We start from the raw sequence: 143,640 nt of genomic DNA, 5'->3' as shown, positions 1-143,640 counted from the left end.
CACTGTCTTTTTACTGTTGTTTTTATTTCTTTACTTATCTATTGTTCACCTAATCTATTTTTTACTTAAAAATCGCACTGTTGGTTAGGGCCTGTCAGTAAGCATTTCACTGTTGGTTAGGGCCTGTCAGTAAGCATTTCACTGTTGGTTAGGGCCTGTCAGTAAGCATTTCACTGTTGGTTAGGGCCTGTCAGTAAGCATTTCACTGTTGGTTAGGGCCTGTCAGTAAGCATTTCACTGTTGGTTAGGGCCTGTCAGTAAGCATTTCACTGTTGGTTAGGGCCTGTCAGTAAGCATTTCACTGTTGGTTAGGGCCTGTCAGTAAGCATTTTACTGTATGGTTGTTGTATTTGGTGCACGTTACAAATAAACTTTGATTTGATTTGATTTACCCTGCAGACTGTAACAAACCTGGAATTCTAACTAGTATGCTTCACTGCTACTTATAGTAGTGTCACCAGATACCTTATTGTTCACTCATACAGTATCGTCTCTCACGTTGCCCACAGGCTCACACACTCCAGCACAGAATATACCCTATCCTCTCTCGGCACCAGCGAGATTAAATCAGGGCCTAAAGTGGTCATCGCTTGCCTCATTCACAGGTTTGTTAATGTGAACTCTTTTTTTACCATCAGTCTAATTTATGTGGAAAATACTTTTAAGAGCTTTCCTTCCCTAATCTAATTCCCACATTTTTGATCTTTCTGTTTTAAAGGTATCCATTCTGTACACAGTGGTGGAGCCAGGAACCTGTCCCCCTCAGGGTCACACTGTCCCCTGGTACTGAGTGTACTGGAGAGTAAACACAGCTGGGGACATACAGGGAACCAGTAACCACACTGTGTAAATAGCAGGGGAGCAGGACAGACGGTCGCAGGGATCAGGGGTAATAATCAAACTCCAAGTGGGACTCACCTCCCCTCCCCTCTCCTCTCCTCCCTCTCCTCCCTCTCCTCCCCTCTCCTCCCCTCCCCTCTCCTCCCCTCTCCTCCCTCTCCTCCCCTCTCCCCCCTCCCCTCTCCTCTCCTCCCTCTCCTCCCTCTCCTCTCCTCCCCTCTCCTCTCCTCCCCTCTCCCCTCCTCTCCTCTCCTCTCCTCTCCTCTCCTCTCCTCTCCTCTCCTCTCCTCTCCCCTCCCCTCCCCTCCCCTCCCCTCCCTCTCCTCCCTCCAGGTGGGACTCACCTCTCCTCTCCTCCCTCTCCTCCCTCCAGGTCCTGCTGCCTTTTTATGGCAGCATTAGCGATAGAGATCTCTGAGTACTGGCTTCTCTTTGAAGGCCATATCAGAAACAGCTTTGACATTAAGTATCAAACTCTGTTACATTGGCCATGACCTCATAGGTCTAACTGTGGAGTGGAGTCTGAGTGTTGGGCCTCAATTGCAAACCTTTACTGCCTAGAGGTCTTGGGTCAAATGTGATCCTATCAAAAGCAACGTTTTTCCCACAGATTTCTTTGAGGCTGATGTCGGGTTGAGGGTAACAGACTGATTGATCTAAAAATGACAGAAGTGCATGTTGTGTCACAGTTCAAGGGTCAATGCAACATTTATTACTGGTCATTTTGGGCCATCCTGGCCCTTTGATGACAGACATTCCCAGCAAAGGTGGCTCTCTGGGTGTACGTGGGTGTGCGTCTTTACTGGATATTAGCTCTGTAAGAACATTGAACACGCACCACTTGATCCTTAAGGTGTGAGAAAGGGGAGAAAGAGGGATATGACTAAGTATATTACAAAAAAAGCATTTCACGGCCCACCTCTAGAATATAACCCACCCTTTCCATGGCGCTGAACCCACTGCACGTACACAGCGGAAACGGAAACAGGAAGTGATATCACCTGAATCTCTTCCTACAGGAAATGTGGATCTCTCAATTGGGACGTACCCCCTCCTCTCTCCCTCTCTCTCTCTCTCTCTCTCCCTTTTTGATATCCTTATTCAGAGCATGAAACAAGTGTCCATTCTTTAACAGACAGGAAGTTCATTGTTCCAGGTGCCCTTGGTGTGCAGTAGCTCTGTCTCCCTGCCAGCCCCGGGTTTAGACCAACCACCCTAACCCTAACCCTAACCCTGTCATTCATATTACATTTACCCAGCTCAATGTAACATCAATAGGTTTAGGCTACTACATGAGACTCACATTTTTCCTGTACCCATCATGAGGTTGCTACAACCTAGCCTATGAATGAAAGTTTACAATGTAGGTGCACAGGTCGAGAGAATTTTGAGTAATCAAGGTGACAGACAGTGATACATTCAATACCGCCTTGCACACTCTTGCCTGCATCTACCTGAACTATGGTGTAATCATTAGTCCAACAGTCGCAAATGAGAGTTTCTATTGGACAAATTCAGGTATGTTTTCACAGTTTCGTTCCATTTGCTTCCGTTTAAGAAATGTTTTTCAACAGAATTGGTAGAATGAATACAATCCTGATCACGTGCTCTCCTCTTCTCACCTTATTGGTTCTCTTGTGGACTTCAGTGCACAACCCATCAGCTGTCTGTGACCAGGCGAAAAAACTTTTGAAACCTACATATCATGACCGCTAACCGCTACACACAGCCTACATTGTTGTCACATCATAGTCAACGTAACTAGCTACTAAAACTAATGCCTTAGTAAACCCGCTACAATCATGCAGTACAGTGTACAGTCAGAAAGAAGTTCAGCAGTTACACCAGCGGGACACGGTGGCAATAAATTAATTAAACAAAAGCTTACTTTGACTTGGAAGAGTTCCAGTATTGGATAGCCATAGCCATTTAGCTAACATAGAATCCCTCTCTGTTCGAGCCAGTTGTTTGAAAAGGCTTTCACTTAGCTGCATTCGCTAGCTAAGTGAAAGTTAATACAACCAAATCTCTCTCTCTCTCTCTCTCTCTCTCTCTCTCTCTCTCTGTGCCGAAATTCTTCTCTTGTGAAAACTGATCGTTTCTTCAGACGATCCCGCAGGTGAAAATTCCGGACGTGGAGGTCCTGGGCTGGCGTGGTTACGGTCTGCGGTGTGAGGTCGGTTGGATGTACGTTGAAGATATGGTAGAGAAATTAACATGAAATTCTCTGGCAATAGCTCTGTTGGACATTCCTGCAATCAGCATTCCAATTGCACACTTCCTCAAAACCTGAGACATCTGTGACATTGTGTAGTGACAAAACTGCACATCTTAGAGTGGTCTTTTATTGTCCCCAGCACAAGGTGCACCTGTGTAATGACCATGATGTTTAATCAGCTCCTTGATATGCCACACCTGTCAGGTGGATGGATTATCTTGTCAAAGAAGAAATGTTCACTAACAGGGATGTAAACACTTTTCTGCACAGAATATGAGATAATTCTTGTTGTTGTTGTGAGTATAGAACATTTCTCGGATCTTTTATTTCAGCTCATGAAACATGGGACCAACACTTTGCATGTTGCATTTATATTTGTGTTCAGTAAATGTACAGGTGGACTACAGATTTCCAAAGGCCAAGGCTGTCCAACCAGCATCAGGGATTGCCCGTGAATCATGATGGATAGGCATGACCTTTGACTAAGTGAATTATACACATTGGAATTATGCATGGTGGTTTGTGTGTTTGTGCATCAGTACCAAGAAAATCATTTAGCTGAAAGGACTATGCAGAGAAAATGTATCATAGGGGAAAAAGTGACAGGTTTTATAACGTTATAAACTTGAGAATTTGTGGATTTGAGCTGAGCATATTGTTTAATTTACGCATTATCTGATCTCATAAGGACTGAGTGGTGTGAACTGTTGATCCCTGAACTGCAATAATGAGTTGCTTGGCATTGGGGGAGATATGAGTTGGAACGTCATTAGGGAAAGTGATTTTGTGTGTATCAAAGCTAGGATTTTAGTAAATTCTATATCAAATCATAACTGTCATCAAGACCAACATGGATTCCAGCAGACCAAATTCACAATGCACAATCTGAAAGGTCAATGAGACCATACGCTCATGACAAGGCAGATTCCAGCACATGGCCCTACCAGTCAAACAGCGTGAAATAAAAGCCCATAGGAAATTCATTCCAATCATCTCTCTCTCATTGGATCGTTGACATTGAGTGATGTCATGCTCGTGCCATGGCACTCAGATGACTGTATTTACAAACAGCCCCAGGGACTGGAGACGGGTGAGCCTGTGTCGACCTCCTGCCCCCCTCTCTCCATTTTTACTTTCGTCAATCACGTCTGGTGCTCTTTGGCCTGGTGTCTGAGAGGGACAAGAGTGGTCATTGTGGTGTGGGGATAGAAACCCCCCTGCCTCCACATAGAGACAAACTCCACTGATTTGAACCACATTTTAATCCCTCCCACCCAATCAATTACTGGCGAGCTAAGTCAGCGACGCCCTCATAGCAGACAGACAAGACTCACCACATTCACTCCCCTTTCCACTGAGGTGCATCAAAGCTCCAATCAACAACAGCAAACCTGCCTTAGATGTGGATTTCGTAGGTGGCGGAACCGTCCTTACATTTGATTGCTGTTCCATAATCATGTTATCTTTTTACCATGCCGTCTCCCATTCCCATTAAGATCTACGTAATTCTGTTCCCCTGCAATTGACCCCCTACGCAAGCAAACACACCGCGCCAGTCTGAGGCTACCCTGTTGTTTTCAGTGGTTAAGCTGTCCGTGTTGAATTACTATGCCACATACTGTGTAATATGTGTTCAGCCTAGTGTGCACAGTCAAACCACATATAAGAGCATTTCATCAATTCCACTACAGTCCTTCTCCTTATGTCATTGGAGTGGGTCAGTGTGACGCCAGTGAAATCCAGATACAATCAGAGCGCCGCTAGTCTAGTGACAGATATATTGTCACAGGACACCGTCTACTTATTGATCAGTATCGGGAAATGCCCATTATCTTGAAACACAAGGTCACAAACAATAATGGGGGTTCACTGGGCAATGACTGCCACCACTGCATTAATCAATTCCCATCAAAGTGACTCAAGAGGAGCTATTACTACTTCATGCAGAAGTATTAATTACACTGGATGAAGGGAGAACGCTGGCCTCGACTTGACCTGTATCTGAACTCTACTGATTCTGTACTGGCAGTACAGATGGCAGCTGTATAAATTAATTTTTCCTAACAGACGTAATTGCTGAACTCATTTGTTTACTGGAGACAACAACAGACTTTAGCCACTGCAATCAAAGACATGTTTAGAGAGCCAGCTTTGTGCAGATTTTTTGTATGCTGTAATTTACATAATTGGGGATTTGAAAAGGAATATGAATGTCTTTTGCTTCTCGTCGTCTCCTCCAGATTGCTGGATCTAAGGAAGGAGGGGTTTGAGAACAACTGCAGGAAACGTAAGCCACACTGGGTAAGGGGGAGGGGGAGGGGAAGAGAGGTGGCCGAGGAGGAGAGAGAGGTCCTGAAAGAGGAAGACAGCTCACAGATGACAGAGAGGAGCATCAGAACTGCCACTATTTCAGTCATAGACTGTCTGTTACCCAGAGCTCTTCCGTTCCTGGAGACGTAATGCCCAATTCTCAGTCTATTGTGGTCAAATTATAATAATGACAACTATCATAGCAACATTGATGATGAGGTTGAGTTTGATGAGTATGATGGAGTTCAGTTTAGTCAGCATCCTCTGCTCTGTTTCCACTATAACCAGATGTGTGCTGGTGCGTAGTGTGTGTGCCTGTGTTCCAGTGAGCCCTCACTTCTGACGTCTCCCCCCCTCCCACTCTGTCCCTGGTCTCTGTCATGACACAGACTAATTTCCTGCTTACAAGGATTAGAGAAATTAAGTTAAATAATTTCCCCTGCTGGGATTGCCATAATGAACTCTGACTATGTGTAACAGGGTTATATTGGTGATTCCCCTTGCCACTTTATTGTTAAGCCAATGTGTTTTTTGGTTTTAGTTTTGTCTTGCCTTCATCTACTCAACATGGCATCTTATTGGCTGGTTTGCGTGGCTTGCTTACGAGGGAGGATGTTTAAGTTAGAATTGACCCAGTGAACAAGCACCAAACTAGTGGTAAGTTGTTGGTTGCAAAGCACTGTACTGTACATCAAACGTGATTTTTATACTCCCAAGTGATGATTTGAATGTACAATTTATATACATTTATTTGTAAATGTTATTAGAACATCACACATAAGACACAGCGTTTTTTTTGCATATTTGTTGTGCATTTTGTTGTAGAGAATTCCAGCTAATGCTAGCTAGCAACTTACTGTGTCTGGTGGGGGGGTTTCATATATTTTGTACAGTGCGTGAATGCGGAGTTGGATGGTAAGCCGTGCAATGCATGACGTGCAATTTTGTTAAAAATATATTGTAATAATATTGTGTATTGTACTTCTTGTATTATTTTGGTAACTATGTTGCCCCAGTGAACAAGCACCAAACCAGCGTGTATGAGTGCAGAGTTGGATGGTGAACCGTGCATTGCATGACATGCAATTCTGTGCTGTTTGTATCAGAGACATCTATTTTGTATTTTGTATTTATTATGGATCCCTATTAGCTGCTGCTAAGACTGCAGCTAGTCTTCCTGGGGTCCAGCAAAATTAAAGCAGTTTATACAATTTTAAAATCATTATAATACAGTCACAGACTGTGTGCCCTCAGGCTCCTACACCACCACTACCACATATATACATTGCAAAATCTATGACTGGTGCTACAAGTAGGAGTCTGTGTCGATGGTTGTACAACAGCGCAGGTGGAGTACTGTTACATGTGCATGGGCACAGCTCTCAGGGAGGATACAGTTGGCTGGGAAATTATGTAGTTCTAGTTGCATGGTGTAGCACCACTGCCATGGGACCTGTTGGTGCCATGGAATGGCGTCATTATTTGCTGTGCTGGTCCATTGAGGTCATTTTTTGGTGCCTAGTCTTCTAGCACGGTCCTGTTTTGGTCCTGTATTCACTTCAACTTCACCCATGAGCCCTTGCCCCTCAATGAGGTGGATGACATCATAGGTTACAGTAATAACCTGCCCAAAACACTAACACTAACACTAACCTGCACCGGGGACACCAAACAATGGCGCCCGAGATCCCAGAGAGGCTGGGGGAAAAGTCTTGCTGCAATTGGGGGTGACCTAACTCTGTCTGGTTTTCCCTTTTCACAGTACATAAAAGTGCAGTACAGGTCAATACCTTGCTCTCTTTGGCAGATGTAAATGACCTCATGCGTCATAGACCACTATCGGGATCACTGGCCAGCCAATCATTAGAGACCTTGCCTGGTGGATGTAGGAGACAGAGGCTTAGAGACAGGAAGACTATGTTATCCACATACTGTAAGCCCACAGTCATGTACCCTTTCAACCACATCTCTATCCCCAGGTCCCCACAGTCATACAATGTACTCTACTCTCGGATGTTAGCAGGACGTTTTCCCATGCAGCAAATGTTTGATATATTTGATACTGAATTGGTGTATGCATTTATATGCAGTAACCACACATGAGTTCATATTAACTGAATTCGTTTAACAGACCATGTGATATTAGGACTGAGAGAAGACGTTCTGGCCCAGCTCCCACAATGCACTGTGCCAGTCGTGTTGGCTGAACTTCTGGTGGACTCACATTAAGTGGGAGTTTGAACTTGATGGAGCCAGCGGTCAGCGGGACTGAAACACCCCCCCCACCCAGAGAGGAACCAGCAGCTAGTGCTAAATTATACCAAATTACCCGGGGTTAACAAGGCACCTAATGGAGGGGTTACTGAGGTCTATTCCTCCTCCATGTGTCCCTATCGTGTGTGTGTGTTTATCCGTATACCTATGCGTGTGTACTTGTTTGTGTGTACCTGTCCTCACTGTCTAGCCAAGGTTTTTGAAAGTCTCCTATGCTGGGAGTATCGCATTGTCTGGCTCTGCTGGTTCAGCGCACGCTTGATAGTTTTATAGGAGAACACAGTGTAGACAGGGATGCTGGCGGCAGGGTGAGGCGGAGAGGGGGTGTCTGATTGTCTGGCTTTAACAGGCGGATATGAGGAACGTGTGTGTGTCTGATCACTGCTCTGTGTATCTGTGGAGCATTAGAGAGATGCTGGCTGGCGGGGGGTAGTGTGTCTTTATTAAAAGCTCTATGTCTACTGCCACAGGTTGAGGTCATGGCAGATGTGGGCAATTCCTTTGGCTCAGAGAGGCAGATCTGCCGGAGGTGGGGGGGTTGGGGCTGATTATAGAGGCATGGCAGCTGTGAGAGCGCTGCGTCTACATCTTTGTGAACATGAAGCAGCAGACAGACAGACACAGGGTGACCTGGAGGCTAGGCGGGTTTAGAAGACACATAGACGGACCAGGGGCTCAGACAGATTATCAGCCTCACTCCCACCATATCTTATCTCTAGACTATCGACACAGATAGCAGAGCATATACGAGAGGGGAGCAATTGTTAAAAGCCAGCAGATACGGGTTATATGTTTAGATCAAACATAATCGACGGAGGCTATTATGAAGAGCTTTTTGATGTGAGCACCTGTTGACATATCTCTGGGATGAATGACTGACCAGACATTCAGAACAAAGAGGGGGTAAAGGGGTATCTCTGTCTGTCTTGCAACCTGACCCTGGTCTTAAACTGGGTGTGTGGTCATCCTGGGAGAGGCACAGTGACGAAGACCAGGTCTGGTGAGTGTGTGTGTGTGCGTGTGTGTGTACGTGTGCATGTGTGTGGGGCTCCAGGTCAGTTGGGTGGTCAGGTGACAGTCTGGGACTGTGGGTGACAGTTCCAAGTTTTTAATGCGCTAGATGATTTAAAGACACAGATGCAGAGTCAACTTCCAGCTGAAGGTATGATTTCATGAGGTCATAGTAACAAGTTTCACCCTCAGTGAGTACGTTTACATGCATACTAATAATTTAATATTAAACTGCAGAGTATAGAATTACTAATTTAAACACCTTAATCTGTTTATCTTAACCGGCGTACAGCGTACGGTCATAAAGGACATATAAGCCGATTAAAACACCTGGTTTTCTGAGCAATATTTTGAAAAATTAGGACATATAAACACCTTAAACAGAGATAGAAGCGCAAGCTTCTTTCTTTTGCGCAAATGAAGTGATTTCGGAAAAACACTAAGTATTCATCTTAGAAGTAATTTTTACATAGAAACTATTTCTATCTGAACTCAGAATCAAATTGGCTTCACAAAAATAACATGGTCGCTGTGGTAGAACGTTTAACAAAAACAGTGACGGGGTGTCTGCTTTGTTGTTGTTTGAACTGCAGATTGCTCTTTTAACTCAGAGACAGTCTCCTGACGGGATCTCCTGAGTGTTTCCCAGAACTTGTCTTAGAAAGCCTTAGTGAGGAATCCATGGCTTGTCTCCTGGACTATGACATAGAGCAGAGAGACAGAGGGGTGCCTGGGAGTTCCCATTCCAAAGGTATGATCCATATCCCTGTTCCAGTGAGAGGGAAAGTCCACCAACACACAGATATAAGGGATGTGGGGGGTCTCTGTGTGGTCCAGTCCATGGGGCCAGAGCTCCTAACACCTTTAGGTTGTCAGAGGTCAGTACCAGGGCTTCTGTCCTATCTGACACTGAACAGAACACCAGTCATCCTGCCAAAGTAAAGCTCCTGTATCTACATGTCTGCTCTCACTGTCATGGTGACACATAGATAGTCCTATTAGGGCAGAAAGAGACTCAGCATGCCCTCACAGAGCCCCCCAACAGGGCATGTCCAGTACACACAGACAGAACATGGTTTTGTGTGTCCCTGATATTTCAAGGAAACACGCCTAACCCAAACTAGCCTGTCATTAGCGGAGAATGCAGTGCACGGTGGGTTGTATGCATGAATGGGTTTTATCTCCACCTAGCTCAAAGGGTGGATAGAATAAATACCCAGGCTGCCTCCTGTGGCGGGGAGGGGGGGGGGGGGGGGTAGCTATCTGTTTGCATTCCAGAGTGGCACACAACAACACAATCAACACATACCATGCCAGCCCACAAGGCAGGGGAATCAGACAGGAGAGTGACTGGCAGAGGGGTGCCAAAGACGGCATCATGCTCTCCCAGAGGAATGTCATTTAACTGTCCTCAAGCATGCATTCTCTCCTTTTCTCTCTCTCCATCTTGTGCCCTGTTTGTCTAGCATTTCCATTCTAGCAACAACACTATGTGTGAAACATTATTTTGCAGATTCCCTCACTCACGCACAGATTCACTCAGTGTTGCTCTCACTTCAACCACCATTCCCCTGAGGTTCAACCACCATTCCCCCCTGAGGTTCTCAGTACCACCATGCTGAAGTAGATATAGCAGTTCTATGAACTCAATCAGTCTTCCACTCTTCTCTCCTCCCTTCCAATGCAGGCCTATAGGGGAGACATGGTGCAACTCTGTCATTTGTCTGGCTTATCTGGCCTTCAGAAGTCCTTTCATCCGACCTCTCTCTCTCTCTCTCCCTCTAATCCCCCCGGTGTCTCTGCTGATATAGTGCTTTTTGAGGACTGCTGCTGCTAGAGATACTCTGACTCCTCTTTTCTTGTGGGGAACAGACTTGGATACTTGTTTATACACAGCTAATCCATCCTGTTAATTGTCTATGATGCCAGTCAATAGAGATATTGGCCAGTCAATAGTAATTATACATTGCCTTAGTGTATCTATGTTCTGTCTTTATTACACGTTCCGTAGATGGAATCCCCGCTCACTCAGACAAAGTAACTGTTCTACCTTCCAGATACAGATCTCATGGCCCAGTCAGAGCACAATGAAACTATTCAATTAACAAGTGCCCTGGAATGGAACGGGGGCAGGAATGCATGTTGAGGCGAGAACTGGACCAGACTCTCTCACCCTGCAAAGGCTCCTTTATTCTGGAACGGCCATGTGAAAAAATATATATTCTTATTAAAACCAAGGAGAGAAAGGGAGGGGTGGAGTGACAATGCAAGCATCTGCATGACATAAATGAAATGAGAGGCGTTTGAGGAAAAGAGGGATAGTCTCTATATTACTCTTCCTCCTTCTCTCCATCTGTGGTACGTCTCCTTCACAATACATTTCACAGTATCCCATCTGGATCAGATCTGAGGGGACTGGATTCTTCTGAGGGTGTATGGTGGCTCTCAGCTGCAGACCTTTACTGCCTTACTGCTGACTTCAACGGCACCATTTAAAAGAGCCAGCTGGGTGAAGGCAGGGACATGCGTGTCCAATACTGTCCTGGGTCACAGAATGATCAGGTATCAGATGAGGGGCTCTAAAGGAACAGATGAGATACAATGTAGAGGGAGGATGTGAAAGAGCATGACAGAAAAACATACAGCGGGGAGAGATAGGAAGGAACACTGAGGAGATAGGGAGGAACACTGAGAGATAGGGAGGAACACTAAGGAGATAGGGAGGAACACGGAGAGATAGGGAGGAACACTAAGGAGATAGGGAGGAACACGGAGAGATAGTGAGGAACACTGAGAGAAAGGGAGGAACACTGAGAGATAGGGAGGAACACTAAGGAGATAGGGAGGAACACGGAGAGATAGGGAGGAACACTGAGAGAAAGGGAGGAACACTGAGAGATAGGGAGGAACACTGAGGAGCTAGGGAGGAACACTGAGAGACAGGGAGGAACACTGACAAGATAGGGAGGAACACTGAGGAGATAGGGAGGAACACTGAGGAGATAGGGAGGAACACTGAGGAGATAAAGAGAGAAGTAGATGCTGACATGAAATGAGAGCGTGGCAGGCATTGAAATGCCCCTGTAACCTCAATTGCCTTCATTGCTGTGAGCGTGCAGCCATTGTAAACCAAGCCTGGGACGTGACACAACAGTGGTAGGCCTGATCACCGACAACGATGAGACAGCCTATAGGGAGGAGGTCAGAGACCTGACCGTGTGGCGCAAGGACAACAACCTCTCCCTCAGTGTGATCAAGACAAAGGAGATGATTGTGGACTACAGGAAAAGGAGGACCGAGCACGCCTCCATTCTCATCGACGGGGCTGCAGTGGAGCAGGTTGAGAGCTTCAAGTTCCTTGGCGTCCAAATCACCAACAAACTAACATGGTCCAAGCACACCAAGACAGTCGTGAAGAGGGCACAACAAAACCTATTCCCCCTTAGGAGACTGAAAAGATTTGGCATGGGTCCTCAGATCCTCAAAAGGCTTTACAGCTGCATCATCAGAGCATCTTGATGGGTTGCGTCACTGCCTCGGCCTCTGACCGCAAGGCATTACAGAGGGTAGTGTGTACGGCCCATTACATCACCGTTGCCAAGCTGCCATCTAGGACCTCTATTCCAGGCGGTGTCAGAGAATGGCCCTAAAAATTGTCAAAGACTCCAGCCACCCTAGTAATAGACTGTTCTCTGCTACCGCACGGCAAGCGGTACTGGAGCGCCAAGTCTAGGTCCAAGAGGCTTCTAAGCAGCTTCTACACCCAAGTCATAAGACTCCTGAACATCTAATCAAATGGCTACCCAGACTATTTGCATTGCCCCTCCGTCCCCCCGTCTTCTACGCTGCTGCTACTCTCTGTTATTATCTATGCATAGTCACTTTAATAACCTCTACTTACATGTACCTATTACCTCAATTACCTCGACACTAGTGCCCCCGCACATTGACTCTGTACCAGTACCCGCTGTGTATAGCCCCACTATTGTTATTTACTGCTGCTCTTTAATTATTTGTTATTCTTATCTCTTACTTCTTTTGGTATTTTCTTAAAACTGCATTGTTGGTTAAGGGCTTGTAAGTAAGCATTTCACTGTAAGATCTGCACCTGTTGTATTTGGCGCATGTGACAAATACAATTTGATTTGACTTCAGTCTCCGTTTAGCATGTGCATCTCTCTCTGCTTTATAAGAGGCCTTCTGCACTCTACCTCATCTGGGTGGAAAACATGACTCCATCTACAGAGCACCACCTTCTCAGGGCTCACCCCTCCTAGGCGACCCACAAACACAGCCTCTCTAGGCAGTGTGCACTCCAGATGCTGCCTGGCTGCCCTGGTGGGGGTCTCCGGGGCTGGTGCCCAAGCAGCTGCAGCAGGATCCCGAGACATCATGGGTAGGGAATGTGTGACTAATCTCCTCTCAGGGCACTGAACAAACAGTGTGCTGCTGCTGAGTCTGTTGAATGACTGTCTATAAACAAACAGGTCTAGTCCTACACTCACACATGGAGGTAAGCAAACACACACCTATCGAAGTTATTTGCTTTGGATGTTGTCTGTTGTTTTCTGCTTCATCTCAGAGAGAGAGAGAGAGCAATAGAGGGAGATGGAGAGAGAGAGAAAGCGAGAGACAAAAACAGATCGACGAAGAGACAAAGAGAAACAAAGACAGATAGAGGGAGAGGTTACAGCAGTAAAGTTTGTCAGTGATATGTAAGTTCCTCGGCGTACATATCACTGGCAAACTGAAATGTTGGCCAAACACCACTCCAGCACCATCATTAAGTTTGCTGACGAAACAACAGCAGTAGGCCTGATCACCGACAACGATGAGACAGCCTATAGGGAGGAGGTCAGAGACCTAGCAGTGTGGTGCCAGGACAACAACCTCTCCCTCAATGTGAGCAAGACAAAGGAGCTGATTGTGGACTACAGGAAAAGGCGTGCCAAACAGGCTCTTATTAACATCAATGGGCTGTAGTGGAGCGGGACGAGAGTTTCAAGTTCCTTGGTGTCCACATCACCAATGAACTATCATGGTCCAAACACACCAAGACATTCGTGAAGAGGGCACGACAAAACATTTTCCCCCTCAGGAGACTGAAAAGATTTGGCATAGGTCCCCAGATCCTCAAAAAGCTCTACAGTGGCCTCCCGGGTGGCGCAGTGGTCTAGGGCACTGCATCGCAGCGCTAGCTGCGCCACCAGAGACTCTGGGTTCGCGCCCAGTCTCTGTCGCAGCCGGCCGCGACCGGGAGGTCCGTGGGGCGACGCACAATTGGCCTAGCGTCGTCCGGGTTAGCGAGGGTTTGGCTGGTAGGGATTTCCTTGTCTCATCGCGCACCAGCGACTCCTGTGGTGGGCGGGGCGCAGTGCGCGCTAACCAAGGGAGCCAGGTGCACGGCGTTTCCTCCGACACATTGGTGCGGCTGGCTTCCGGGTTGGAGGCGCGCTGTGTTAAGAAGCAGTGCGGCTTGGTTGGGTTGTGTTTTGGAGGTCGCATGGCATTCGACCTTCGTCTCTCCCGAGCCCGTACGGGAGTTGTAGCGATGAGACAAGATAGTAATTACTAGCAATTGGATACCACGAAAATTGGGGAGAAAAGGGGGTAAAAACATTTTTTTTTTTTAAATAAAGTAAAAAAGTTCTACAGCTGCACCATTGAGAGCATCCTGACCGGTTGCATCCCCGCCTGGTATGGCAACTGCTCGGCATCGGAACGTAAGTCACTACAGAGAGTAGTGCGTATGGCCCAGTACATCACTGGGGCCAAGCTTCCTGCCATCCAGGACCTATATAATATGCCGTGTCAGAGGAAAGCCCAAACAATTGTTAGAGACTCCAGTCACCCAGGTCATAGTGTGTTTTCTCTGCTACCGCACGGCAAGCAATACCGGAGCGCCAAGTCTAGGACCAAAAGGCTCCATAACAGCTTCTACCCCCAAGCCATAAGACTGCTGAACAATTAATAAAATGGCCACCGGACTATTTACATTGACACCCACCCCCATTTGTTTTGTACACTGCTGCTACTCGCTGTTTATTATCTATGCATAGTCACTTCACCCCTACCTACCCCTATGTACAAATTACCTCAACTAACCTGTACCCCCGCACACTGACTCAGTACCGGTACCCCCTGTATATAGCCTCGTTATTGTTATTTTATTGTGTTACTTTTTTCAAATTTTTGACTGTAGATTATTTGAACAGTACTGTTGGTTAAAGGCTTGTAAATAAGCATTTCACGGTAAGGTCTACACATGTTGTATTCGGGGCATGTGACAAATAAAGTTTGATTTGATTTTGAAATGGTCCACCCACACTAACAGTGTGGTGAAGAAGGCGCAACAGCGCCTTTTCAAATTCAGGAGGCTGAAGAAATTTGACTTGTCACCTAAAACACTCACAGACCTTTACAGATGCACAAATAAGAGCATCCTGTCAAGCTATATCACCGCTTGGTACGGCAACTGCCCCGCCCACAACCGCAGGGCTCTCCAGAGGGTGGTGCGGTTTGCACAACGCATCACTGGGGGCAAACTACCTGCCCTCCAGGACACCTACACCCCCCAATGTCACAGGAAGGCCAAAAAGATCATCAAGGACAACAACCACCCGAGCCACTGCCTGTTCACCCCGCTATCATCCAGAAAGCGAGGTCAGTACAGGTACATCAAAGCTGGGACCGAGACTGAAAAACAGCTTTAATCTCACAGCCCTCAGACTGGTAAATAGCCATCGCTAGCACAGAGAGGCTGCTGCCTACATACACAGACTTGAAATCATTGGTCACTTTAATAATGTCACTTTAATAATGTTTATACATATCTTGCATTACTCATCTCATATGTATATACTGTATTCTGTACTATCTACTCTATTTTAGTCTATGCCGCTCTGACATTGCTCATCCATATATTTATATATTCTTAATTCCATTCCTTTACTTAGATTTGTGTCTATTAGTTATTTGTGGTGAAATTATTAGATATTACTTGTTAGATATTGCTGCACTGTCAGATCTAGAAGCACAAGCATTTCGCTACACCCACAATAACATCTGTTGAATACGTGTATGTGACCCCATAAATTTGATTTGATTTTATTTGATAACGGCTTTTGTCATGGACATGGTGAATGGCATGTGAGCAAGTGTGGAATCTGTTGCCATGGCCCCCTATACTGAGGCATTGAAAAACATCAGTTGCCTAGATTAACTACAAAACAAATTGATTATTTTCACCACAAATGCCCATTTTACTAAACCCAATGGTATTTTGTGGCTCGGCCGTTGTTTTGACGGGTCACCAAGCAATCTTCACAACACTAAATGCTACATTACTTCCCTGACCCAGTCACACGCATATTGTGATAGCTTCTTTATGGAGAGGTCGTGTGCTTGCCACCATATGACGTCAGCAGTAAGATTCCCTCATGATGCTCTCCTCTTTAACCCAATTGCACCATGTAATTACATAGACTTTCCTCCTCATTACCGTAATGGGTTTAGCATCAGTCAGACCACGGTATGGTTCTGCTCACTCATTCACTCAGGGGTCCAACACACCTGTTCTATATACAGGCTTACTGGGTGCATCACACACGTGCGTGCAGAATAACTAAACACACATCCCCACGCACATAACTACACAAGCATGTACATAACCACACACACACACGCACACACACACACACACACACACACACACACACACACACACACACACACACACACACACACACACACACACACACAGTGTTACAGGTTCCACTATCAGAGGGTGTGTGTTTAATAGACCCTTGGTCTGTTGCCCTCTGTGTTCCAGGCTGATCCCTGGGGTAGGGTTGTGAGGCTTGTGTTTAATGTGACATGGAGTTCTGAGGGGGAAGACTTACCTCCTCTCTCCTAAACATAGACCTCAGATTAAACAGGGTTTTACTACACAGAGAAGAGGGGGCCTGCATTATATAACACGCACATCAGGTCTACCATTTATTTCCTCATCTGGAGCCCTTTGTACTTTAAATGGCGTAAACAGTACATTACTCTGACATAGTTCAATATTCGTGCGGCCTTCCAGTTAATCTGGGACTTCATAAAAATGTGGTATATTCTGGTAATATTAGGGAAAGACAATTTGTGTAATACGAAACATGCTACAGTCGCTATCTGTGAACTTCCAACACAGTTGTGAGGTCCGTGTCTCTCTTGAGTCCTCCACACTCAAATGTCACAACAGCTGGGGGGTTGCGGGAACTAGAGTTAGAACTCAGGGTCCACAGGACCCTGTTGCCGTGGCAACCAGGATAGAACTTTCTCTCAGGAAAAAGAGTGACCCGGATGGATCATGTGACCCTAACGGAGCCACTTCCTCTGACCCTGGACTGTATACAAACAATAATTATCTGATGAGGAAAACGCTGCAGATGTACTGAGGACCACTGTTGACCATCATGACTATAATCAACATCCATCATCCTCCCTTGAACCCTTCTAGTGTCCTTCTCTCCTGTGCGTGCCGGCCTGCATGCCTGAATGTGTGGTTGAGCCAGCGGGACTTGAGTAAACATGGCGGTGAGGTGGGTGTTTTTGCTGCGGGCCAGAAACAGAACTGGGGCTCCACTGAGACTCAGGCTGTTTACAAGGTAACCTCTCTGCCCTAAAGCAGGTGGAGTCTAATCATGAGCAAGCATGGGCCAGATGTCACAGTTCGCAAAGATACGATACCTAAAAAGCCAAGAGGGATACAAATTTCAGTACACTTAACAAAGTGAATTTCCATAGATTTACCAATTTCATCACGTAATCGAGACATAAGCAAATAGGACTCCAAAGAAAGTGTCTTGAGCTGTCATTTAGGCCACAAACTGATAGAAACCCATCTAATGTTCCCATTCCATACGTGCACTCTGTTTGCTCAGAGTCTAACATACACTCCATATGCATGTGTAGTTTATGAGTAACGGGTTGGTCCTGCTATGAATTGAGACATTGCTCCCTTTACTTTATTTTTGCCAAGTGCCCAAACATATTATGCTGTAGCAGATGTTCTGCACATTACACCATTACCTCACTTTTTAACACTAAGAGGGTCGGCCCATTCCCACCACACCCCACATTCTGACTAGGAGTTATGAGATAGTGAGAAATATTTATGTAATAGTCATAATTAATTGGTAAGTCATTATTATGGGATAGTAAGTCTGGATCATGGACATTGAATAGCCTTGCAGGTCGACACTTTTTAAAGGGGTAATCTGGGATTCAAACAGTAAAAAAGCGTTCTCATCGCCACTTTGTTTGGTAAACAGCTGAGGAATAGGGTAACCACTCTCAAATTCATAGACGCAAGGACTCTCACATATGGATGCAATGACTGCCCATCCATGACATCAACATGATAGTTTTACCATGTTTTGAAGCTATTCAGTGTTTGTCTAATATTACATTGTTTACAAACAATGGAATAAAAAGCATACATTTTGGGTTCTGATGGGGTAAGACTGTTGCTCATGGGGAATTTCTAAGTTGTATTCTTAAATAATCAATGTCTATATATGAATAATTGGATATACCAATCCCAGATTGCCCCTTTAATGAATTGAATTGAATGAATCAATTCATTAAATCGGATGTCAACCAGATGTTATCAAACAGGCACCAACTCACATCAACAAAACTCTCCATGGAACAATATCACCACAAACTCTCTCTCTCACACACACACACACACACACACACAATGTGGGATTTATGTGATACAGATCGCCTAAATGTATCTGACTTGCCATCTATTAATTATGGCTTGGCATCTCATTATTATGACTAGATTTCTAAAAGATATGACTTTCTATCTCATAGTAATGACTTACTATCTCATAATTATGCCTTACTATCTCATAACCCAAATTAGTAGTCAAATGTTATGTTCTTTGTGCAGGAAAGGGCTTCCATATGGTTAGACAAAGACAGACATGAAGAAATAGAAAGGGTGGTTAAGGGGACAGGGTAAGGACATACCATTAGCTACTTTTTTCAGAATATTAGGTATGAACTTACTATTTTTATATATGGTAGGTACAGTAGTACAGTAACAGGTGGGTTTGTGCAGTATGTAGGCCTAACAGGTGTGTATGTGAGGTTAATAACAAGGTATGTTTCTAGCTGTGGTTAGGTATTTCTGGTAATAATTAGTCCACTGCTCAGAGGAGCAGCCAGTATAAGTGAGCTAATTTAACAAGGCCTAGGTCAGGTGCTCAATTCTAGGTAGAGGTCGGGAAATGATTAGAGCTCAGCAGGTTCAAAGCCCTGACAAGGCCTACGAGGAATGCATTGACGGAGCCGTTGCAAAATGGCTACAAAGAGGTCTATCGCATTAGGCCAAAATATGTAGCTATTTTGCGATGGTACCACTAATGCATTCCTTTTAGACCTATGGTTCGTTATCTTGCGCTGTCGCGTGTAATTAAAATTGCCTATTTATTAATGTTCAGATGAGAGCTTGCATTTACAGTGCCTTCAAAAAGTAGTCATTCCCCTGACTTATTCTACATTTTGTTCCACAGCCTGAATTCAAAATGGATTAAATACATCTTTTTTTCTCACCCATATACACACAATATTTAGCCAATTTATTGAAAATGAAATACAGAAATATCTAATTTACATACACTACCGTTGAAAAGTTTGGGGTCACTTAGAAATGTCATTGTTTTTGAAAGAAAAGCTATTTTTTAAAATCAGAAATACAGTGTAGATGTTGTAAATGACTTATGTAGTTGGAAACGGCAGTTTTCAAAAAATGGAATATCTACATAGGCGTACAGAGGCCCGTTATCAGCAACCATCACTCCTGTGTTCCAATGGCACATTGTGTTAGCTAATCCAAGTTTATCATTGTAAAAGGCTAAATGATCATTAGAAAATCCTTTTGCAATTATATTATTTTAATGGACATAAAAATTGCCTTTCTTTCAAAAACAAGGAAATTTCTAAATGACCCCAAACTTTTGAACGGTTGTGTAAGTATTCACACCCCGCGTCAAGACATGTTAGAATCAGCTTTTGCAGCGACTACAGCTGTGCGTTGTTCTGGGTAAGTCTCTAAGAGCTTTGCACACCTGGATTGTTCAATATTTGCCCATTATTCTTTTCAAAATTCTTCGAGCTCTGTCAAATTGGTTGTTGATCATTGCTAGACAACCATTTTCAAGTCTTGCCATCGATGTTCATGCCGATATAAGTAAAACTGCAACTGGGCCATTCACGAACATTTACTGTCTCCTTGGTAAGCAATTTCAGTGTACTGTAGACTTGGCCTTGTGTGTAAGGTTCAGTATTTATTTTCTTAATCAACCTTGTGTTCTGTTTCTACGTGTTCTTGAACGTAGCCCTGTCTTTCATTTGTGTTCATTGATTTCACCTGTGTTAGTTACTCACCTGGTCTCATCAGCTCCTTATTTAGTTCAGTTCATTCTGTTTGTGCCTTTGTGAGGTATTGTTCATTTTGAATCTACTAAGCCTTTTCCTAGCTTGTTTGTGAGAACCAGTTATATCCTTCAGTCCTAGTTTTGATTCACCTGCCTGTTTGCCTACCTGTGTATGACCATTGCCTGCCTGTGACCACGATTCCTGCCTTCTGCGAAGGCAAAATAAACACCTGCCGCGCCCTGCGCATGAATCTACACCTTTTTCTCCCTGAGTATTCAATACATTGTGTTTTAGGCCATTGTCCTGCTGAAAGGTGAATTCAGCTCCCAGTGTTTCGTGGAAAGCAAACTGAATCAGGTTTTCCTCTAGGATTTTGCCTGTGCTTAGATCCATTATGTTTATTTGTTATCCTAAAAAACTCCCAAGTCCTTAACAATTACAAGCATACCCATAACATGATGCAGCCACCACTTTGCTTGAAAATCTGGAGAGTGGTACTCAGTAATGTGTTGTATTGGATTTGCCCCAAACACAACACTTTGTATTCAGGACAAAACGTGAATATTACTTTAGTGTCTTGTTGCAAACAGGATGCATGGAATATTTATTTAATTATGTACAGGTTTCCTTCATTTCACTCTGTAAATTAGGTTAGTATTGTGGAGTCAACAATGTTGTTGATTCATCCTCAGTTTTCTCCTATCACAGCCATTAAACTTTGTCACTGATTAAAAGTCACCATTGGCCGCATTGGTGATATCTCTGAGCAGATTCTGGCAACTGAGTTAGGAAGGACACCTGATATTCAATGACTGATTTTTTTTAAACAATCTACAGTACCAATACTGTATGTGCCCTTCTTTGCAAGGCATTGGAAAACCTCTCTGGTCTTTGTGGTTGAATCTGTGTTTTAAATTCACTACTCGACTGAGGGACCTTAAGATAATAGTATGTGTGGGGTACAGAGATGAGGTAGCTATTCAAAAATAATTTTAAATACTATTAATGCACACAATTATGTGACTTGTTAAGCACATTTTTACTCCTGAATCTATTCAGGATTGCTATAACAAAGGGGTTGAATACTTATCATTTCAGCTTTTCAGGTTTTATTAATTTCTAAACATTTCTAAAAACCTCATTCCACTTTGACATTATGGGGTATTGTGTGTAGGTGTCACGACTTCTACCGAAGGTGGCTCCTCTCCCTGTTCGGGCGCCGGTCTACTAGCCATCACGGATCCCTTTTTCCTTTTCTGTTTGTTTTGTCTTTGGTTCTTTTTCACACCTGGTTTCATTTGCGTTCATTTCTGTGTGTATAATTGTAACCTGTTGCCTGCCTAGTTTGTGCGGGATTAGTCTTTTATTGTGATGTGCTCGGTTGGATTTACCGTTATTTGTTTTCACGGTTAAGTAAGTGTATGAGTGTCGGAACTGTGTTTACGAGGGCGTTGTCCTTTTCGTTTGTGCCATGCCAGTGTTGGTGGACTGTTTTATTAAAACACGCTTCTCAGACATCCCTGCTCTCCTGCGCCTGACTCCTACACCTATCACCTAGACGCACCTTATCACAGTAGGCCAGTGACAAAAAATATAAATGTTATCCATTCAAAATTCACGATATAACACAACAAAATGTTTTAAAAACACAAGGGGTGCAAATACTTTCGGGAAGGCACTGTAAATATTTGAATATAGATATCTAAGTGAATAGGATTGTGAATCTACATCTGCTTCCACATCTGCATTGCTTGCTGTTTGGGGTTTAGGCTGGGTTTCTGCACAGCACTTTGTGACATCGGCTGATGTAAAAAGGGCTTTATAAATACATTTGATCGATTCAATCTACCATATATGCTCTGTCATGATTTGGATATACAGTTGAAGTCGGAAGTTAACATACACCTTAGCCAAATACATTTAAACTCAGTTTTTCACAATTCCTGACATTTAATCCTAATAAAAATTCCCTGTTTTAGGTCAGTTAGGATCACCACTTTATTTTAAGAATGTGAAATGCCAGAATAATAGAAGAGAGAATGATTTATTTCAGCTTTTATTTCTTTCATCACATTCCCAGTGGGTCAGAAGTTTACATAACCTCAATTAGTATTTGGTAGCATTGCCTTTAATTGTTTAACTTGGGTCAAACGTTTCGGGTAGCCTTCCACAAGCTGAATTTTGGCCTATTCCTCCTGACAGAGCTGGTGTAACTGAGTCAGGTTTGTAGGCCTCCTTGCTCACACATGCTTTCTCAGTTCTGCCCACAAATTTTCTATAGGATTAGGTCAGGACTTTGTGATGGCCTCTCCAATGCCTTGACTTTGTTGTCCTTAAGCCATTTTGCCCCAACTTTGGAAGTATGCTTGGGGTCATTGTCCATTTGGAAGACCCATTTGCGACCAAGTTTTGATGTCTTGAGATGTTGCTTCAATATATCCACATAATTTCCCTACCTCATGATGCCATCTATTTTGTGAAGTGCACCAGTCCCTCCTGCAGCAAAGCACCCCCACAGCTTAATGCTGCCACCCCCATGCTTCACGTTTGGGATGGTGTTCTTCAGCTTGCAAAGCCTCCCCCTTTTCCTCCAAACATAACGATGGTCATTATGGCCTAACAGTTCTATTTTTGTTTCATCAGACCAGAGGACATTTCTCCAAAAAATACCATCTTTGTCCCCATGTGCAGTTGCAAACTGCCAGTAGTCTGGCTTTTTAATGGTGGTTTTGGAGCAGTGGCTTCTTCCTTGCTGAGCGGTCTTTCAGGTTATGTCGATATAGGACTCGTTTTTGCTGTGTATATAGAATTTTTTGTTCCGGTTTCCTCCAGCATCTTCACAAGGTCCTTTGCTGTTGTTCTGGGATTGATTTGCACTTATCACACCAAAGTACGTTCATCTCCAGGAGACAGAACATGTCTCCTTCCTGAGCGGTATGACGGCTGCGTGGTCCCATGGTGTTTATACTTGCGTGCTATTGTTTGTACAGTTGAACGTGGTATGTGTGGTATGTGTCAGGCGTTTGGAACTTGCTCCCAAGGATGAACCAGACTTGTGGAGGTCTAATTTTTTTCTGAGGTCTTGGCTGATTTCTTTTGATTTTCCCATGATGTCAAGCGAAGAGGCACTGAGTTTGAAGGTAGGCCTTGAAATACATCCACAGGTACACCTCCAACTGACTCAAATGATGTCAATTAGCCTATCAGAAGCTTCTAAAGCTATGACATAATTTTCTGGAATTTTCCAAGCTGTTTAAAGGCACAGTCAACTTAGTGTATGTAAACTTCTGACCCACTGGAATTGTGATACAGTGAATTATAAGTGAAATAATCTGTCTGTAAACAGACAGTTGGAAAAATGACTTGTTGGAAAAAATAACTTGTGTCATGCACAAAGTAGATGTCCTAACCGCCAAAACTATAGTTTGTTTACAAGAAATTTGTTGAGTGGTTAAAAAACTAGTTTTAATGACTCCAACCTAAGTGTATGTAAACTTCCGACTTCAACTGTAGGTTACTACTGCATAGAAGGGCAACTGCTCCGACCAAACTTGAACAGTACTTGCTTCCTCTCATCTCTGTAGTATTTGGGCTGTTGCTGCCAAATCTCCCTCCCAGTTTCCCGTGGTCCATGGTTCTTGAGAAAGCGGAAGAGTGGCCCTGGTCACGGACTGTGATCTTAGATCAGGAAGAGTTTGAAGAAGGGGTGGGACCATTGTCAGGATACAGTTTGTTTGTTTACTGAAGTCCTCAATTGGGAATCTTACATTATGGTGGACAAAATAAATCATGGTCCCACAGCTTCTGTATTGGTGCAGTGCCAAGCATCAAAACACAAATCACATCATGAGTAGGTCATTGGGATAGTTCATAAAATGCAGTATCGCTTTAGACTAGTAGACTTCTTTGTTTTTAGAGCATTTTATTGTGTACATGTCCAGCATGGATAGTCAACACACTCAACAAGAGGTGAACACACAACACAAATGTATAAAATCTTCACTTTCCACAGCAAAATAAAATAAAAACACATACGGAATGTTATTAAAAGTACAAAAAGAATCATACGGCGTTCAAAGAAAAAATCTAAATTAATATTACAAATAATCATGATAACCATACAGACAAATTAACTTTTTATTTTCATCCTATCAATGTTAATAGGCGTGGTGAGGTTTAAAAAAAAAAACGAACTCACTGAAGCATTACCCGGGTAGTAACTTTCACACAACATTTCTGTAAAGTTTTTAAAACATTTGTGAGATGTAACGCTGCGCTGCCATAGCCCGGTAGGCTTTTAGTTGCCTGGTTTTCCAAGGATCTGGGAGGAGCAGTCTACCGTAAGTCAGTTGAGAGTTAATAGCATGTGGTTTCAGTTGATCAGGCTCTGCTGAGTGAGTAAGGTGAGATGCACTCTGGGATAGGGATGCACACCCTCTGTGTGTGTCTGGGGCTGAGGCATCGAGACTCAATCGAAGCGCATCGATCATCTTCCCACCAACCTCTGGATCTGACAAACATCTAACAGAGGATTGAGAAATCGAAAGCAAGGATCAAACTGAACCCCTTTCTGTTGACATGTCTTCCATGTCATCTTTCTAACATATCTCTCTTTCTCTCTACAAAGATCAGTTTGGCATCCTGTGTGGTTGTTGTTTGCAATGAATAACAAAACAATTTTGTCAAGCTAGTGGTTAACTGTGAGACATGATATGAAGCAACTGTACAGGATGCCTGTGAAATGCACTGGCCACAAACAACAACTAACGGAATATATAGAATGAACATAGTCTGCTGTGTTCCTCTCTATCTTGGATATAAAACATCAGACTGCCTTGGCTGCTCTGCTCTCTCCCTGACCATGACAGAGCTGTAGGGTTGGGAGAGAGTGGGATTGTGGGATGAAGGAAGGAAGAAAGGAAGCTTCCTGATCCTGGCCTAGGGCTGAGCCTGCTTTTCTTCTGGGCTGGAGCAATGACAGCATGGAGGACAATGCGCACTTTGTGAGAGAGCCCATTGTTACAGTCCCCCTGGGGCCAAGGCAGGGCCTAGACGGGCTTCAGAGAAGACCAGACCAGCGCAGAAGAGTAGAGTGGTGTTCAACAGAGAGAGAGGAAGTAGTGATACTATAAGGCTATAAGGAGACTACAGAGTAATAGCACTCGAAAATATACACACTCACACAAAACACATGCACACAGAGTGTTGATACCTCAATCATTCCGACATAATATTTCATAACTACTTTTCAAAACTGTTCATAACTGTATTTTTCATTGCTGTATTTTGCATTGCTTTCGTGTTCCAAAACAATTCTCATGAGAAAAACAAAGTTCAACAAAACCAAGCAGTCTTGGACTCAATCCCAGTGCTCTTATAAAGGCTCTAGTTGACTTAAAGCAGGCAGTTCCTTTGTGAAATTTTGCCACATTTCCGTTGCATCTGCTTGAGCTAGTTCTTAGGCAGGCATCGTTGGGGACTACAGTGTCTTATTGGGGAGACGTCTCAGACACACCGAGAAACAGTTGGCAAATAAATCCACACTAAGAAATAGACGTACTAGGAACACAAACAGCCACACAGGCCACTACGGTCTGGGACTCGCAGAGATAGTCTACTCCATACAGGCACAAAGATACTAGCTATCCCAGATAAAGACAGAGCGAGTAAGGCATGGACTGTGTCTCAGACAATGAGTGAGCATTTTTTGAGTGTGTCCAGATACCTTCTAGGCCTGCTGATGGTGAGTTCTCCATTGATTTGGACAGGATTGGTGGGTGGATGGGGATGGGTGGGGGAGGCAGGGGGGAGAAGAGGGAAGGCTTTTACCTCTGATTAACTCCCCTCTCAACCTCGCAGCACAATGAGAGGGCAATGGGATGGAGGCGGTCTCCTAGCAACCCCATCGAGCGGGATCCATCACTGACACATGCAGGACGTCTCATGACTGTGATTCCTCTCCGCTGTCAAGAATATTTATAATAGCCCTTTTAACTGGCCATCTGCCATCTCAGTGGTATTATGGGAGCATCTCCCGCATCCTCTGTACACCCCCCCCCCCCACCCCCACCCCCATCAATGCCTCAGACAGACATGCTCATCACAACTACTGTTTGACAGATGGTAAACAGTGAAACCTGTTAGGTATATGATTATATAATGACTTATCTCTACTTTACAGCAAGTCCTTTCTCAGTATCTTTAGAGGGCTGCTAGCAAATCTACTAGACGTATGCGTACTGTACATGGGCCTTAGTGGTCAAAGAGAAGAGCATAGGGAATACATAACAATGTGAGAAATAAAGAAGTCACATACACTGCGTGCTACTATTTCCCTTTGGTATCAGAATAGACTCCACAGTTCCTTCTCTGGAGCTAGTGAATGTGGGTCATACAGTATGACACAGTGCCAATAAGAGTCCCCAGTGAGCTCCTCTCCCTCACTCCCCCTACTGCCTTACTCAGCTGTAGGAAGGGACCTCTGGTCTCTCACTCAGCCTGCCCTGCAGAATTCCCAACCCCTTCCAACAATCACCAACATCTGGGTAACACAATCCAGGAACAGACCGTAAGCCTTCCCAAATACTTAACAGATAAAGTTTCTGTCTTTGAACTCCGTTAGTAGATCTCTAGCCTCTCACGCCCTCTCTTGTTCCCCTTCTCCCTCTCTGGTAAAGTCTGTCTCTCTGTTTGGACCTCTCAGAAAATGAAAAGAAGCCTGCTTTGGTACAGAGAAAGCTTAAGACTCGAGGCTGGGGGTGAACAATATTTTAAAACACCTGCTGTTTTTAAATGAGAGGATTAGCTGTATGTTCAGAGGACTAACTCTCTAGAACAAGCTCAGCGAGAGAGAGAGAGCGAGAGAGAGGCCCTCCAATCTATTTAAATCTAGGGGAGAGGGTATTACAGAGAGAGGGCTCATTGTGTGGTGCATTACTTGAATTATATTTATTAATACATTTCAGTGGAGGCTGAAGTATCATTTGTTCCAAATATTTCTCAGATTAAAAGCATTAGTCAATCTCTTACTCACTGGGCACAGACGTTATTTCAAACTCTAGTTTTGATTTAATTTTGGTTGAGTTGTCAACTAACTTCAATTCAACATGATATCAACAAAACATTTCAGCATGTCATTCCCAGCTAGCACATAATGTTCTGAGAATCATATGTTTCTTAGAGCTTGGTGAGAGCGTGGTTGTCCTTTGGTTATTTTGCATAAAACCTTCTCACAATGTTCTGGGAATGGTGCAGGGTACCCAGCTAGCACACAACGTTCTGAGAACCATATGTTTCTTAGGTTGGAATTTTAGTACTGCATCATAAAATTACCTATTGGTTTCCTCATGGTTCTATTTAAAGCCATGTTCTCAGAACGATCGGAGAACGTTACGAAAGAAAGTTCTTCTGTGGGAATTTCGGTACTTCTGAAGGACTTTTTTTCTACAGGTTTTCTCATGGTTCTATTTAAAGTCATGTTCTCAGAAACATTAAGAGTAGGTTCCATAAAAACCACAAGAAAACATTAGTAACGTTCAAAGAACGTTCTAAGAATGTTATAAAAAAACATATACACTCCGTTCTCAGCATCAATGGACTAATTCCATGGATAGAGAGCAGAAGATCATAAGTTCCTAAGAAGATTAATTAACATGTGTCCTATCTGTGCTTGGAGTTCAAAACAGTTAACCTAAGCTAGCAGTGGTATTAAAAGTATTATTCCCAGAAGATGATTTAATTACCTTCAAATAACCTATAATTTCCATTTTCAGAACATTTATAAAACCTTACAGGAAAACTTTCAGGGAACCATAGTAAAATGTTCTCACAACCTCCCAGCAACCTAAAAATGAACGTTCCCAGAACAGGCAAAATTTTCACTTCCATTCTCAGAACGTTTAAAAAGCGTATGGCTTCGTTCCCAATGTGCTAGCTGGATTGGATTTAGGTTAAAAGTTTGGTGGGAAAATTAGAAAATTAGATTCCCTTACTTTGATGACTTTTTGCAAATCCAATCAGTTTTCCACGTTGTTTCAACATCATCACATTGAATGACGTGGAAACAACATTGATTCAACCAGTTTTTGCCCAGTGGATATTCATTCAATACCACGTCTCTCCTACCTCGGTACCTCAACTACTCCCCCAAGTCCCAAATAAAGTCCTTTCACAGTGAATTGCCTTTGTCTTACATTTTTGGGGAAAGAAGCGCCTTTCTTTTCCAACCCTTCCCTATCATAACAACTCAAATTCTCATTGCCACGGTTTAATAGGACCGAAACAAGGTTCGAAATGAAAAAGGCACCACGAGACCATGTTAGGTTGGATAACCCAAACGTTTGTGAAAGTTTTCTACAAAGTATGGACAACATTTCCAATATCATCCATGGTGCCCTTGAATTAAAAACAGATGAGAATACCAAAAGTTCAGTTAGTGGCTGTACAACATGGAAGGTGTAGTAATAGAAGGCATTGGGTGAGTTGCAGTTCAAAAGTGACACTGTTTACACTGTTCTCTCTCCTGTTGATACCTGACCTGCAGTAGGCCTGCTTCAGCTGAAGGAGTCCTGAGTGAGGGAGGAGATGGGAGGGAGGGAGGAGGAGTGGGGGGGGGCTCTCTGCTTTTCACAGAATCAAACCTCCTTCACTCCCTTCATTCTGCGCTGCAGTCTCTCTCTATCGCTCTGTTTTGTCTCTGTTTCCCTTTCAAAGGTTAATCCAAGAACCAGATGGAAGTTATCTCAGAGAAACCCCCTGTAACGGGGCGGAGAGAGAGAGAATAATGCAGACACTTCCTGGTTTAGAAAAAAAGACTCACACACAACATGAACCAAACAAAAACAAAAAACAATGTGCAAACGTTCTGATATAAATAGACTACAGACAAGTCATTGGGGAGAGCACCATGGGAGGGGGATGAGTTAGGAGTGTGTTTATGTTTGCTGTGTGTGTGAGTGTGTGTGTGCATATGTGTGTGTGTATTTGCACTTATGTCTCTACTACCATGTTTTGGATGAGAAGATAGAGGAATGAGGATAGGATTCAGGTGGGGGGGTTATTAAGTAGGTCAGAGGTCACACCCAGTCCTGCATGGAGCGTTTGCAGTGGACCAGCAGTTTGGGAGCTCCTTTCCTCTTCAGTGTGTTGATGATGGCGTAGACCAGTCCCAGGATGCACAGCACCAGGACCAGAGGTACTGTCACCATGATGATGTTCATAGTGCGCGTCTCGCTCTCGTCGATCTTCAGCACCACGTCCACCTCGTTGGTCTCCTCTTCTCTCTCGTCCGTATAGTCTACATCGTTGGTGCGGTCTCGATCCTTGTCCCGCTCCTTGTCCTTCTCCTTCTCCTTGTCTTTGTCCCGGCCTGCATCAGGGTTGAACGGCGGGCGATCCACGTCGGGGACCTTGCGGCCTGCGTCGGTGTCCCCGTCTCTGTCTGGGTCCAGGTCCACACTGCAGCCCATGAAGTCCCTCAGGATGGATTTAGGGTAGCCCGGCTCACTCTTCATCCGGTGGTTGTCAAACTTCCAGTACTTGGATCCCTTGTAGAAATACGTATAAGCTGTGAGGGGAAGACAGGGGCAGGATGTTAAGTACTAAATACACTGTTATGATAATCAAATACTTACCCACGGCATTGAGTGAGACTGTAAATACAGTACAGCTCTGGGGAAAAGAAAGACAGCCCAAAAAAACATATTTTTCTTCATCCTTTCAAGATGTCACTTTTTTCCCTACTCAGCCCATATTGCCTACACGAAGCCCCCTCTCTCTCTTATTGACCAGACCCGCCCTTCTCCTTTGTTCAAAGTGTTCATTACTGGCATTTTCCTGGCCACCCTTTCGCCTCTCTCACCTCCATCATCGCTGAGGAAAGCCCCCTTGGGAGAGGACGGGACCGCAGAGCCCCACACACTGATTGGCTTGGGGTAGTCCTTGTCGACTGCACGGGACTGTTCGTTAAAGCGCCAGTACCTAGAGACGAGAGGGAGAGAATAACAGTATGTTAAACCCCTATACAGCGCTTATGTTAAATCAGGCATTCATATAGAACTCAGGGTGTATGTGTCTTCTAAGCCAAAGCAGTCAGCACAAAAGAGTGATGCCACATCCTTACATGCCAAGAGATTATACAATCGTAATTGTGCAAAAACATATTCCAAAGCCAAAACAATAGAAGACAATTTACAGTAGTGAACACATGATGGAAACTCCCACCTGTCAACGTGGAAAAGGGCAACAATTAACAGATAACTAGGAGAGTCCCTTCCTTACCAGTCTCCTTTGAAGAAGTATGTGAAACCTGATGGTTCCCACCAGATGGCTGTCTCTATCTTGTCATAGGGGATGTCCCTGCCGTAGTCTGTCAGCTCCTGGGGGTAACCAGGCTCCAAGTTTGCCTCCCTGAACAACCAGTACTTATTCCCTACAGGTGGAGGAGAGGAGGGGGAGGAGAGGAGAAGTACAGTGATGTGGGGGAACATATACATCAAGGAGATGACAGAAAAGGGAGGACAGATATTGAGTGGGACATAATAATTCAGGAGGGAAGGAGAAAGGCATTCATATTTAATGGTCCTTTGTGGAGCAATGCATAGGGAAGTTCCCTTTCCAACAACTACCACTCATCAACCTGGAGATCGCTATGGAAACGGTTAACCTGCCATTACATTACAGTCTTGTTTATTCGCTGGCTAGCATGCGCCAATAACGGACATTATAGAGAGTGAAATTGCGTTTATGCACAGCTTTGGTTAGATATAATGCATTTGAAGTGGTTCGAGTGGAAATGTTGAGGACATGGTGAGTCGTTTTTTTTTTATTATTGTTTTACAGTATGTTAGACACAGAGGCACCATCCGCATGCCCTGCTTTCTATTCTCCTGGCCCAGTTCTACATTGAAAACAAAACCTTTGCAGTCAGCATCTGGAAACCAACGGCTGATGCAACTCTCTCACTCACATCTGCCAGATGTGGCAGGCCAACTTTTTGTCCCTTAGTTTCTTTCCTATGGCTGTCATCCAAATTTCAGTAGGCCTTGCCAATGACATCATTTGCCCTGGAGACTTTCTTTAGGGCGAGCCAGCTGTCTTAAAGAACTACAGCTCAAATGTCTCCCCAAAAAGCAGTTTCACTACCTCCATCTGTCTTTCACTGTTTCTGGTTACAAAACTCATGGAACAAAGAGATGCCAGGGGGATCTATAATAACCTCTACTGACAAATCATATTGTGTTGGTTCTCCTAAGGATATTATTACATGTGTGGTTTAACAATTGGGGAGGAGGTGGGGGGGAAATCAATAGAAAGCTGCAATGAGGTCAGGGAGAAAACCTTATAGCAGCGAAAGCTCTTTTTATGCCAATGTAATGAGGGAAAATGATCAAAATGAAAATTAAAACCTAAATGTTAGTGGGCATGGGACGGTTTCTATGGCAACGGTGCAGGGAGGAAAGAGGCAGTTGTGATCGAATGAGGAGGTCTGGGGAGGATTACAGCTCGAGCCAATGAGCATTCACTGCCACCATGGAGATCTCATGTCTAGCCCAATCCGATTGCATTTTAGCACAAAACTCTAGGGATCTCCAGTTCTCCCATTTTAACTTGACGATGTCATTATCTTTTCCATTTAGACAGAAACATCATCTCTTCTATCAAAGACCGTTTGTCCATAATATGCTATCCGAGGTTACAATACATTTGGGGCTCCAAGCTAAAGTGAATGTGGAGATCAAGGAACACTTATTGTCTGCAAAAATAAGTGTTAATGTGGAATTAGCCATGTTTACTCACTACTCAACTGTAATTAAATTGTAATGTGGAAAATACTAACAGCTTTAGGTTTCGGCTCCAAGGCACACTAGTGTGAAAAGAAAATACACACACAGAGGACTGAAACAATGTTTGTGAATCTATTTTAGGATCAGCAACATTACAGTGTAACCAAAGCGTCCAGTTGTTTTGTGATTGCTGCAACTTCAACACATAAACAAACACAGTTCCGGTCCTTTGAGTTGAACTATTTCTCTTCTGTTTAACCCTCATTTCAAAAGCAACAATGACTGACTGCGTGTGCACGCGCTTGTGCACCTGCCTGCGCGCCTGCCTATAGTCTTACGTGTGCGTGCACGTGAGGTACAATGATTAGGAGAGTACAAAAACCTTTAAAGAAGACAAATTTCCCATCGTGTCTCTCGTAGGCTGCATCGATGTCCCCAGGCAGTCCCCTCCAGAAGTGACCAATGGGCATTGGGTAGTTGTCCAGGACCCTGTTCCTCCGCACCCTCCAGAACCAGCGACCCTGTCAGAAAAAGAGCGGGGAGAGCCGTTAGATGGCACATCCACTGGAGCTCTAATGCTCAGCATGACCTCTAACCTCTGACCCTGCCTGCCTGTGACATGGCTCTCTGGAGCTCCAGACCTAGCTGGGAGCTGCTGCCTGCACACCAGATATGGACCCAGCACTGAGTATCAGCAGTTTAGTACCATCATGCAATCCATAAATTGTAGAGCCATATGGGAGAGAGGAACAGAGAGTGCCAAACATGATGGGCCATGTGCCCGATAGTTCCTGAACATCCCCTCTCTATCAGAGCCTGTTCAGCACATTGCCTGCAGGAGGAAGTCTTCACAGCCATGTTCAACAGTTTGGATCAATCAATAGGAGAAATACTTAAATAACGTACGCATACACTACATAAACATCCCCGCACACATGCACACACTCACTCTCTCTCTCTGTCAGTGTGTCCTCAGTAAGTCCCTAGTCACATGGTGCGGTGGGCGTCCGAGCTTGACCATCACATTCCCTCCATCTCTTTGGCTCAGGCCCAGACCTTGAGATGACTTCAGACCTGTCTAATATCTAAACCAGACCCAGGAACGCAGCCAAGGGCCTCTAAAATGAAACCGTCTGTTCTAACACCCAGCCCCCCTCCTCTACATCCACTAACCCCCCTACCCTTCTCCACGCCACACACTCCCCCCTTTTTATTTCACCACCATGGCACACTCTGCGGTGTCTAAAAGAGAGGGTAGGGTCCCGTCTATAGAAGGAGATGGCACATTAAATTTCCATTTAAAAAGTGAGGGAAACAGCTGCTAGCCCGTACTCTCTCTGTCACCTGACTTCAACACAGGCTCTGTTCCAGCAGCGTTTGGGGTTCAGGAGAAGCCTGCTGCTGGGTGGTCGGGATCCCAAGTGCATCCGAATGCCTGCATTACATGACAAGCCTGCCAGAACGGACAATGAAATAACTAATGCTTGAAGGCTATTAATACCCACGACCACAGCACTGAGCAGATCGCATGTCCAATTACTGTAGGAACTGGTTTGGGCTTGCTGCATGTTGCATGAGGAGTGTTTTACGAGTTGGACTTATATAAAGTAGTTAAACTGCTTGAGCTGTTCTGTTTGTTTTAAGTCAGCACAAAACATGTCTGAAACGGTACAAGAGGGAAATCGCCCTCTCAGTGTAGGCCTAGGAGTGCTTTCCAAAAATGACCTCACAGATCTGCACGCTCATTCATTAGTGGTAAGTTAATAGCATTGGCTGTCAGCATTAATGGTAAAAGCTAAGAGTTGCATCTTCCTGGCAGCAGCTCTTGTCTTTGTCCTTGAAGCGGGGAGCGCAGCCTGTTAGTGAACAGAACATAACTTAAAGCAGACCTGCCCTGCATCCAATCTACTCCAATCTTCTGTGAACACGGAGAGGCAGGAAGAGAAGAGGATGACAGAAGTGTAATTACGATTCTGAAAAAAGCCCACCCCCACTAGTCAAATGTACTTACTGTGGAGCCTCACTGGCGACAAGAGAAAAGAGAACTGACCAGATATTATTTACTATGAACATTACTCAATGTCAGAGACAGTCTGGGCTTGATGGTACCTTTCCTAAAATAGACTGAGGGCATTAGCAGGAGATGGCTTTGTGACGTTACAGTCGATAGTAAGCTAATGCATGTCTACTTCAAAATAAAGCCTGATGACAAAAGAGCACAGCACAGTCAAAGATGACTCTTTTCCCCCTGCTCTCATATCGCACACCCCTTCAACTCTATACTGCCTGTAGCGTACACCTCCTCCGCCCTGGTTGGTGAGAGAGACAGATAACTGAAGTCATGGCAAATGGCAGTTTGTGGAAAAAAGAGACGTCCAACTTCAAGTGCAGTAGAGTGAAAGTGCTTGACAGGGACTGAAATTGGCCACGGCACTCATTTTGGGTATTGTTTATATTTACATTTAGGTGCAGGAGCTCTACAGTACTTTTGAGCTAATATTCTATAAGTAGGGCAGGAGCTCAAGCAGTAGAACATTTTAGGTGCAGGTACTCAGCTCCGGCGAGCTTCTGCCCAAGTCAAGCACCGGCTCTTTTCATAGAAAAGAGAAGTGTTGACCACATCAACTGAAGCATAAACAGTGAAATTCTCTCCAGCTGTTGGCAAATGGCCTAACAAATGGTTCAAACGAGAGCCATCTCCGCAGCCCTGGACTGGTTGGTCCTGCAGTTGTTAAGGCACATCTGAGACCTAGAGAGTGCTGCTCCTCTCCTCTTTACGGGGTTCCATGTCATAAAATAGAACGGCTCTGGGGTTTTACAGCCTGCTTAGGGCCCAATTGAACCCAGGCCCTGATCCACCTTCCCATAAGGCTCTCCAGATGCTCCTAACCTGGGGATAGCAGCTTTTACTGCACTAGTGAGAGACACAGACAGACAGCATCATGGTTATCACGCCCACTGGCTGCAAAACGAGCAGCCTTTGATCAAATTACCTACTAGATCAAATCTAATCACATTTTATTGGTCACATATTTAGCAGATGCTATTGCGGCTGTAGCGAGATTCTTGTGTGCCTAGCTCCAACAGTGCAGTAATATCCAACAATACACAATAACACACACAAATCTAAAAAGTTAAAGAATGGAATTAAGAAATATAGAAATATTAGGACAAGCAATGTCGGAGTCTGGAGTATAAATATATATACTGTATATATATATGTGACGGGATGTATAGATCATATAGACAATATATGGATAGAATATATATCTGAAGAATAGTATATGTACAGCAGTAGTTAAATAGGATGGGCCTTGACTAGAATACAGTATAAACATATGAAGTGGATTAAACAGTATGTAATCATTATCAAAGTGACCCGTATTCCAAGACATCAGTATGTACATAGGGCAGCAGCCTCTAAGGTGCATGGCAAAGTAACCGGGTGGTAGCCAGCTAGTGACAGTAGGTAGGTCATGTACCCATCCAAGAGCATCAGTCCCTAGCAGCAGCACTGAGACTGAATCAACTCATCTCATGTGTGTGTGTGGGGGCAGACTGAGGTCCTCACCTTGAACACAAACATCTCTCCCCTGAGCATGGTGACCGCGTCGAAGTTTCCTTCACAGATGTTTGGGCCGTAGTGGTCCGGGCGGGCAGTCGTGCGGGGATTGTCTGGCCTCCGGGGTGGGGCGTTGGGGGGAGAGTTAGGGGGAGATCTGGGTGGGGCGTTGGGGGGAGATTTAGGGGGAGATCTGGGCGGAGTGTTGGGAGGAGAGTTGGGTGGTGACTTGGGGGGAGAGTTGGGTGGAGAGTTGGGGGGTGACTTGGGGGGAGAGTTGGGTGGAGAGTTAGGGGGTGACTTGGGGGGAGAGTTGGGTGGAGAGTTGGGGGGTTTGGGGTCTGGCTGGGCTGGCCGGCGAGGAGTGACCGTGGGAAGAGCCTGGGTGGGTGTACCGTCTGGCTGACCTGCAGAAGATAAAGTGATAAACACATTCAAGAAAAGCAGTTAGAGGCTACTCTCCACTCCAAAATCCTAAAAGGAAATCAAGGGCTCAGAGATTTGTCCTCCAACTGATCTCATAATTGGTAGCTGTGTCCTGGTTTTGTGGATATGTGAGTCAGTAGGCTGATTTTCCACTTAGAGCATGCTGTGGGAAGGAGGAATGTAGAGTGGAAACATAGACCTCCGACTACTCCAACTCCAATCAGGGTTCTAATCACAGGGGTGCCCTGGGCTGGAACCCCCCACTCTTATACAGTTATACTGCAGTGCCCAAACAGACTAAAACACTGAAAACCAAAGCTCTTACAGTCAACATTTTCAGGTCCATACACCAGTAGTTTTGTTATGGAGGGCCAACTCACCATATATCTGTTGTATTCCTCTGAGGTCATCCTCGGGCAGTTGAAAGTCATCCGTTTCCATCCACTGGTAGAAAGGAGCCATGATGGCCATTGGGTTGTTGGAGTGTTCCAGGCCCAGGGCATGGCCCAGCTCATGTACCGCAACAAGGAACAGATCATTACCTGAGAGAGAAGAGAGAGAGATATAGAATATAGAAAGAGACAGAGCGAGAGAGAGAGCGGGAGAGAGAGAGAGAGAGAGAGAGAGAAAGAGAGAGAGAGAGAGAGAGAGAGAGAGAGAGAGAGAGAGAGAGAGAGAGAGAGAGAGAGAGAGAGAGAGAGAGAGAGAGAGAGAGAGAGAGAGAGAGAGAGAGAGAGAGGAGGATAGTCATTACAATACTCAAGGCACTTAAGAAGCATACACCTCGTCACGACTAAACCTAAAATAGACAGTGAGTAAAGTGAAAAGTCCCCTTGTGTAATACCACCGACACTTGAGCTGTGACCACAAGCAGGAAGTGTTAACAGAGTTAGACGGGTTACTCAAAGGGGGAATGGCAGACAACGAGCGGGACAGGCCATTCAGGCAGCATCTCACACAATGTGTCTTTATTCATCCTCTAACTAACCGTGTGTTGATTCAGGAGCCAGAACACTTCATTAATTAATGCTACAAAAGGCACTGGAAACATGACAAGCTAGTAGTGTAGACTTAAGTAACTGAATGAAAGACAGACATGTACTGTACATAGCTTCCAAAATAATGTGTCTAAAATAGAAAGCTCAGGGCTGGGGTTGGGGCTTGAGCTTAGGTTGGAGCTGGCGCTAGGGTTGGACCTGGGGCTGGAGTTGGGGATTGGGTTGGAGCTGGGGATTGGGTTGGAGCTGGACCTGGGGTTGGAGCTGGGGATTGGGTTGGAGCTGGGGATTGGGTTGGAGCTGGGGATTGGGTTGGACCTGGGGATTGGGTTGGAGCTGGGGATTGGGTTGGAGCTGGGGATTGGTTTGGAGCTGGGGATTGGGTTGGAGCTGGACCTGGGGTTGGAGCTGGGGATTGGGTTGGAGCTGGGGATTGGGTTGGAGCTGGGGATTGGAGCTGGGGATTGGGTTGGAGCTGGGGTTGGAGCAAGGGATTGGGTTGGAGCTGGGGATTGGGTTGGAGCTGGGGATTGGGTTGGAGCTGGACCTGGGGTTGGAGCTGGGTATTGGGTTGGAGCTGGGGATGGGTTGGAGCTGGGGATTGGGTTGGAGCTGGGGATTGGGTTGAAGCTGGGGATGGGTTGGAGCTGGGGATTGGGTTGGAGCTGGGGGTGGGTTGGAGCTGGGGGTGGGTTGGAGCTGGGGGTGGGTTGGAGCTGGGGGTGGGTTGGAGCTGGACCTGGGGTTGGAGCTGGGGATTGGGTTGGAGCTGGACCTGGGGCTGGAGTTGGGGATTGGGTTGGAGCTGGACCTGGGGTTGGAGCTGAGGATTGGGTTGAAGCTGGGGATTGGGTTGGAGCTGGGGATTGGTTGGAGCTGGGGATTGGGTTGGAGCTGGGGATTGGTTGGAGCTGGGGGTGGGTTGGAGCTGGGGGTGGGTTGGAGCTGGGAGTGGGTTGGAGCTGGACCTGGGGTTGGAGCTGGGGATTGGGTTGGAGCTTGGATTGGAGCTGGGCCTTGGGTTGGAGGTGGGGATTGGGTTGGACCTGGGGCTGGAGTTGGGGATTGGGTTGGAGCTGGACCTGGGGTTGGAGTTGGGGATTGGGTTGGAGCTGGACCTGGGGCTGGAGTTGGGGATTGGGTTGGAGTTGGACCTGGGGTTGGAGTTGGGGATTGGGTTGGAGCTGGACCTGGGGTTGGAGCTGGGGATTGGGTTGGAGCTGGGGATTGGGTTGGAGCTGGGGATTGGGTTGGAGCTGGGTATTGGGTTGGAGCTGGGGGTGGGTTGGAGCTGGGTATTGGGTTGGAGCTGGGGATGGGTTGGAGCTGGACCTGGGGTTGGAGCTGGGGATTGGGTTGGAGCTTGGATTGGAGCTGGGGATTGGGTTGGAGCTGGACCTGGGGTTGGGGTTGGAGATGGGGATTGGGTTGGAGCTGGACCTGGGGTTGGAGCTGAGGATTGGGTTGAAGCTGGGGATTGGGTTGGAGCTGGGGATTGGTTGGAGCTGGGGATTGGGTTGGAGCTTGGATTGGAGCTGGGCCTTGGGTTGGAGTTGGGGATTGGGTTGGAGCTGGACCTGGGGTTGGAGCTGAGGATTGGGTTGAAGCTGGGGACTGGGTTGGAGCTGGGGATTGGGTTGAAGCTGGGGATTGGGTTGGAGCTGGGGATTGGTTGGAGCTGGGGGTGGGTTGGAGCTGGGGATTGGGTTGGAGCTGGGGATTGGGTTGGAGCTGGGGATTGGGTTGGAGCTTGGATTGGAGCTGGACCTGGGGTTGGAGTTGGGGATTGGGTTGGAGTTGGACCTGGGGTTGGAGTTGGGGATTGGGTTGGAGCTGGACCTGGGGTTGGAGCTGGGGATTGGGTTGGAGCTGGGGATTGGGTTGGACCTGGGGATTGGGTTGGAGCTGCGGATTGGGTTGGAGCTGGGTATTGGGTTGGAGCTGGGGGTGGGTTGGAGCTGGGGGTGGGTTGGTGCTGGGGATTGGGTTGGAGCTGAGGATTGGGTTGGAGCTGGGGGTGGGTTGGAGCTGGGGGTGGGTTGGAGCTGGAGCTGGGGTTGGAGCTGGGGATTGGGTTGGAGCTTGGATTGGAGCTGGGCCTTGTGTTGGAGGTGGGGCTGGGGCTGGGGTTGGGGGGGGAGGGGTCAAGGGGTTTTCCCATTTTGATCCTGGTTATTGGTCCCCAGAGCTGGCCAAGTGAGGACCGCAGTTACCTCATTCTAACTGAGACTACATGGTGGTGGGGCAGTAGTCTATATGTTCAGACAGTAAGATCCTCCCATTGGGATTATGAAGTCAATGGACAAAAATGTGCTTGTTGAGGGTTTTTAATGGTGCTCTCTGTAGATAAAGTGGTTGGTCTAACGTCTTTTGATAAGCATCAAGACACGCACTCCTTGTACCCCAATCAAAGCCTGCCGCTGTACCAGACAGACTGACAGTGACGCATTGTCACTGCAACATAGTGACCGCCACTTCAACCGCCCTCCACAAAAAACATCCTGTGGACACTCACCAAAAAATGGCCTTGAATTGAATTGACCTACTGTATCCTATAGGTTCAACTTTGAAGTTGGTTCTAAGTTTTAGCATGATACTTTCCCAGCGAATGACACATTTTTCCTTTCCAGTTTTAATTGACCTTTGACCTGATCTGTGGGCCATCTTGTCTGAAATGAAGGCTGAGGGTGGTTGGTGAGGTGACTGTAGGGATCGCTCTATTATACTGACAGACAGCATCGTGTGGTACTACATTATGTCATGGCTTCTGTCATCTGAGGAAGTTGAGATGTTCAGCATTCCTCCCTTTGTCAGCTTCATGCTCCCCTCCCCGCCCCTCCCCTTCCAACTTTTCCTCCAACCACAATCTGTGACTTAGCGGGGAATCAGCACATCCATGTGACTCTAAAAATATATACGACAGGATACAGAGAAAGAACGGGAGAGAGAGAGAGAGAGAGGGGAAGAAAGAAGGCTCTGTAAGGTAACCCTGACAACCATGTGGCTCACAGAAGAGCAAATGTATCTCTCTTCCTCCTCACTAAAATGAACACAGCAGCACACATCCCTGTCTATGAGCCTAATGAATATACTTGCAGCTTTGTTAGATATCAGTGTGTAATAACCACAACACTTGTCAAGTGTGTTTAATCTTTGCCAACAATGTCCTTAATGTGCCACGATCACTTAGTTGACCTTTACTTTTAGAATTTTCGTGGTTTAAAAGATCGTTAAAAGTAATGTGTCAGGGAGTTTTAAAGACCCAGGCTACATGAGGATGCAACAGTGTTAAAGACAGGGTCAACTCAAAAACCGGTCTCCCATTGTGGGATTACCTCAACACCCTCGCTGTGGCATTTAGAATTCTCTGTGATCTGTTTAGTAACACCTCCTACTCTCCTGACCTCACCAAGCATTACCAATCGTCTGCCATCTGCCTCTGCTCTGACTGGCTCAGGAAATGACAGCCTTCGCCTCCACAAGGCAGGAAAAACCCTCAGTCACTCACCAAGAACCTTTGGTTAATGATTGAAAGAATAAAAAAGGTCGGATTTAGAAAAAAATAATACTACCATTCCTTAAAACACGGCTTTGGGAGCCGGTGGGAGTTGTAAGGAAAAGTATGACGTCATCCATCTAACTTTGAAGTTTAATGGAGGTAATGGAGCAGTAAAACTGCAAAAAAAGTCAACCAATGAGTGATGATGTGGTTTGTCATGGCAACTATGGTCGAACAAGTGGAAGGTAGGGAAAGACCAGCTGAAGTAGATGAGGAGACAGGAAAGCAGGGACGTTGCGTTTAATTCAGAAGAATGTACAAGATGTAACGGTTCTGGTGTAGAGCTAAAGAGACTGGTGTCCATCCACATCCATCACCTACCTTGCAAGTTCCCATTGCCGATGGTCCACGGCTCATCAGAGTCAAAGTGAGTATCACCGCCCATACCAGGACCAGGGAAGTAGGCGTGGGCCAGGAACCCGCCCTCGCCATCGAAGGGTGAGCTGTCTCCATGGAAACCCGAGGCAAAGAAGATCATGATGTCAGGCTCCTTCCTGCGGCCATATTTGATCTCCTGGTAGGGGATCTCATCGAAGGTCAGCGGGGTCACCTTCTGCCACACCTTGAAGGCCCTACGGATGGCCTCATACGAGTTGTACTCCCCGATCTTTGGTGTGTAGTTCTGTATACTGCAAGGGAAGAGGAGGAATCCAAATGAAAACAAATTTGGAATTTGGTTATAGATGAAGATTGACCAAGATGAAGTAAATCCTGTTATTTACCTGTAGGTGAGGTGGCTCTTGTTCCATTTGTGGCCAGTGAGTGCATAACGTTTCCGCCGAACGTTGGTCTTGATCTGACCCCCAAACTTGTCTGGGACTCCACAGCGCGGCCTCCGCATGGCTCTAGGAGGGGACATCAGGGTTACACTCCCCACTCCTCTATACAGTGTCACACTGAGGTTTTATGAGATACACTGCCCATGATACCAGCCCAGGTGCTGTACCATAGAACAGTTCATGTGTTTTATGTGCAGTAACTGATCTGTGGGTTCAAGATAGGCCGCCCCTAAGGATAGGAAGACATTGCTCCCTGTTGGGGTTTTGCTATCTTCACCCCAGACCAGACAACCTCACACTCCTATTAACTTATCACTCCAAAGCTCAAATCCTTCCATCTCCCCCATACTGCACAGATCCATTACAAACTAGGAAGTGAAACCATTAACATGATTGGACCCCATAGGCATCAGAGAGAGAGAGAGAGGTCTGGTTCCGGAGCATTAGGATGGCAGTAATGGGAGTAACGACAGAGCAAAACAGGGAAGGAAGTGTGACATACGTCACCGTGCCGTGGTCCATCGCGCCGGTGACCTGCAGGCCGTAGAAACGCTGCATGTCGCTGACGGCATTGGAAAGGATGTGAGCTGACCGCATGGTGGACATCTGTCTGCTGGCCTGAGGCAGGTAGCCATACATCCGCAGCCATGACTGAGAGAGAGAGAGAGAGAGAGAGAGAGAGAGAGAGAGAGAGAGAGAGAGAGAGAGAGAGAGAGAGAGAGAGAGAGAGAGAGAGAGAGAGAGAGAGAGAGAGAGACTTAACACTATACAGAGTGTACACTGCTAAGGACGCGTTTACACATGCAGCCCAATTCTAATTGGTCCTATGACCAATCACATCAGTTGTTTTTCAGAGCTGGTCTGATTAGTCAAAAGGCCAATTAGTGAAAAAGAAGATCCGAATTGGGCTGTCTGTCTAAACGCAGCTTAATAGGCATTCAGAACAGCGTAACTGCCGTGTGGGGGAGGTTGACATGAAGGGAGAGACCTGATACAATCACAGACTTCAGATTGACCGTTCCACCTGTTAAAGGGATATATAATACCACCACAGGCTGTGCCAGAGCGTCACGGCAGATAGATCTACAGATGGAGACACTCAACAGGGTGGGCGAGGAACTCTATCAGCTAAACCATCGTGAAAGAGAGCGATCAGGAACTAACCAGGCGCACCAAAACGACCACCCCTCAACCCTCAGCGGATGGGATATGCCTGGGAGGTGAAGGATAAGGAGAGGCAGGGTTGGCTTTTCTCTGAAGCCCACGCTACTGTATAGGAGGCTACTGATCTTTAATTATGTAATTAGTGCTAATTACATAAGAAGACCCCCCACACATATACTGTAATAAGCACAATTAACCCTATACTGTGGTTGCTGAATCATCGCCCTGTCTGCTGTAACCAATATGGAGGCAATAACAGGACTAGTGATTGAGAGCAGGGTTAACCCAGCGGGTTAACTTTATGCATCTCTGAGTTTGATTACACACAGCTGTGCCGAGACACCATTTCGTTGACAGCAGTTTGTGTCCGAGAGATGATAAATCCCAGCGCATGAACCAGTGAGGAAAAAGCAATAAATCAATATTTTCACTGAAGAAAGAAGACACGGGCAACACGTGGCATACATTTCCTGATCTTCAAAAGAGCCATTGAACATCCAGTGAGATGTTTTATCTCTCTGCCTTGAATCATTCTGCACCACTTCCATCTGTTAGAAAAATCTTTAGACGCCACATGGAAGGAGATGTGAATGGCCACACTTTTGTTGATGTCTCTCCTCTGATATTTGTAAGCCTGCCTTGTGTGACTGAGTGTGCGAAGCGGCCACATGATTTACACAAGAATAGTAGCAATCTCTGACCCTGTCACACAAGCAACCATGGACATCATGAGAAACTCTTAAAGACACACCTCCTCCCAGAGCAGTACATTTGTGAAATACCCGGGGGGGGGGGGGGGGGATTAGAAGTGGACATATCCCTACCGTACAGGCACTGGACTGAGCGGAGAGGAGGGGGAGAAGTGCTATAATGCCCACTTTACTTCTAGCTAAGAACCAGGCCTGGGTAGCTGGGGCTCCCTCTGGTTTCTGGCTGGCATGACCTCCCCCTTCTAACCCCCCTGCTTATAGAAGACACTGGCCTTTGTGGTCCCCTCCCTCCGCTGTGGACCAGGACTGAATAGCCGGCCCTGTTTCTGGGCACAGGCTGAATGTAAACCCCTCTTTCTCCAGGGCACCAACTGGAGCTCCTAGATCCCATGCTGCTGCTGCTGCTTCTGGAAACACGGCTGACGAGAGAGCCTTGAAGAGAGACACTCTCTGCTCTTCCTCTGCACTCTCTCCAGCCTCTTCTACTTTCTTCCCCTTCCTTCTCTCTCTGATATCAACTTCCTCTCTCTTTCCTGTCACATTCTCAACCCCCTACTGGCTGGCTACCTCTTTTTGCTTCCCTCATTCTATATTTTTCTGTCTTTCATACAAATTCAGGCAGATACTTTCCCTATATTTTCATTGTATATGGGTGGAAGCGGAGAATGGCTAGTTTATAGTTGATTAAGGTGGGATCCACCTTATCTTCCAGATAAGGGCCCCTTCACACAGTCTGAGTCTGGGGTTCTGGAGGGTGTAGGAGGTGAAGGGGTGTGTTCATACAAGACGGAAAATATATTATCCCAGCTTGTAAAATACACAACAACCAGGTTTCTATTCTCTCTGACATAGTTCGGGACAGTATTTATTGAAGGGCGTTGGAACCAGAGAAATAGGCTACACCACATTATAGATATATGAAAGCACCCTTTAAAAAGTAAAATGCTTCAATCTGTACCCTACCCTTTAAGAATCATCTGTAATGAATACAAAGCACGGCTATGGTTCCAGGGGGGAGTGAAGTGCTGGACTTCCTTTAGTCCAATCAGCCACCCTGTCAGCAGCTCCTTCAGCTCCAAAAGGCCCCCTGAATCCAGCAATTCACAAGGAATTGTAAAACGAGCCTCACTCGGTGTGTGTCTGTGTGTGTGCATGTGTGTGTCTGTGTCCCACACAATGTCAGACAAGACACTAACAAATGGAGAATGCTTTTATTCCCTGGACTTGGTAGCCTGCCATCTTTTGGTCCTAACCTCCAGCAGAGAGAGAGAATAAGGAAGGAGAGAGAGACAAGGGGAGGAAATAAAACACACACCGGCACTGTCCTCCTCTGTAAGGGAGTGTCTTGTGAGAGAGAGAAACAGAGATGGAAACAAACAGAGAGAGAGATGGAAACAGACAGAGAGAGAGACAGAGAGAGAGATGGAAACAGACAGAGAGAAAGTGAGAGAAGAAAGAGAGAGAGAGAGAGAGAGAGAGAGAGAGAGAGAGAGAGAGGGAGAAAGAGAGATCCAGAGAGAAAGAACTGAGAGAGAGAGATCCGGAGGGAAGACAGTCACCATTAGAGGTTAATGGCATTTCCCGTTCTCATCGCTACTCATTACCTCTCGCCATGGCGATGAAAGCTTGCTGTGCCCATGGCGACGGGCAACCTCAAGGGAACACAAAGGAACTGGTTGGAATACAGAGAGTAGGCATGCTGCAGATTCCATGGATAAGCAGAAATAGAGTGAGGCTGGCTCTGCCAACGTTAAGGGTTAAACTGGGGATAAAGATAGGGTTTCAGGAAGCAATATAGTCGGCCTCCTGTGTTCTGCAGACTTAATAAACCCTAGCCCCTCTCCACCTCTTCTCTATGCTGGTCTCTCTTTCTCCCTCTCGCTCCCTCTTTTCACTCGGAAACAGTCCTCTCCAGACAAGAGCTCTCATTGTTGCTCCTCAGCTGCCTGGGAGTCCTGCAGGCCTAAATGTCTCTCCTCTGTTTGTGTCCCATTTGGAAAACAGCCGTCACACTTACCCATCACATGCAGTACAGCTGAGCAAGCCGCCTAGTTCACGCTTTCTTTCTCTCCCTCTCTCTATCATTTATCACCCTCAAACACTCCCACTCCATGTCTGTTCATCACACAGTGTAGGAGTCCAGCCTCTTCTGATAGGTCAAGCTGTAGGTGCAGGGAGGGAGCTGATGACCATAGTGTCAGTGAGAAAGTTCAGTAAAAATGCAAAAGGAGGGAATCCATGCAAGACAGATCTCAGCTGAGCTCATATGCATATTACTCCTGCATGCCGATGAATCACTTTATATTGAATTGAATGGAGAGAGAATATCAGCTATAGGCTAAGTGTAACAGTTTAGCGAAGACACACACAAAGCTTGAAATTCTCAGGTGAACACCAGCCCACACCTTGAGGACAGACGTTGGCAGGTAGGCGTTGACTAACAGGCTGTCTGTTCTCGTCAGTCTCCACCCCTTCTTCTTTCAAACAATCCCTCAGTCAACAGGTCTCCCTGACGACAATTAAAGACCCCATTACCACCTAAACACTACAATGCTAATACTCAGCCAGGATGTGGCACGTTGGGACAAGAAAGGCCCCCCGGTCTTTTTGTCTGGTAAACAATGGCTGCCGGGTCAGCAGTAACAACCTGTATATGAGCCTCAGGCCTCATCGTAATCCTTCAGTTGAGTCAGTCACCAATCTGCCTCACTCAGAGTGCACTCAACCAAAACTCAGGTAAGAATGCAGTGGCACACGTTGGCCCGACCCATATTGACTAATGACAATATTGGATTTTCCTCAGCACAGTGTTTCAATCTAAGAGTCTGTACTACATTCATTAGTGGATGATTTATTATGCGACAAGAATGTTTTATACACCTTTATGGGTTTGTCTTACATTTACATTGTCTCTCCTAAATATGCCATATTATAGTATTATAATGCTATTATTACATTATAATATTGCTAATATACCTTGTATAACAATGCATCTCCTTTTCTCACATCAGCTGTATGTTCTACTGAGAGCCAGGCCAACAGTGAGAGGCTGTGGACCACTGTGGCCTCACCACACACAGCCTAACACCCCAGAGACTTACCCAGTCCCACACTGCACCACCACAACACGGCCACACTGGTCTGGTGGCAGCCACATCATTTCATGTGAGAACCCCATCGGCATGGTTACTAGGGCTCTGAGAGTCTAGTGTCACATAAAATCACATTAAAACAAATGATATGTATTTGGCAGTGGTAAGTCCATTGTGAAAGTTGGGACAATAAAAAGTAGACCTCATCTGGCCTGTCTGAAAAAAAAGAAAAACGGTGTTTCCCATCCATGATGATGTAGAACAACTCCTGATCTCTCACAGCACCGGAACCTTCCAGCTAGCACAAAGGTGCTACGGTATATCTGTTAAATCTGCCACAGGCCCCACAGGTGGGAGAAATGTGTTTACACGTGTGTTGGCAAAGGATCCAGGCAGATTGTGGTGGTCCAGACTGCCTCACGTGGCTACGTTTTAATACTATGACTTCAAAGTGGCTTAACATTTTTGATCGTCACAACGCAACAACCGACCTCAAATGCAGCGGCCCGTGAGAGAGAAAGAAACAACGTGTGCATAACTGACCCCTTCATTAAGCCTTGACCTGACGGGAGCGGCCAAACACTAAAGTCAACACAGCATGGTAAAGTGGGTGCAGCTGGGACAAAGTCCACAAAAACACAGACCTATACAATAACAAAGGAGAAAGGGTATTACAAGCATTCAATACTGCTCCGCTGGGTTGAAACTGTCCCTCCACATTCAGTTGGTGTGTTGTAAAGGAAAACTAGAGGGGTTTATTCGTCTCTACACATTTGTTGCACATTTTATTCCCTCTGACACACACGTTTATTGCTAAGCTCTCCGCCCCAAACATTAGCCTACATCTCAGCTCTCTCTCACCTATCTCCGCCCCAAACATTAGTCTACATCTCAGCTCTCTCTCACCTATCTCCGCCCCAAACATTAGCCTACATCTCAGCTCTCTCTCACCTATCTCCGCCCCAAACATTAGTCTACATCTCAGCTCTCTCTCATCTATCTCCGCCCCAAACATTAGCCTACATCTCAGCTCTCTCTCACCTATCTCCGCCCCAAACATTAGCCTACATCTCAGCTCTCTCTCACCTATCTCCGCCCCAAACATTAGCCTACATCTCAGCTCCCTCTCATCTATCTCCGCCCCAAACATTAGCCTACATCTCAGCTCTCTCTCACCTATCTCCGCCCCAAACATTAGTCTACATCTCAGCTCCCTCTCATCTATCTCCGCCCCAAACATTAGCCTACATCTCAGCTCCCTCTCACCTATCTGGAGCAGGTTGGGAATCAGCACTGCCTGCTGCTGAAGACAGAAAGAGTGACGGTCTGGAAATGAACCCTGAAAGCATTTGCCTATTCCCCCCAACATTGAATCATTCAGTTGATTCATACTTTATGTCCAAAGCAGAGGGAAACTAGTGAGATGAGCATGGCTCAGTCCGTGATGCAGATATCTTTTCAGGTACTGTTGTAGTATTTCAAGAAAGCAAAACAACCCTAACTGTTGGAAGATAAAGTGCTGGACCAATACTATGGATATGTGCTTACAGAATGTGGTTATAACAGTGGGATTACTTAACCTGACCCAGAGATCCTCTAAGAAAAGCAGCTTTCCACATATGGTGCTGACTGCAAGAGTGTGTCAGTGTGTCAGTGAATGAGTAAGATTTGTATAGTTTGGCTAGCAGCATGGCCTTTTTGGGGAGAAGTTCCAGCCCAGGAGGACCCTGTTGGCAGGGCACAAGGGATAGTCCTGTTAATATTGGAACAGCTAGTCATGAGCAGGATATGCAGCTTGGTGTGCTGGATTGAGTTCCTCGGACAGAATGAGCTGGGTCATTAAAATGTGTGTGTAAAAGTGCCCAATTTGCACACATGAATGCCTTGTGAATAAGCAACATTTATAATAGTGATCTGACTTTTTTGTTTCAAGACTGGAACAAACTTGACCAAACAAATATTTTGATTTTCTTGCAGAAAATAATACATAATTGTTATTTTCGGACCAATTGTTATTTTGGGCGCAAGGTTGTCAAGGTTATGCGCGACCATCTCTTTTGAAAGATGGGCAGTCAAATAGCAATGTATAGCAATGTCAGCAAAAGTTAACTGAGATTTGGTGAGAGCTTTTTTATAATTTGTATGTGTTTTGCAGCATAGTATGGTACATTAAAACTCGTTTTTGTATAAACACTACAGCATTGTTGTAACACAGGGAACTTTCTGAGCATTGACAGTTTCAGGGAAGATGATCCAATTACCTCTGCATTAAAAGCGTCATCCTCTCCTCCGTGTGTCCCGAGACAGGTGACCCAAAGCACGAGGAGAGAGGGAACTAAAGTCCGTCTCCAGAGTAACCAAATCCAGTTTTCCCATGAGGATGCCATAGCCTACTATTGGCTTGCCTAAACCCCGGACAAGGAAATGGATACCTTGTCCAAGTGTCCACTGTGCCACTGGGTACAAAAACGCGCTTCAAGTTGTTAAGAATAGTTTATGGTCACCTTCCAAGGAGTCCCTCTGAAATACTGTAAATTTTAAGAGGAACAAATATTACATTTGCTATGGCGAGGTCACCAATAAAGACAGCGACATTCATCAACTCCGCCGGTATCGCTTCCAGAAAACAAGGTTCCCTCGAGTTGCCAGAGGTGCTGCAGCTGTTCGAATGGTTGTCCTTTTGATTGCCACACTACAAGTCTTCTCAACAGTTCTGTTTGAATAGACCACAATCCCAGGAGGGGGATCAGAGAAGTATTGCACTGTTGCCAGGATTTCTAAAAAGCTTGGGTAGCCTATTATTGCTTGCGGGCGTGTCCCAATTGTATTCACATTTCCATATCAGGACGTGCGGATAGAAAATTATTTCCTAACAACCAGCTTTATGGTAAGTGACATGTTGGTGTCACTGCACAGAAGCCAGCTCACAAAGCACGCATAGTGACTTTAATCTTAATATGTCAGTCATTTACTGAACTGCTGTGTATAACACGCATAATGTTAACAGAATAGATGAATTCATCTTGCAAATGTGCAGATGAGCCCAGAGTAACGGAAGACGGTTAAATAAATATCGGGTCCAAGTTTGTTGACAATTATTTACGGAACCTGACAAAGAAGTTGAAGTCAGCTGCAGCTGTCCAACACAGTGCAAATCTAGCCCTGAATTGCGGCGAGTCTTGTGAAGATTTTATATGATGGTTCTCTGCCCGTTAAAATCCAAATTTCTCTTCCAGTTTTCCTGGACTCTGTCCACCGCCAGGGTGGATTTAAGTGCGATTTATGGAGCGGGGCAGCTCAAAGCTGGACTGGCTGCTTCACCAGTGACTCTGTACCTTGTGCGTCGCGGTCAAAGTCGTTCTTCCAGCTATCGGATGTAGCCCCCCACCCCGTTAGCGGATGTAGCCCCCCACCCCTTTGGACACTATCGACCTCGTATATGCTACGGATTAGTATTTTGATGGCATTTACGTTTTTAGAGGTTTCACAAAACGTTTTTTTTTATATTGTGATTGGCAGAATTCATTCATCTTCATAGTGTAAAGGGTTGCGTCAATCGAATCTGGTATCAGGATAAAATGTGATTCAGAGTCACCGAATATACTTTTAAGTATTTTTATTTAACTAAAGCGATAAATGGTAAATGCAATTTCAACCCTCACAATAGTTGGAATTAACAAATAGCCTAGCCCGGAAAATGATTATACTGTAGGCCTACTGCCTGGTAGCTCTAAAACTTCGATTCACCTCTCTAGCCTAATTGACCATTGGCAGAAGTGTCATGGTGAACGAGATAACGCTTTAGTAGGCCTACTTTATGATTTTTTGGGGCCCCTCTATTATTAAATATATTATTCATAGTCTATACCAAAATGGAATGCCTCAGGAAGGGACTAGCAGCAGCCAGGCAGAGCACTCATGGTTGTCAACAACAAGCCAGTAGCAGAGGAAATGTGTGCCAACAGCTGGACAGAGACAGTCCAGAGTGGACTCTTATTAGTTCTGTCACATTCAGCCAACACCTTTGACTAACCTATGTCCTGTCCTGACTTCTGCCTAATGGCAGCTGGGGACAGAAATGTCTGTAGGGTCAATGGAGCAGTCCTCCCCAAAGAAAGTGGATTCATACCTCAGTAAGCAGCCCAATACCTCCTCTCCACGAGTAAGGCTGCTTTCCAACAAAGGAGGCACATTCTGGTTATATCCTCGCCTGCCTAATAACAGGAAGTTCGCCTTTATTGGATATTGCCTCAGTCTCACCACAGAGTACACAGGCAGTGTCATCACATTTGATGCACGGGATGTAGCTCACTGGCGTACCACACATCCTGCATTCTCTCTGCCCCATGGAAGTATGTGTATAATTACAGGAAATGAGCTTTAAAAATGCTAAATTTTCTCAACCTCATTGCAAAATGTGTAAAATAGCATGAGATTAGCTATAAAACTGTACATTTTTCTCTTTACCCCATGGCAAAATGTATAGAATTGCAGGAAGATAGCCGTTTCCCCCCAAAAAACGTATATCTTGCAGGGGCCCCTGTGAAACTGCTGTACACGACTGATGTAGCTACATATGTTATTGCTTGCAATAACAATGTAGGTTAGTCATTTTAAACATGAGCAGAGCAAGGACCTCTGTGTCTGCGGTGTGCATGTGCACCACCACCTGAGAATGTGGCCTCCCGTCCCATGTGTCCAGCCAGCCGCTAAACATGCTGATTGATAAAGCAGTGTCCAGAGTGGACTAAGTGACAAAACAAAGATGTGGCTGGAATGAATGGCCACAGCTGTACACTGGGTATGTATGGCTACTGGGGAGGACTAGGACCTGTGTTTCTGTCCCTAATAGGGCCCGTATTTATTAAGCCTCTCAGAGTAGGAGTGCTGATAGAGGTTCAGTTTTGCCTTTTATATCATAATGAATGAGATTATTATGGACAGAGACCACCTTATGCTAGATCAGCACTCCTACTCTGAGACACTTGGTAAATGCGGGCCATGTAACTTTATCTTGAAACGGCTTCAGTAGAGTTGAGAGAGATTTGGTTATCTCTGGGCGCCCTCTACTGGCATTGACTCTCAGTCAGGTGTGACCTGTAGTAGCCATGAACGATGGCTCGGCATCATCGGCGTGGCTGTCTTGTGTCATAGGTAGACTTTGATTCATTGGAGAGGTCGGTTACCAGTGTAAAATGAAGACTCTATGGTTGTGATGGTGATGATAGCGATGATCAAATGAATCATCAGGAAAAAAAAGGGGAAAAAAATCCTGCCGCTCCTAAGTGAGCATTCACACTTACAAGTCAGCCAAAGCCTTATGCAATGACCAATGCAAACCAAAACGCATTACAGGATTTTGTATTGAGCCTCAATAAAGTGAAAGGCAGGGGAAAGAGGATTTTACTTGGAAAAATATAATATCTCCCCAGTGGTTTAGCCAGCCAGAGTCCTCTAATCATTACTGGCTGTGGAATATAAGTCCAAAGAAAACACCTTCTCTAGGGCAGTGTCTACTATTATGACAGACCTCCTATAATAGTGCTAACGCAGCAGCTAGAACAAAAAACCTCTGTTTACGTTTGTTTGGCATTTAAGTTTGTTTGTCATAGACCACATGACAGTGATGAAAGAATGTCAATGCGCAGGTAAGTGTACAGCAGGGGTATAAGTCGAAACAACACAGTCAAACTGTCTAAGTATCTGTCATATACTGTATCTACTTCCTCTTTGTTTCTATTTGCTCACACATCACTTCCTTAGAATGCATATACACCTCTCTTCTTCCTCTGCACTTCTTTGAGTGCCTTCGTTAGGACCCATGTTCTGTTCTAATAATATTTCAAGACTTTTACCCTGAACCTTGACTTCCCAGGTTGATAGGTGCGTTCTACTTTGACTTTGAGACACATGGTTATTACTACACCCAAAGATGTATTGCTACAATAATCATAATTGCATTAATTTGATTCAATTTGAGTATTTACAACTAGTATTCAGTGGTGACAGGTAAGTGAGAAGATGGGTTATTTACACAATTATAGCAGCATTTCCTCTTACTTTGCTTGAGGGCCATTTACTGTAAGGTCACATGAAAGATGCATAGGTGATGAAATTGAATTTGGTTGTATTAAAATGGATTGTTTCTGAAAATAAAGGCAAACAAATATTTTGTGACTGACCATTTTCACTGGATTCAAGTATAGGTCTTTAACACATTGGCTACTCTATTGGTGCAATACAGAGACAGTGTGAAGTTGAGTTAGAATATTTAGGCATTGCAACACCAGGAGGATTGATTCAACCAATATGTGATATCAGATAAATAGTCAGAATAGTAGAGTAGGGGGATGTCTTTGCACCTCGTGTTTGACTTTTACCCACAGGTTTTTCTACAACGTGGTTCTGCTCACAGGAGGTCTCTCTATGAACGAAGGAAAAAAAACATTCGTGCTCCAACTACACTCAAGTTAGCTTACAAATATGAGTTAACCTGCTGACTTAAAAAGTTAAATTGTATGAACTTGATTACTATGTTACGGATTTTCTGTTGCCTAGTTTTATCACTTTGATTTCCTGATTTTGCATCAAATATAAATTTTATTTTAAACAAATATAATGAACTCAGATTTCTCATGAATCGTATTGTTGTTACAGTTCTATCTTACGTTCCGTCTGTAGTCGATGTGGATGGTGCATGATGCTGGATGGAAGTTGTCAATGAGCAGGTTAAGACGGAGAACCGCAGCACTATTTTTAAGTATGCATCAAATTATTTTGCAAGATAATATAGATTATATATCTCATACATTTTATACACTCCAAATCTGGTATTGACATCTGTATGTTTGCTGAACCTCAAGGAATACGTATTATGTTTGTCTGTGCTTTCCTTACAGATCTGTGGAGAAACTAGAAAGGGTTCTTGAAAACACAGCTTTGAATGAGACGACTTCAATCATTGTTGAGAGGCTTGTGACCCACATATTCAGGGCCGAGGGCAACTTTACTGGGCTTAATATATCTGCCACTCGAGAAGCGGCAAGATGACAGGGACCCACAATGAAATGCTTGAGGAAGTTTAGACACAGTTTTCTGTAAACCACGTGCAGTTTGGCATTTATTGGGAATGGGATGAATGTTGTCCTGGAGGCAGTTCTGCAGAATGGTCACTAGCTGCCTTAGCCACACAAAGTTATAAAATCTGACTTTAAACCTCCCAAATCTTAACCCGAACCTTAACCACACTGCTAACCCGTATGCCTAACCCTAACCTTAAATTTATTTTATAAAACATTTTACGATATAGCCAATTTGACTTTGCGGCTGGCCCATCTAGCGGAAAGCGCTCAGCTCGGCCTCCATGACAAGATTAATCTCAATAAACTTCAAACCTGAGAACCGCGTCTCATGCAAATACAGTTGAAGTCGGAAGTTTACATACACTTAGGTTGGAGTCATTAAAACTCGTTTTTCAACCACTCCACAAATGTCTTGTTAACAAACTATAGTTTTGGCAAGTCGGTTAGGATATCTACTTTGTGCATGACACAAGTAATTTTTCCAACAATTGTTTACAGACAGATTATTTCACTTATAATTCACAGTATCACAATTCCAGTGGGTCAGACGTTTACATACACTAAGTTGACTGTGCCTTTAAACAGCTTGGAAAATTCCAGAAAATTATGTCATGGCTTTAGAAGCTTCTGTTAGGCTAATTGACATTATTTGAGTCAAATGGAGGTGTACCGGTGGATGTATTTCAAGGCATACCTTCAAACTCAGTGCCTCTCTGCTTGACATCATGGGAAAATCAAAAGAAATCAGCCAAGACCTCAGAAAAAAATGCCTGAAGGTACCACGTTCATTTGTACAAGCAATAGTACGCAAGTATAAACACCATGGGACCACGCAGCCGTCATACCACTCAGGAAGGAGACACGTTCTGTCTCCTAGAGATGAACGTACTTTGGTCCGAAAAGTGCAAATCAATCCCAGAACAACAGCAAAGGACCTTGTGAAGATGCTGGAGGAAACAGGTACAAAAGTATCTATATCCACAGTAAAACAAGTCCTATATTGACATAACCTGAAAGGCCGCTCAGCAAGGAAGAAGCCACAGCTCCAAAACCGCGATAAAAAAAAGCCAGACTACGGTTTGTAACTGCACATGGGGACAAAGATCGTACTTTTTGGAGAGATGTCCTCTGTTCTGATGAAACCAAAATAGAACTGTTTGTACATAACGAACATCGTTATGTTTGGAGGAAAAGGGGGAGGCTTGCAAGCCAAAGAACACCATCTCAACCGTGAAGCACGGGGGTGGCAGCATCATGTTGTGGGGGTGCTTTGCTGCAGGAGGGACTGGTGCACTTCACAAAATAGATGGCATCACGAGGACGGAAAATGATGTGGAAATATTGAAGCAACATCTCAAGACATCAGTCAGGAAGTTAAAGCTTGGGCCAAAATTCACCCAACTTATTGTGGAAAGCCTGTGGAAGGCTACCCGAAACATTTGACCCAAGTTAAACAATTTAAAGGCAATGCTACCAAATAGTAATTGAGTGTATGTAAACTTCTGACCCACTGGCAATGTGATGAAAGAAATAATAGCTGAAATAAATCATTCTCTCTACTATTATTCAGACATTTCACATTCTTAAAATAAAGTGGTGATCCTAACTGACCTAAGACAGGGAATTCTTACTAGGATTAAATGTCAGAAATTAAATTGTCAGAAAAAACTGAGTTTAAATGTATTTGGCTAAGGTGTATGTAAACTTCCGACTTCAACTGTATATACAGTGGGGAGAACAAGTATTTGATACACTGCCGATTTTGCAGGTTTTCCTACTTACAAAGCATGTAGAGGTCTGTAATTTTTATTATAGGTACACTTCAACTGTGAGAGACGGAATCTAAAACAAAAATCCAGAAAATCACATTGTATGATTTTTAAGTAATTAATTAGCATTTTATTCCATATTGAAAAATATGGGGTAGGTGTGTGTGTGTGTGTGTGTGTGTGTGTGTGTGTGTGTGTGTGTGTGTGTGTGTGTGTGTGTGTGTGTGTGTGTGTGTGTGTGTGTGTGTGTGTGTGTGTGTGTGTGTGTGCGTGGTGCGTGCATGCATGCGTGTGTGTGCCTGTGTGGGTTTTTAGTACCATGCTTAATTATTTCAGTTTAGCCGTATTTTGAAACGTTCCTCTAGCCATTGGGGCTTCTACTTGATGGCCAAGTAGTAGGTCTGGCTGTGAGCATGAAGACAGTTTCAGGTCTGCAGGACAAGATCAACTTCTCCATGCCTCTACAGCGCCCCACATTGGAAAGTCAGGTGAGTGCAATATCAACTCTCAGCTACCTACACCAGTTCTATGACTGTGATAGTGGCAAGAATATAAACTTAGATGACTCATTTCTGTTGTTGTTCATAGGCTGACAAACAACCATCTTGTCAATGATTTAATTTTTCAACCAACGGTAAGTGCCAATATGAAATGTTATATTACTCATTATAATACTGTTATGAAACTTTTTATACCCTTAAGGTATCAATTCATGTGATATCACATGGCTGTGTTTCCTCTGTACAAATGAATGTTTAGAGTTCTATCAGGATGACTGCACCACAGAGTGGAAGAGAGACGAGGGCCGTGTGGTGTGCTCATGTGACCACCTCATATTTTGCTGTGCTGATGGTAGACAACTTTACAACTACCACAGTCCTTCCTTCGTTTCCTTATCACAGCATAAGCACTCTTCTTAAATGGAAGAGAATAAAAACAAAAGTCAGTGAAGTATACCCATCTACTAAGATACACTGTAGCATTAGTTGTATTTTCCTGCGTTTAGGTGTGTCCATCTCTGAAAGCGATCAGGAGATCCTTAGCTACATCACTCTGATTGGCTGCAGTCTGTCTCAGTTCTTCCTGGTAGTCACAATCTTTCTGTGCGCCACTCAAAGTTATGTCACACTCTGGGTGTCATGGTCAGCTCCTCACAGGAACCCCTGGTTTGTCATAAGTTTGACGTCATCAGAAAGTGACACCAAGATGTACATGAAATGGAGGGAGCAGATTAAATTACATTTTTAAAGCAACGGACCTTGTTTTCACCATACTCTTTCTCTATTCCATTGTTCAGCGGTACATGCACAAACATCTCCCTGAAGGTGCATATCAACCTGTCTGTGGCCCTGATCCTCCTCAACCTGCACTTCCTGCCCAGCCAGCAGGAAGCAGCATCCTCCTCCTCTGGGCCATGTATCTATGTTGCTGTCCTTCTGCATTACTCTCTACTGGCCACCTTCACATGGACAGCAATCGAAGGCTTCCACCTTTACCTGTTGCTGGTCCGTGTCTTCAACATCAATGTCAGCAGGAGATACCTGCTCAAACTGAGCCTGGCAGGATGGGGTGAGATTGCACTTTACAACCTGAAACTGGTTGTATGACTGTAAACAGTAAGCAATAATAACGGTGCCGAACGAGATGGCTGTCGTTTTACGATCCCGTAACCAATTGTGCTATTGTGAATGTTTTTATTTGTAAGTTATTTTGTACATAATGTTTCTGCCACCGTGTCTTATGACCGAAAAGAGCTTCTAGATATCAGGACAGCGATTACTCACCCCGTACTGGAGGAATAGTTTTTCTTCAACGAGTCGGACGGGAAGGATTTACTACAGACACCCGACAAGGCCCTTATCCCCGTAATTCACAGGAGAAAGAGACGGAGGTATCGTGGATGAAGATCCGGGTGCCTTGTTAGGATCCGTCGCCGAAAGGGTAATCTACCTTTACCTTCGGTCCTAGTAGCAAATGTACAATCAATCCATAATAAAATAGACAAACTACGATCACGTATACCCTACCAATGGGACATTAAAAACTGTAATATCTTATGTTTCACCGAGTCGTGGCTGAACAACGATATGAATAACATACAGCTGGCGGGTTTTAAGCTTCTTCGGCAGGATAGAACAGCAGCCTCTGGTAAGAAAATGAGTGGATGTCTATGTATTTTTTGTAAACAACAGCTGGTGCATGAAATCTAAGGAAGTCTCAAGGTTTTGCTCGCCTGAGGTACAGTACCTCATGATGAGCTGTAGACCACACTATTTACCAAGAGAGTTTACATCTGTATTTTTCGTAGCTGTCTACATACCACCACTAACCGATGCTGGCGCTAAGACCGTACTCAATGAGCTGTATACGGCCATAAGCAAACAGGAAAACGCTCATCCAGAGGTGGCGCTCCTAGTGGCCGGGGACTTTAATGCAGGGAAACTCAAATCTGTTTAACCTAATTTCTACCAGCATGTTAAATGTGCAACCAGAGGGGAAAAAATTCTAGACCACCTTTACTCCACACACAGAGACGCATACAAAGCTCTCCCCCGCCCTCCATTTGGAAAATCTGACCATAATTCTATCCTCCTGATTCCTGCTTACAAACAAAAACTAAAGCAAGATGCACCAGTGACTCAGTCAATGTGGAAGTGGTCAGATGAAGCAGATGATGTGGTGTACAGGACTGTTTTGCTAGCACAAACTGGAATATGTTCCTGGATTCTTCTGATGACATTGAGGAGTACACCACATCAGTGAGCTAAAGGGTAGAGCTGCCGCTTTCAAGGAGCGGGACACTAACGCGGAAGCTTATAAGAAATCACTCTATGCCCTCTGGAGTGCCAAGTCTAGGTCCAAAAGGCTTCTTAACAGCTTCTACCCCCAAGCCTTAAAACTCCTGAACAGCTAATGAAAGGGCTACCCAGACCCCTCTTTTACGCTGCTGCTACTCTCTGTTTATTATCTATGCATGGTCACTTTAATTCTACCTACATGTACAGAAACAGACAGAAGCAAGGGGGGAAACGCTGTTAGGCTTGACAAACAAAAGAAACTGGCAACAGACAGAGAACTAAGGTACTAGGGATAATGGGGAAGATGGGCGACACCTGGAGGGGGGTGGAGACAAACACAAAGACAGGTGAAACAGATCAGATCATATTACCTCAATTACCTCGACTAACCGGTGCCCCCGCACATTGACTCTGTACTGGTACCCCCTGTATACTGTATAGCCTTACTATTGTTATTTTACTGCTGCTGTTTAATTATTTGTTACTTTTATTTTACATTTTTCTACTTATCTATTTTTTACTGAACACATTTTTCTTCTTAACTTCTTAAAGCATTTTTGGTTAAGGGCTTGTAAGTAAGCATTTCACTGTAAGGACTACAACTGTTGTATTCGACGGATGTGACAAATACAATTTGATTTGATTTGATACAAACAACCAAATAGTACAAACAGCAACAAAAAAGGTTCATACCCTGCTGTTCCATGAACCACTTTTTCACGTTTTGTGTGAACTCACCAACACTTGCAACACATTTTAAACCTTCTGGAAGTTGTTTGTAGTGCTTTTACAGCTTTTACAGAAAATGACAACTTTGTATTGTATTGACATTTGGAATATATTGTGTGGGTTGTGAGAGGTCGACTGAATACTGTAATGAAGTTCTGTCTCGAAGAGTAAAATGTCTCATCTTCTTTTGTACGTTTTTTTCATCTTCCTCTGGTTTTGTGTGTTCAAATGGAAGACTGAGGACAACCAACCTGGCAGTGACACTCACATTACCAATACCAGATCTGCCTGAGAACAAAAGTCTGCTTTCAACCAATCCAGCAGTGTTGTTATAAATGTTCATTTCAAACTTTATTGAGATTTTTTATTTTGAGAATACTTGCCCTAAACTGTGGACCTTCGAAAGTGTCTACAAACCACCCACTTGTTTTGCACCAATACAATAGCATGTCATTGTTTAGTTATGGAATGAAGGAAGGTGTTATCAGTACTGTTTTCGTGTGTGGTTTGTTCAACTATAAATCATGTGAGCCGACAGGATCTGATGTAATGCTGTGAGATCCTATCCCTCACTAGTTGATAAAACTGCAACAGAAAATACATATGTTGACGTAAGCTGAACTATAGCCTATTCATTGATGCTCGGCTCGAGCAAGCTGAAGTTCGGACTAGATTTGCATAAAACAAATGCAATGCCACCAGGTTCCTCTAAAGGTAACATAAACGTACATTTTGCAGTCACAAAATGATATATGACTATGACCAATCATGACATAAGCTAACATTAGAAGAGAAGGGATTTTATTGTGTTCTCTCTACCAAGCACACAGTGGTTTGACGGACCATTTTACCCCAAAAGGACATCAAATTGTGAGTGAAATCAACTCCTAGCATGTAAGTAAGTGTATGTGTTTGTGTGTGAGGAATATGATTCAATCATATTTTGTCGTTGTAAAGTTCAGCCATTTGAGTAGATTTTTTGTTACATTTTTTTAACCTTTATTTAACTTGATAATGTTGTGTCGGTATCTTACCTGAGTGATGGCAAAATGATATGTCTGGTAATAAGCAGACATCACTGTGTTGATAATCAGAAAGCATGGCTAGGTTTCGTTAGTGCTGACGCATTTTTGAAATCTAACAGAATGTGTTAGGCATACGTTGTGGTATTAAGTAGTGTTAGCCTAGGTGTCAAGCTGAAATTTAATTCTCAGGCTGTATAGTGTACTTTACTGAGTGTGATGTTGAATGAGTGGTAAGGAGTATGACAGTATGTTGAAGACAAGGATGACTTTGTAATGTATGTTTTTGTCATTCATATTTTGTACTGTTCTACCCTTAAAACAGCCACAATGTTTCCTCTGCATCTACTCCTACTGATATCTGGAACACTGGCTATGAATTGCTCAGATTCAGGTACTAACACACTAATGATCTCAAACTGTGTTTCATTTTAATGCACTATGGGACCAAATCAGTGGAGGCTGCTGAGGGGAGGAGGGCTCATAATAATGGGTGGAACAGAGCTAATGGAATGAAAACCATGTGTTTGATGTATTTGATACCATTCCACCTATTCCACTCCAGCCATTACCACGAGCCCGTCCTCCCCAATTAAGGTGCCACCAACCTCATGTGGACCAAATATTGTATAAAGTCTTGATAGGGAGGACTTAAGTACACTTGATTTGTGTTGATATTGATCACTGGCAACAATGAGACAGCCTATAGGAAGGAGGTCAGAGAACTGGCAGTGTAGTGCCAGGACAACAACCTCTCCCTCAACGTGAGCAAGACAAAGGAGCTGATCGTGGACTACAGGAAAAGGCGGGCCAAACAGGCTCCCATTTAACATCAACGGGTTGTAGTGGAGCGGGTCGAGAGTTTCAAGTTCCTTGGTGTCCACATCACCAATGAACTATCATGGTCCAAACACACCAAGACAGTCGTGAAGAGGGCACAACAAAACATTTTCCCCCTCAGGAGACTGAAAAGATTTGGCATGGGTCCCCAGATCCTCAAAAAGTTCTACAGCTGCACCATTGAGAGCATCCTGACCGGTTGCATCCCCGCCTGGTATGGCAACTGCTCGGCCTCTGACCACAAGTCACTACAGAGAGTAGTGCGTACGGTCCAGTACATCACTGGGGCCAAGCTTCCTGCCATCCAGGACCTATATAATATGCAGTGTCAGAGGAAAGCCCATAAAATTGTCAGAGATTCCAGTCACCCAGGTCATAGAGTGTTTCTCTGCTACCCCCCCCCCCCCCCCCCCCCCCTCCTCTCCATTTGTTCTGTACACTGCTGCTACTCGCTGTTTATTATCTTTGCATAGTCACTTCACCCCTACCTACATGTACAAATTACCTCTAACCTGTACCCCCACACACTGACTCGGTACCGGTACCCCCTGTATATAGCCTAGTTATTGTTATTTTATTATTTTTTACTTTAGTTTATTTGGTAAATATTTGCTTAACTCTTCTTGAACTGCGCTGTTGGTTAAGGAAGCATTTCAAGGTAAGGTCTACACTTGTTGTATTCGGCGCATGTGTCAAATAAAGTTTGATTTGATATTGGTACAATTGGCGTATTATTTTATACTGTTGTAATAATTAGGCAAAAAGTTGTAACTAACCCCATTCATGGTTGTTGTAACTCCTCATTTCAATTATGGGATATCAACCAAATAATAATAATACATGCTATTTCATTTCCATAGACAATAGCTTTTATTTAAACACCACAACTGGGGTGATTTCAATGGCAATAAAGATTCTACAAGAGAAGATCACCATCAGCGATAAAGCTGAGGATACTTTGAAATGCTATTGGGCGTCCAGTGAAAGCTATGTTGATTGCACCTCGATGAATGTGACCTCAATGAACCTAACTGACTGTCGGACGGTGCCGATTTCTTTGGTCAATATCTCAATCAGAAAGTTAATCTTCAACATATGTGAGCAAGTCAACTTATTTTGTTTGTATATTCACAATATAGAAATTCTGGATGAAATGTGAAACTGTAGCTGTGATTCCTCTGTAATGTCATGGGTTTGATATAACCCCTCCTAAACTGTAATGTTAGTACAAGGCTCCTTTTTTGTCCCTCAGCTTCATCCACGTGTGAAGTCACCAATTGTACAGAGACAGCGATCAATGCCCTGGTGAGAGAGATACAAGACCATTCCAGTGAAGGTCCAAAGGAACTGAGAAGGATCTTGAACATACGAAGTATGTGTGCAGACCTGTTTAAGAACAATCTGACCATGAGGATGATGTTTATTGGGTAAGTAACCAGCCAACCTATTTCCATTTACTTCTGACAGAGACGTAACTTTGACAACCTGCCCTGTATCTGTGCTGTACTTGCAGCGTTGAACGGGGCCTCATACATAGCATCATGAACATCTCATTCACTGGAGAGTCTGTGTACTACGATCTCAGGGATCTGGCTCTGACTGTGTTCAACCTGGTCAACCTAACCAGTGCTGATGACAAGATGCTGCACATAATAGTTCCAGAGGTAGGGCTGCTTTTATCTGGGTTTGTGTTTAGGCATCTTGTTTCAGATTGAGGTCAGAGAGGTACCCAACCTATAGAGCATGTGTAAATGCCAAATGTATACACTACCGTACAAAAGTTTGGGGTCACTTAGAAATGTTCTTGTTATTGAAAGAAAAGCAAATATGTTGGCCATTAAAATAACATTAAATGGATCAGAAATACAGTGTAGACATTGTTAATGTTGTAAATGACTATTGTAGCTGGAAACAGATGATTTTTGATGGAATATCTACATAGGCGTACAGAGACCCATTATCAGCAACCATCACTCCTGTGTTCCAATGGCACATTGTGTTAGCTAGTCCAAGTTTATCATTTTAAAAGGCAAATTGACCATTAGAAAACCCTTTTGCAATTATGTTAGAACAGCTAAAAACTGTCATGCTGATTACAGAAGCAATAAAACTGGCCTAGAAGGCCAGCATCCCGGAGTTGCCTCTTCACTGTTGACGTTGAGACTGGTGTTTTGCGAGTACTATTTAATGAAGCTGCCAGTTGAGGACTTGTGAGGCGTCTGTTTCTCAAACTAGACACTCTAATGTACTTGTCCTCTTGCTCAGTTGTGTACCGGGGCCTCCCACTCCTCTTTCTATTCTGGTTAGAGCCAGTTTGACCTATTATGTGAAGGGACTAGTACACAGCGTTGTACGAGATCTTCAGTTTCTTGGCAGTTTCTCGCATGGAATAGCCTTCATTTCTCAGAACAAGAATAGACTGATGAGTTTCAGAAGAAAGTTAATTGTTTCTGGCCATTTTGAGCCTGTAATCGAACCCACAAATGCTGATGCTCCATTTACTCAACTAGTCTAAAGAAGGCTAGTTTTATTGCTTCATTAATCAGCTAACATAATTGCGAAAAGGGTTTTCTAATGATCAATTATCAATTAACAACGTGCCATTGGAACACAGGACTGATGGTTGCTGATAATGCCTATGTAGATATTCCATTAAAAATCATCCGTTTCCAGCTACAATAGTCATTTACAACATTAGCAATGTCTTTACTGTATTTCTGATCAATTTGATGTTAATTTAATGGACAAAAACTGTGCTTTTCTTTCAAAAACAAGGACATTTCTAAGTGACCCCAAACTTTTGAATGGTATTGTATGTCCTGAATAAATATGTTGTCTGTGTATATTTGATGTACATATTGTAATACTCTGACTGCAGAAGGGGACCCTCTAATGAGAATGAGTAAAGTATGTCAGCACGGTACTTATTTTCTCGCTGAAATCCTTTAGCATCTCCCTGAGAACAACTCTTACATTTCGGAAATATGGATCCCTATTGATGCACTCCAGAACATCCCAGAGGGAAAGAGGAAAGTGGCCGTGGTCACCTATAAATCACCCAATCAGTTCTTGGTAGGACTTCTCATATAGTGCATCTATTCTATAATTCAATTCAATCATTCTTCCAATTCAATCAATTTAAATAAATTAAACATTTTGTGATTTGATGGACGAGGCTTTCATGAAATCGCAACCCTCATAATCCTCCAAGTCATTATCACCCTCTTCTATCCAGTTTAAAGAGGAACTCGTGAGAACCAGGGTCATGCGGATAGAGGTGGAGGGCGGCAGACAACTTGAGAACTTGACCACTCCACTGAAGATGAAGTTCAAATTGCTTGACACTATAATACCAGTAAATTGTCATCATACGTTTTAGGATGTTCCTGTACAAAACAACATTTTTGGTGTTTTTGGCTCTGTACTCCAGAACTATGAGTACAGAGCCAATGACTATGAGGTTAAAGTTCAGACTGTCAGCTTTAATTTCAGGGTATTTTCATCCATATCGGGTGAACTGTTTAGAAATTACATCCCCTTTTGTACATAGTCTCTCCATTTTAGGGGACCAAAGGTATTGAGATTAATTCATTTATATGTGTATTAATTAAAGTAGTCAAAAGTTTAGTATTTGGTCCCATATTCCGAGCACGCAATGACCACATCAAGCTTGTGAATCTACAAACTTGTTGGAAGCATTTCTTGTTTGTTTTTGTTGCGTTTCAGATTACTTTGTGCCCAATAGAAAGGAATGGTAAATAATGTATTGTGTCACTTTGGAGTCACTTTTATTGTAAATAACAATAGAGTATGTTTCTAAACACTTTAACACATTAATGTGGATGCTACCATGATTACGGATAGTCCTGAATCAATCATCAATAATGATGAGTGAGAAAGTTACAGACGCACAAATATCATTCCCCTCACAAAAATGCTACCCTCCCCTGTTATTTTAATGGTGAAAGTTTAGCATGTCATAGCGGTATGATATTTGTACGTCTGTAACGTTCTCACTTGTCATTATTATTATTTATAAACGGTTCACCCGATATGGATGAAAATACCCTCAAATGAAAGCGGACAGTCTGCACTTTAACCTCATTGTCATCAAATCTGGAGAACAGAGCCAAAACATCAACAAAAATGTGTCACTGTCCCAATACTTTTGTTTCTCACTGTAGTTCACTGTTGATTCTATTATTGCATTACCGTATCAGTGGTTTTTCTCTACAGGTGAATTACAGCCTGTCATGTCAATATTTCAATGAATATGGTGGGTATATTTCTGTTCCAGTAGTAACAGTGTTTGCATACAACTACAGTCCTTTGCATACCACAGTCCTTTGCATACCACAGTCCTTTGCATACCACAATCCTTTGCATAACATTTTGTTGTTGTCTCATATGACAATATAAGCTGTACACATACCGACTGCATTTGTGAATGACTAAAAAGGGTATTCTCTTCCAAAAAGGGAACATAAGCCTCCCAGACACTGTCTTTTGGAAAACGGATGGATGTGTTACTAAGATCAACGACAGTGTGGTGGAGTGTATCTGTAACCACGCTACCCCGTTTGCCGTGCTGCTGGTGATCCATTTATATTAAATCCATTGATCTATCTACATCATTCTATCATAAATGTCATCTGGTGTTAGTTGTCATGCCTTATCCATTCTTATCCCCTCCAGATCGCTGACCTATCTATTGGCAGTGTGCACTGGCAGGTCTTGTCTTACATCAGCTATATTGGCTGTGGCTTGTCGGCCTTCTTCACAGCCATATCCTTCCTCACCTACGTCATTACCACGTATGTGACCCCACCTCACCAAAATGTCACGTGCCCCCTTTTTCCTTCTTTCTCAATTTTGAATTGTATCACTTCCGTTGTATGTTTCATCCCGTGTCTATTTCAGCATGGCCCGTGTACTTATCCCTGCGTCTGTATAGATGACTGCACCCGTACTAGTCATCTATCCACCCTGTTATATCAGCTGTCTGATACTGTTGTACCCTTACTTTAGGAACTCCAGGGTGGACAACGCCAACAGCATCCACGTGTCACTAAGCGGGGCTTTGTTTCTGCTCAACACCTCTTTCCTGCTCAACGAGTGGGGGGCCAGCCTGAACATCAGGGGCGTGTGTATCTTCATTGCGGCGGCCATTCATTACAGCCTCCTCAGCTGTTTCACCTGGATGGCCATTGAAGCTGTCCACCTGTATCTCCTCCTGGTCAAGGTGTTCAACACTTACTACCGACACTATATGGCCAAGCTGTCTGCCATTGGCTGGGGTAAGTGAATCAGTTATAAACATGCTCTTTCAGGTGAGAGATAGTGGAACAAGACATTGCGTACATGGAACCGGGGTCAGATATGTGAATACCCTCATCCTGTGTGTGCACTGTTCAGGGGTCCCTGGTATCATTGTGGGAGTTTCATTGGCAGTCAAGGATGTCAAACCATTATATGGACCTACAAAAATGACTATGGCAGACACTAACCAGACAAATACAATGTGAGTAAATGTTATCTTTCTCTTATCAATACAATTTCATGGGTGGCCCAATGTACAGTATAGCTATGCTCCTAATGTGGAGATCAATAGGTGAACGTTAAGGACAAGGTGATTATGTGTTTGGTAAAGACCAGATGCAGTTTGTCCAATAGAATCTCTGTTTAATCACTGTGTCACTGCATTTAAAAAAATTCTGCTGCAGCTGCTGGATCATGGACATCCCCTTCTTCTACGGTATGAACCTGGCCTACTTCATCCTCATCTTTGTCTTTAACTCTGGAATTCTGTTAATGGTGACCACCCGGATCTGCCAGCTGCAGTGCTATGACAGTAAGGGCAAGCCTGGGAAGGCAAGCCTGGCCTGGAAGGACATCTGCACCGTCCTGGGTCTGACCTGCCTGCTGGGCATCACCTGGGGCCTGGCCTTCTTCAGCTATGGCTATGTCAACCTTCCCATCCTCTACCTGTTCAGCATTTTCAACTCCCTCCAAGGTGACCCAGGGAACATCACGAAAGACAGGGACAGAAAGAGATAGTAAAGCTGATGTAGAGGGGGTGAAGGGAAGAGAGTGGAGATCAAATAAGATTATGTACAAAGGGAGAGGAGTGACAGGTAGAGAAAATTGGCCCTGTGACCAGCCCCATGATCTTGAATAGTTTGAAAGCACCTATTATTGAGCGCCTGTGTGGGTGGAGTCTGGGTGATGATCTGTCTGTGTTTCTCTCTCTAAGGATTCTTTATATTCCTATGGATCTGTGGCACTGCCAGGAAAGACAGGAGCACATCAGCAGCTCTGAACACCTCTACAGCCAAACCCAAGGAGGAGATGTAACCTGGCAAGAACCCCGACCAGTAAACAATGTCTGTCCACAATGGAGATCACTCATATCTACTTAGATGGCAAGGGGAGTTTTTGCTTTGTGTCTAATGGCATGTGCATTGTTTCTTTCTTTCTCTTTCACAAATATCATTCCCCTTGCCATCTAAGAGGTAGTCACCTCAAACAAGTACTTGGGAGTATGGCTAGACGGTACATTGTCCTTCTCTCAGCACATATCAAAGCTGCAGATTAAAGTTAAATCTAGACTTAGTTTCCTCTATCGTAATCGCTCTTCTTTCACCCCAGCTACCAAACTAACCCTGATTCAGATGACCATCCTACCCATGCTAGATTAGAGAAACATAATTTGTAGATCGGCAGGTAAGGGTGCTCTCGAGCGGCTAGAGGTTCTTTACCATTCGACCATTTGATTTGCCACCAATGCTCATTATAGGACACATCACTGCACTCTATACTCCTCTGTAAACTGGTCATCTCTGTATACCTGTTGCAAGATCCACTGGTTGATGCTCATTTATAAAACCCTCTTAGGCCTCACTCCCCCCTATCTGAGATATCTACTGCAGCCCTCATCCTCCACATTCAACAGCCGTTCTGCCAGTCACATTCTGTTAAAGGTCCCCAAAGCACACACATCCCTGGGTTGCTCGTCTTTTCAGTTCACTGCAGCTAGCGACTGGAACGAGCTGCAACAAACACTCAAACGGGACAGTTTTATCTCAATCTCTTCATTCAAAGACTCAATCATGGACACTCTTACTGACAGTTGTGGCTGTTGTCTCTACCTTCTTGCCCTTTGAACTGTTGTCTGTGCCCAATAATGTTTGTACCATGTTTTGTGCTGCTACCATGTTGTGTTGCTACCATGCTGTGTTGTAATGTGTTGCCGCCTTGCTATGTTGTTGTCTTAGGTCTCTCTTTATGTAGTGTTGTGTTGTCTCTCTTGTCGTGATGTGTGTTATGTCCTATATTTATATTTATTCATTTTTGAAAATCCCGTCCCCACAGGAGGCCTTTTGACTTTTGGTAGGCCGTCATTGTAAATAAGAATTTATTAACTGACTTGTCTAGTTAAATAAATAATTAATATATAAAGTTGTGTTGATGTATTTTCTTCTGTATCATTCCAATGTATTTATTGGGAAAGTGATTTGAGAGAATGACTTCATTTGAAGTGTATGTTGTTTATGATTATCAACCTTCCTTAATATGCGATCTCAAGTTGCTGAACTGACTGTTGCATAATTAACCAGTGTTTCCTTAGTTTCCTGTTTCAAATTAGTTCCTATAATGTTTTACAAGAAGAAAGTCCATGTACCATCAAAGTGAGTTTGTGCGATCTTGATGACATAGTGCAAGAAAACATAAACTGTTACCTGTTTTTCTGAATTTTAGGATAAAGCCACATAATACACGTTGAGACCAAGCACGCTTATGTGATAGACCTTTTCACACAGTCTCGTCATTATTAGTTTCACAATCTATCTCTTGCTTTTCCACAGTCTAACCAACTATGGAAAATGTGTTGCAATCTGGTCATGTTTTTTACATTTGAAATAATATCACTTCTGCAGAAAGTGTTTCACTGTGAGCAGTAGGTTCTCAAACTCACTCACATTTGACCATTTCCTTATAATTGGGAAACAGAGACATCCTCTTTTCTAGTGATTTTCTGGTGATTGGCAGAATGAGTCTTAGAGATGTTGTAACGATGAAATCCGTATCAGAGAAATGCCACCATCTAGGATTTGTTTCTGATTCTAACTGAAATTATTTTAATATATTCATTTACCTAACATTAACCACTCAAACACCAATATGCTTTTAAGCTTTATTGTGTTATTCTTGATGATTTTATGTTGTATGATAACAAATTGAATCACCCACTAATAAAAGTGCTGTATTCATTCCATGCTGTGTTTACAATAGCCTACTTGTATTCCTCCAGTTTTGAAATGACTTCCTGCATGTACAAATATGTCCAACCCCTTCTCTAATTGTTGCGATGATATGAAATCAGGAAGCATCAACACACAAGCAAATATCAACAAAGATGACAGACCATTAACCCATCAGCGGTCACAGACTGAAAGAAAGAGTGATGAAGATCAGTGATTTATTTCTCATATTTATATGCATCCCTGCAACCCTGAGTTCCAATGGTAAGCTCCTGTTTTGTTTCTATGTGTTGATCAGGTGTTAAAATGGATGGCGTGTGTGGATGAGTATAGGTCAAGGTTATGTAAACATGTTTGGACATACATGGACATCAGTGAAAATGGGTTGACCAGTTAAATATTAAAGTGCATTACTTATATCTGGGGTGGACAACCCTGGCCTGGAGAGCTGTCATATACAAATAAGATACCTAATCAAGGTCTGTTAAATATACGTGATTAGTTCAACCAGGTGTGTCTCAACTGGGCTAGAAAAAAAGCTTGCACTCACTGCGGCTCTCGAGGACCAGGGTTTGCCACCCCCGATTGACGTGGTCCCCACTGAGGTTTTGTCACCCGCATTGCCTTTAGTGCTAGAGTGCCTACAGTGTTTTTTCATCTGGTTGTTTTGTTGTGGTTGTCTTGAAATTAAGCATTGGTACCTTGTATGGATTTGAGTCATTTTCAGAGTGATACATGCACCATAATGGCTAACCTTGTCGATAACGTTTCCAGACTATCTTCCAAACTGTAAAGATGCTCTTGAAGATTGTCTTCGCCAAGAAGTGCCATGGACCAGGTACTCCAATAAAAGTCCTGTACCTATCATCCCCTATTGTAAGGGATTTTAACGTGCCATGGATATTATGAAGAAAGTCAGTACCTGTTTATCATTTTAGCTACACAGTTAAACATCTACCTAGTCCATATGGGAATGTCCATTAGGTTTACAATTTTGTTATGTAGAGCTTTCATCCAGAGCAACTTACACTAGTGAGTGCGTACATATTTGCACTTTTACATACTGGTGGTCCCCTGTGGGAAACAAACCCACAACCCTGGTGTTGCAAGCACCATGCTCTACCAACTGAGACACACAGGATTTGATATCCATGTATTAGAATGATTAAGTTGAATATAAGAAAGGGTCAAATCGTTTAAGATGATTTGTGTTTTTGGTAGGTGTTATGAGGATAGAATTACAAGATGCATTCAAAAGACCAGACTGCACATCCCAAACTTCTACAGATGGTCTGTCAACTCATCCAATCAGGTGAGATCATGAATTCACTGCTGTTGATCTCACAACCTTCTGGTTCAGTCATATATACCGGGGTGCAGCAACAAAGACTTCAGATACAGCCTAATCTCTTGTTTTTTTTTTACTGTTGCATATCGCAATTTTTGGTATTTCCGATGCACTAACAATTTAAATGTCCGTTAATAATTCCACCATAGGCAGAAGCGGGCACGGATTCTGGACACAGAGTGCACTTCCCTGCACATGCCCTCCAGAGAAGCAAGAGGAACGACTCTAATAGCACTGACTATGTGCACATTACTATGGCTGTACTCAACAGCTCTCTATTCAAGGTTGGTAACTGACTCATAGGCCATTCTTAGTTTTGGCTGAAACCAACCAATGGTAACGGACAAAATCGTATCACTGCTGCCATATCAGGTATACAATTTATCACTACAGTAAAACAATGAATATATGATTTAGTATCATGAATTCGTTAAATACAGATGTTTCCCTTGAGGAAGGATTTTATGAAAGTAAAAGGCACATTTGATCTCTGAATGACATTTGCTCCTCTGTTTCTGCTTTCTGTTGCACTTTCCTCCAATGTCGCCAACAGCTTGGTCCAGTTCGAGGCAATAGATCAGGGGAGGTCCTAAGGCAGTCTGTGCTGGCTGTGAGGGTGGGGGACCACGGTGTGAGTGACCTTGACCAGCCTGTCAGAATCGCCTTCAGAAACACAAATGTGGTGGGTGAATGGACAAACTGTGGAATGGAGGCCACTGGAACTTTAGACACTAATTGGACGAATAAGACTGTGACTGTGCATCTCTAAAACAAATATTAGTCTAGTCTATACTTCAATGAAGTAACCATACATTTTACACACTGTGTGTTTTACATTGCCTTTGTTTCAGGCTGAGAGAGGGACTTGTGTTTTCTGGAAGGACTCAGAAAAGAATAATGGCGAAGGTGGGGGCTATGGCTTGACTCATCTTTTAGTGGTTGAACCACTGCTGTGAACTACCATGGTATTTTCCTGTGTGTGTGGGTGTTTGTGTGTGTGGTTGTGACATTTGTGGCTTTTCTGTCTGCAGGGGACTGGAGCTCAGAGGGTTGTAATACCACCCTTGTTCACGGAGAGTTTGTGTGCAGCTGCAACCACCTCAGCTTCTTTGCAGTGCTTGTGGTAAATACGTGCTACAGTTGTTTAAATAGATGATTACTTTCATTATTTTAATAACTCTATACAAAGCATAGCTGTGTAAGACATGCAAAGACTGATATAGAAGTCTTCAAAACACTCACTTTAAAGGGATACTTCACCCACGTGACAAAATGTCATTATGATTTCCTTACTCTATAAGCAGTCCATCGACAAGGTATAACTGCAATCCATGCTTTGATTGGTTAACCTGGCCATGTTTTCCAAATGCTAATGTTTTAGCATTTTTTGGCACAAATCCAATGCAAGGCAATGATACAGATCTTATCATATTTTGCGCTTCATGTCCAAATCATCTATAAGTAAGTTAATTGTGCTGTGCAATCAATAGTAGATACTTTAGGATAATTTGGACATGAAGTGCGGAAAATGAAAATAGGTACCATTGACTTGCATTGGTTTTGTACCACCAACGCCAAAACGTTAATTTGGGTGTACTATCACTTCAATAATGACATAATTTTTTGTATGGTCAGTCCTACCTGGTAACATACTCTTGATTCCTTATCCTATTTTCCCACTGACAGAACTCAAAGTTGTCGGTAGACCCTGTGAATGCCGCCAACCTAGGCTACATCTCCTACATTGGTTCATCATTTTCTGTGGTTTTCACAACAGTAAGCCTTGTCATGTACACATGTCTTTGGTAAGTATTATCTTCCTTGAAAATAAACAGAGTAGTTAAACCATCCACAATGCAGCTACACAGTAGTAGACATTCATAAACGTACGTGTCAAAAGAAGAAGAGAGAGAAAGAGAACTCACTTTAGCCCTTTTAATATGTCCACAGACAAAGGCCTGATCACAGAAATAGAGCATAAATGGTATACATTATATAAACATCTCTGTGGGCCTGAGCCTCTTGTTTTCTGTCCCCATAGGAAGGGGAGTTCTGAACATTCAATAGGTATTCATGTGCATCTGACACGAGCGCTCCTGTTTCTGCACCTGTCCTACCTCTTGAGCGAGTGGTGGGTGTGGCATGAGGCTGATGGGGCTGAGGGACGTGTCTGTCTGGCCTTTGGGTTGATGCTGCACTGGGCTCTCCTGTCCACCTTCACCTGGTTGGCCATTGAAGGCTTCCATCTCTACATGCTGTTAGTGCGCATCTTCAACATCTATGTCAGGAAATACCTGCTCAAACTGAGCCTGTTTGGATGGGGTGAGATCACAAGTTTCACTCATAAGTATTTTTTTTTCTTTGACAGTTGAGTGATATTCTGCACCATACAATGTATAGTCTAAAAGCAGTCTTTGATCCCAGGCATACCCACTGTGACTGTGGTGGCCTGTGGTTTCTCAGGAGTCTACGGAAGACATAGCTTCTACATGAAGGGGGCCAATAATGGCTCATCAACAGACATGTGAGGTTCAATTCACAGTATTTTGTGACAAAAAAGTTAATATTTAAATATATATATAGCCATGAAAACAAACAAAGGTTCAAATGGACTCTTGTCTAACTGCAGATGTTGGATAAGCAGTGCTACAGACAGCCCTGGAGTGGTAGTCAGCTACGTCACAGTGAGTGGATACTTGGGCCTGGTCTTCCTCTTCAACACAGCCATGCTAGGTGTGGTGGTGGTGAAGCTTTGGGGGCAGAGAGGGAAGGGTAGGATGTGGAAGGACTGGGCCACGGTCCTGGGTCTCAGCTGTGTGCTGGGAGTACCATGGGGGCTGGCGTTCTGCACCTACGGCCCCCTTTCTCTCCCTGGACTGTACCTCTTCAGTATATTCAACTGCTTCCAAGGTCAGTATCCTATCACACACAACCTCTCTAAGAAAAGATATATGATTGACTGCTTTAAATCTGAGTGATCGCTGAGTGGTTTGTTGCTTTTCAATCCCTCCTACAGGTGTCTTCTTGTTCCTGTGGTTTCTTGCCCTTTTACATAAGGGCCGCCCAGAGCACTCCTCTGTGAAAGACTCTTCCAGTCAAAAGATGGAGACAAACCTCAACTGATACGTGCAACACATTCCAGCATACCTTTAGTAGTGTTTGCAGACCAAGTCCCATTCTACCCATGCATACACTGAGTTTAAACCAGAGGTGAAAGTCTAATTAATTTCTTCTCGGTACAGACCTCTTATACCGAGTAATAAAATGTATGGGCCTATTCATAGAACTACATATAGAACCCCTATTCATTCAATAGCATCTCTCTGGGCCTAGTCGTAAAGATTTGTCATTTCACTTTTAAAATGTATGACCTTTTATTATGGCATAAACACAACCAGTCATGATGTTTTCATCTGATTGTCAAACAAGGGCTCCTTTACTAGGCTACCCGCGCACATTCACCCACTCGCAATATATTTCCAGCCTCCAAACAGTGTTGAATGGAAAGAGACAGCTGTTACACAAAACACCAAAAAGTGTAATGGTATTTGGCGTTTGTTATTAGGCCAGAATGTATGCATCCACTGCTGTCTGCGTACATCTCGGTGTCGGCCACTCATCTCTGCCTTGGCATAATTTCAGTGTTTCTTTTCGTCAAACCACATTACATTTTGGAGCATTTGCCACCTGTTTTCATGTCCATTCGCAAAATGCTCCTGACTCTGACATGCGGTAATGATAAAACATAGTATAATAGGCTACATTTTTTTGTTGACATTTTGATTGAAATTATTGTGATAGGCTCATATTTTACCGGTACAGCGTACCCCCACCGTTTATTTTGTGGACGCCAGACCGTACCGCTTTACTTTCACCCCTGGTGTAAACATGACATTTATGATATGACACATAAAGTGTGACACATGGAGCAAATAGCCATTAGCACACAGAGTATCTACTGAATAAAATGGTGTTGTGGTGTTAATCAGATAATTGAATAATTTTATGTTTTCTTATTGTTTCATTAAAATAATTTACCAACACTATCTAACCTATGATTCAGCCTTTTCCCGAACGGTTTAATGATACATAGAATGTCACTTTGAACTTTAATGTAATGTAATTTATTGTAGCAAGAGCGTGGTGAACGGATAGATGTGGTTATGGACAGCGAGGAAGAAGGAGAAGAGGTGAGTGTAGTGGAAAGATGTGTGTTGAGGAAGAATGGCGGCAAGTATAAACCATATTCTGCTGTCTCTGATGGCTCAGACATTGAACCTGACGAGAGTGAGAATGAATTACCTGTGGTGGCAGGTGTGTTGAAGACCCCCGAGCCCGTAGTCTCAGGCTGGATAGAAAAGATGTTGGGTACTGTGAAACCGGTGGAGGTTGCTCGAAGTGGACTTGTGATGATTTTCTGTATTTCTTCTGTCCAGAGAGAGTGGGTGCTTCTTTTATTTTTTATTTTATTTCACCTTTATTTCACCAGGTAGCAAGTTGAGAACAAGTTCTCATTTACAACTGCGACCTGGCCAAGATAAAGCAAAGCAGTGCGACACAAACAACAACACAGAGTTACACATGGAATAAACAAACACACAGTCAATAATACAAGAAAAGGTCTATATACAGTGTGTGCAAATGAGGTAGGATGAGGGAGGTAAGGCAATAAATAGGCCATAGTGGCAAAATAATTACAATATAGCAATTAAACACCGGAGTGATAGATGTGCAGAAGATGAGTGTGCAAGTAGAGATACTGGGGTGCAAAGGAGCAAAATAAATAACAGTATGGGGATGAGGTAGTTGGATGGGCTATTTACAGATGTGCTATGTACAGGTGCAGTGATCTGTGAGCTGCTCTGACAGCTGGTGCTTAAAGCTAGTGAGGGAGATATGAGTCTCCAGCTTCAGTGATTTTTTTCAGTTCGTTCCAGTCATTGGCAGCAGAGAACTGGAAGGAGAGGTGGCCGAAGGAGGAATTGGCTTTGAATGTGACCAGTGAAATATACCTGCTGGAGCGCGTGCTACGGGTGGGTGTTGCTATGGTGACCAGTGAGCTGAGATAAGGCTGGGCTTTACCTAACAAAGACTTATAGATGACCTGGAGCCAGTGGGTTTGGCAACGAATATGAAGCGAAAGCCAGCCAACGAGAGCATACAGGTCGCAGTGGTGAGTAGTATATGGGGCTTTAGTGACAAAACGGATGGCACTGTGATAGACTGCATCCAATTTGCTGAGTAGAGTGTTGGAGGCTATTTTGTAAATGACATCGCCGAAGTCAAGGATTGGAAGGATAGTCAGTTTTACGAGGGTATGTTTGGCAGCATGAGTGAAGGATGGTTTGTTGCGAAATAGGAAGCTGATTCTAGATTAATTTTGGATTAGAGATGCTTAATGTGAGTCTGGAAGGAGAGTTTACAGTCTAACCAGACACCTGGGTATTTGTAGTTGTCCACATATTCTGCCACTCATATCTTGCCATGCGACTAGGGGCAAGATATGTGACTTGCTTTGCTCTGGAGCAACTGAAATTGTAAATTCATGTGTCTGTGACGCCCGACATTTGGTGCGACACAGACCCGGTGTCGAGCATGGTGAAACCGAGAAGACATTGTCTGTCTTTTTGAGTTTTGAAGCAGAGTCTTTACCTGTTAAAGTCATGTTAGGATATGTCAATTATCCAGTGAGAGCTTTTGTGCCAAACCCACTAAAGTGTTTCGGATACCAAGTTATGGTCGTGTTGCAGCTGTGTGTAGGAGGGAGATTTTTGAGATTTGAGAAGTGTGCAGGAGGGCTTGGGACAAAGGAATGTGTAGTATTGTTGGGAAAAAACTGTGTCAATTGTGTCCAGTGAAGTGTCCAGTGCGAGAGAGACAGGCTGAGATTGCCAGGGTCAGAGTAGAACAGAAGGTGTCTTATGCTGAGGCAGTGAAGAGAGTAGAGGATGATTGGTCAAGGGTGAGTAGTAGGCCTAGGCCAATACAGATTGATATGAATTTGTGTTTCAGTAAGGTTGGCTTCTAAGCATTTATTGCCATGGATATCAACTGTACCGCAGAAATGGAACGCAAATCACAGAATATAGATGTTGTGGAGGCAGTTAGAGGACGTCCTCCGGAAGTTGTCATAATTACTGTGTTGGTCTATGGAAGGGGGTGAGAACCATGAACCTAAGTTTTGTATTCAAGTCAGTGTACCCAGAGGAGGACGGAAGATAGCTGTCCACCAGCTACTACACCATGGTGTTACCCTACAGAGTGCTGTTGAGGCTACTGTAGACCCTTCACTGCAAAACAGTGTGTTTTAATCAATTATTTGGTGACGTGAATATATTTAGTAGTTTTATTGAAATAGGATAACTTTTTAAATGGGGAGGGGTGTTGCGACTGAACACTACAGCAGGCAGTACAGTCACGTGAGTGAGAGGAGACAGAGCAGCATGCGTGCACATCATGACAACTTTTGACCAGTTGTAGGAAGACTACTTAGATTGACATTATGGAGACACCTATTTCCAACCCGTTTTCCATTAAACATATTAATACGCTAGAACTGATGTGCATCAAGAAATAACGGCGACAACAGTAAAATGATTTTAGGCGCTCTAGAGTGCCATAGATACATTCGCTCGCAGGTGGTTTAAACTGAATTCTAATGTGGACTACTTATAGAAAAAAAGGCTTATACGCATGCTCAGTTCTTAGGTCTCGAGCGCTGCACGAGAGGACATTTGAAATGGAAGACATGGAACTCCCTAGCATGCGTCCGTTATAGGGAAAAGTCCACAATGAAACTGACATTAAATGTGGAGAATGATACATTTGCATCTGGAGGCTACTGTAGCCTACCATGTTATACAATAAATATGTTTAAATTACGATATCACTGGAGTCATTGCAAATCGATTTCTGCCACTTGTGTAGATTACCTGGAGCTGACAAACATATTTAATCAGTGGTGAAAAAAGTAGTTCACCCAAATGTCATACTTGAGTAACGATAGAAAAATAATAGAAAATGACTAAATTAAAAGTGAAAGTTGCCCAGTAAAATACTTCTTCAGTAAAAGTCTAAAAGTATTTGCTTTTACATATACTTAAGTATCAAAACTAAATATAATTGTTAAAATATACTTAATTAAGTATCAAAAGTAAAAGTATAAATAATTTCAAATTCCTTATATTAAGCAAACCAGACAGCACCATTTTCTTGTTTTTTAAATGTACAGATAGCCAGGCGCTATCTCCAACACTCGTACACCAGTCTCAACAGCAACAGTGAAGAGGTAACTCCGGGATGCTGCCCTTCTAGGCAGAGTTCCTCTGTCCAGTGTCTGTGTTATTTTGCCCATCTTAATCTTTTCTTTTATTGGCCAGTCTGAGATATGGCTTTTTCTTTGCAACTCTGCCTAGAAGGCCAGCATCCCGGAGTTGCCTCTTCACTGTTGACGTTGAGACTGGTATTTTGCGGGTACTATTTAATGAAGCTGCCAGTTGAGGACTTGTGAGGCGTCTGTTTCTCAAACTAGACACTCTAATGTACTTGTCCTCTTGCTCAGTTGTGCACGGGGCCTCCCACTCCTCTTTCTATTCTGGTTAGAGACTGTTTACGCTGTTCTGTGAAGGGACTAGTACACAGCATTGTACGAGATCTTCAGTTTCTTGGCAATTTCTCGCATGGAATAGCGTTCATTTCTCAGAACAAGAAAAGTCTGACGAGTTTCAGAAGAAATGTAATTGTTTCTGGCCATTTTGAGCCTGTAAACGAACCCACAAATGCTGATGTTCCAGATACTCAACTAGTATAAAGAAGGCCAGTTTTATTGCTTCTTTAATCAGAACAAGTTTTCAGCTGTGCTAACATAATTGCAAAAGGGTTTTCTAATGATCAATTAGCCTTTTAAAATTATAAACTTAGATTAGCTAACACAATATGCCATTGGAAAACAGGAGTGATGGTTGCTGATAATGTGCCTTTGTACGCCTATGTAGATATTCCATCAAAAACATCTGACGTTTCCAGCTACAATAGTCATTTACAACATTAACAATGTCTACACTGTATTTCTGATTAATTTGATGTTATTTTAATGGACAAAATTTGTGCTTTTCTTTCAAAAACAAGGACATTTTTAAGTGACCCCACACTTTTGTACGGAGTATATGTTTCAGTAGGATTGGATTTTTAGCATTTATAGTAATGGTTATCAACTGTACTGCATGGATGTAAGTCGCAGAAAATGTAGGTTGAGGTGTAGGGTTAGATGGTAGAGTATATGTTGATTTATTTATTTTGTGAAGATTTATTTTAAATATAAGGGAATTATACTCCAGTCTAGTAGGTGGCGGTAATGCAACATTTATTGGATGCCAACCGCCGTTCAACCTCATAGAAGAAGATACAATAGTGGAAAAATAAGAACCCTGCCTCCTCCTTCACAAGTGCGACTATAGCTAGCTAGTTACGGTAGCGCCAGCTGGAGCAGTAGCCATGGATCCAAGCACCACTATTCTCCGGGTGAAAAGAAAGAGAGGAACTGACCCTGCCGATGCTTTGCTACTTGCCTGTAAACGTATTCGACCAGAGACCACATCCCAGACCGCTGGGGAATCTGTGCCTGAGCCCGATGATACAGCGGTTGAGAATTCAGTCTTCAAACTCGTGGCGACCGTAGCATCACAGGTATGGGCCGCTGTCGAACCACGGTGTTTCGTGGGCGCTGTACACAATCGGCTGGTGCTGCGTAAGACACTTGAGTCTGCTGTTTAGCAAACTAACCAGTTAACTTATCAGCTGGTTGACGAACGTTATGTTTATTACTAGTTAGCTATCTACATTAGATTTTCTCTCCAGCTCAAGTCATCCTTACTTAGCAAACTGGCTAGCTCGCTTTGTGTTGATTAGCAAGCTAGCTAACGTTAGCTGGCTAACAACACAGGTGGCTATCGTTAGCAAACTAGCTAGCTAGCTAACCAGCCAGTCTGCCTGCGTTCTAGATAATGGTGCTGTGAAGTTAACGTTATCTGGTGTAACTGCCTTTTGTACACATGCAAAAGCAAGACATGCAAGACCATGGGACAATATTAATTTGTATAGCTATGAGGAAATATTCCTTCGCAACACCTGTTTAGGTAGAAAATAACTTTTGTTGGCAGTTGACTTGTGTGGTCATGGTCCTGAAAGTCAGACAGTCATAGCTAGGTGGCTAGTTTCTATGACCTATTTCTTCAACATTGTTTTATTTTCAATCTTAATCTGTTTTTAGCACTCAAACAGTTCAGTTAGCTAAGTTAATTTAGTGAATATTTAATGTAATGCACTGCCAGTCTTATTAGTCTCTCAACCCTCTTTGTTAGGATAACTGTTAACCAACATTGTAACTATCCTCAGGATGCCCCGGTCCAGACACATGTTCGTGAAGCACTGACCCGCCCCCGCATGGCCCACGCCCTGCGCCCCTCCGCAGGCAGCTCTCAGAGGATTGTGGGAGATCTACGGAGCGCTAAGTGGAGCACCAGGCGGGATGAGCGATACAGGATCCTCTCCAGCCATCGAGCAGGGCTGCCTGCAGAACAGCCCCCCTCAACGCAGCCAGAGCCCACAGAGGAGGAGCCAGGCAAAAATGCCTGGAGCCTGGGTGAAGTTCAGGTGTTTGACATTATCCAGGAAGATGGGGACCAGGACAAAGCTTCTAGCAAGGTAAGTGTGAGCTGGGCTCCCTAATGTTTAGCTAGAGCTGGGGAAACGTTCGTAAAACCAGGATATCCTATGTAAACATATCAGTGCCAACAGTTCGCATATGATGAATTAAGTTGATCCAGATTGTAGTCTACGTGCCACTGACACACATGCCTAATATTTGGATGGCTTGAATTTGATGCTTATTGTGTGACTGCACTCTGTTTCCCAGTTGCTGACCCCTGACCCAGAGACTATCCTGTGTAACTCGATGAAGATGATCCGTGAGAAGCTGAGTGTGTCTGGAGAGGGTGTGGGTGTTGAGCATCGTGAACGGGAGGATGACTACGTGTATGACCTTTACTACCAGGAAACAGTCGCAGCAGGCTGGATCCAGGACATCCTGTCCGTCAGGCCCTACTCAGACGAGGGAGAGTTGGTAAAGATCAGAACACAATACTCAAATGCAATGCACATTCATGATACAAGTATGACCATTCACAGCCATGCGTATAACTTAGCCTAACACATAGACCAATCTCAATTGTACCCGCATAATTGATTTGGTAAACCGCTGTGATATCTGACTAATCTCGTCCTCCAGCCGACTCTTTCTCTTTCAAACTGTCTGGTTTCACAGCACCTCAGAAAGGGACTTGAATGGAGCCTATGGCAGGAATGGTAGGAAGTCCAGCTGGATTTCATTAGCTGATCTGTCACCACCATCTAGCAGAACCCTCAGAACCTCCCCTCTACATTGGGGATTTCAAAGTCCAAGCAGTAAAAGTGATTTTAGGCTAAACAAGGAAGTGAAATGGGAAAGTTTTCAAACTGTGCCCAAACACAGAATCAATTGGGCTTCCCAAAACTATGGTTGCCGTTATAACTTTAAAAATTTCTAATAGAGATGTAGCAGGCTCTCACCTCGATTTTAACCCATGCCACTTTCAATTCAAGGCCCACTTTGTTGCACTGTGTTTCCAGGCTCTATATGCGGTAGCAATTGAGCCTGGGATGAGGTTAGTATCTGAATAACATCAAATGGTGCAGGAGGAATAACCTTGATGTCTTGGTTTTCCAGGTGCCTGACTTGGTGGTGAATGAGGAAGAAGTGTATGAGGACGAGGATGATGAGAATGAAGAGGGGAACTGGAGGAATGACTACCCAGATGAAGACGGTGAGGATGGCAGCGACAGAGAGGAGCGCTATGGAGGTAGGCTAGTACTTTTTTCATTGTACAAATTTCACAAAAGCTTCACGCAATGATTATCAAAGCTCCCATATTAAGAATAGTTGTGTTACTAGTTTCTCTCCGGAACCTGATTTTGCCGTTCTCATCCTGAAGGGCACTGGGAAGAGGAGCACTCGTACAGTCGGAGATCCTGGGACCAGTACCAGAGCGAGGTGATGCAAGAGTTGGATGATGATGATGGAGACAAGGATGACTCCGACTGATCTCCAACTTCGAGTATTGGTGGATGTGTTTGAGTGTCCTTTTTTACTGTACAAGTGTTGGTGTGAATTTGTGTGAGATGTCGCACAACCGTGGTATGCTTTGTGTGCTTCTTGTTAAATTTGTATGTTGGTGAGATGGTTTGGACTGCGTGTTTGCCTTTTGTGCATGTTAGTATGTACATGTAAGCGTATGGTAGTGAATCATTGTGTGTTAATGTTTGGGGATACATTCCCTGTCACATGGAGATTGTACTGTTGATGTGTGACTGGGGATACATTCCCTGTCACGTGGAGATTGTACTCTTGATGTGTGACTGGGGATACATTCCCTGTCACGTGGAGATTGTACTCTTGATGTGTGACTGGGGATACATTCCCTGTCACGTGGAGATTGTACTCTTGATGTGTGACTGGGGATACATTCCCTGTCACGTGGAGATTGTACTCTTGATGTGTGACTGGGGATACATTCCCTGTCACGTGGAGATTGTACTCTTGATGTGTGACTGGGGATACATTCCCTGTCACGTGGAGATTGTACTCTTGATGTGTGACTGGGGATACATTCCCTGTCACGTGGAGATTGTACTCTTGATGTGTGACTGGGGATACATTCCCTGTCACGTGGAGATTGTACTCTTGATGTGTGACTGGGGATACATTCCCTGTCATGTGGAGATTGTACTCTTGATGTGTGACTGGGGATACATTCCCTGTCACGTGGAGATTGTACTCTTGATGTGTGACTGGGGATACATTCCCTGTCACGTGGAGATTGTACTGTTGATGTGTGACTGGGGATACATTCCCTGTCACGTGGAGATTGTACTGTTGATGTGTGACTGGGGATACATTCCCTGTCATGTGGAGATTGTACTCTTGATGTGTGACTGGGGATACATTCCCTGTCACGTGGAGATTGTACTCTTGATGTGTGACTGGGGATACATTCCCTGTCACGTGGAGATTGTACTCTTGATGTGTGACTGGAGATACATTCCCTGTCACGTGGAGATTGTACTCTTGATGTGTGAGCGATGTTTGAAAGATTAACTCAATCCCTTTTGTAAATATGTAGATGTGTATAAAATAAAGCTTTCAAAATAAATGTGCATTATTGCTGTAATGAATTAAAATATACTGCAAACTGGGTAAGTTTTATTGATAAATTAGAACCATCAAATCTTCCATGGGGCATTTCGTGAAGCTAGATTTCGAAGTTAGTTGGCTCAGTCATGTTTGCCAGCTGTCATTCCCCAGAAAAAATATCCTCAAGTTCAGTGGCTTCATTAGGTATTGGCCCAGGAGATCCTTTGCATGGTTGACTTACATGTACAATAAAGTGAACATTTGTTTAATTCACTGCTGCTGCCCCAATAACCCCATCAAGTGATCCCAAACTGTTGGTAAAGCTGACATGACCTCATGAGAAACCCTCCAAAAACCATGTTGGCATTTGCCATTGCTGAGATTACATGGCATTTAGTTGGGGCTGCTGCACATTTTCCAAAGCAATACAGGGAATGGGTGGGATTGGTTTTTCAGGTTAATGAATATTGTATAATTTGATAGAGGTCCAGCCCCATTACAGAAAATGTAATGTATGGACAAATAGTTTACATAATTGAATACTACGTTAACCTTTGAGGTCAGTCAGCAGTTCACAGAAAAATTTGCATGTGATAAAACTGGAAGTTTTCCAGAGGGCTGGAAAAAACACTGAACTAAAGGACAGTAGAGCTGTGGTGAACCACATAGCAGACGGAGGTCTTTGTTCCCCTTTTTGAAAAATCATCCATAACTCAAAAGCTCCACAAAAACACAGACCTTTCCATCACTTTTAAGAAATACATTTTAATATTTATAAAAATCAGTCTGTTTGCATGTCCCTTTGGGGTATGTTGAGTTGCACCCACTTTGGCCCTCAGAACAGCCTCAAGGTGTCAAAAGCATTCCACAGGGATGCTGGCCCATATTGACTCTAATGCTTCTCACAGTTGTGTCAAGTTGGATGGGTGTTGGACCATTCTTGATATACACGGGAAACTGTTGAGTGTGAAAAACCCAGTAGAGTTGCAGTTCTTGACACACTCAAACCGGTGCGCAGGACAGCTGCTACCATACCCCATTCAAGGGCATTTAAATATTTTGTCTTGCCCATTCACCCTCTGAATGGCACACATACACAATCCATGTCTCAAGGCTTAAAAATCATTTAACCTGTCTCCTCCCCTTCATCTAAACTGATTGAAGTGGATTTAATAAGGGATCATAGATTTCACCTGGATTCACCTAGTCAGTCTATGTCATGGAAAGAGCAGGTGTTCCTAATGTTTTGTACACTCTATATGTTTTTGACAGGCACATTAAAATTCTAAAAATGAAAGTGTACTCTGAGATCATAAAACAAAATTGTCTAACCTCTCTAGGTCATTCCATCACAAGATAAGAGATGTATTGCCATCTTACATGGATCTCCAGCCCTTGAGAAGGGAGAGACCTCCACAGGCTCTGATGTGGATCTCACCCCCTCAGCTCATACACCAGGCAGGGGACAATGCTATGTCAGGAGATGGGGAGAAGTGAAACTATGAGTAGGATAATGACATAAGGAGGAAGGGATGTCCCAGAGTACTGGTCAGATGACCATGGCTTTCCTTGGGATTTGTCCTTGCCCAATACTTAACTTCACATGAACCATCAGGCACCAGGTTGGCGGCAGTGAAAAGCAACTGGAGTCCCACACTGTCACCTCTCTATACCTGTCTGTGCGTGTAAATGTGTGTATAGTGTCCCACATTGCAAACTACAGACTAATGTAGTAGTTAGACATTCAGGTAAAATGTTTAAATATTCCCTTGTTTTTGCAAAAGAGGTGAATTTCCATGAGTTGGTCCCATGTGTCTGTTTGTGAATTACAAAGGGAGGTGGGTAACATGGTAAGAACTTTATGTCATGGTTGGGAGTGAGGTTTACTCACTGATGTCCATCTCGGTGAGCACACAGAAACAGGTGAGCTGGGTAAAGCGTGTGAAAGTACCTAGCACAAGAGAAAGAAAGCGTTAAGAGCAATCAGAAACGCACTAAAATAAACTACTGATTCCACATCTCTCAATGGAATTATTGTAAACTATTATACAAGACAGGAATATAATTCAGTTCTTATTTGAAAACAGGCTGAGGAAACGGTCTTATTTAGAGAGGGTAACTCACGTAGTAACTTCGTAATGTAGGGTGGGCGTTTGGACTCGGGCAGGTGGATGCCCAGGAAGTAGACTGGCACTCCTGAGAGGGCAATGGCGATGCCAATGAGAGAGTTGATGGTGTCACTGTACAGTGGCACTGCCACGAGGAACACAGTGCAACAACAGAAGATGATGGGGTACAACAGGGTCAACTGCACACAGGAACACAAGGACAGACATGGAAAGAAGAAGAAGAAAATAACATGTATTGCTGCCTTACATGTAACTACTTATCTTTAGTCTATTAATTGATAAAGTATAAACATATTGGTTCATGGGTGAGACAGTCAAGTTATCTCATCTCACCTTGAGTGGTCTGGGTCTTTCTGGTTCCTTCCAGCGCAGGTAGATCTGCCCGGCGATAGACAGACCCATAAAGAACCAGTAGCTGAAGCTGTAGTAGTTGATCAGCTGGAAGACATCCTCCACAGTCAGGTATACCAAGGCCATGGCACACTGTGGATACACACACACACACACACACAAAAAGACACTGGTCAACAGAGGCAGAATATATGACTCGCCAGCAGGGGGAGACATGGCTCATCAGCATCATCCACACCAGATAGTTAGGAAGCTGCACTGGGCGAGATGATTCTACTTTGTTTGTTTGGCACAGAAGTTGATGAAATTGTTCTAAAGTATGCGTTGTAAGTGATGTAAGGAAAGGGGGTGCTTACGTTGAAGATCAAAGCAGGGACAGGAGTATACCTCTCCGCATGAATCATTGATAAGGCGTCCGGGAGGTGACCTTCACGAGCACCCACGAAGAACAGCCTGCCAACGACAGAGGTATCACTTAGAGATTGTGTTGAGCGATTAGTGCTTTTTTTGGTCGGTTCAGTTTCGGTTAGATTATTTAATGCACTATGCATTATGTGGGTTGAACAACACAGAATTTAAAAAAATCATAAAAGTCCCATGATGGTAGTGCCTGCCCATTACTGTTTATCACTTATTAATCACCAGTTATTCACATGATTTTACTTAAATTATTTCAGTTGTTGTATAAATTACATTTGATGACTTTATTGTTTAATTCCAATTCATCACCTCATCTCTATAGAGCTCCTGCCTATGTTGTCTGACAAAATCACATTTTCTTATATTTAACCTTTATTTAACTAGGTAAGTCAGTTAAGAAATTATTATTTACAATGATGACCTACTCCGGCCAAACCTAGACGACGCTGGGCCAATTGTGCGCTGCCCTATGGGACTCCCAATCACCGCCAGATGTGATACAGCCTGGATTCGAACCAGGGACTGTAGTGATGCCTCTTGCACTGAGACGCAGTGCCTTAGGCCGCTGCGCCACTCGGGAGCCCAAACTATTTCAATAGTTCTTCAAAGTAAATAAGGCATACTTTTATGACTGCAGAATACCAACAGTCCATCACTTAGATCATGTATTTTCTGGTAGAGATACCTCACGAAGCAACTGCTCGCTATTCCTCTCAATCGCGCCTCTTCTGTCTCTCTCCGTGGCTAAACCAGACAAATAGCCGTACAATGGATTATGGTCATTGTAGTTAATAATCACGTTTTCTGCGCTAAACTATGTAGAAAATAGGCCTATTGGTAACTACAACTCCCTGCTACATCGCACAGTTCAGGCATGATCTGATTTATGACTAGTGAAACTGCAGCCAACGTGTGCATTGAGACCTAAAAAAAAAAGAACGAAACGGGAATTCAAATAATTTAACAGATGTCGGTCAATTACAAAAATAACAAACATTTCGGTTAATCGCTCAGCTCTAGGGGCCGCTAGAGTATCTGGACAACATAATGGTACATCTGTGGCATACAGCATACACTATATTTACAAAAGTATGTGGACACCCCTTCAAATTAGTGGAATCGGCCATTTCAGCCACACCCTTTGCTCACAGGTGTTTAAAATCATGCAATCTCCATGGACAAACATTGGCAGTAGAATGGCCTTACTGAAGAGCTCAGTAACTTTCAAATTGGCACAGTTATAGGGTGCCATCTTTCCAACAAGTAAATTAGTCAAATTTCTGCCGTGCTAGAGCTGCCCCGGTCAACTGTAAGTGGTGTTATTGTGAAGTGGAAATGTCTAGGGGCAACAATGGCTCAGCCGCGAAGTGGTATGCCACACAAGCTCACAGAAAGGGACCACGAGTGCTGAAGAGTTCCAAACTGCCTCGAAGCAACGTCAGCAAAAATAACTGTTCTTCGGGAGCTTCATGAAATGGATTTCCATGGCCGTGCAGCCGCACACAAGTCTAAGATCACCATGCACAATGCCAAGTGTTGGCTGTAGTGGTGTAAAGCTCGCCGCCATTGGACTCTGGAGCAGCGGAAACGCGTTCTCTGGCAGTCCAACGGACAAATCTGGGTTTGGCAGATGCCAGGAGAACACTACTTACCCGAATGCATAGTGCCAACTGTAAAGTTGGTGGAGGAGAAATTAATGGTCTGGGCCTTTCATGGTTTGGGCTAGGCCCCTTAGTTCAGTGAAGGGAAATCTTAACGCTACAGCATACAATGACATTCTAGACGATTCTGTGCTTCCAACTTTGTGGCAACAGTTTGGGGAAGGCCCGTTCTTGTTTCAGCATGACAATGCCCCCGTGCACAAAGCGAGGTCCATACAGAAATGGTTTGTCGAGATCGGTGTGGAAGAACTTGACTGGCCTGCACAGAGCCCTGACCTCAACCTCAACCTCATCCAACACTTTTGGGATGAATTAAAACGCTGACTGCGAGCCAGGGCTCATCGGCCAACATCAGTGCCCAACCTCACTAATGCTCGTGGCTGAATGGGTACGAGTTCCCGCAGCAATGTTCCAACATCTAGTGGAAAGCCTTCCCAGAAGAGTGGAGGCTGTTTTCGCAGCAAATTTTTATTTATTTTTTTATTTCACATTTATTTAACCAGGTAGGCAAGTTGAGAACAAGTTCTCATTTACAATTGCGACCTGGCCAAGATAAAGCAAAGCAGTTAGACACATACAACAACACAGAGTTACACATGGAGTAAAACAAACATACAGTCAATAATACAGTAGAAAAATAAGTCTATATACAATGTGAGCAAATGAGATGAGCTAAGGGAGGTAAAGGCAAAAAAGGCCATGGTGGCGAAGTAAATACAATATTTGCAGTGGAAGAATGTGCAAAGTAGAAGTATAAATAATGGGGTGCAAAGGAGCAAAATAAATAAATACAGTAGGGGAAGGGGTAGTTGTTTGGGTTATTTATAGATGGGCTATGTACAGGTGCAGTGATATATGAGCTGCTCTGACAGCTGGTGCTTAAAGCTAGTGAGGGAGAAGTGTTTCCAGTTTCAGAGATTTTTGTAGTTCGTTCCAGTCATTGGCAGCAGAGAACTGGAAGGAGAGGCGGCCAAAGGAAGAATTGGTTTTGGGGGTGACCAGAGAGATACACCTGCTGGAGCGCGTGCTACGGGTGGGTGCTACTATGGTGACCAGCAAGCTGAGATAAGGGGGGACTTTACCTTGCAGGGTCTTGTTGATGACCTAGAGCCAGTGGGTTTGGCGACGAGTATGAAACGAGGGCCAGCCAACGAGAGCGTACAGGTCGCAGTGGTGGGTAGTATATGGGGCTTTGGTGACAAAACGGATGGCACTGTGATAGACTGCATCCAATTTATTGAGTAGGGTATTGGAGGCTATTTTGTAAATGACATCGCCGAAGTCGAGGATCGGTAGGATGGTCAGTTTTACGAGGGTATGTTTGGCAGCATGAGTGAAGGAGGCTTTGTTGCAAAATAGGAAGCCAATTCTAGATTTAACTTTGGATTGGAGATGTTTGATGTGAGTCTGGAAGGAGAGTTTACAGTCTAGCCAGACACATAGGTATTTGTAGTTGTCCACATATTCTAAGTCAGAACCGTCCAGAGTAGTGATGCTGGACGGGCGGGCAGGTGCAGGCAGCGATCGGTTGAATAGCATGCATTTAGTTGTACTTGTATTTAAGAGCAGTTGGAGGCCACGGAAGGAGAGTTGTATGGCATTGAAGCTCATCTGGAGGGTTGTTAACACAGTGTCCAAAGAAGGGCCAGAAGTATACAGAATGGTGTCATCTGCGTAGAGGTGGATCAGAGACTCACCAGCAGCAAGAGCGACATCATTGATGTACTGTATACAGAGAAGAGAGTCGGCCCAAGAATTGAACCCTGTGGCTCCCCCATAGAGACTGCCAGAGGCCCAGACAACAGGCCCTCCGATTTGACACAAATGGGTGGACCAACTCCATATTAATGCCCATGATTTTGGAATGAGACGTTCGCAAGCATACTTTTGGCAATTTAGTGTACCTCCGTAGCCATTACCAGAAAGTAACTCCAGATGGCTTTTATTATAGAACGTCAATATAAAAACCATCGGAGCTCAACATAACCAGAGATCTAACCAGATGGAACATGGGAATCGAGGCCTTTAGACGGTACAGCAAGACTATAAAGTTTAGGGCATTGTATGGGAGTGTGAGTGTGTGTATGTATGTGTGTGTCACAGGGTTTACCTGGATGCGGCGATAATAGATGCGTTTAGCCCTCCGTAACAGGACAGAGCCACAGCGATGGGGATGGTCCAGCTCATCACTCCCAGAGTGTGGTCGGCAAACGTCTACAGAGGAGAGTTTTTTTTTGTTTTGACACAGAATCTCAAAAACACACTTTTCCAGGGGGCACTTTTACACATTTATAAAGAAAGATCCATATCTAAATGGGAGTCTGTCGGACTCCAATTAAACATCCAGACTCTCACTGGGCCGGGCCAGCCGACACAGTTGCCTGAGGGTGAGCAGACACTTATAGAATCAAAAGACAAACAGGCCTAGGAACAGAAGATCAACTCAATTTATACATAAATAAAAAGCAAGGGCATTAATCGCCTGGTAATAACTTCAACATGTAGCATGTGGGTCGGCGCTGCATTTACCTCTCAAACTACATTTCCGGAAATCAGAGCAATAATCTGCTCTTCAACAGCTCTATTCCATGATATAAAAGTGAGAGCTCTTAATTCTGAACTCACCACAGCCACGGCATCACTGGCGAGGATGGCACTCATGTCCAGCACGGCGTAGTAAGCCACGTTAGTCATGATATATATGATCGTGACGATGGGCATGGAGATGGCAATGGACAGGGGCAGGTTCCTATGGAAACAGGGTAAGAGTTCAAACATTATCATTCATACAGTATACGTCTCTCTCTCTGCTTGGCATATACTCTTACCGGAGTTTACTTGCTTAAACCTACAGTGCAACATGGTGGTAAGGATACATGTCAATGGCGTTAATGTGTGAATGTACATACAGTAGGTTCTACTTTGGAATAACAGCCAGCTGCCAGCGATCACTATGGCACTCCATTATCTACCACTGCATTCACACATCCTTGTTACCAAAGCTTCCTCCAATTAGTAACAGAACCCAGTTACCGTTCTAGCACGGGAGCGGAGCAGTTTGTGCTTCAGCCGACCTCTCGGCTAAAGCACAAGCAGATCTGTGGCCAGGCTAGTTAATGACTGACTATAAAGGCGGAAATCAAACCGGTCAATAACGGTATGTTTGGTATGTGTTTGTCAGGGTGTCATGAGTACCTCTCTGGGTCCTTGATCTCCTCGGTAACAAAGTTGAGTGTGTCCCAGCCTGAGTAGGAGAACAGGGCAGAGTACAGGGCCAAGGCAATGTCTCCTGGGTCTGTAGAAGAGCCCTGGAACGACGCCTCAAAGTTCACGGTGTATCCTGAGAGGATAATTACTAATTACAATAATTACTATACAACCTCTCATGCAAATAAGCTAAGAATCTGATATGAAAAGGAATCAACAGTAGTGTGTTGGCAGCAGTGTTAATGTCACTGACCTTGGCATAGTTTCACTATGCCTGTGATGATGATGACGACGAGGGCGAGAACTTTGGCGTAAGTGAAGACATCTTGCACCCTGGTGCCCCACTTCACGTAGGCTGAGTTGATGAACGTCAGCAAACCTAGGCCAACCAAAGACAGTGTTCACACAACATCAGCAGACTAGTACTTAGCAGAAGACTGGTAAAGATCAAAGCCAAATTATTTTACTGTGCTGTGAGACTTTCAATCACACAGCCCTCTTTTAATTAGTTACATGTTATGTGTTACAATTCACAGGTCACATGATGAGAGGACTCAAAGCTTCTTAACCCAGAGTAGTTCTGCCTGCTCTGTTCTGTTGGGCTTCTGTCTGTACAGATGCACAGTCCACTGAGTGCACACACATGCATGTAAACAGATTTGGAATCAGTTAAAATGTACACCCTGTAATGCAGGAACAGTATGTACTATTTCTTGGCCCAAATGTTAGCATACCTGTCTGCTGAAGTAGCAAAGGGTTACTGAAAATGGGTATGATGTAGGAAGGTACTAGAAAACCTAGAGAGCAAGTCCTACTAAGAGCAATTTGAGAGCATTTTAGTGACTCAACTTTAATTTAACAGTCTGCTAATATTCTATTTGTACAGTGTCTGGATTTTCAGAGAGTGTCCTTTGACACTTTGTTTGCCACTTGTGAGAGAAGGATAAAGGGAAAAGTGAGGCAGGGAGTGCATAAGCGCGTCATAAGTGTTTACTCACATATGCAGGTGGCTGCGATGAGGCGCGAGGCTGAGTAGGGTGGCTCACACGTGGGGAACAGTGGCTGCACCAGGTAGTTAGCGAACGTTATGGCGATGACCGCCTGACTGGTGGGCTCAATGATGAGCAGTGATGTCCACAGGCGAATAAAGGCAATGAATGGACCAAAGGACTCCAGGATATAGGCATAGCTGGCCCCGGACTTGGTGATGGTGGTGCCCAGCTCTGCGTAACACAGAGCGCCGACCACTGAGAATACTCCACCGACGGCCCAGATGACCAGCGACAGGCCATAGGAGGCGCTGTAGATGAGCACGCCCTTGGGAGACACGAAGATTCCCGAGCCAATCATGTTGCCCACGATGAGGCTGACTCCGTTGAGCAGGGAGATCTCCTTCTTCATCTGCATGCTCTCTTTAGCCTGCTCGGGGGCCACGGCTGAGGTGGCGTCGGGGTGCGAGGAGCCCCCGTTCAGCTTCCTGGACTCGTCCTGGTTCCCCATGCTGGGATTGTCTGTCTGGGGTCCTAGCTGGCTGGCCACTTCTGGGAAAAGGGTCCCCTCTGACTAGGTGCTATCTGCCCTAAGAGACTAGAGACAAGAAAGGAGAAGACAGAGAATTAGAGAATTGAGAGAGAGAAAGAAAACTAGCATGGCTAATGCCTCTGAAGCAAATCCCTCTAATCTCCTTCAAGCCCACTCACCTGTGCAGCGGAAACCTCTGCAGCTCTGGGAGGCCCCATCATCGCCCATCATCTCACACCCATGTCTAAACTGTATGAACATTTTAAAGAAATAATTGACAATAACCCTCCTTTTTAATTTCCACATGTAGCAAGCAGTTTTACAATTGCATTGTCTATGACAATGTTTGACAGCCATCGTCGACGGTGACGACATTGTGATGTCACAAACAATGGTGTAGTATATTTGAATTTGACTGCACGGCGACATGCCATAGGCCTAATACATTTCAATACATATGTGGTAGTTAGACTATAACATAATGCAAGAGAACAATGTAGATTGTAGAAAGAGCAGAGAGCACCAACGCAGCCCGAAATGTCAGATAGGCCTATATTATCGGCTGTTTGGAAAAAGGGCCCTACACATAGGCTACTGTGAATACAAATTGCAGTAAACGTTACTTTCACAAGTTAAACTTATAAACAAATATGCATAATATTGTCGAAGCGTTTAGTATTGTCGAAGCGTTTAATGTCCTTAAATTGCACAACCGGCAAATCGGGTAGAAGCTCTCGCAGCAACACTTTCAATAAGCAGAAACAAACAAAATAGGCTAAATGAATGATGAGTCAGTGTATGAATGAATGAATGATGAGTCTGTTTTATATAGCTTACAAATTGTGCATTTATATAAAAGTCAACAATCAGATTAAATAAATTATTATTTAGCCTATAACAATTTTTATAACACATGAATGAACATTGATTTAGGCTAAAAAACGAATAGGCCTATTATTCCTTTTGCCTATCGAACTGTAAAAATCATAAATATACAATGAGATAAAAAAACATGTAAATAATTAGTTTTATGACCTTTAAAAACGAATGAACATTGGCTTATGCTAAAAACTAATAAGCCTATTAGGATATGGCTTTTGCCTATCGAACTGTACAAATCCTTTCATATAGGGCTACAAGTTTCAAAATAAATAAAGTAGCCTAAACAAAATAAGTACGAAAATAAACTAAATTAGTGCAAAAAACTGTGCAAATAAGTCTTTCAAGATCTATGTCTCTCGATTAAGATGAACCTGGATTTGAATATAGGCTACATTTAAAATGTAATAAAAAAGTGCAATGAGGAACCATTAGGTTGAGTTGTTTTTTACCATGTATTAGGCCCCATAAAAAGTTTCTGGCAAGGAACACCTACATGTTCACCCAGTGGCGAACTCAGCAGGATGATGGACTTGCAAATACTTTGCTCTGAGTATTTTTCATACAGGAGGAATAAAGAACTAGTTCAAAACTATATCTGGTGCTTCAGCACCCTCACCACCCCTACTTCCCACGGCTATGCTGATATGAGTATTTTTATGGACAAGAGAAACTAAGCCCTACCAATTTGAAAATCATGCAGCCTAGACTAGATCAAAAATAACTTGGTGTAACACTGTTTAGACCTAGCAATGTGTCCTTCATATATCTACAATCTATAGCAAAAAAATGCCTTAAATGATAACAAATAAAGTACATTCTTTGGGGTGAACCCTGCAATATAGTTTTCATGCATCTAATTAGCCTATTTCTCAGCCGCGGCAGCCCGCCTCGGCCTCCTCACCTAATTGGTTATCAAAATTTTGGTGAATCAGGTCAGACTCGGATGGAGAGTGAAGGGGTTCTTCAAGATGGACAAACAAAAGGCAACCAAGTGGTGCACAAAAACACCCCCCAAAAAACTTTCTGGGAAAACTAGAAAAAGACAGGAGCAAGGGGAGAACCGGTGGTAGGCTTGACGAACAAAACAAACTGGCAACAGACAAACAGAGAACACAGGTATAAATACACTGGGGATAATGGGGAAGATGGGCGACACCTGGAGGGGGGTGGAGACAAGCACAAAGACAGGTGAAACAGATCAGGGTATGACAGTCTGAGTGTTGGAGTGTGCCCCTGGCTATCCGTTAATTAAAAAAAACAAGAAAATAGTGGTGGCTGGTTTGCTTAATATAAAGAATTTGAAATTATTTATACTTTTGATACTTAACTATATTTTAGCAATAACATTTACTTTTGATACTTAAATATATTTAAAACCAAATACTTTAAGACTTTAATGACAGTTCCTCTAGTGAGAGTGCCGACTCTCCTTCTCCTCCTCTCCCAGGAAACCAATCTGACGACTGCCAAAGACCCAGTGGCACTCATGAGAGCAGGAGGAGTGTTCTGTGAACACTGATAAGCCTACGAGTGATGAGATGGATTGCCCCAACAGTGTGAAGTCCGAGTTCCAATATGTAATATAAATAGGATACCAGCTAAATAGTGATGTCCAGTGGCTTGCGAAATTATTCACCCCCTTTGGCATTTTTCCTATTTTGTAGCCTTACAACCCGGAAATAAAAAATATTTTTTGGGGGCTTGAATCATTTGATTTACACAACATACCTACCACTTTGAAGATGCAAAATATTTTTTATTGTGAAACAAACAAGAAATAAGACAACTTGAGCGTGCATAAATAACTATTCTCCCCCCAAAGTCAATACTTTGTAGAGCCACCTTTTGCAGCAATTACAGCTGCAAGTCTCTTGGGGTATGTCTCTATAAGCTTGGCACATCTAGACACTGGGGTTTTACCCCCTTCTTCAAGGCAAAACTGCTTCAGCTCCTTCAAGTTGGATGGGTTCCGCTGGTGTACAGCAATCTTTAAGTACAGCAATCTTTAAATAGATTCCCGATTGGATTGAGGTCTGGTCTTTGACTAGGCCATTCCAAGACATTTAAATGTTTCCCCTTAAACCTCTCGAGTGTTGCTTTAGCAGTATGCTTAGGGTCATTGTCCAGCTGGAAGGTGAACCTCCATTCCAGTCTCAAATCTCTTGAAGACTGAAACAGGTTTCCTTCAAGAATTTCTTCAATTCTGACCAGTTTCCCAGTCCCTGCCAATGAAAAACATACCCACAGCATGATGCTGCCAACACCATGCTTCACTGTGGGGATGGTGTTCTCGGGGTGATGAGAGGTGTTGGGTTTGCGCCAGACATAGCATTTGCCTTCATGGCCAAAAAGCTACATTTTTGTCTCATCTGACCAGAGTACCTTCTTCCATATGTTTGGGGATTCTCCCACATGCCTTTTGGCGAACACCAAACGTGTTTGCTTATTTTTTTCCTTTAAGCAATAGCTTTTTTCTGGCCACTCTTCCGTAAAGCCCAGCTCTGGAGTATACGGCTTAAAGTGGTCCTATGTACAGATACTCCAATCTCCGCTGTGGAGCTTTGCAGCTCCTTCAGGGTTATCTTTGGTCTCTTTTTTGCCTCTCTGATTAATGCCCTCCTTGCCTGGTCCGTGAGTTTTGGTGGGCGGCCCAACACTAACCGCTAGGCTACCTTATTCAAGACAGTCTCAAAATACTGCCCCTTTAAGACATATAAAAATCTCTTTACCTGACTCGCTTTTCAAAAAGGGCTAGAAATGCACACATTTTGTGCTCTTGCAGGAAGCAACCACTCCCCCATTGTTGACTAGAAATTAGCTATAACTGGGCTAATAACTCCATAACTAGCAAAGAATATGAACAAATGTGCACAGGTGGCTACAGGATCTCAAAACAAGCGCATCTACTCAGTCCACTTCAAAGTGAATGGCACAGATCCATATATGGATATTTGCATATATGCCTACTGCAGCTCTGATTGGTTATGGCGAGAGTACGGGCCTGAGTCATGCCTTTCAGTGCAATATATTTCTATTCCTATGCGCTTTCTGCCTACAAGAGAGTCTCATGCACAGTTCGTTTTGCTTACTAATAAGTCTTGCATAGTTTGTTACATTGAAAGTGGCTAATATTGGTTGATTCGAGCAATTCCCACAGTAGAGCGAAACGTTGATAGTGTTTACTAAAGGGGAAAAGTTCAGTGAAGTTCAATCTCATGCTTCTCTGCACAGGCTGATATTTATTCTGTGTGACAGTCTGAGGGGAGCTGTGCAGTTTAGAGGGAACATTGATGACAGTCCCATGCAAATACTCTGGCCTCTATTACCGGAAGAGCAAACTTTGCATGGTGCTTTATTTGAGGGTTTTTGTAATGAGTACACTGAGAGTCGGGAAGTAAGTTCAGGGAGTGAGCGTTTTAATAAATAAACGTAACATAATACAAACCACGAACAACGCACAGACATGAAACAGAAACAATAACGCCTGGGGAAGGAACCAAAGGGAGTGACATATATAGGGAAGGTAATCAGGGAAGTGATGGAGTCCAGGTGAGTCTGATGCAGTAACCGAAAGGTTGGTAGATCGAATCCCCGAGCTGACAAGGTAAAAATCTGTTGTTCTGCCCCTGAACAAGGCAGTTAACCCACTCTTCCTAGGCTGTTAATTTAAAAAACAAATTTGTTCTTAATTGACTTGCCTAGTTAAATAAAAAAAGAAGCTTAGTAGCCAATAGGTAGAGGGTAGCATAATTTATATGATCCTCTGTAATAATGGTACTGGAAAAATGAATTTTATTTTGTAAAGTGGTTTCTTGCATCAAACAAGAACATTTTCAGTCACCTCCTTGTCTGAAGGACAAGTGGATAAACAGGTTAATGTCAAGCCCTGAATATTTTTTTCAAAGGTCTCATGGAATGAAGGCCTACATTGAACACCACACATTTGCTGCTACTGTAGGCTGAATGATAGAACAGCTATTTCCATGTTAAAATGTTATGGGATACATTTTTCTTTGATGTTTTTGATGGTAGGCCACTCTGGTAGTCCTGCATTATGATCAAATAGCCACAGTAGCCTACTTGGCCACTGTTAAAACTGTAACTTCAAGCGGGTACAGCCTCAGTGTTCACAGTAAACACGTGCCGGAAGTTGGAGACAACAATTTGCGCCAAAAAAGTTTGAGGGAGCATTGACTGTCATTTCACTATGATATGCCCTATACATGCAGACTGTGAGAGAAAAAGGTGGTGGTTATTTGAACCTGAAACAAAACAGGGGTTGTGTTTCTGAACTGCCCTGTCTGGAAGGAGCTCTGCTTTTGTTTCTTCTCATGAAATATGTACAGATTCTCACGCCCATAAGGTGTATACTGCATCAATGACATATCAAACCCTAGTGCTATGTAATGGTAGGATAGTGCGATATATTGTCTTTTGAGGTATACCAGTATGGATTTTTACAATACCGTCGATAAAGGTGTTTTGATACAGTGCTAAATGAATGAAAAGTTGGACAAATTGGACTAGTTTACTGTCAGTTTTGTCCTAGTTTGGTTTGGTTGAATATAAAACAATCAGAATGGAATAAGCCCATTTAAACCACTTAGAATTCATTGGTTGTCATCCACTACTCATGAAACATATTTAGAACTTCTTTTATTCAGAAGAATAAAAAACAGTCAAATACCGCCATTCCGTCAAAAATAAGTTAAATATTGTGAAATGATACACTACATGACCAAGAGTATGCGAACAGTTGGTCCCCCCTTTGCTGCTGTAACAGCCTCCACTCTTCTGGGAAGGCTTTCCACTAGATGTTGTAACATTGCTGCAGGGACTTGCTTCCATTAAGTGCATTAGTGAGCGGGCACTGATGTTGGGCGATTAGGCCTGGCTTGCAGTCGGAGTTCCAATTCATCCCAAAGATTTTCAATGGTGTTGAGGTCAGGGCTCTGTGCAGGCCAATCAAGTTCTTCCACACCGATCTCGACAAACCATTTCTGTATGGACCTAGCTTTGTGCACGGGGGCATTGTCATGCTGAAACAGGAAAGGTCCTTCTCCAAACTGTTGCCACAAAGTTGGAAGCAAAGAATCGTCTAGAATGTCATTGTATGCTGTAGTGTTACGATGTCCCTTCAATGGAACTAATGGGCCTAGCCAGAACCATGAAAAACAGCCCCAGACCATTATTTCTCCTCCACCAAACTTTAATGTTGGCACTATGCATTGGGGCAGGTAACGTTCTCCTGGCATACGCCGAAACCCAGATTCGTCCGTCGGACTGCCAGATGGTGAAGCGTGATTCATCACGCCAGAGAACGCGTTTCCACTGCTCCAGAGTCTAATGGTGGTGAACTTTACACCACTCCAGCCGACGCTTGGCGATCTTAGGCTTGTGTGTGGGTGATCGGCCATGGAAACCCATTTCATGAAGCTCCTGACGAACAGTTCTTGTGCTGATGTTGCTTCCAGAGGCAGTTTGGAATTAGGTAGTGAATGTTGCAACCGAGGAAAGATGATTTTAGTTGACCGGGGCAGCTCTATCAGGGCAGAAATTTGACTTTAATGGATTTGGCCTTTGAGTTGTTTTGCTGAAATTTTCTTACTCTTTCAAATGACTGCTCGACTTGTTGACTGCTCGATCCACACAGCAGACATTGTAGGTCATAGGTTAGGAATGCTGTGTTTTTAATTTTTTTCACCTTTATTTAACCAGGTAGGCTAGTTGAGAACAAGTTCTCATTTGCAACTGCGACTTGGCCAAGATAAAGCAAAGCAGTTCGACACAGACAACAACACAGACTTCCGGCGCCGACAGAGAGGGCCGCCTCGCTTCGCATTCCTAGGAAACTATGCAGTATTTTGTTTTTTTATGTGTTATTTCTTACAATGTTACCCCAGGTAATATTAGGTTTTATTACATACAGTCGGGAGGAACTATTGGATATAAGAGCAACGTCAACTCACCAACATTACAACCAGGAATACGACTTTCCCGAAGCGGATCCTCTGTTTTGCCCACCATCCAGGATAATGGATCGGATCCCAGCCGGCGACCCAAAACAACGACGCCGTAGAAGGCGCAGACGGAGCGGTCTTCTGGTCAGGCTCCGGAGACGGGCACATCGCGCACCGCTCCCGAGCATACTACTCGCCAATGTCCAGTCTCTTGACAACAAGGTAGAGGAAATCCGTGCAAAGGTAGCCTTCCAGAGAGACATCAGAGACTGTAACATTCTTTGTTTCACGGAAACATGGCTCACTCGAGACACGCTATCGGAGTCGGTACAGCCAGCTGGTTTCTTCACGCATCGCGCTGACAGAAACAAGCATATTTCTGGTAAGAAGAAGGGCGGGGGTGTATGCCTTATGATTAACGAGATGTGGTGTGATCATAACAACATACAGAAACTCAAGTACTTTTGTTCACCTGACTTAGAATTCCTCACCATCAAATGCCGACTGCATTATCTACCAAGAGAATTCTCTTCGATTATAATCACAGCCACATATATCCCCCCCAAGCAGACACATCGGTGGCCCTGAACGAACTTAATTTGACTCTATGTAAACTGGAAACCACATATCCTGAGGCTGCATTTATTGCAGCTGGGGATTTTAACAAGGCTAATCTGAAAACAAGGCTCCCTAAATTCTATCATCATATCGATTGGGCTACCAGGGCTGGCAAACCCTAGATCATTGCTATTCTAACTTCCGCAACGCATATAAGGCCCTCCCCCGCCCTCCTTCCGGGAAAAGCTGACCACGACTCAATTTTGTTGCTTCCAGCCTATAGACAGAAACTAAAACAGGAAGCTCCCACGCTCAGGTCTGTTCAACGCTGATTGGATTCCACGCTTTAAGATTGCTTCGATCACGTGGACTGGGATATGTTCCGCATTGCGGCGAACAAGAACATTGATGAATACGCTGAGTTGGTGAGCGGGTTTATTAGTAAGTGCATCGGCGATGTCGTACCCACAGGATCTATTAAAACATTCCCAAACCAGAAACAGCGGATTGATGGCAGCATTCGCGCAAAACTGAAAGTGCGAACCACTGCTTTTAATCATGGCAAGGTGACCGGAAACATGACCGAATACAAGCAGTGTAGCTATTCCCTCCGCAAGGTAATCAAACAAGCTAAGCGTCAGAATAGAGAAAGTAGAGTCGCAATTCAACGGCTCAGACACGAGAGGTATATGGCAGGGTCTACAGTCAATCACAGACTATAAAAGGAAAACCAGCCCCGTCGCAGACCAGGATGCCTTGCTCCCAGACAGACTAAACAACTTCTTTGCTCGCTATGAGGACAATACAGTGCCACCGACACGGCCCGCTACCAAAACCTGCGGGCTCTCCTTCACTGCAGCCGACGTGAGCAAAACATTTAAACGTGTCAACCCTCGCAAGGCTGCAGGCCCAGACGGCATCCCCAGCCGCGTCCTCAGAGCATGCGCAGACCAGCTGGCTGGTGTGTTTACGGACATATTCAATCAATCCTTATCCCAGTCAGCTGTCCCCACATGCTTCAAGAGGGCCACCATTGTTCCTGTTCCCAAGAAAGCTAAGGTAACTGAGATAAACTTCTGTCATCATGAATTGCTTTGAGAGACTAGTCAAGGACCATATCATCTCCACCCTACCTGACACCCTAGACCCACTCCAATTTGCTTACCGCCCCAATAGGTCCACAGATGGCGCAATCGCAATCACACTGCCCTAACCCATCTGGACAAGAGGAATACCAATGTGAGAATGCTGTTCATCGACTACAGCTCAGCATTTAACACCATAGTACCTTCCAAACTCGTCATCAAGCTCGAGACCCTGGGTCTCGACCCCGCTCTGTGCAACTGGGTCCTGGAACTCCTGACGGGCCGCCCCCAGGTGGTGAGGGTAGGTAACAACATCTCCACCCCACTGATCCTCAACACTGGGGCCCCACAAGGGTGCGTTCTCAGCCCTCTCCTGTACTCCCTGTTCACCCACAACTGTGTGGCCATGCACGCCTCCAACTCAATCATCAAGTTTGCAGACGACACTACAGTGGTAGGCTTGATTACCAACACTGACGAGACGGCCTACAAGGAGCAGGTGAGGGCCCTCGGAGAGAGGTGTCAGGAAAATAACCTCACACTCAACGTCAACAAAACAAAGGAGATGTTCGTGGACTTCAGGAAACAGCAGAGGGTGCACCCCCCTATCCACATCGATGGGACAGTAGTGGAGAGGGTAGAAAGTTTTAAGGTCCTTGGCGTACACATCACGGACAAACTGAAATGGTCCAACCACACAGACAGCGTGGTGAAGAAGGTGCAGCAGCGCCTCTTCAACCTCAGGAGGCTGAAGAAATTCGGCTTGTCACCAAAAACACTCACAAACTTCTACAGATGCACAATCGAGAGCATCCTGTCGGGCTGTATCACCGCCTGGTACGGCAACTGCTCCGCTATGATCGTAAGGCTCTCCAGAGGGTAGTGAGGTCTGCACAACGCATCACCGGGGGCAAACTACCTGCCCTCCAGGACACCTACACCACCCGATGTCACAGGAAGGCCTAAAAGATTATCAAGGACAACAACCACCCGAGCCACTGCCTGTTCACCCCGCTATCATCCAGAAGGCGAGGTCAGTAAAGGTGCATCAAAGCAGGGACCGAGAGACTGAAAACAGCTTCTATCTCAAGGCCATCAGACTGTTAAACAGCCATCACTAACATTGAGTGGCTGCTGCCAACATACTGACTCAACTCCAGCCACTTTAATAATGGAGGAATTGATGTAATAAAGGTATCACTAGCCACTTTAAACAATGCCACTTCATATAATGTTTACATATCATACATTACTCATCTCATATGTATAGACTGTACTCTATACCATCCACTGCATCTTGCATATGCCGTTCTATACATCACTCATTCATATATTTTTTGAATGTACATATTCTTATTCATTCCTTTACACTTGTGTGTATAAGGTAATTGTTGTGAAATTGTTAGGTTAGATTACTCGTTGGATATTACTGCATTGTCGGAACTAGAAGCACAAGCATTTCGCAACACTCGCATTAACATCTGCTAACTATGTGTATGTGGCAAATAAAATTTTATTTTATTTGAGTTACACAGAGAATAAACAAACATACAATCAATAATACAGTAGAAAAATATATATACAGCATGTGAAAATGAGGTAGGATAAGAGAGGTAAGGCCATGGTGGCGAAGTAATTACAATATAGCAATTAAACACTGGAATGGTAGGATGTGCAGAAGATGAATATGCAAGTAGAGATACTGGGGTGCAAAGGAGCAAGATAAATAAATAAATCCAGTATGGGGATGAGGTAGATTGGATGGGCTATTTACAGATGAGCTATGTACAGGTCGCAGTGGTACAGGTCGCAGTAGTATATGGGGCTTTGGTGACAAAACGGATGGCACTGTGATAGACTGCATCCAATTTGTTGAGTAGAGTGTTGGAGGCTATTTTGTAAATGACGTCGCCGAAGTCGAGGATCGGTAGGATGGTCAGTTTTACGAGGGTATATTTTAGATGTCGACCGATTAATCGGAATGGCCGATTAATTAGGGCCGATTTCATGTTTTCATAATAATCGGAAATCGGTATTTTTGGACACCGATTTGGACGATTTAAAAAAATATATATATTTTTTTACACCTTTATTTAACTAGGCAAGTCAGTTAAGAACACATTCTTATTTTCAATGATGGCCTAGGAACGGTGAGGTAACTGCCTTGTTCAGGGGCAGAACTGTCACGACTCCTGCCGAAGGTGGCTCCCCTTCCTGTTCGGGTGGCGCTCGGCGGTCGTCGTCACCGGCCTACTAGCTGATCCTTTTTCCCCCTTTTATGTTTATTGGTTTCACCTGTGTGTAGTTTAGGCTGATTGGTTGGGCTTTATTTACAAGCAGGCCCGCCTGCTGGTTGTGCGGGATTATTTTTCGATGTACATGTTGTACACGGTTGTATGTCACGGTTGTCCGTGTGTTTGGGTTTTACTGGACTCTTTAAGTCCCCTGTGTTTGGGGCATTTGTTTTGGTCGGCGTCTGTTCACTGTTGTGGTGCAATAAAATTAAACGCTACCCTGAAATCTCTGCTTCCTGCGCCTGACTTCTTCCCCACTACACCCCGGGTGTTACAAGAACTGCAGATTTTTACCCTGTCAGCTCGGGGATTCGTTTTTGCAACCTTCCGGTTACTAGTCCAACACTCTAACCACCTGTCTTACATTGCACTCCATGAGGAGCCTGCATGGCAGGCTGACTAATTGTTACGCGAGGGCAGCAAGAAGCCAAGGTAAGTTGCTAGCTAGCATTAAACTTATCTTATAAACAACAATCAATTTTAACATAATCTCTAGTTAACTACACATGGTTGATGATATTACTAGTTTATCTAGCGTGTCCTGCGTTGCATATAATCGATGCGGTTAGGGTTAGGGTTAGGGTTAGGGTTAGGGTTAGGGTTAGGGTTAGTTAGGGTTAGTTAATTTCTCATTGAATCACAGCCTACTTCGACAAATGGTTGATGATTTAACAAGCGCATTTGGGAAAAAAGCACTGTCATTGCACCAATATACTAACCGTAAACATCAATGACTTTCTTTAAAATCAATACACAAGTATATATTTTTAAACCTGCATATTTAGTTAATATTGCCTGCTAACATGAATTTCTTATAACTAGGGCAATTGTGTCACTTTTCTTGCGTTCCCTGCAAGCAGTCAGGGTATATGCAGCAGTTTGGGCCGCCTGGCTCATTGCGAAATGTGTGAAGTCCATTTATTCCTAACAAAGGTCGTAATTAATTTGCCAGAATTGTACATAATTATGACATAACATTGAAGGTTGTACAATGTAACAGCAATATTTAGACTTAGGGATGCCAGTTCCGTTTCTCACTGAAAGAATAAACGTTTTGTTTTTCGAAATGATAGTTTCCGGATTCGACCATTTTAATGACCAAAGGCTCGTATTTCTGTGTGTTATTATGTTATAATTAAGTCTATGATTTGATAGAGCAGTCTGACTGAGCGATGGTAGGCACCAGCAGGCTCGTAAGCACTTTCGTGTGTTTGCCAGCAGCTCTTCGCTGTGCTTCAAGCATTGCGCTGTTTATGACTTCAAGCCTATCAACTCCCGAGATTAGGCTGGTGTAACCGATGGGAAATGGCTAGCTAGTTAGCGGGGTGCGCGCTAATAGCGTTTCAATCGGTGACATCACTCGCTCTGAGACTTGGAGTAGTTGTTCCCCTTGCTTTGCAAGTGCTTTTGTGGAGCGATGGGTAACGATGCTTCGAGGGTGGCTGTTGTCAATGTGTTTCTAGTTCGAGCCCAGGTAGGGGCGAGGAGAGGGACGGAAGCTTTACTGTTACACTGGCAATACTAAAGTGCCTATAAGAACATCCAATAGTAAAAGGTATATGAAATACAAATGGTATAGAGAGAAATAGTCCTATAATTCCTATAATAACTACAACCTAAAACTTCTTACCTGGGAATATTGAAGACTCTTTCATATGTTCTCATGCAAGGAACTTAAACATTTAAACCAAATTGAACATGTTTCATTATTTATTTGAGGCTAAATTGATTGTATTGATATATTATATTAAGGTAAAAGAAAAGTGTTCATTCAGTATTGTTGTAATTGTCATTATTACAAATACTTTTTTTTTTATTAAATCGACCGATTAATCGGTATCGGCTTTTTTTGGCCCTCCAATAATCGGTATCGGTGTTGAAAAATCATAATCGGTCGACCTCTAGTATGTTTGGCAGCATGAGTGAAGGATGCTTTGTTGCGAAATAGGAAGCCGATTCTAGATTTAATTTTGGATTGGAGATGTTTAATGTGAGTTTGGAAGGAGAGTTTACAGTCTAACCAGACACCTAGGTATTTGTAGTTGTTCACATATTCTAAGTCAGAACCGTCCAGAGTAGTAACGCTGGATGGGCGGGCAGTGATCGGTTGAAGTGCATGCATTTAGTTTTACTTGCATTTAAGAGCAGTTGGAGGCCACTGAAGGACAGTTGTATGGCATTGAAGCTCATCTGGAGGTTAGTTAACAGTGTCCAAAGAAGGGCCAGAGGTATACAGAATGGTGTCGTCTGAGTAGAGGTGGATCAAAGAATCACCAGCAGCAAGAGCGACATCATTGATGTATACAGAGAAGAGAGTCGGCCCGAGAATTGAACCCTTTGGCACCCCCATAGAGACTGCCAGAGGTCCAGACAACAGGCCTTCCGATTTGACATACTGAACTCTATCGGAAAAGTAGTTGGTGAACCAAGCGAGGCAATCATTTGAGAAACCAAGGCTGTTGAGTCTGCCAATAAGAATGTTGTGATTGACAGAGTCAATGAATACGGCTGCACAGTAATGTCTGTTATCGATGGCGGTTATGTGTAGCGCAAAATTTTACATGGCATTATTAAGTCATGTACGTACGTTACATAGGTATGCACGGTACCTTTGACATCGGTTTTTAACATTGCCGTTAAACTAGACATTGATGTTGGTATTTTTAGCTAATATCGTCCGATTCCGATATGTTCACCGATATGTCGTGCATCCCTTGATGACAACCAATGATTTCTAAGTGGTTTAAATGGGCTTTCTCCATTCTGATTGTTTTATACTCAACCAAACTAGGACAAAACTGACAGTAAACTAGTCCAAATTGTCCAACTTTTCATTTATTTAGCACTGTATCAAAAATACCTTTATAGACGTTTTTTTAATTTTTTTATACCTGTACGTGGATCAATACCAGTATACATTAAAATACTATATATTGCCCAGCCTTACCACCATACTCACAGGGTCTCTACACAAAGGAAAGTCATGACTTATGACTATGAATCTTTTAAATTACCAGCCTTTCGTTTTCAGTAAAAGGATCATTCTGGGGTGAGGCTTATCAAAATCTCTCAAACTACGTAGACATAAATCATGCACCTGCCCAATGTTCCCTCAAAAAAGATTAGGCCCTGAGCAAATTTCAGGTCTGCTGAGCACAAACCTGAACATTGTGAAAATTCAGTGCAACTTCAGTGCATTTACTGTTAACACTGAGGATGTACCCACTTTAAGTTCGTTTTAACAGTAGACTGCTGTGGCTATTTGTTCATAACGTAGGCCTACCAAACATGCAACCATCAAAAACAATGGAGAAAAATGCATCCCATAACATTTTAACATGGAAATAGCTGTTCTATCATTCAGCCTACAGTAGCAGCAAATTATTACACAGCCCCCATGGATTTTGAGTAAGCACTGTGACAACCAACCCCGTTCTCCCCTACAGGGAAATCGAGGATTTGAATTTTTAGCCGAAATGAGATTGATTGTCGTCTGTTTCTAAAACAATATTGACATTATGTTTACTGTAATGTTCAGTAAAACATACTGTAAAACCCTATGCAAACGCAAGGGACCAGTAATTTTTTAAATCTTCTTTCCAGGAAATAACAACGTCCATTATCTTACATGGCAGGTAGGCTGTGAATCAGGCATTTACACTAACTAGTGAAATTAGTAGTAACCGCTACATTTGTATTGGCTATTTGTCTTACCTTTTTCTTGTTTTCTGTTTATCCCTCTTGATGACCTGCCAAGATGTGTGGCTGCGGCATCCCCACTGAGCACACAGCAGAGATCAATTATCACAGTCACGTGACAGCGGCAATAAACGATCACATGAATGGATACCGTCTCTCAAATACAGTATATTAGAACACTTGTATGATTCACTATTTATTTTCCTCTAAAATAAGTTTAAAAAAAATATATATACTTTGTGTTCAGTGTATTTCTTTGATTTACAACTGCACTGGACCAAGAAACAAAAATGAAACAGATTTTTCACTTCAACGTAAAATAATTACCTGGAATCAATTATTCAGAAATCAAATGAATTTGGTTGGAGGCAAGTGAAGTGCTTCTCGTTTACTGTGTAATTTCTCACCTGTGGTAATTTGCAGGTGCCTTCGGGGTGAAAATAGCTATTCAACCACTTTTGAAGCGAGAGAACACCCACTGGGCACAGATAACAATTATTCGTCTATTCCACATTGGTTCAACGTAATTTCATTGAAATGACGAGGAAACATTGATACAACAAGTGTGTGCCCAGTGGGCAATATATTTGAGCGCAAGAGTAATAGGCAACAATTATAGAAGTAGACGTACTTTACGCCACTGGATGAAAATTACATCCTCTATTAAACATCTTCCTTTGTTTCTGAGCGCATGAACTCAAAAACCAACAAGAATAGCTGCTTGAGTGTCAAGGACGAGTCTTGATCTAATGTTGTCGTTATAGATTCATTTACTTTATTATACAACTCCAAATATTCAGCTCATTAGGCTATTCACACAGACAGTGCTTGGGGAAATTACTGTCTTCTGTTCTCAGCATGACGTTAAACAGACCAACAACAACAAAAATATGTACACTATGGCCAATACTTCACTGGGCGTCTCATTTGACAAGACCCCTTTTTACCCTTTTAGTACATAAACGTCTTTAGACTCTACTTGTGTGACTATTGGTACTGTGTGAAGCCGGTGGTACAGTGTGAAGACCAGACATGCAATTCGACATGTACTGTTAAAAGGAGTGTTGCATGAGATGGCCAACAAAATCAAAGGGTACCCTGAGGGGAATGTGACAATGACCTATAGGTTCAAGGATTTAACACGTTTACAAACACAAATAACCAACAACAGTGGCATAAAATTAGACTCAAGTTCAGTTATTTTATCTGATAAAATAATCATCTTGTTACAAGATACCAAGTCAGACACTGCTGAACAGGACAATCCAAACTATTTTGAACATATAGTTTTGTACAATATGTACTTTACAAACAGTCTGTCAAAAGACGAGCAACATTGTGGCACCACACAATACCCCACAGAGCAGAGAGAGGGTCACAAGTCATGACACAACACAGAAAATGTAGCATCTAATATAGAACAAACTGTTTTTTGTGTGCTAGTTCAGTAGTCCCTCAACACATAGTTAACACTCATTATCGCTAGTGATGGGTCATAAACATGATCAAAGCAGATTAATCATCTACACAGCTATTCACTTTCATTGGTTTCTCTCCAACACGATTGTTTCTATCATTTGACTGTCACAGAAGCTTACTCTAATCAAACATTTCATTGACATCAACTTCAGAGGTAGCACCACTGATTGAATACTCAAGACTTATCAAAGGCATGGACAGGTGTGTCCCCAACATGGATCTCTGTGGATATAGATGAGTCATTGCAGCTGTTCTGATGAAGTTAGGAATCTCAGGTTCTCCAATTGATATTCACTTTGACTGACTGTGGTCTGTATTAGACCTGAGTGAGTATAGAATAGATTTGGTTAGGGTTCCTCAGCTCTTCATTCCATGGCTCCAGTCTCAATTGACACTCTCTGAGATACAGTATGACATGATAAACCGTGAACAGATACATTTGGTTAGGGGCCCTTCACTACACAACCCCCACTCTAATAACCATCCATCCACCTTCAGTGAGACATCTGTGGAGGGCCACGATTGGTGGCAATGGACATCAGACCGAGGGTGGTAGCTACCAGGGAAGCTGCATGTTCCCCCTGACAGGCACAGGTGTCCAGTAGGGAGCGTGTGCGAGCGGTCAGTGTCAGAGAGGCAGAGATGACCTCACAGGCCTCCGGGGGAAGGGCTCGCCGTGAGATGAGCACATCCAGCAGGTTGTTGAGTCGTCCCTCCGTCATGCCTCGAATGATGCCTTCACGTCTCTCGCGCAGGATACGACAATAGCTCACCGCCATCGGAGTCGTAGAAACACACCGTGCAGCTGCTGATGAAGGAAGGGTGAAGTTTCAGGGATGACACAAGAACTATAATATCACATCTCTCTCAAACACTCATAAAACACAAATCATGTAAAGAGGACTTTGAGAAAAATACTGAGGCAACTCTGAGAAAGAGGACAAGAGACAAGTAGTAGCTATCTGATATGAAAGACAGTAATACGTACAGTAGATCATTTCACTGAAGACTGAAATTCATAGCCCTACTAGACAAGTTACCCTCTTATTCAACACACTGGTCACAATCATAAATGTCTAGTAGCCATGTATTGCTTTTTAAAAAGAACATGTTTTTGACTCAGAGCATTTACTGGGACAACAGACAACTTATAGAGAGAAACAAAGATCCTCAAGGGAGGAAACGCATTGGATACTGATAAGACTGTGAAAGGATGGCCATGCAGGAAACCAGCAATCCCCCAAACTGCTTACTGTGCACATACAAACACACAGAGGGAGGCACTGTTTGTAACATCTACCCATTTTCATATTGCTTTACTTTGTCTTCACCTTTTTCAGCAACATTTTAGACACGCTAGAGAAAGATAAGTCAATTCTAGATAGCTACAGTCTGGCACTGTACATAAGTTTGCAGACAAAACTGGGTAATAGGTGGGAGGTCTAAGCTTAAACACATTTTCTACCATGGGAGCTGGCAGTGGGCTGGTTGAGAGGGCTCTGTCTGAGTGCTTTGGAGAGGCTGGAAGAGAGTGGGGGTGGTGGGCTCTGTCTCTGGGAGACGCCTCCTGTCCCTCTGGAATGCTCAGGACCCGGTCCACTGCTGGGACATCTGGGACTGGTGGAAGTCACCACAGAGCCAGTCACACAGTCTGGGGAGAGAAACGTTGCAGTTAGACTGTTCAAGAATAGATATCAATTAATTATTATTTAATAAAGAAGATAAACAACAGGGTAGTTTCACTGACAACAAACTGAGCATATTCACAAACTGCTCTAATTATCAATCAGCTTGAAGTTCTTACCCTGACAGTGCTTCCTCTGGGGTGCTTCCCCTGTATATATGGCTGTAGTGGGACTAGGGAGTGTTTCACTAGGGCAGGAAGTCTGTGGAAAGAGCAGTGTCTTGTTGCCCACATATTTAGTGTCTCCGGAACCAGCGCAGGCCTAGTAATGAGATATGTAAATATTGTTTTCAATGTAAGACATCACAAGCATTAAGTACAATCAGAATATCACAAAAAAATGTGAACCAAGCTCACTTCTAGGTTGTTTATCTCAATGGGAATGTCCTTCACAGGATGTATTTTAGAGTCATGTAGCGCCCTCTCCTGGTAAAGGGACAGAAAACACATACACATGTTTGCTCATGATTAGTGACTGGTCTATTTACCGTTTTCAGTAAAAACTGTTGAGAGATTAAAAGCACATGAAACATATCCTGATTTACTCAGTCAAAACAAACCGATAGCAGATCAGGGTTGTGGAAATAGAGAATATCGGACTTCGGAGTGTAATAGAACTTATTAAATGAGGATGATCCGTACCTTGCTTTCCCTCACCCTGAGGGTAGCCCTTGTCATGGCATCGGGATCAAAGGTTGCTATGGCGCTCCTCAGTTCCAGTGCACAATCTATGGACAGAGAGCCAGAGAAAGAAGAAGACATGAGAAAGATGTATGCCAAGTAAACATCACATTGACCATAATGCACCAAAAGTTCCCGTTTTGTTTTATACCCACATGGCAGTCACTGGCAAGGAAATACATGGATATGAACTAACACCAGAAAATAAACAATTGAACACATTTTAGATGAGAAGACTCAAAGAGTCTTATTGATTAAGTGGCAGAAGTAGGGTATGGAATTGTATCTCTCAGTCATGGCGTGTGGAACAGATAGAAGGTGGGTGCTGCAAGTGGTTCTGCCTGTCACTTGTCCTCACCAGGCAGGTAGGTAAGCAGTCAAGGACGGGGGTCTTGTAGGGAGAGATCACAAAGACCAGGCACAGCTGCTCTCTTCACCATTGTCTATCTATACTCTGATTCATCCTCACAGACAGACTTACCCTCTGCTGTTGGACGGCTGTGTGGGTTAGTGCTCCAGCAGTTGGTCATCAGCTGAGAGAGGGTATGGCAGTGGGGTACATGCTTGGGTAGCAGCTCATCCTTCAGGCCTGAACCAATCCCATCATCACCTGAAAGCAGCTGGAGCAAATCTGCTTGGGCATAAACAATGACAACGATGTGTTACAAATGACAAATGTAATAAAATATTGAGACTGTATGATATACGGCCAGGTATAATCTAGTCTCTGCTGATAGAAACAGAGTTGTGCTTTGAATAGACAGAAATAAATAGAAACACCTTCACATGGTTGTCTTCTGTTCAACGTCTCCCACAGCAGCACACCAAAGCTAAAGAGAGAAGATGTTAATTGGGTAGCTGCATGTTCATTAGTAAAGGCATCTGTAGAAGTGGTAAACCCCTCCTTCCCCACCTGGTACATTTAATTGGTGAGTATGACTGTTTGAAATGGCAGGATCGTGAAAGATGACCTCACCTGTACATGTCTGCCTCCACAGAGGGTGTGGTGCCAGTCAGGGCCTCAGGAGATAGGTACACCAAGTCCCTGAAGCAGGGCCCTCCTCCAGCAGAGAGAGAGGAGCCAACCCTCCACTGCCTGGGCAGGCCCCAGTCACTCACCTGGAGGTAGGAACATGAACACACAGATGAACATAAATGACAACACACACAAACATAAACACCCCCACAGATTAACATAAACACCCACACACAAACCGACAAAAAACACCTGCTCTAACACAGACTCAAACCCACATACGTACACTGTAAAGCTTACACCTGTAACTCTTCACAATACACCATATCCCATGGAAAATATACCATCAATCAAAGGGAGTTCTTTCTCACATTAGTTTCACCACTCAGAGAGAATACTTTTGTCTCTGTAGTACAGGACTGGGTCAGTTATCAGTCACTGTTCTCTACCTTGGCCCGGTACTGCTGGTCCAGGAGAACATTGGTGGGTTTCAGGGCCTGGTGGGGGAGTGGTATGCAGTGGAGGTGGCACAACCCCTCTGCCACATCTAATAGGATGCCTAGCCTGAAACTCATGGGTAGACCTGGATACAGCTGGGTCTGACAGGGATTACAAGGGTTACAATCATTCAAAAGATGCAGTATCAAATCTATTCACTTCATTATAATGGATAATAAATAAAAGGGAACTGAAAGAAAAGCACATGACAACACAAAGTTGAAATTGTGAACTGAAAATACTAAAGAATTCAACATGACCACAACACAACTTACTGTATGTAAATACAGTTTAACCACAGATAGACTAAATCATGTGCAGTGTCACGTCTACTGTCTGAACTTTCTCCTGAAACAGGAAGAGCTCTTTGTGTAAATAAGGCAGTGACAGTGCTGATGACAGATAGATCTCTTTTTGCATCAGCCAGGGGCTTTCCAGATACAGCATGTGGGCGACAAGCACAGCATTGTTCTCCATGAAGACACAGGAATTGTAAATAAAGCAATCAAAAGAAGGACATTATTTGACTAACTTTATGTGTCTATCGACCACCAGTTTGTCCACCAGTTTGTTGATACACTGAGTGTCCAAAAACTTTAGGAACACCTGCTCTTTCCATGAGTTAGACTGACCAGGTGAATCCAGGTGAAAGACATGATCCCTTATTGATGTCACTTGTTAAATCCACTTCAATCAGTGTAGATGAGGAAACAGGTTAAAGAAGGATTTTTAAGCCTTGATGCAATTGATACATGGATTGTGTGTGTGTGCCATTCAGAGGGTGAATTGGCAAGAGAAAATATTTCAGTGCCTTTGAACGGGGTATGGTAGTAGGTGCCAGGCGCACCGGTTTGTGTCAAGAACTGTAACGCTGCTAGGTTTTTCATGCTCAACAGTTTCCGGTGTTCATCAAGAATGGTCCACCACCCAAAGGACATCCAGCCAACTTGACACAACTGTGAGAAGCATTGAAGTCAACATGAGCCAGCATCCCTGTGGAACATTTGTAGAGTCCATGCCCTGACAAATTCAAGCTGTTCTGAGGGCAAAGAGCGACTCAATATTAGGAAGGTGTTTTTAATGTTTGGTGTACTCTGTGTCTACTGTATGCTGCAACCAAGGGAAGTTGCAGAACCAACTTAGATTAATCAATTAGCCTACTGCCACACACTATACATGCATATTCATATTTGAGTTAGACTGAGTGCGTATATATAACACTGACCTGGTATAGTAGAGAATGTAGAGAGCCCTCTGGCATCCAGTCATACAGCAGGCCCATCAGACACCAGGCCTTGTACACACCCAGAGGAACCAAAACCCGCTCTGAATGGACTTGTCTGACCACAGCCACATCTCTCATCCACTCAGTCCACTCACTGGGGAAGAAGAGAACACACAGTAAACACACCACATAGAAACATATGGAGTAAACACATAAAAACACACAAACCCTCAAACAGACACGCACCTGCTGAAGTGGTCTTGGTTCACAAGGCTTTTGTTTACACTAAACAAGTAACCGCAATAATGTGTCAGATTTGTATTTTATTTTGGAAAGTGGTGTGTGTGTGTGTGTGAGAGAGAGAGAGAGAGAGAGAGAAAGAGGGAGAGCGCAGCACCCGACCTCACCCTTCTAGAATCTGAAGTCAAATGTTAACTGTTTGCTCATGATCTGGTGCTTCTGTTCCCAACAAGGGCCTACAGCAGCACCTATAATACAAATAATGGGGTTTCAAAAAAGGTTCAATTGCCAGGACCACAAATACAAATTCCATCTAGACACCGTTGACCTAGAGCACACAAAACAACACACCTACCTCGGCCTAAACATCAGCACCACAGGTAACTTCCACAAAGCGGTGAATGATCTGAGAGACAAAGTAAGGGCATTCTAAGCCATCAAAATTAACATAAAATTCAACATCCCAATTAGGATCTGGCTAAAAGAGCCTTTATATTCTACAACCACCTAAAAGGAAGATATTCCCAAACCTTCCATAACAAAGCCATCATCTACAGAGAGATTAACCTATAGAAGTGTCCCCTCAGCAAGCTGGTCCTGGGGCTATGATTCACAAATACACGACAGAGCCCCAGGACAGCAGCACAATTAGACCCAAACAAATCATGAGAAAACAAACAGATAATTACTTGACACATTGGAAAGAACTAACAAAAAAACGAAACAAACGGGAATGCTCTTTGGCCGTAATGATATTTGGCCTTCTCCCTGCAGGCAGTCACTGAGTCCGAGGTGCTAAAGGAGCTCCTTAAACTTGACCCTTTCTTCTTTAAGGTTGCTGACCCTATCATCGCTAAGCTTATATCGAACCTTTGTAACCTGTCTCTCCTTTATGGTGTGGTTCCCATTGCTTGGAAGGCAGCCACGGTTAGTCCTTTATTTAAAGGGGGAGATCAAGCTGATCCTAACTGTTATAGGCCTATTTCTATTTAGCCCTGTTTATCAAAAGTGTTGGAAAAACTTGTCAATAATCAACTGACAGGCTTTCTTGATGTCTATAGTATTCTCTTGGGTATGCAATAAGGTTTCCGCTCAGGTTATGGATGTCTGACTGCAACCTTAAAAGTCCTCAATGATGTTGCCATTGCCCTTGATTCTAAGCAATATTGTGCTGCTATTTTTATTGACTTGGCCAAAGATTTTAATACAGTAGACCATTCCATTCTTGTGGGCCGGCTAAGGAGTATTGGTGTCTCTGAGGCGTCTTTGGCCTGGTTTGCTAACTATCTCTCTCAGAGTGCAGTCTATAAAGTCAGAAAATCTGCTGTCTCAGCCACTGCCTGTCACCAAGGGAGTACCCCAAGGCTCGATCCTAGGCCCCACGCTCTTCTCAATTTACATCAACAACATAGCTCAGGCAGTAGGAAGCTCTCTCATCCATTTATATGCAGATGATACAGTCTTATACTCAGCTGGCCCCTCCCCGGATTTTATGTTAAATGCTCTACAACAAAGCTTTCTTAATGTCCAACAAGCTTTCTCTACCCTTAACCTTGTTCTGAACACCTACAAAAGAAAGGTAATGTGGTAATCATTTGGTAAGAAGAATGCCCCTCCTCTCACAGGTGTCATTACTACCTCTGAGGGTTTAGAGCTTGAAGTAGTCACCTCATACAAGTACTTGGGAGTATGGCTAGACAGTGCACTGTCTTTCTCTCAGCACATATCAAAGCTGCAGGCTAAAGTTAAATCTAGACTTAGTTTCCTCTATCGTAATCGCTCCTCTTTCACCCCAGCTGCCAAACTAACCCTGATTCAAATGACCATCCTACCCATGCTAGATTACGGAGTCATAATTTGTAGATCGGCAGGTAAGGGTGCTCTCGAGCGGCTAGATGTTCTTTACCATTCGGCCATCAGATTTGCCACCAATGCTCCTTGTAGGACACATCACTACACTCTATACTCCTCTGTAAACTGGTCATCTCTGTATACCTGTCGCAAGACCCACTGGTTGATGTTTATTTATAAAACCCTCTTAGGCTTCACTCCCCCCTGTCTGAGATATCTACTGCGGCCCTCATCCTCCACATACAACACCCGTTCTGCCAGTCACATGCTGGTAAAGGTTTCTGGGTCGCTCCTCTTTTCAGTTCGCTGCAGCTAGCGACTGGAATGAGCTGCAACAATACTCAAACTGGACAGTTTTATCTCAATCCCTTCATTCAAAGACTCAATCATGGACACTCTTACTGACAGTTGTGGCTGCTTTGTGTGATATATTGTTGTCTCTATCTTCTTGCCCTTTGTGCTGTTGTCTGTGCCCAATAATGTTTGTTCCATGTTTTGTGTTGCTCTCATGTTGTTGTTATGTTGTGTTGCTACCATGCTCTGTTGTCATGTGTTGCTGCCTTGCTATGTTATTGTCTTTGGTCTCTCTTTATGTAGTGTTGTGCTGTCTCTCTTGTTGTGATGTGTGTTTTGTCCTATATTTATATTGTATTATTTTTTAAATGTTAAATCCCAGGCCCCCGTCCCCGCTGGAGGCCTTTTGCCTTTTGGTAGGCCATCATTGTAAATAAGAATTTGTTCTTAAGTGACTTGCCTAGTTAAATAAAAGGTTAAATAAAATAAATGAAATGAAACAGAGAGTAGTACACAGTGGCAGAATACCTGACCACTGTGACTGACCCAAAATTAAGGAACACTTTGACTATGTACAGACTCAGTGAGCATAGCTCTTGTTACTGAGAGAGGCCGCCATAGGCAGACCTGGCTCTCGAGAGAAGATGAGGTGGAAACTGAGATGCACTTCCTAACCTCCTGCCAAATGTATGACCATATTAGAGACATATTTCTCTCAGATTACACAGACCCACAAAGAATTTGAAAACAAATCACATTTTAAACTCCCATATCTATTATGTGAAATACCAGTGTGCCATCACAGCAGCAAGATTTGTAACCTGTTGCCACAAGAAAAGAGCAACCAGTGAAGCACAAACACCATTGTAAATACATACTATATTTATCTGTCTACTTATTTTCCCTTTCGTAGCCTTTCAACTAGTTGCATATTGTTGCAACACTGTACATGGCTAGTAATACAACTTTTAGAATGGCTCTATTATTTAGAAACTTTTGAGAGGGTAATGTTACTGTTAATTTCTGATTGTTTATTTCACTTTTGTTTATTATCTACTACACTTGCTTTGACAATGTCAACATGTTTCCCATGCCTATAAAGCCATTTGACTTGTAGAGATAGATTTTGTCATTGCATTTGAGCTTGATATTTGCCATCTTTACCTTCCACCCGCAGTGCGAGACGAGAGGAGCTTGATTGAAACCTGTAGCTCCGTTCTCCGGTAAGTACCCCGAAGACACCCGCCTGCGCTGGTTCGGCACAATATCACATTTAGCACGTCCTCTTGATGAACAGTTTCCACCGCCATCTCATAGTAGGAACAGAAACCAGTCGACTCTATAATAATACAACTTTATTTTATTTTATCTTGCTTGTTGCTTTGCCATGTTAATGTATTTGTCTTTCACTGCACTGACAAATTGAACAGCAAGCATCGAGTTGCCGCGTGTGCTATGAAGACAGTGTATGTATATCGACGCGATTGGCTGCTTTGTTCACGGAAATCTCCTGGCTAGTTACAGAAGGCTATAAAATGAGGGATGAAGTCATTTTTTTGGCAATGGCGTAACAACAGATAAAGGCAGCGGCATAACTTGGCTTGAACAACTCCTGATTCAACTACCACTGGTCAAAAACAGGTTGAACCAACGTACTTTCCACTTGATTTCAATCCGCAAAATCTACATGACAATGTTTAATCAACGTGGAAAACTGAGGGCATTTCGTCTTTTTTCACCCAACGTTTAACCTAAATGACAATTACATAGTGAATGTTTTTGTTAGTTGACAACTCAACCAAAAGTGAAAGGGCTGAAGAGGATTTCCCCATGCCTCCTGTAGAGAGGGCTGTTAGGGGACAGAGTTGGGAAATTAATTTAAAAAAGGTTTACATAATGTACTTCCAAGCATAAGGGCTGCAACCAACTGACTTTAAATACCATCTGTGTCAGGAAGCCTGCACTAGTGAAATATACTATATATACGTATATAAACAAGGGGCTTAGGGTAAGTAGTCCAATAGCCTACCCACTTTTCTATTTTCTACACTGTTCCGACAGAATTGACTGTATGTTACCTGTAAAAAAATACTTGGCCAATGTTTATATGAGCACTTTTCAAACAGTTCCATTTTCACAAAATGCTTGCCCGCGTAAGCCTTTTATACATCCTGTTTGCATGCCGGCACCTGTTGGTTACCAGTGGGAGTATGCGCTGATATTTTAATAAATCCATTGAAAATACATCACAAAGAAATCCATTATTAATTAATTTAGGCAGGTTCTAAGAAACATAAGACAAAGAAAAATAGAATAGCATATTTTGAGTTTAATGATGTTACTGGTCTGTGTAGCCTATAGGCTGCATGCAAATGAAATCAATAGTTCAATATCTTGTTGATTAAACAGTCAACACACATATTTTACAGTAAGAAAATTATGGAATATAACAGAATAAAACAATTTACACTACCGGTCAAAAGTTTTAGAACACCTACTCATTCAAATGTTTTTCTTTATTTTTACTATTTTCTACATTGTAGAATAATAGTGAAGACTTCAAAACAATGAAATTGCACATATGTAATCATGTAATAACCCAAAAGTGTTTAAAAAAATCTATCTATTTCATATTTGAGATTATTAAAATAGCCACCCTTTACCAGAGAAGTCGCTCCCCAGTCGCTGTGCCCACAAAGTGGTTTTCAGCCAACCAGCGGAATGTCGCAGAGTAGCCTGCGGAATACACCACATGTCAAAGCGACTAGTGCCTTCGCACACAGGGCGACAGCCCACCACAGTCTATGCGACAGCCACCGGTGACCATAGCAATGAAATAAACAAACACTGTCAACATGCGAAAAGAATAATCGCTATAACAACATAAGCATACATTAAAACGTATTTACATGCAACAGAAATTATTCACAAACAAATCTATGACAAAACAATGATTTTTTTATTGTTAAACGTGACAGTAAGCAGATTGTGCTCGCCAGCTAACTTAGCTAGCTAGCTAGAGTGGGGAAGTTAGCTGTGATGGTGTGATAACATTGACTGGGGATGATCAATGTACTGCAGTAGCCTATTAGGCCTAATAATTAGCCAACGAATGATGTGATAATATGAATGAGCTTCTTCAGCTACACAGCCTAACTTTTCACCACGCATGCTACGTTTTCTACTGTGATTGGTCAACAATGAAAGGCACTTCTTGAAAAAATAGAGCAGAAGCCAACGGGCTGTGTTGGAGAGGATCAAAACAGCAGTGTATGATGGATAAATTGTGACTGACTGATCTACAAATAATAATAAGTTGTTATTTATGATGCAAGGTGATTTGTTGATCAGTCATTAAGCAGTCGCGTTGATGCTCTCGAACACGGTCATGTTCTCCTCTCCACCTGGATAGAATACCACCCCCACCTAGGCTTAATTGAAAATGTATGGGCCACCGCTGTTTGTCAGCACCTTAATAGAGATAGCCAGCTTGTAGTCCTAACCTCTTGTTTCAGCCATTCCTACAGTGTGTTGAAAATAAATGGGGAAAGAAAAGGGTCTGGGATTAACACAGAAAATAAGGTATGAGGTTAACACACGCTTAGGAGATCATATACGTTTTTTTTAACGAGATAATATCAAAAAGTTAACATGACCTTAATGAATTATGAAGTCTATGTGCTTTTTGAAATAAAAAATGCTACAAAATTCACAAAATGTGACTAGCTGCTGAAGATTTTCATAGATCAAAACGTATAAGATCTCCTAAACTTGTCAACCTCACCTTATTTTCGGCGTACATCACAAAATCCTACAAAAACGGCATCAATTTCCACTTAGACTTTGTCCAATGAACCATGGCGGAGTTAGTGCCTACAAAAAGACGCCATTACTATTTCTCTCTGGATTGGCTCATTCTCAAACCCGCGATCAGTGGCACGTGAGCTGCCGCCTAGCCAATCTCCTTCTTCTTCCATGAGGTTTAACGGTAGTTTGTATCCAATAAATGTTGCATTACTGCCACCTACTAGACTGGAGTACAACTCCCTTATACTTTGCTTGATTTTTTTTATTTTTATAAAATAAACAAATAGCATACCATCTAACACAACACTCACAAAAAAATGATCTAATAACCCAACACACCTCCAGGGTTTGTAAGGGCTATATGACCAAGAACGAGAGTGATGGAGTGATGCATCAGATGACCTAGCCTCCACAATCACCTGACATCAACCCAATTGAGATGTTTTGGGATGAGTTGGACTGCAGAGTGAAGGAAAAGCAACCAACAAGTGCTCAGCATATGTGGGAACTCCTTCAAGATTGTTGAAAAAGCATTCCAGGTGAAGTTGGTTCAGAGTTCATCAAGGCAAAGGGTGGCTACTTTGAAGGAGGTTAAATATAAAATGTATTTTTATTTGTTTAACACTTTTTTTGGTTACTACATGATTCCATACGTGTTATTTCATAGTTTTGATATCTTCACTATTATTCTACAATGTAGAAAATAGTAAAAATGAAGAAAAACCCTTGAATGAGTAGGTGTGTCAACTTTTGACTGGTACTGTATCTGACCTGGATCATCATTTTGTCCATGTGATAATTTTATGACTGGCCTTGATGACTCAGACAGAGGAAGTGATATTTGTTGAGACTGATGAGGTAGACACAGGTGATGGAGGTATAAAACAGAAATAGAGAAGAGCATGGCCTATGTGTCTATCTTTATTCCTGTTTCCATTTACTTTAAGATGTGGTTGGAGCGTTACGCTATTTAACAATAGGCTACAATGTATGAGTGCATAATGAGTAGGTTGAATTGTTTGTGGGTATGAAAAGACTGTCTTATTAAACACTATGTTTTACTCACACCTGCCTTTGGGCATTAAAAGCTCAGGGAGATAGTGTGGACACAATCGGTTTGCTGTATCTAAGTCTGGTAACAGTAAATTCTAATGTATGCTAAATATAGTCAATCCTCTTCTTAAGAATGGACATCTCATTGACAGCCTAAAAGAGACATAAGTATCAGTTTGATGGTTTACTTCCTCATTCTCCCCCACTCTTTCCATCATGTGTTTTTACAGTGCATTTACCCTGCTCCCTGTCACTCTGAAGTAACCCAGTGTGTGGGCCACGTAAAAACCCTGTTGTGCAAGTTTCCACACAGTCACTGTAATCATCCTGCAATCATGAAACACTCTGTTTTCCTTTCGTACCTCTGCAATTTACTGTAAACCAGAGCTACAGCGTCATACGCTGAGTGTACCAAATATTAGAACACCTTCCTAATATTGAGTTGCACCCCCTTTGGCCCTCAGAACAGCCTCAATTTGTCAGGGCACGGGCTACAAGGCGTCAAATGTTCCACAGGGATGTTGGCCCATGTTGACTCCAATGCTTCCCACCGTTGTGTCAAGTTGGCTGGATGTTCGGTGGGTGGTGGACCATCATTGATACACACAGGAAACTGTTGAGTGCGAAAAACCCAGCAGCATTGCAGTACTTAACACACTCAAACCGGTGTGCTTGGCACCTACTACCATACCATGTTCAAAGGCACTTAAGTCTTTTGTCTTGCCCATTCACAATCCATGTCTCAAAGCTGAAAAATCCTTCTTTAACCTGTCTCCTCCCCTTCATCTACATTGATTTGAAGTGGATTTAATGAGGGATAAGGGATCATAGCTTTCACCTGGCTTCAACTGGTCAGTCTATGTCATGGAAAGAGCAGGTGTTTAATGTTTTGTACACACATTGTAGTTGTATACAGTGCAGGTATTTCGCTTATGAATTGTTAAGATCAATTATTACATATTTTTGGAGTTGTGCATTCAAGCTAAGGTCCTGGTGTTCTTTTCTTATACAGTAAACTTTTATTGAAGCAATATACATTTACAGCCACACAAATACAATATTACAATACGTTTTCAAAAGTTGCAAAATATATACACATAATAATGGCAGTGGCACAACCAGTCATGTTTTCTAAAAAATAAATCTCTGTCCAATAAAGTGCAAAACATAGTCCAGTAACTATGATCTGAAAATACAGTGTTTGTCACAGAATAGAGCAAGTTGCCAACTTCAGCCAAATGTCATTGTACAATGCCTGCTGTCTTTCAGATGATGGCCTGAGTGACACTTCTATGAGTCCTTTTCTGAGTAAAGTAACTACCATTCTCTGGAAAACTATGTATGAAAGTTTTCTACATATGTGATTCTACAACATGATGAATGGGTAAATGACAAGACTAAGAAGCTAAAGTGCTACTTGAAAAGTTTGAAATCAGCGATGACAGATATCTATGAAATGATAAGTTTACACAGAATAAAACAAGCTTATCAAGGTTTGCCCTGGGCTTAAAGCTGAAATCTGTAGGGGTGAAACTGCCACATCCGTTTGCAATATTACAACAAAGACGTTACTTCAAATAACGAACACACATTTTTTTCATTGCACATGCGATAGATCAGCAGAGTACTATGATAATTTTTTTACCAGGATGCATCTCTGCCCCATAATAAAATAATAACAAATGTGCCTGGAGTGACCAGTGGCGCTGTTTCACCTTATGTGAATTATAGCTTTAAGCTTTAATTTTGACAGTATTTTTTTTACAGTCACTCAGATATGTGTATGGAAATGGCTTGTATAGTGCAATATTCTGAATCTCAACCCCAGAGTTGGAATGTTCTGAGTGACAGAGGTACATTGCTCCTCCTTTAGCCTACAAAGAAATGGTATCCCATGTACCCCAGCTCAGCTCTTCTCCTGCAGCATGTGTTGCCTGGTGGAAGATGCTGTGCTACCATCCAAACTAGACCTCGATTGTTTCCGCATCCGATCAAGAATGTAGAATCGGAGCATCAGGAAGAAACCTATGGGACAGACCACACAATGTTTCAGATTAGTTCTGTGATGGACCAATAATACATTACAGAAGCTAGAATCTATGCTCCAGAATTAGATTCTGAATTCAAAACAGCCTATAATCAATATAATTCTAAGCTATCTGTAACAGCTAAATGCTTAATGAATGTCACTTATTATCAACAGTAGTGAAACAAATGACATGGGAAGAAATCCATATACACTACCGGTCAAAAGTCTTCTCATTCAAGTAATTTTTTTTTTTTTTTTATTTTATTTTTTACATTGTATAATAGTGAAGACATCAAAACTATGAAATAACACATATGGAATCATATAGTAACCAAAAACATGTTCAACAAATCCAAATATATTTGAGATTCTTCAAATAGCCACCCTTTGCCTTGATGACAGCTTTGCACACTCTTGGCATTCTCTCAACCAGCTTCATGAGGTAGTCACCTGGAATGCATTTCAATTAACAGGTGTGCCTTAAGAGTTAATTTGTGTAATTTCTTTCCTTGTTAATGTGTTTGAGCATATCAATTGTGTTGTGACCCAGTAGGGGGGGGGGGGGGGGGTGTACAGATGACAGCCCTATTTGGTAAAAGACCCAAGTCCATATTATGGCAAGAACAGCTCAAATAAGCAAAGAGAAACGACAGTCCATCATTACTTTAAGACATGAAGGTCAGTCAATAAGGAACATTTCAAGAACTTTGAATGTCTGAAGTGCAGAACTTAAGTGCAGTCGCATAAACCATCAAGCGATATGATGAAACTGGCACTCATGAGGAATGGAAGACCCAGAGTTACCTCTGCTGCAGAGGATAAGTTCATTAGAGTTACCAGCCTCAGAAATGGCAGCCCAAATAAATGCTTCACAAAGTTCAAGTAACAGACACATCTCAACATCAGCTGTTCAGAGGAGACTGCCTGAATCAGGCCTTCATGCTCAAATTGCTGCAAAGAAACCACTACTAAAGGACACCAATAAGAAGATGAGACTTGCGTGGGCCAAGAAACACGAGCAATGGACATTAGACCAGTGGGAATTTGTCCTTTGGGTTGGAGTCCAAATTGGAGATTTTTGGTTCCAACCGCCATGTCTTTGTGAGACGCGGTGTGGGTGAACGGATGATCTCCGCATGTGTATTTCCCACCGTAAAGCATGGAGGAGGAGGTGTTATGGTGTGAGGGTGGTTTGTTGGTGACACTGTCTGTGATTTATTTAGAATTAAAAGCATACTTAACCAGCATGGCTACCACAGCATTCTGCAGCGATACGCCATCCCTACTGGTTTTGGCTTAGTGGGACTATCATTTGTTTTTCAATAGGACAATGACCCAACACACCTCCAGGCTGTGTAAAGGCTATTTGACCAAGAAGGAGAGTGATGGAGTGCTGCATCAGATGACCTGGCCTCCACAATCCCGACCTCAACCAAATTGAGATGGTTTGGGATGAGTTGGACCGCAAAGTGAAGGAAAAGCAGCCGACAAGTGCTCAGCACATGTGGGAACTCCTTCAAGACGGTTGAAAAAGCATTCTAGGTGAAGTTGGTTGAGAGAATGCGAAGAGTGTACAAAGCTGTCAAGGCAAAGGGTGGCTGTTTGAAGAATCTAATATAAAATATATTTTGATTTATTTAACATTTCTTTTGGTTACTACATGATTCCATATGTGTTACTTCATAGTTTTGATGTCTTCACTATTATTCTACAATGTAGAAAATAGTCAAAATAAAGAAAAACCTTTGAATGAGTGGGTGTTCTAAAACCTTTGACTGGTGGTGTAGGTATTTTAAAAAGGTCACACCAGCAATAAAGAGCAGGTTTTTTTGTGAACTTCTAGCAGACAGAGCTATACACTAGCTTCTAATCTAAGCATGTAGCTAATAGCTAGTGAATGAAATCGGTTGCAGGGAGGTTTTTCCTGATATGCGGTTGAACCAGAACACTTTTACAGGGCATTGTTTCAAAGCAACACAATAGACGGTTGGCTCTGACAGCCTCCTCTAGTCGTGTGACCATATTAACCTTTTGATAGACTCAACAGAGGTGGACCTACCCTGTAGGGAGTTGAGGATGCAGAAAAGGAAGAGGATGAACTCAGAGAGCTGTCCAAAGTCCAAGAATCCCAGGCCCCACGTGGTCCCGAACAGGCAGCTGAGACCCCAGATACTGAGGAACGCCACCTTGTTCTTCCGCCACTCGTCTCGGTTCTGGATATTTCTCAGGACCAGGAAGAGCATGATCAGACCAGAGAGGACCACTACAGCCAGGAAGGTCAGGTTGATGAAGTAATGGGCTAGTAGGCCTACAGAGCGTGGAGACACATCCATCCAGCACCTAGAAGACCATGGTGAAAAAGCATGAATCACTGGGCTAACTTACTCATCACCTCAGTCAAATGTCAAAACTTTAACTACTGTTCATCTTACAGGTACAGTAGATCCAAAGTGCACTCACATCAAGTAGGGGTTGTTGACATCTTCACTGGACACAACCTCTATCACACCATAGACTTTTCCAATGGCAAGCAGTACAATGACCGGAACAGCTGGGAGACCTGGACAGAGGATCAAAATGATGGTAACAGTCAATGGTTTAAAGGTGTATTCAAGTCCATTGTATTCATCTACCAATGGGCAGTGGAATATAAACCAATTCTTTGTGTATGTTTCCACTCACCAAAGCCAACCAGGTGCCAAACATAAGGATTGGGGGAGGGGCTGAACACCATGTAGACCAACCAAAAGGTGTGAAACACTTCAATAAACATCCAGGAGAAGGAACTGAGCAGAGCATAGTGGAGAGCCGCTCCAAAAACCCAGCATGCCTTGTTACCTCCCACGTTGGCCACAGTTCCTGTCAGGAAGAAGAGGAGGCTAAGAAGGAAAAGTGCCATGGCCAGACCCCGATGGACCGCATTGGACTGGTCCTTCGCTCTCCTGCCACAGTGCAAGAAGAGGAGAGAAAGTTAGTGAGAGAGCTGGAGGAAGGGGAGGGGGGAGGGAGGGAGGGAGAGAGTGGGTAACTGCTATGAAACGAATATCACTCATATTTTTCAAGCATTTAGGATTTCCCATGATCTCAGATATTTGCACAACATGATTAGGAAGTATTGTCACATGTTGAGGCCTGGTAGTAGATATTATGCATAGGACAGGCTGCAGGGAGACAGATCATTGCATGTGAGGAGAAGTACCTCTGTGTGTTAAGGAAGTAGATGAGGACAACACAGCTCAACGTAGAGGCAGCACAGCCCATTGATGTAATGACAGTTAGAGCCACCAGATGGCGGACTGGTCCTGGTTCCAATTGCTGAGGTGAATAGAAGACAAAACCAAGTTTAGGCCTACTATTACCAATCTACTTGAGATGAGTTCTTATTTATTCAAATGATTGCCCATGTAAATATTCTAGATAGAGGTTATAGCTCACCACTAGGATGGCAAAGTATGTGAGATGATTACAGTGGCACTCTGTGTCCTCCACACCTTTCTGTATGGTCTCACAACCTTCCTTTTTCCATGTGACCTCTGCTGGATCTGCAACAATTAAACCAATACCAATAGCCGTAGCAAGACCTGGAAATGCTAACACTGCATAATTAAGCGTTAAGGCCCAAGGTGGTGTGGTATATGGCCAATATACCACATGTAAGGGCTGTTCTTACACACGACGCAACGAGAAGTACCTGGATACAGTCCTTAGCCGTGTTATTGGCCATATACCACAAACCCCTGAGGTGCCTTATTGCTATTATAAACTGGTTACCAACATAATTAGAATAGTAAACAAGTAATTTTGCGTCATTCCTGTGGTATATTATCTGATATACCACGGCTTTCAGCCAATCAGCATCCAGGGCTCAAAAGACCCGGTTTATAATCATGAATAAACATCCTCTATATTCAATACAAATAATAATATAAATAAGTACGCTATTATTGCAACCAAGTTTAAACAGGCTTCTTTACAAACCTTTCTTTGTGTCCCAAGAAACACATGTTCTTGAGTGACTTGTCTGAAAAAGATAAGTTACAAAAGGGAGATAAGAGGCAAGTAGGGACTAACATATTTAATTCACCACTAGATGGCGACCTGGATACTGAACAACAACACATACCAAATACTGTATATCTGTCTGGCATGCAAGATTAGCTTCAATCATATTTTACAAGTGCTACTGTTGACCAACTCACACACTGAGTCAGACCAGAAAGGATCAAGTGTGCAATTATGTGAACACAACATTTTCAATTTAACTGATACACCAGAATCAATCAAAATATCTAAAAGTGATAACAATAAGACCATGCTGAGATAAAGTACAGAAACACTAAACACTACAACCATACAAAAGAAAGTTAACTTTACTCTAACTGTACAACTGTTTAAGGATACAGATCTACTGTACTCAGGGGCAACACCCCTGTGATGTACAGTATTGAATAAAAAGCTACTTGCTACAGTACAATTGTTAGAGTGACTATTTCTGAGATGAAGCAGACATCTTTTTCTACAAATCTTTCACATTGTTTCCTTTTGTTTCTGTAAGGGCTTTTGAAGTGGTTTGTGCTCGGAGGGTTTGAGACAGTAAAATACATCAAGGGAAGGAAATGGCGTGCTTCAAGTCAACTAAGACACACAGATGCATTCAGGCAAGCACGCACACACTTACTGGTATTGCAGAATGATGGAAACCAATCCTGATTGGCTCTGGAAGGTTGGTGATGATCTCATTCTCCACAGTGATTCCCACCACATCTTCTAGAATCCTGATGTCATTCTGGTCTGCCTTAGAACACCCCTGTGAACACGACAACCAGAATCACCACTACACTTCATACTATACGGGTCGGTTTCCCCGGACACAGATTAAACTTCGTCTTGGACTAAGAAGCATGTTCAATGGAGAATCTTTATTGTCTAATTCTTAGCTTAAATTATGTCCGGAAAACCGGTCCTGCTATAAGGAAGCATTACCAATGGTTTGGTGTTTCAGTGTAAACTGTAATGTACAGTTTACATAGACTAGATTAGCAGCCAAGTGAAAACCCCAATTGGCTCTTACCTGGAATAAGATACTGTTTTTGAAGTAGGTGCAGACAACCTTGACCTTTTTCTTTTTTGGAGGTTTCAGACAAGAAGGCAGGTGAACTGATGGAATCATTTGAGGAGGAACTCCTTGAGGCGCCTGCACAACACCAACACACAAGTTAGTTATAATAATCATATAACATTACGTGTTTGTGTGTCTGTGTGTGCGTTTATGGTCTTACAGGCAGAGTGATGTTGTAGCCCTGAAAGCCTTCCTCCATCTCCACCACAGAGCTCAGGGCACAGGGCAGCACCACGTCCCCCAGCACCTTGGACCTCATCACTGTCTCCTCTATCCTACAGACCAATACAGACAGTATTTACAACCCACTCTATCTCATACAGGTCATTTCTATGCATTACATACAGTGCCTTTGGAAAGTATTCAGACCCCTTGACTTTTTCCACATTATGTTACGTTACAGCCTTATTCTAAAATGGATTAAATAGTTTTTCCCCGCCCTCATGAATCTACCCAGAACACCCCACAATGACTAAGCAAAAACAGGCTTAGAAATTGTAGCTCATTTATAATAAAGCCCTGAAATATCACATTTACATAAGTATTCAGACCCTTTATTCAGTACTTTGTTGAAGCACCTTTTTGCAGAGACTACAGCCTTGAGTCTTCTTGGGTATGATGCTACAAGCTTGGCACACGTGTATTTGCAGAGTTTCTCCCATTCTTTTACCTTTATTTAACTAGGCAAGTCAGAACATATTAAGAACAAATTCTTATTTTCAATGACGGCCTAGGACCAGTGGGTTAACTGCCTTGTTCAAGGGCAGAACGACAGATTTGTACCTTGTCAGCTCAGGGATTCGAACTTGCAACCTTTCGGTTACTAGTCCAACGCTCTAACCACGCAGCCGGTCTTCTCTGCAGATCCTCTCAAACTCTGTCAGGTTGAATGGGGAGTGTTGCTGCACAGCTTTTTTCAGGTCTCTCCAGAGATGTTTGATCGGGTTCAAGTCCGGGCTCTGGCTGGGCCACTCAAGGACATTCAGAGACTTGTCCCGAAGCCACTCATGCGTTGTCTTGGCTGTGTGCTTAGGGTCCTTGTCCTGTTGGAAAGTTAACCTTCACCCCAGTCTGGGGTCACGAGCTCTCTGGAGCAGGTTTTCATCAAGGATCTCTCTGTACTTTGCTCCGTTCATCTTTGCCTCAATCCTGACAAGTCTCCCAGTCCTTGCCGCTGAAAAACATCCCCACAGCATGATGCCACCACCACACTTCACAGTAAGGATGCTGCCAGGTTTCCTCAAGACTTGACGCTTAGCATTCAGGTCAAAGAGTTCAATCTTGGTTTCATCAAACCAGAGAATCTTGTTTCTCTGAGAGTATTTAGGTGCCTTTTGGCAAACTCCAAGCGTGCTGTCATGTGCCTTTTACTGAGGAGTGGCTTCTGTCTGGCCACTCTACCATAAAGGCCTGATTGGTGGAGTGCTGCAGAGATGGTTGTCCTTCTGGAAGGTTCTCCCATCTCCACAGAGGAACTCTTGAGCTCTGTCAGAGTGACCATCGGTCAGGTCACCTCTAGGTCACCAGGCTGCTCGTTATGGCACTCACCTGTCACCATCGTTACATGCACCTGCGCGTCATCAGACTCACCTGGACTCCATCACCTCCCTGATTACCTTCCCTCTCCCTTTGGTTCCTTCCCCAGGCGTTATTGTGTCTGTTCCTAGGTCAGGTCTGTGCGTTGTTTGTGATACGTGTTGGTTTCCTTTACTTATTAAAACACTCACTCCCTGACCTTGCTTCCCGACTCTTAGCACACATCGTTACAGAATAACGCCTCACCTAAGGGAAGCATAAGGGAGTCTTTTTTTTGTGTCAGTGTAAATGACGTCAGGTCCGGGAGCCCCTACAGGCTCTCATGCCTCAGCCGGATCGCCAGGCTCCCCTGCCTCAGCCTGTCTGTCAGGTTCCCGCACCCCAGGCGGCGACAGGTTCCCACGATCAGCAGGGGTGACCGGTCCGCTCCTGATCCACCGGGATCGTCCCTTTGGTTGGCGTCCTGCTGCTGGACCCGAACGCACCCGGGAGGGGGTCCCGTCACGTATGCTCTCTCTCCGGCGCTCTAGGTCACCATGCTCCTGCGTCTCAGCCGGATTGACAGGTTTCCTGTGCCTTAGCAGAGGTGACCAGTCCGCTCCTGATATCCGGGATCGTCATTTTGGTCGGCGTCCTGCAGCTGGAGACGTGCGTCTGGGAGGGGGTACTGTCAGGTGTGCTCCCTCTCCGGCCTCTAGGTCACCAGGCTGCTCATAATGGTGCACACCTGCCACCATCGTCACGTGCACCTGCGTGTCATCAGACTCACCTGGCTCCATCACCCCCCTGATTACTTTCCCTATATATGTCACTCCTTTTGGTTCCTTCCCCAGGCGTTATTGTTTCTGTTCATGGGTCATGTCTGTGCGTTGTTTGTGTTACGTGTTAGTTTAATTTATTTATTAAAACACTCACTCCCTGAACTTGTTTCCTGACTCTCAGCACACATCATTACAGCTATTGTGTGTACAGTCGTGGCCAAAAGTTTGCATATACTCCAGAATGTTATGAAGAGTGATCAGATGAATTGCAATTAATTGCAAAGTCCCTCTTTGCCATGCTAATGAACTGAATCCCCAAAAAACATTTCCACTGCATTTCAGCCCAGCCACAAAAAAACCAGCTGACATCATGTCAGTGATTCTCTCGTTAACACAGGTGTGAGTGTTGACGAGGACAAGGCTGGTGATCACTCTGTCATGCTGATTGAGTTCGAATAACAGACTGGAAGCTTCAAAAGGAGGGTGGTGCTTGGAATCATTGTTCTTCCTCTGTCATCCATGGTAACCTGCAAGGAAACACGTGCCGTCATCATTGCTTTGCACAAAAAGGGCTTCACAGGCAAGGATATTGCTGCCAGTAAGATTGCACCTAAATCAACCATTTATCGGATCATCAAGAACTTCAAGGAGAGCGGTTCAATTGTTATGAAGAAAGCTTCAAGGCGCCCAAGAAAGTCCAGCAAGCGCCACGACCGTCTCCTAAAGTTGATTCAGCTGCGGGATCGGGGCACCACCAGTACAGAGCTTGCTCAGAAATGGCAGCAGGCAGGTGTGAGTGCATCTGCATGCACAGTGAGGCGAAGACTTTTGGAGTATGGTCTGGTGTCAAGAAGGGCAGCAAAGAAGCCACTTCTCTCCAGGAAAAACATCAAGGACAGACTGATATTCTGCAAAAGGTACAGGGGTTGGACTGCTGAGGATTGGGGTATAGTAATTTTCTCTGAATCCCCTTTCCGATTCTTTGGAGCATCTGGAAAAAAAGCTTGTCCGGAGAAGACAAGGTTAGCACTACCATCAGTTCTGTGTCATGCCAACAGTAAAGCATCCTGAGACCATTCATGTGTGGGGTTGCTTCTCAGCCAAGGGAGTGGGCTCACTCACAATTCTGCCTAAGAACACAGCCATGAATAAAGAATGGTACCAACACATCCTCCGAGAGCAACCTCTCCCAACCATCCAGGAACAGTTTGGTGATGAACAATGCCTTTTCCCGCATGATGGAGAACCTTGCCATCAAGCAAAAGTGATAACTAAGTGGCTCGGGGAACAAAACATCGATATTTTGGGTCCATGGCCAGGAAACTCCCCAGACCTTAATCCCATTGAGAACTTGTGGTCAATCCTCAAGAGGCGGGTGGACAAACAAAAACCCACAAATTCTGACAAACTCCAAGCATTGATTATGCAAGAATGGGCTGTCATCAGTCAGGATGTGGCCCTGAAGTTAATTGACAGCATGCCAGGGCGGATTGCAGAGGTCTTGAAAAAGAAGGGTCAACACTGCAAATATTGACTCTTTGCATCAACTTCATGTAATTGTCAATGAAAGCCTTTGACACTGAAATGCTTGTAATTATACTTCAGTATTCAATAGTAACATCTGACAAAAATATCTAAAGACACTGAAGCAGCAAACTTTGTGGAAATTAATATCTGTGTCATTCTCAAAACTTTTGGCCACGACTGTACATTGCTTTTGGGCATGTGATAGTGATATAGAAACTGCTGTACAATAGATGGACGTTTTGTGTACAAACCAGCCACCACCCACTAATCACAATGAGCTCAATTTTCTGTTTGTGATCCTAAGCTCTGCAGCTCACTCATAATAGATGACATCATACTTCACTACTGCCCGAGCATGTTTACAACCACATCTTGTCATGCTGATTAGTCAACTCAGGAGGATAGGCATAGCCATAGAGGATTTTGAGATGTGACATGGAGGGGTGTAATTCAAAACAAAGATGTAAAACTTACATGTTCACCTTATCACCAGATCCCTGACTCGCCTCATCACAAAACTCGTTTTCTGAAAGGCAAAGAATCCATTCAGAAACAGTGTATTATTTATATTTTCAAGACTGTATAACACAACCAAAATGTACTTAGATGAACAATAAATTATTAAAGTTGATTTCCTCATCAGACAATTTAACTGACAACCTAAAGGCTTGCTTACTGCAGTTGATAATTTCGCCAAAAAACTCATAGGCTGGGTGTGTTTTGTAACTTATGATATCATCCCGTTGTGTCGCGTTGAGTATCCCGTACGTCGAAATCCCTTTGTTTTCGCCTTGGGACAGGTCAGTGCAGCAGTTCCCCTGTAGACCAGACGGCCAGCACAGAGTGTGGTTCTTTCCATTCACCTCTACCCAGAGCTGGTCCAGAAGGGGCTCCCAGTACACACAGAAGGGTCTCTCTCTTGCCTCTGGGCTCGGATCCAGCTTGATGACAGAGGAGTTCTCACATTGGGCCGTTATCTCACCTCGGATGGACAGGGAGCTCTCATTGGCTGAGATGGTGATGGTGCCACAGCCCCTTTTCAAATCGTGAGCCAGAGTTAAAAGCCCGTTGCCATGGCGCCAGGTTCCACACATTTTGAAGTCCCTGTCATTTTCCCCTGATCCTGTTTGGACAATAGTTTTTGAGAATTATTTATGTTTTACTTTTAAACTTTTTAAGAAACAGAATCCCTCTCAGTTCATACAGTATTTTGCTTTATTTGTAGGACATTACAAATAAAATGTTCACTTACCTGATGCAAAGAGGGCAAAGAAAAAGATCATCCACAGGGTCCCTCCAAACCCCTGGTTGGGCTCCATTGTTACTGTATGGTTTCACCTTTGACCTCTATAGAATGGCAAGAAGAACAACACATTTATAAAACATGAATACTGCTCAACTTGAATTAGTGTTCTGTGAAAAGCAGGATAGATCTGTCCCAGAGTGATTGCAGTCAGTCTTTCAAACACATATCTGTACCATTCCTTCCAGGGGCGATTCTCGAATTATTTACCCTGTCTTCTCTAAACAACACATTTCCTAGACACCATTCCTCTTCTTAGGTACACTTAATCTTATTTATTTTTAAAAATAATTAACTATTTCCTTATCAATAAAAACATTTGTTCTAAAAATACATTCAGTGTCCTTTATTGAGTTCGTATCAATGAGAACACTCTTTCCTTCCAACGATCACACAGACACCAGTCACTGTGTCTTGTATTCACTGAGTCTTCAATGACAAGTATGTGTTCTGAGGTCTCACAGATGCAGACTTACCAATGAATGAAATGCTAATTCACTGCCTTCACACTAATTCCCTTTTTGAGAACTAAAATATCTATATCGTATTAGCTATTCTGCAGAAGACATGTAAAACCCATGTGGCTGCTGCCATGGAGATCGACGTATCTTCCCACAGACACACGCCACAGTCTTTTATTTCAAATCCAACTGAGTTGTAGTAGCAGACAAGTGACCTACATGTGCACAATTTAAAATGTTGGGGAAGCTACTCTGAAAATATAGTTTACCAAGCTACACTCTTACAAAAAAAGGGTTCCAAACAGGTTCTTCAGCTGTACCCATTGGAGAACACTTTTTGGTTCCAGGTAGAACCCTCTGTATGAAGGGTTCTACATGGAACCCAGGACGGTTCTACCTGCAACCAAAAAGGGTTCGTCAAAGGGTTAGAGAGCACCTTTCTTTCCTAAGAGTGAATAGAGATGACGTCACACTGGAAGAAATTAAGCTACGCTAAAGCTACCCTGAAGAAAATGTAGTTTACTGAACTAAAGTTACTTGGGAAAAGTAGTTCACTACACCCAAACTACTTTGTGAAAAATGATCATATGTAAATCTGAAATGTCATAGACTACAAATTGCAAGAACAGATCACTTGGGTAAAATGTTACAGAATGTTTAATTTAGCCTATTAAACACAAAAATTGTGTTTCAAGTAAGAATTATGCAGGTCTAATGCCGAAAAATAAAGGAAATTCTTGCCTACTTCACCCATATTTTATTTTTGTTAAAAAAGTAGTGTGTAGTTCCAGTAGTTAGCTACACCACTACATGGAAGCTAGCTAAGGGTACATTTCGCTACATTAGTAAAATATGTTTAGTGAGATCTAGCTCTAATTTGGCTAACAGAGCAAAAATCCCATCTACTGGTATTAAGGTAATTAAGGTAATTCTTGCAGGGAAATGATCTTCACGCTGTACGACTCAGAGGGCGGTATATGGTGTAGATGTCTCCCACATTACCTCAGGAGGAAAGATTTGAATCTTTATTTATTATTTTTATTTATTTTTTATTTCACCTTTATTTAACCAGGTAGGCTAGTTGAGAACAAGTTCTCATTTACAACTGCAACCTGGCCAAGATAAAGCAAAGCAGTGTGACACAGACAACAACACAGAGTTACACATGGAGTAAACAATAAACAAGCCAGTAGAAGCCAGTAGAGTAGAAAAAAAGAAAGTCTATATACAGTGTGTGCAAAAGGCATGAGGTAGGTAGGCAATAAATAGGCCATAGGAGCGAATAATTACAATTTAGCAGATTAACACTGGAGTGATAAATGAGCAGATGATGATGTGCAAGTAGAGATACTGGTGTGCAAAAGAGCAGAAAAATAAATAAAAACAGTATGGGATGAGGTAGGTAGATTGGGTGGGCTATTTAGAGATGGACTATGTACAGCTGCAGCGATCGGTTAGCTGCTCAGATAGCTGATGTTTAAAGTTGGTGAGGGAAATAAAAGTCTCCAACTTCAGCGATTTTTGCAATTCGTTCCAGTCACTGGCAGCAGAGAACTGGAAGGAAAGGCGAGATATACCTTCTGGAATGTGTGCTACGGGTGGGTGTTGTTATCGTGACCAGTGAACTGAGATAAGGCGGAGCTTTACCTAGCATAGACTTATAGATGACCTGGAGCCAGTGGGTCTGGCGACGAATATGTAGCGAGGGCCAGCCGATTAGAGCATACTGGTCGCAGTGGTGGGTGGTATAAGGTGATTTGGTAACAAAACAAATGGCACTGTGATAGACTGCATCCAATTTGTTGAGTAGAGTTTTGGAAGCTATTTTGTAGATGACATCGCCGAAGTCGAGGATCGGTAGGATAGTCAGTTTTACTAGGGTAAGTTTGGCGGCGTGAGTGAAAGAGGCTTTGTTGCGAAATAGAAGCCGATTCTAGATTTGATTTTGGATTGGAGATGTTTAATATGAGTCTGGAAGGAGAGTTTACAGTCTAACCAGACACCTAGGTATTTATAGTTGTCCACATATTCTAGGTCGGAACCGTCCAGGGTGGTGATGCTAGTCGGGCGGGCGGGTGCGGGCAGCGAACGGTTGAAAAGCATGCATTTGGTTTTACTAGCGTTTAAGAGCAGTTGGAGGCCACGGAAGGAGTGTTGTATGGCATTGAAGCTCGTTTGGAGGTTAGTTAGCACAGTGTCCAAGGAAGGGCCAGAAGTATACAGAATGGTGTTGTCTGCGTAGATCAGGAAATCGCCAGCAGCTAGAGCGACATCATTGATATATACAGAGAAAAGAGTCGGCCCGAGAATTGAACCCTGTGGTACCCCCATAGAGACTGCCAGAGGTCCGGACAACATGCCCTCCGATTTGACACACTGAACTCTCTCTGCAAAGTAGTTGGTGAACCAGGCGAGGCAGTCATTAGAAAAACCAAGGCTATTGAGTCTGCCGATAAGAATTTGGTGATTGACAGAGTCAAAAGCCTTGGCCAGGTCGATGAAGACGGCTGCACAGTACTGTCTTTTTTCAATGGCGGTTATGATATCGTTTAGTATCTTGAGCGTGGCTGAGGTGCACCCGTGACCGGCTCGGAATCCGTATTGCACAGTGGAGAAGGTACGGTGGGATTCGAAATGGTCAGTGATCTGTTTATTAACTTGGCTTTCGAATACTTTAGATAGGCAGGGCAGGATGGATATAGGTCTGTAACAGTTTGGGTCTAGGGTGTCACCCCCTTTTAATAGGGGGATGACTGCGGCAACGTTCCAATCTTTAGGGATCTCGGACGATACGAAAGAGAGGTTGAACAGGCTGGTAATATGGGTTGCAACAATGGCGGCGGATAGTTTTAGAAAGAGAGGGTCCAGATTGTCTAGCCCAACTGATTTGTACGGTTCCAGGTTTTGCAGCACTTTCAGAACATCTGCTATCTGGATTTGGGTGAAGGAGAAGCTGGGGAGGCTTGGGCGAGTAGCTGCGGGGGGGGGGGGGGGGGCGGAGCTGTTGGCCGGGGTTGGAGTAGCAAAGAGGAAGGCATGGCCAGCCATTGAGAAATGCTTATTGAAATGTTCGATTATCATGGATTTATCGATGGTGACCGTGTTACCTAGCCTCAGTACAGTGGGCAGCTGGGAGGAGGTGCTCTTGTTCTCCATGGACTTTACAGTGTCCCAAAACTTTTTGGAGTTAGAGCTACAGGATGCAAATTTCTGCTAGCCTTTGCTTTCCTGACTGGCTGCGTGTATTGGTTCCTGACTTCCCTGAACAGTTGCGTATCGTGGGGACTATTCGATGCTATTGCAGTCCACCACAGGATGTTTTTGTGCTGGTCAAGGGCAGTCGGGTCTGGAGTGAACCAAGGGCTATATCTGTTCTTAGTTCTGCATTTTTTGAACGGGGCATGCTTATCTAAGATGGTGATGAAATTACTTTTAAAGAATGACCAGGCATCCTCGACTGACGGGATGAGGTCAATATCCTTCCAGGATAACCGGGCCAGGTCGATTAGAAAGGCCTGCTCGCAGAAATGTTTTAGGGAGCGTTTGACAGTGATGAGGGGTGGTTGTTTGACCGTGGACCCATAGCGGATACAGGCAATGAGGCAGTGATCGCTGAGATCCTGATTGAAAACAGCGGAGGTGTATTTGGAGGGCAAGTTGGTCAGGATAATGTCTATGAGGGTGCCCATGTTTACGGATTTAGGGTTGTACCTGGTGGGTTCCTTGATGATTGGTGTGAGATTGAGGGCATCTAGCTTAGATTGTAGGACTGCCAGGGTGTTAAGCATATCCCAGTTTAGGTCACCTAACAGAACGAACTGTGAAGCTAGATGGGGGGCGATCAATTCACAAATGGTGTCCAGGGCACAGCTGGGAGCGGAGGGGGGTCGATAGCAGGCGGCAACGGTGAGAGACTTATTTCTGGAGAGATTAATTTTTAATCTCTTTACACTACAAAAGTATATTTCCTGGGACTAGTTTGTGTCGTCAAAGTAGTGTAGTGTAAAGAGGCCCTACGATTGAGGCGACAGGACGGGATTTTAGCTAGCTAACGTTAACAATGCTAGCTATATTTGACAAACTTTGCTAGCTATTGGCAACATTAGAGAGATGGCAAAGTAAATTTGACGACATGATAATGATGGCAAAGTTGTGTCCTACTAATTATTTGCCTACTTTAGCAATGCCATCGTAATTTAGACTAAATAGTCATTAGTCCCCTTTCAGAATGACTGGACATCAGTCAACTTTTCGGCAGCAATATAGTGGACAGCGGCTTTAGAACATTTATTACAATGGCATTACACAAAGGAATGATGGCAGTGCAAGCTATTGGCGACATGCTTTGGTTTCTGTGGGAAAACTGTACTCCTCCATAACAGAAGACAGACAAAAACTGCACACAGCCATTTAACCACAATCTAGTGGGGTTTGCGAAGGAGACAGTTTACGTGCAACATACCTAAGAAACCTGTCACCTGCAAATGATACACACGTACAAGCACTGAGCTAAATGTTGACACAGAAAGGTTTCCTATAGGTGAAGGCCTATTCTCATCTATGCAAAAATGTATTTATTATGTAATGAGTGTGAGCACCAACAAAAGTGAGATATCAATCAATCCCACAATAGGCCTACTGTAAAAACAGCATCATATGACAGATGTCACAAACAGAACAGTGAATGCCGTTTTCTATAAAGTATGTCTGGATTGTGGTGTCTGTACTTCCCTTTGTGGTAAGGTGTGACTTCCCGGTGGTTTCAGGTGTTGAGAAACTTTCCACAAACTTTTCTCCTTTGACTGTTTAAAAAAAATGTTTTAACCATGTCTTCACCTATCCTGCTTCTCTACACAATATTTGTACTTTGCTCAGAACTTATCTCACATAATCTAACACAATGGGGTCAGGTCACACGCCTGCAATACTACTCTTCTCCATGTTCAACCACTCTTTCTTCCTTTCTAAGCATGGCCCCCTTGGCAAAAGATCATACTACTAATAAACTATACACGGTTTTGTACTTCGAAGTATTGCATTGTGTAATTCCAGTTAGGAATTCGTTGTACACTTCAGGAATAAGGATGGGCATTCGTTTTAGTTTTAGCAGCAGTAGCAGTTTGTCTTCTTGCACTGGGGCATGAGGGGGACTGCAGTAAAATGCTCTAACTCAGTGGTATTCAAACTTTTTCAACAACAAAAACATTTGTTCATAAGCACTTCTCGGGACCCCACCCAAAATATAATGAAACAACCTTAAAATAGTTACATTAACATTTTTACATCAACAAATAACCTTCAATTCCTTACATTTCCATCTCTTATCAAAATTAAAAGAAACCAATAAATACATTTACTCAAAATATACAGTACCAGTCCAAAGTTGACACACCTACTAATTTCAGGGTTGTTTAAAAAAACAACGATTTTCTAAATTGTAGAATAATATTGGCTCAAAGGAAAGAAATTCCACAAATTAACTTTTAACTGGCACAACTGTTAATTGAAATGCATTTCAGGTGACTACCTCATGAAGCTGGTTGAGTGAATGCCAAGAGTGTGCAAACTGTCATCAAGGCAAAGGGTGGTTACTTTGAAGAATCTCAAATATAAAATATATTTTGATTTGTTTAACACTTTTTTGGTTACTAGATGATTCCATATGTGTTATTTCATAGTTTTGATGTCTTCACTATTATTCCACATACAATGTAGAAAATAGCAAAAATAAAGAAAAACCCTGGAATGAGTAGGTGTGTCCAAACTTTTGACTGGTACTGTATATATGTTTTTAGTGTCTTTCTCAAACGTTTTTATATTGTCCAACACATCAATCTGTATTCTTAATTTTTTGTTCCTAAAAAATGTAGAAATACTAAATAATAATAATTTGGCGACCCCGACTTTGAATACCACTGCGAGTCTATGTGAAACTCTGCTGAACATACCAGTGAGATCTACGCATCAACCCACCAGGCAGGTCTAAACTTGATGCTTTTGCATGACCTACTCCCTTGTAGCCACGTCAACAAGCAGTGTTTCACACCTTCCCTATCTGTCAAATTACAACTAAAGTGGGCATCAGATAATTTGCCAACAACTTGAAGTACAAAAACAGTGTAACAGTAGTGTTATTATCATGCAAAAAGTGAGCACAATAAGAGAGGTCTTGGTTATTTGTCCACGAGTAAATGCAATACAGCACATTTATGAAAGTATGAAGACAACGTCAAATATCAGACAATCGTCAACAGCATGGTCTTTATGGATTATACAGTGGACTATACCTTAACCATACTTATAAGAAATGCACAGTCTCCCCCACCACATAATCAGACTTCACATAATCAACAAGTGCACACACGGTGCTCAGTTCTCTTCTGTTTGAGAAGGGCGAACCCGACCTCCACCCAGTCTCTGCCCCCACCCCCTCTCCATTGTTCAAGCCGAGGGCCTAAATGCAGTGAAAGAATGTCCCTTTTCACTTCTCAACTTTGTATGCGTGTGTGTGTGTGTGTGTGTGTGTGTGTGTGTGTGTGTGTGTGTGTGTGTGTGTTGACACGGTTCAGACAGTTATAAATGCTCAAGGCCACAAAGCATATTGTACAGTAGCTAGCCAAATAACGCATGAGCTTGGTGTCAAATATGAGTCATTGTCATTGTGTAAGCAACTTAAGTTTACATTTTGATACTTCTGATGTGACAGAGGTAAATTCACACACACAAAATCATAAAATATATTTGAACTACTTACTGTAATATTTTTTCACACTTCCCCCACCCGTTTCACCCTTTCTTTTCAAAGATTCTGCATGTGTGAAATTGTGGCTTCAATTGAAACTTCCGCTATCCCTTGAACTCTTGTTCAAATATTTTTTTCTTTAATAAGCTGCAGTATTTTAAGCTGCAACCCTTTTTTCTTTAAGCTGCAGTATTTTGATGTATTCAACAACAGTGATTCATCCGATCTGTCACGGACAGCATCTGTATATCACTTCAGAGTAGTATAGCTCTGAGTGGCAAAGCAGTCAAAGCAAGTGTGAGTCAGACAGACATGCAACAAGCTTTACTCCACCACCTTTTGCCTGTGAAGAGCAAACAGAGCATAAACGCCCCGCTATGGCAGAGAAATGCGACCTGGTCCGTGACATCAGAGCTAAACAAAAAAGCTCTGTTGTGGCCCTAAGCTAAACAAAGAGCGTGAATAAAGTTCAAGGGTCAAACGATGGTCCAGCATCTGCTTTAGCTATGTTGACCAGTGTCCCCTCAAAGACCTGATTTCAGCCATTTAGATGAACAGGTGGGCAGAGTAGTTGGTTCAGATCAGAGATGAAAGCAAAGCTAGGAAACTCAGCTGTTTCAAGAGGGCCAAAACAAAGATGAAGGTACCAAAAATATTCACATTTACTACATTTTAATTTAGGGGTAAACAGTTCATCCAGTAATTTAATATGACTTAATATTGCTTCCTTCTGTGAGGAAGCTATGGCCCAGTAAGCATCAACATTGCCAATGGGGTGGGAGGTAGCTTGGCGGTAAAAAAAAAAAAACTAGAGTCGATTTTATTTTACCTTTATTTAACTAGGCAAGTCAGTTAAGAACAAATTCTTATTTTCAATGACGGCCTAGGAACAGTGGGTTAACTGCCTTGTTCAGGGGCAGAACGACAGATTTATACCTTGCTAGCTCGGGGATTCGATCTTGCAACCTTCCGGTTACTAGTCCAACGCTCTAATCGATGTCCGTTCCCCTGCGGGAATCTAATTAGCATAAGAAAAAAATCCCCATAAAAATCTATCAGTTTAATTAACCTAGAGATACAGTGCATACGGAAAGTATTCAGACCCCTTGACTTTTGTTACGTTACAGCCTTATTCTAAAATTGATGAAATCGCTTTTTTCCCTTATCAATTTACACATAATCTACCATAATGACAAAAACAAAAAACTGAAATATCACATTTACATAAGTATTCAGACCCTTTACTTAGTACTTTGTTGAAGCACCTTTGGCAGTGACTACAGCCTCGAGTCTTCTTGGGTATGAGGCTACAATCTTGGCACACCTGTATTTGGGCAGTTTTTCCCATTCTTCTTTGCAGATCCTCTCAAGCACTGCCAGGTTGGATGGAGAGCGTCGCTGCACAGCTATTTTCAGGTCTCTAGAGATGTTCGATCGGGTTCAAGTCCGGGCTCTGGCTGGGCCACTCAAGGACATTAAGAGACTTGTCCCGAAGGCACTCATGCGTTGTCTTGGCTGTGTGCTTAGGGTCCTTGTCCTGTTGGAAGGTGAACCTTCGCCCCAGTTTGAGGCCCTGAGCGCTCTGGAGTAGGTTTTCATTAAGGATCTCTCTGTACAGTATTTTGCTCCGTTCATCTTTCCCTCGATCCTGACTAGTCTCCCATACCATTCTGCTGAAAAACATCCTCACAGCATGATGCCGTAACCAACATGCTTCACCGTAGGGATGGTAGTCCTTTTCCCCCGATTGCTCCGTTTGGCAGGGCGACCAGCTCTAGGAAGAGTGCTGGTGGTTCCAAACTTCTTCCATTTAAGAATGATGGAGGCCACCGTGTTCTTGGAGACCTTCAATGCTGCAGACATTTTTTGATGCCCTTCCCCAGATCTGTGCCTCTACACAATCCTGTCTCGTAGCTCTACGGACAATTCCTTCGACATCATGGCTTGGTTTTTGCTCTGACATGCACTGTCAACTGTTAACCCCCAACAACAACTGCTACCTGGGCGCCTATGATGATTAAGGCAGACCCCCGCACCTCTCTGGTTCAGAGGGTTTGGGTTGGGTTTGGGTTTAATATGGGAGACATATTTCGGTTGAATGCATTCAGTTGTGCAGCTGACTAGGTTTCCCCATTTCCTAAGGTGCATTTAGTTAATGCCAGTAGTTATTGAACTTTGCAGTCTTTTGCATGCATTTTGTCCCAATGTTTACAGCAACAATTGTAATCTGCTGTTTAAAAGGCTTATACTGATACAGGAACTGTATTATTTTGCCAACCTGGCAAGCAAGCAGACAAACATTAAACGGCACCAAAACCATCACCCATCACCCAAGCATTGGTATAAATACTAGCAGCACCTCATTCTTCGATTCTGCATTTCACAATAGTAATACCATTAAATTATGCCTAATAAAAGTAAGAACAGATAGAATTTTGATGAAATTAAGGCAAAATCAACTGTCACATACTTCAGAGCAAGTTATTTATGTGTTGGTCAACCTGACAAAGAAAGTTATCAAGTTAACGGAACATATTCCTATCAACAACAGGAAGAAAGGAAAGAAAACACAAATGTAAGAACTGGTTTGTAACGGGTTGTAGACTAATTTAGCGCAATGTGAAGCAGGCCAATTCTGAGGTTCACTATTAGACCCTAAAATACAGAAACACCTGCCTCTGCTTTGTCAATAAATGAATTGACTACACACTGCATGTATTAACCGGTAGGCTACACATGTGTTCTGGTGAAATTAGGAAAACAATTAAATATCACAGATGAATGTAGTAAAAAACGGGTTTACATTTGTTTTGTTTTTGTTACCTTTTACACAGTCGGACCCCGTCTGCGCCTCTGCTGAACGTGGTGGTTATGGTTTTCCGTCGATTGTTTTCCGTCGATGTCTGAAGATGTGTGTCAGAGGTCCTCCCATAAGCGATGCTCTTCACAACTCCACACGCGGACTCTACGCTAGTGACAGAAACATGAACTGACCGTGTGAAGTGGAAGGCGAAAAAATCCGGATACCTCCCCAAAGCTCAGACACACACTCACACTCACAGCAGCGTGTGAAAATGAGCTCAGTCATACATGACTGAAAGTTACTCTTTCAAAGACTCGGGTATTTTTAAATGTCATTAGGCAACTTTCAGACACTTCAGACCATCCGTCACTGCACTGGCACCCGTGCTATACAGTACAGCCACAAAGAAAAGGTCCAGTATTGTTTGAGCTGCCTAACCCTGTACAGAAAGCCACTCCTTAGGGAATAGCTGTCAGCACGGACAACGTGTGAGCGCCAGACTGCCTGCGGGTGGTTGGTAAGAGGAGGGCCACTGTTTGGTGAGCTTTCTCTCTACAAGAAGAATAGAAAGTAATAGGCTATTCCCTATACAATCTATTGTAGGCTATAACGTGTTCCTAGCTCTCACTTTCTGTATGTTTTCTTAGAGAACGTCATTATCTATAAGTGAAGTCTACATACCACTGTATGTCTTATTGTTATGCTCTGTTATTTCCCCAAGGTTATCAGCAGTAGGCTCGCCAACTGTGATATTGTGCCACGTTAATGTTTAACCATGGGTAACAATTACCTGTAGACTTATACAATTGACATTTTGTCAAGTCACATTTTCCATGAAAAACCTTCTCACAGGAAGGAGAGAGAGAAGGAGGTAGAGGCTCCTCTTCTGTCTTCAGCTGTCTGTGTTTGTGTGTCTGTACAGGAGGGTGTGCACGTGAGTGCATGTGAAGAAAGCAAGCTAACAAAGGGATACTTGTCTGTGGAGTGGAAGTAATTTCCTGTTTTATTTTATTATATGGCTGTTGCCCTCAACGAGATAAGGATAAGTCCCACTTCACTGGTGATGAAAGGTGTCTGCTGATTCTCTGTGGCTTGTTTTTATGTCCGGTATTGGGAATAGGACAATACAGAATTCATATAGGCATAGGGGGCTACAGTTGAGTCACAACTGGCCGTCCGTCCAGCAATGCATACACCCGGACACACCAATCCAGCCTACCCCAGGATTTAAAAAGAGAAGCAGAAATTTGTCACGCCTCCATATAAGAGACAAAGAGGAATATTAAACAACGTCACTATCTCTTTGTCAATCTCCAGACAGTGGTTATAATGGTTGATGATTAGGCTTTTTAACTATTAGGACATAAGAGTGTTTTTGTGGTGAAGGTAGTAGGCTATTAACTGTGGCAGTCAGTTAAGTAACAACTTCACAATGGTTCCTCAACACACACACACACACACACACACACACACACACACACACACACACACACACACATGCCTATCATCTGCTCTAGAAGGTCTGTCATTTGTTAAAGATTTGTAAAACAGTGATCGTCTTTGATAA

The 143,640-nt window shown here is 43.4% G+C and overlaps 7 protein-coding genes, 1 long non-coding RNA gene and 1 pseudogene across 9 annotated transcripts; 5 read left to right on the top strand and 4 right to left on the bottom strand.

Moving 5' to 3' along the window:
- Positions 1-26,159: 26,159 nt before the first annotated feature.
- On the bottom strand, positions 26,160-49,521 carry LOC129834364 (matrix metalloproteinase-15-like). The gene is made up of 10 exons (XM_055899281.1): positions 48,424-49,521; positions 41,699-41,847; positions 41,140-41,262; positions 40,739-41,046; positions 36,241-36,402; positions 35,444-35,841; positions 32,255-32,393; positions 30,368-30,518; positions 29,949-30,067; positions 26,160-29,654 (listed from the first exon to the last, which is right to left on the bottom strand). The coding sequence occupies exons 1-10, from the start codon at positions 48,547-48,549 to the stop codon at positions 29,164-29,166; spliced, it is 2,166 nt and encodes a 721-aa protein (XP_055755256.1). The 5' UTR covers positions 48,550-49,521; the 3' UTR covers positions 26,160-29,163.
- Positions 49,522-50,255: 734 nt separating this feature from the next.
- LOC129834124 (adhesion G protein-coupled receptor G3-like) lies at positions 50,256-56,620 on the top strand (annotated as a pseudogene).
- Positions 56,621-59,884: 3,264 nt separating this feature from the next.
- LOC129834976 (uncharacterized) lies at positions 59,885-61,823 on the top strand. Its single transcript, XR_008756342.1, has 3 exons — positions 59,885-59,956; positions 61,263-61,499; positions 61,655-61,823. It is a non-coding gene; the product is annotated as an uncharacterized LOC129834976 (long non-coding RNA).
- A 3,012-nt stretch (positions 61,824-64,835) lies between these two features.
- Positions 64,836-67,796, top strand: LOC129834975 (adhesion G-protein coupled receptor G2-like). Its single transcript, XM_055900336.1, has 6 exons — positions 64,836-64,996; positions 65,098-65,216; positions 65,431-65,699; positions 65,818-65,923; positions 66,126-66,415; positions 66,656-67,796. Exons 1-6 carry the CDS (start codon positions 64,850-64,852, stop codon positions 66,754-66,756), a joined length of 1,032 nt encoding a protein of 343 aa, XP_055756311.1. The 5' UTR covers positions 64,836-64,849; the 3' UTR covers positions 66,757-67,796.
- A 982-nt stretch (positions 67,797-68,778) lies between these two features.
- On the top strand, positions 68,779-74,057 carry LOC129834363 (adhesion G protein-coupled receptor G3-like). 2 transcript variants are annotated; one of them, XM_055899280.1, is made up of 12 exons: positions 68,779-68,927; positions 69,438-69,501; positions 69,885-69,975; positions 70,161-70,295; positions 70,565-70,693; positions 70,863-70,917; positions 71,043-71,134; positions 71,698-71,816; positions 72,053-72,333; positions 72,475-72,535; positions 72,641-72,921; positions 73,028-74,057. In XM_055899280.1, exons 1-12 carry the CDS (start codon positions 68,867-68,869, stop codon positions 73,132-73,134), a joined length of 1,476 nt encoding a protein of 491 aa, XP_055755255.1. In that variant the 5' UTR covers positions 68,779-68,866; the 3' UTR covers positions 73,135-74,057. The 2 variants fall into 2 exon arrangements, with proteins under 2 accessions (XP_055755255.1, XP_055755254.1); XM_055899279.1 differs by having other exon boundaries at positions 68,780-68,927; positions 72,436-72,535.
- A 4,367-nt stretch (positions 74,058-78,424) lies between these two features.
- slc7a6os (solute carrier family 7 member 6 opposite strand) lies at positions 78,425-82,256 on the top strand. The gene is made up of 5 exons (XM_055899278.1): positions 78,425-78,696; positions 79,405-79,713; positions 79,925-80,131; positions 80,774-80,906; positions 81,039-82,256. The coding sequence occupies exons 1-5, from the start codon at positions 78,505-78,507 to the stop codon at positions 81,146-81,148; spliced, it is 951 nt and encodes a 316-aa protein (XP_055755253.1). The 5' UTR covers positions 78,425-78,504; the 3' UTR covers positions 81,149-82,256.
- A 726-nt stretch (positions 82,257-82,982) lies between these two features.
- LOC129834361 (Y+L amino acid transporter 2-like) lies at positions 82,983-106,085 on the bottom strand. The gene is made up of 11 exons (XM_055899277.1): positions 106,020-106,085; positions 91,706-91,775; positions 91,004-91,592; positions 90,259-90,384; positions 89,994-90,138; positions 89,424-89,547; positions 88,909-89,012; positions 85,074-85,170; positions 84,700-84,849; positions 84,362-84,545; positions 82,983-84,188 (listed from the first exon to the last, which is right to left on the bottom strand). The coding sequence occupies exons 3-11, from the start codon at positions 91,503-91,505 to the stop codon at positions 84,121-84,123; spliced, it is 1,500 nt and encodes a 499-aa protein (XP_055755252.1). The 5' UTR covers positions 91,506-91,592; positions 91,706-91,775; positions 106,020-106,085; the 3' UTR covers positions 82,983-84,120.
- A 596-nt stretch (positions 106,086-106,681) lies between these two features.
- Positions 106,682-116,475, bottom strand: LOC129834360 (receptor-interacting serine/threonine-protein kinase 2-like). Its single transcript, XM_055899276.1, has 11 exons — positions 116,097-116,475; positions 112,548-112,701; positions 111,274-111,423; positions 110,825-110,967; positions 110,629-110,678; positions 110,330-110,479; positions 109,810-109,895; positions 109,525-109,593; positions 109,288-109,429; positions 108,949-109,134; positions 106,682-108,291 (listed from the first exon to the last, which is right to left on the bottom strand). The coding sequence occupies exons 1-11, from the start codon at positions 116,240-116,242 to the stop codon at positions 107,978-107,980; spliced, it is 1,590 nt and encodes a 529-aa protein (XP_055755251.1). The 5' UTR covers positions 116,243-116,475; the 3' UTR covers positions 106,682-107,977.
- Positions 116,476-120,787: 4,312 nt separating this feature from the next.
- On the bottom strand, positions 120,788-142,557 carry LOC129834359 (adhesion G-protein coupled receptor G5-like). Its single transcript, XM_055899275.1, has 14 exons — positions 142,094-142,557; positions 132,017-132,111; positions 131,441-131,887; positions 131,239-131,290; positions 127,101-127,215; positions 126,893-127,015; positions 126,500-126,628; positions 125,800-125,842; positions 125,257-125,363; positions 125,021-125,136; positions 124,504-124,763; positions 124,282-124,381; positions 123,881-124,161; positions 120,788-121,817 (listed from the first exon to the last, which is right to left on the bottom strand). Exons 2-14 carry the CDS (start codon positions 132,081-132,083, stop codon positions 121,699-121,701), a joined length of 1,959 nt encoding a protein of 652 aa, XP_055755250.1. The 5' UTR covers positions 132,084-132,111; positions 142,094-142,557; the 3' UTR covers positions 120,788-121,698.
- Between the last annotated feature and the right edge of the window lie 1,083 nt (positions 142,558-143,640).

This window comes from Salvelinus fontinalis, chromosome 35 (genome assembly GCF_029448725.1).
Source record: "Salvelinus fontinalis isolate EN_2023a chromosome 35, ASM2944872v1, whole genome shotgun sequence".
NCBI lineage: Eukaryota > Metazoa > Chordata > Actinopteri > Salmoniformes > Salmonidae > Salvelinus > Salvelinus fontinalis.
The sequence above is the reverse complement of the archived record's forward strand: the minus strand, read 5'-3'. Positions and strand labels throughout refer to the sequence as shown.

Bases quoted from the DNA above. Each gene is read 5' to 3' on its own strand.
- LOC129834361 (XM_055899277.1), bottom strand. From the start codon at position 91,505: ATGGGGAACCAGGACGAGTCCAGGAAGCTGAACGGGGGCTCCTCGCAC. The intron at 90,139-90,258 runs GTCAGTGACATT...TTATCCTCTCAG, and splicing joins CATAGTGAAACTATGCCAAG to GATACACCGTGAACTTTGAG. The intron at 84,546-84,699 runs GTGAGATGAGAT...TCCTGTGTGCAG, and splicing joins AAAGACCCAGACCACTCAAG to TTGACCCTGTTGTACCCCAT.
- LOC129834360 (XM_055899276.1), bottom strand. From the start codon at position 116,242: ATGGCGGTGGAAACTGTTCATCAAGAGGACGTGCTAAATGTGATATTG. The intron at 110,968-111,273 runs GTAGAGAACAGT...TCCTACCTCCAG, and splicing joins ACCAGCAGTACCGGGCCAAG to GTGAGTGACTGGGGCCTGCC. The intron at 108,292-108,948 runs GTAGAAAATGTG...TTCCTTCATCAG, and splicing joins GCCCACTGCCAGCTCCCATG to CAGCTGCACGGTGTGTTTCT.
- LOC129834364 (XM_055899281.1), bottom strand. From the start codon at position 48,549: ATGGCATCCTCATGGGAAAACTGGATTTGGTTACTCTGGAGACGGACT. The intron at 32,394-35,443 runs GTGAGGACCTCA...TTTTTCTGACAG, and splicing joins GAGAGATGTTTGTGTTCAAG to GGTCGCTGGTTCTGGAGGGT. The intron at 30,519-32,254 runs GTTTTTGTACTC...CTCCACCTGTAG, and splicing joins GAAATTTGTCTTCTTTAAAG to GGAATAAGTACTGGTTGTTC.
- LOC129834363 (XM_055899279.1), top strand. From the start codon at position 68,867: ATGAAGATCAGTGATTTATTTCTCATATTTATATGCATCCCTGCAACC. The intron at 70,694-70,862 runs GTGGGTGAATGG...CCTTTGTTTCAG, and splicing joins CCTTCAGAAACACAAATGTG to GCTGAGAGAGGGACTTGTGT. The intron at 70,918-71,042 runs GTGGGGGCTATG...TTCTGTCTGCAG, and splicing joins AGAAAAGAATAATGGCGAAG to GGGACTGGAGCTCAGAGGGT.
- LOC129834975 (XM_055900336.1), top strand. From the start codon at position 64,850: ATGACTAAAAAGGGTATTCTCTTCCAAAAAGGGAACATAAGCCTCCCA. The intron at 64,997-65,097 runs GTGATCCATTTA...TATCCCCTCCAG, and splicing joins CCCCGTTTGCCGTGCTGCTG to ATCGCTGACCTATCTATTGG. The intron at 65,924-66,125 runs GTGAGTAAATGT...ATTCTGCTGCAG, and splicing joins ACTAACCAGACAAATACAAT to CTGCTGGATCATGGACATCC.
- slc7a6os (XM_055899278.1), top strand. From the start codon at position 78,505: ATGGATCCAAGCACCACTATTCTCCGGGTGAAAAGAAAGAGAGGAACT. The intron at 79,714-79,924 runs GTAAGTGTGAGC...TCTGTTTCCCAG, and splicing joins AGGACAAAGCTTCTAGCAAG to TTGCTGACCCCTGACCCAGA. The intron at 80,907-81,038 runs GTAGGCTAGTAC...CTCATCCTGAAG, and splicing joins CAGAGAGGAGCGCTATGGAG to GGCACTGGGAAGAGGAGCAC.
- LOC129834359 (XM_055899275.1), bottom strand. From the start codon at position 132,083: ATGGAGCCCAACCAGGGGTTTGGAGGGACCCTGTGGATGATCTTTTTC. The intron at 125,364-125,799 runs GTTTGTAAAGAA...TAATTGTTGCAG, and splicing joins TTCTTGGGACACAAAGAAAG to ATCCAGCAGAGGTCACATGG. The intron at 125,137-125,256 runs GTGAGCTATAAC...TATTCACCTCAG, and splicing joins CATACTTTGCCATCCTAGTG to CAATTGGAACCAGGACCAGT.